The sequence below is a fragment of the Periophthalmus magnuspinnatus genome, chromosome 18 (assembly GCF_009829125.3).
Source record: "Periophthalmus magnuspinnatus isolate fPerMag1 chromosome 18, fPerMag1.2.pri, whole genome shotgun sequence".
Taxonomy (NCBI): Eukaryota; Metazoa; Chordata; class Actinopteri; order Gobiiformes; family Gobiidae; genus Periophthalmus; species Periophthalmus magnuspinnatus.
The window spans coordinates 2,489,018-2,633,196 of NC_047143.1; the positions used below are offsets into that span (position 1 = coordinate 2,489,018).

At 42.0% G+C, this 144,179-nt stretch overlaps 1 protein-coding gene across 1 annotated transcript; it reads left to right on the forward strand.

The window, feature by feature from the left end:
• The first annotated feature begins 4,981 nt into the window (after nucleotides 1-4,981).
• LOC117386328 (cytochrome P450 26B1) lies at nucleotides 4,982-57,659 on the forward strand. Its single transcript, XM_033983673.2, has 7 exons — nucleotides 4,982-5,799; nucleotides 30,690-30,914; nucleotides 44,066-44,184; nucleotides 44,286-44,442; nucleotides 46,688-46,840; nucleotides 53,482-53,766; nucleotides 55,793-57,659. The coding sequence occupies exons 1-7, from the start codon at nucleotides 5,596-5,598 to the stop codon at nucleotides 56,183-56,185; spliced, it is 1,536 nt and encodes a 511-aa protein (XP_033839564.1). The 5' UTR covers nucleotides 4,982-5,595; the 3' UTR covers nucleotides 56,186-57,659.
• Nucleotides 57,660-144,179: the final 86,520 nt, after the last annotated feature.

Here is a 144,179-nt window from a genome sequence, read left to right on the forward strand (position 1 = left end):
GCTTGTTCTTTGACGGGACAATCAAAGTATAACATAAACACCACATCATCTCTGTTTTTATAATAAAGATTAAATCCACATTAAAGTTCATCTGTAAAAGTGTTTATCTGTAGAAATATAAAGTTGTGTTTATCTGTAGAAATATAAAGTTGTGTTTATCTGTAGAAATATAAAGTTGTTTGTCGTTTCCCTCGTGTCTCGGGCTCAGACTCGAGCTCCAGTTCCGTTAATTCAAAAATGACTCAGGATTTTCAGGAACACTTGAACGATTCCCATAAAAACTCCACTTGTGTTTCCTCTGGTCATTCCATCATTAATTTTTATTGTTTACTTCAGTGTTGATTCATTTAAAGTCACAGTCACAGTTAAACCCGTGTCAGTGCGCCCCCTGCAGGACAAAGTGATGATGAGACAAAACGCACGAAGACTCAAAACCACGTCTGAAAAAGTCGTAAAAACAAACAGATTCTAAAGGATTAAAGAGCCGCACATGTCTCGACAGTGTTTTGTGTTTGTGCTAATCGTAAACACGCCGCTACATGTGTTAGCGTTAGCATTAGCGGAAAAACGTCCAGATGAAGATGGATTTTTAAAGAGGAAGAAAATACAGAACGATTTGAAATGAGAGCAGCCAACAAGAGGGACAGAGGAAGAACAAGAGGAGAGGATGAAGAGAGGGTCAGAGGATGAAGAGGAGAGGGGCAGAGGAGCAGAGGATGAAGAGGAGAGGGGCAGAGGAGCAGAGGATGAAGAGGAGAAGGTCAGAGGATGAAGAGGAGAGGGTCAGAGGAGCAGGGACCTTGGAAATCTGTCTGGGAATCGAACCTCAAACCTCCCAGTTCCATGTTTCATTGTAGGAGCAGCATTTTTATGATGAACAAGTTTAAAGTTTCACATTAACACAAATAAAACTGTTGTGTCTTAAAGCGGCAAAACACTTTTACTTTTCGTTTGATTCTAATCGACATCAATGTTTATAAAGAGCTGAATCTTTCACAAGCCCAAAAGTCACTGACAGTTGAAAAAAATTCCTCTTTTGTTTCTAAATATTTTTCTTTTATATTTCCAGATCATTTAGAGCGACTCTTCCCACATTAATCTGAGCAAATCCAGCACCGAGGAACGAGCCTCATTGTCCAGTGGGACTTTGAGTCACACGGGTCAAATTTGACCCAATACCAGAGACGCCCCGAGCGTAAATGACATTAAAGGAATAATAAGTGTTTTTCACAGACAGGGGGCAGTATCTCCACAGACCTGACTAGTCCTGATTTCTTCCCGTGGGTCGATCTTAAAGAAAAAGGTGTTTGTGAATAAACCTCAGACGATAAACGACTTAAAACGGAATATCGAGGATCAAATAAGAGACATGAGCCGGAAATGATTTAAATGTGACGCAAAGTGAGTTGGATCGAGCTCAGGGACAAACACAAAATGGTGGAATGGTTAATAGAAGAAATACAAATAAAATAAATAAATGAAATAAACTTTAAAAAAAAAAAAAAAAAAACACATAATAAAAATAATATTAAAAAATGAAATAGACATAAAACAAAGAAATAAAAGTTTAAAAAGTATGTATCACAAAAAAATAAAAATAAAAAATGAAATAAAAGTTTTTAAAAAATCACAAAAAATACATAAAAGAGACAAATGATAATATTTTTAAAAATGAAATAAAAGTTAAAAAAATAGTGGACACTTAAGCATTATTTTTTAAAATTATGTCTTTTACTTCTCCTAGTTTAAGTAGTGATAAGTTCAACTGTAAGTGAACAATTATAACCGTAAATGTTTACCTTTACCTTAGAAATGACTCTTACTCAAAGGGATCGGAGCCAATGATCGGGACATTGAAGAAATACTCCACTCTGATTGGTCAAAGCTTCACAACAGCAGAACAACGTGAAACAAAATCAAACTTTAGTTGAATCAGAGGCGTCTGTCTCGTCCTCAGAGACACAGCTGCTTCTTTCTGCTCATTTTAAAAACAATCGTCTGTATTTACACTGAAACTGTCCACATTTGAGGTTTTTTTGTGTGTTCTGTGTTGTTTTCCTCCCTCTCTTCTGTGTTTGAGCCTGGAGGTGGGCGGAGACTCTGGCCCCGCCTCCACACACCTCATCAGAGAATCAAACCTCCACCTGTGAGGACCCGACGCTCTGGGCCAGATCGTCTTGTCACCGTCTGTTTTTTTCTTCATTATTTTGTCCGTGTTTCCGTCTCGATCCACTCTGCTCCTCCGCCTCTGACCCAGCGCTCCACGACTGCTACGAACACCTCAGCCTCCGACCCGGCGACCCACGACCTGCTCCAAGACGACACCACTCCCGACCGTCTGCTCCGTCTTCCTTCTTTCACGTTCTTGTATCTGCAGATAAACTGTTCGACTGATTCCTGAGTCTGTGTCTTTGGTTCCTCTGTCGGTTTTTATGACAGAAACGGGCTGAAGTTCGTCTGGCGGCCATCTTTGTTTTGGTTTGTTCGGCCCAAACCGCAACGAAGTCTCTGGACCCGTGGAACTGAAGAGCGTCTGAACGCACAAGTCCAGATCTGTCCTCCTGTGGCTCTGTCCTCCTGCGTCTCTGTCCTGTGTCTCTGTCCTCCTGTGGCTCTGTCCTCCTGTGTCTCTGTCCTGTGTCTCTGTCCTCCTGTGTCTCTGTCCTCTTGTGTCTCTCTCCTCCTGTGTCTCTGTCCTCCTGTGTCTCTGTCCTCCTGTGGCTCTGTCCTGTGTCTCTGTCCTCCTGTGTCTCTGTCCTCTTGTGGCTGTGTCCTCCTGCGTCTCTGTCCTCCTGTGTCTGTTCTCCTGTGTCTGTCCTCCTGCGGCTCTGTCCTGTGTCTCTGTCCTGTGTCTGTCCTCCTGCGGCTCTGTCCTCTGTCTGTCCTCTTGTGTCTCTGTCCTGTGTCTCTGTCCTGTGTCTGTCCTCTTGTGTCTCTGTCCTGTGTCTCTGTCCTGTGTCTGTCCTCTTGTGTCTCTGTCTTGTGTCTCTGTCCTGTGTCTCTCTCCTCCTGTGTCTCTGTCCTCCTGTGTGTCTCTCCTCCTGTGTCTCTGTCCTGTGTGTCTCTCCTCCTGTGTCTCTGTCCTCCTGTGTCTCTGTCCTCCTGTGTCTCTGTCCTCTTGTGTCTCTGTCCTGTGTCTCTGTCCCGTGCTGGAGCTGAAGTTTCTGCACAAAAATCATGAAGGTGAATCAGAATCGGTATCGAGTATTGAGTATCGAGTATTGAGTATCGAGTCTTATTTTGAAATGTCCGTCTGTTGAAACCCAGGACTCGTAGGACTCGGCTCCACCTCGTGTGTCCCAGCGCCGTAATCTACGGAAATCATCATCAAATAGTTTTATTTTCCAAAAGCGACAGAAAAACTTAAACGACTCAAATCCTGTTGAAGAAAAACGAGGAGTCGGTTTCAGATAAAAAACAAACGGGGCTTCCATCCGTCTTCCTCTGATCCTCGTCTCGTTTGGCCGTCCACAGAGACCTGCTCTGCTCCTCGCCGCTTTTCTCTCGTCGTTTATCATTTTTGATGCAAAGATCCTCACAAACGTCCAAAGATCTGATCGTAATCTGATTTCTGGAGTAATCTGATCACTGAGGTGTGATCAGTGGAGACGGTCAAACACTCAAAACCATTTTAGAGTAAAACTGATTCAAATCATCTCATTTCTCTGATCACGGCTCTGATAAATAAAAGTAGTAAAGTGCAGTGGACAAACACCAGAAAAGTTCCATAGTGTGTTTTTAAATCGATGGCTCAGGTCGGGATTAGTGTCAAAATATAAAGTCAATGTATTTTCCCCTTTTTTCATGTATTTTGGGGCAGAAATACAGAGGACGAGCCTGTCCTCTTGTGTCTCTGTCCTCCTGTGTCTCTGTCCTCCTGTGTCTCTGTCTTGTGTCTCTGTCCTCTTGTGTCTCTGTCCTGTGTCTCTGTCTCCTGTGTCCCTGTCCTTGTGTGTCTCTGTCTCTTGTGTCTCTGTCTCCTGCAGTGTCTCTGTCCTCCTGTGTCCCTGTCCTCGTGTGTCTCTGTCTCCTGCAGTGTCTCTGTCCTGTGTCTCTGTCCTCCTGTGTCTCTGTCCTCGTGTCTCTCTGTCCTGTGTCTCTGTCTCCTGCAGTGCCTCCTGTCTCCTGTTCCTCCTCTCTCCTCTAGGCGGCAGCATTGAGCTTCTCTGCTCTGAGGGAATCCCAGACTCAAAAAACTCCTCCAGGACCCGCGGAGTTTACGCCACAAATAAAACAAATAAAACAAAACAAAGAAAACAAACAAAACAAATGAAACAAACAAAACAAATAAAACAAACAAAACAAATGTATTTGAATATAAAAATAATAATATTTATATTCTGTGGTTTTAATCATGAGTGTCTGTCCTGGTCCGTGTGTGTGTGTGTGTGTGGGGGGGGGGGGGGTCTGGGTCTGGGTCTGGGGCTGAATGTCTCTCTGCTCTTGACCCTCTGCTCTGTCTGGGGGTGAGTCCCTGACCTCGTGCTCATGTGTCTGTGTCTGTGTGTCCCCACTGAACACACAAACCTGAAGGAGTGTGTCCTGTGCACGCGCGCCGTGCCCGCGCCTCACAGGGTTAAAGTGACACTGTGGGACATTAAAGCTCAAATTAAAATCATTCACTCTTTTTGTTAAGAATCTTCACTCGTGTTTATTTTTACAACAGTGAGAGCCGGAGCCCAGTGAGAGCCGGAGCCCAGTGAGAGCCGGAGCCCAGTGAGAGCCGGAGCCCAGTGAGAGCCGGAGCCCAGTGTGTCGTTCCCTCTCTCCTCTCCTCTCCCTCTTCTCTCTCTTCTTTCTCTCTTTCTGTGTTTCTGTGACTCTGGCGCGGGTCCAGACGGCGCACGCTCCACGCAGCCTCCACGAGCACCAGGCTCAGGGGGCGGGGCTAAGAGCGCGAGGAGAGAGAGGCTTTGACTGACCTGTGCACGCGCACATGCACGCGCGCAGTGAGTGAGAGAGTCAGAGAGAATGAGAGAGAGAGAAAGAGGGAGAGAGGAGGGAGAGAGGTGCAGGAGGAGGACCAGAGCATCTCCTGAGCACCTTTTCAGAGCCGCTCTGAGGCGCGGAGCCGCAGTCCTGCGTGAGCCGCGGTGCGTCCTTCACCTCCAGCATCTCTGACTCTGGAGCCGAGACTCAGCCGCTCAGAGCCGCACGAGCACCGCGCTTTGGAGACGTTTACGCACGACTCTGAGAGCTCTGCAAGACTCGTTTAGACTCGATATTTGAGGATTTGGACTTTGCCGAGTTTTGAAAACTTTTCTAAACTTTTGTAAACACAGAATGACTTTTCCAGCTTCAGCCAAACGCAGAGCAGCGTGCGGCGCGTCCTGTGCGTAAAAGTGGATTGTACCGCGGCGGTGCCAGTGCCAGACGCCTCTGTGGCTCTTTTCAGGTGTTTTCTTCGTGTTTTCGCACAGACTGAGCCTTTTAGACGTTTCCAAACGGCCCATTCATTCAGCGCACACCTCACAGGCGCGCGAGCCACTGCGCTTTTACGCAACAACGGAGCGCTCTTTTCTGACTGCACACGGCCTCCTCCCTGCGCTGCACCGCTGCTCCGGGACCAACGGGACACACGGGGCTCCCCTCGCGATGGTTTTCAGCTCGTTTGACCTGGTGTCCGCGCTGGCCACGCTGGCCGCGTGCCTCGTGTCCGTGGCGCTGCTGCTCGCGGTGTCGCAGCAGCTGTGGCAGCTCCGGTGGACGGCCACGCGGGACAAGAACTGCAAACTGCCGATGCCCAAAGGATCCATGGGCTTCCCGATCATCGGAGAGACGTGCCACTGGCTCGTGCAGGTAACGGGGCGGGACAAACTGTTCAGTGTGAGACGTGCTCCACGGACCGTGCGCGTCTTTACGCGCAACTTTAGAGACAGAGCGTTTGTCACAGATGAGTCTGATTTGTGTTGAGTTGTGTTTGTGTTGAGTTTTACTTGTGTTGAGTTGTGTTTGTGTTGAGTTGTGTTTGTGTGAGGACAGTGTGTGTTTGTGTCAGTCTCAGGTTTTGTGTTTTTATTTTGTGCCGCGGGACAGTGATGAGTGACACTGAGCTTCATTCATGCTCTGACTGTTTCAGACTGAAACATCAGTGAGGAGCCAAGCATCGTTCATCTCGTTCATCTCGTTCATTAGTCTGAATGTGGCTCGTGCAGTGATTTGCTCATTATGAAGTTTGTGTCATAAATGTTTTGTTTTTCTCTGGTTCTTTGGCCGCGCTCTTTACGCACAGAGTCAGTGTTTGTCTCAGTGTTTGTGTCTCACTCGGGACAGTTGGACACTTGTCCTTGAGTTCTCAGAGTCAGTGTGTCTCACTCTGGACACTTGGACACTTCTTCAGGTCTCTGAGTTGTCAAAGTTCTCCTCGCGCGTGTCCTCGTGTCAAACTGCTCCTGAAGCGCACGCGCTGTCCTCAGGGCATCAGGGACATAAAGAGCCGCGGCTCAGTGGAGTTTATTAAAAGGTTAAAGTTTATTAAAAGGTTTAGTTTATTAAAAGGTTTAAGTTTATTAAACCTTTAATTCCACTGTTTGTTTTGTGTCTCTGGTCGCGCGCTGTCGCCTCCCGCTGCTGTTTGTGTTTCATGTTTCATGTTATTTTCGGCTCCAGATGAAAACGATTCTCACTTTTTGGATCAGTTTAAAAACGTGTCACATCAAAGGCGCACGAGCGCACGCGCACGGAGCGAGGGGCGCGCGGGAGGCAGCTCGTGCACGGGACAAAGTGTCCAACAGAAAAAGAACCGAGTCTGAGGACGAAGCTCAGGGGGTTTGAGCTGCAGATGTTTCACAGGGTCATGAGCGCGCGCTGGAGTCACGTATGAGAGCCGGGGGTCACTGTGGAGAGCCGGGTCTCACTGTGGAGAGCCGGGTCTCACTGTGGAGAGCCGGGTCTCACTTTGGAGAGCCGGGTCTCACTGTGGAGAGCCCTGCGCAGTGGGTCTGTTTTAAATGTGCTCATAAAAGCCTCTGCACTGACCCCAACTCCACTGTCAGAGCAGAGAGAGGTGTGAGGAATGAACTACAGAGAGAAGAGAGAGAGAGACAGAGAGGAGAGACAGAGGAGAGAGGGAGGGAGGGGTGGAGGAGGAGAGGAAATGGAGGTCTGGGCTTCTGCAAGTGCACCTTATTATTCCTCAGATACACACGGCGTAAAACCTGCCAAAAAGTCTCATCTGATGTTACAGTTCTAGTATTTTTGATTTACTTTGTACTACTTTTGAATACTTTGGTACTTTGTCCTTTTAAAGAAACATTTTGAGCTTCCAGTTTTTATTCATCATCATCTTTGTCTTAAATCAAATTATTATAAATGTCAACAGTTTTTTGCACCTTTGGCTGTTTTGTGTCACGGCCCTGGACTTGACCCCTGGGGGAGGAGGAAATCTGAGGGTCAAAGGTCAAAAGGTCAGAGGTGAATGTAATCGGTGCTGCTGTGTGTGAGCCGAGGGTCTGGAGGACGGACTCACACGGAGCCCAGGACAAGTCAGATCTGTGGACTCAAAGTGGAAAATGTGCTGTTTATTTCACACGTTTGAGGTTTTAATTAACCGGTCATTAAAAAACTACATTTTTTTCTGAAATTTTCTCTTATTTTTGGATATTTTTCCCCATATTTTTCCCGTTAATAAACAATAACATCGTATAAATCCGGCTAAACCTCGTCGTGCTCCTGGGGTGTAGCAGCTCAAGTCTCGGTTCACTCCCCGGTTGTTTATTTGTCGCTCGTAAAAACTGTTTTCTTTGATGGATCAGAGATAAACTCCCTCCAAAACCACCCAGCGTAAAGTCATTCTGGAACTTTTTCACGGCCGTGTGGGGCCCCCCGGAGCCCCGTTTCACTGTTCAGTCTGAAGCTTTCGTTTGAACTGTTGAGTTTGTGGGATCTGGTCAATGTTCTGCTGAGCTGTGTGTTTGTTTGCAGTGTTAACGAGTAGTAAAGTACTGCACTGAAGTAGAATTTTGAGGTATTTGTGCTTTACTTCAGTACATTTTACAGTGGATACTTTTTTATTTTACTTCAGTACATACGAGAGCAGTATCTGTACTTTCTACTGCACTACATTTTTGAACAGGACTGAAAAGTAAAAAGTACTTTTCATCTGATTTAAGGGGTTATTTTTTATCATAGTCATGGAAACATCATGCTCACGTTTTCAGGTTGAAGCAAAACAAAAATAAATACACTTTTTTTTTTTAATTAAGAAACTAATTCAGACTGATCCTGTGACCAAACTATGTCACTTTAAAATCAATATCACTCCATTTACACTTTAACAAATGAACAACACTTGTCTGAAATATTCTTAAAGTTCATTTTTAAACATGTGCTTGGATTTTTTCATGTGATACTTTTACTTTTCCTTGAGTATTTTTAGTTTTTGCCCCAGTATCTGTACTTTTATTTAAGTAACAAAATGTAGTAGTAAATTATAATTACTCAAACTTAAACTTAAACCCAAGAAAATTCAAGCTGCCAAACAGGACGCAGATCTAAATCAAAAATCAAAATCGTAGAATACAGCGTTTAAAGCTTTGATAATCTCCTTTTATTAGCTTTATTTGACTTTTTTTTACGCCTTTACAATGTGATCCATATCGTTGTTGTTTTTTGCTAGCGCCGTTCATAAAAATTCAAACTAAACTGATATTTTTACGTGCTAATAAAGCATTTCCATTGACTTTGACACACTCATAACCGTTGCGTTAGCTAGCCCGCGCACGTTTTATCAGACATCAACATTCAAACGGTTCAAATCTCAAGTTTTTGTTTTCAGTTTTTATCGTTTGTACTTTTTTCTTTGCACTACTTGGACATTTTTGTTTATTTTTTAGCTCTAGTTTAAGATTTAAGCCATAAAAGTCTGAATTAGTCACTATATCGCACTTCAAAACGCGTTATCGTGACGGGCGTAGCGCTAACGCCGTTCATACTTCATACGGTGGAAAGCGTCTTGTCCGTTCGCCCCCTGTAGGCCCGTGTGCTTCTGCTGAAACTCTATATTCTAACCACACTGCGCACGGCTGCAGCGGAGACTCACTTTTGTACCAGATCTGGTTTAGTCTTAGAAATACTTTTGCGGATTTCGAGCCAAAATCCTGTCTGCTCTCGTTAGAGGCCGAGTCCCGGTGCCAAATGGGAGCTACCGGAGGAGAACACACGTGCGCTGGAACGCTAGCCACAATTAGCCTAAATATATATAAGACTGTGCAAATAAACAGGACTATGTGATATATGTACGTTGGAATGCAGCGTGTTGGCCTAGCATACGCACGCTTAACGTTAGCACTGGCCAGTTAGCCCAAAGCGAGTGGGTTTAGTGCCTAGCAACAGCAAGCTAAAGCAGAGTTTGTTTAGTTTTTGGTTATTTGTCATTTGTAGATTAAAAAAAAAACACTTTAAAAAACACGTAAGACTCTCAAAGTTCGTCATTTTTTGTGCGATATAAAAATGTAACTGTTGTACGTTTCAGGAGTTTCTGTTTTGCCTGAAAACATCTCGAAAATGAGTTAAAGTTAATCCATAAATCAAGCGATGTCAGCCATTTTTATTGATTTAATAATAATAATAATACAAATAAAACAGATTTTTAAATTTTTAACAAAGTATTTCCATTGACTTTAATAAACTTGACTAAACCGTTAGCTAGCACTTTGACCTCGGACTCTTCAGACGTCAACAGCGATGGAAGAAGTGCTCAGTTTTGTAACTTAAGTAAAAGTACAGATACCAGAGCAAAAAAAAAAAAATACTCAAGTAAAAGTATTGCATGAAAAAATCTACAGTACTCAAAAAGTATTTAAAAAGTATTCCGCGCAGATTTTGAGTTTGGTTTTATAAAGCTTCAAAAGTACAGATTTTTATAAATATTTGTGGAAAAAATGAGTTCAACAGAAAAAATTGAATAAATATTTTTTTTTTACCAGCAGTTTTTATTTGTAATTTTTTTTTTTTTTTAGCTAAAATTCCGAACATGTTAAAAATAAAATAAACCGACTTTTCAGCAGGTCTCAGACAATAATAAATAAATACTTTTACTTTTCAGTCCTTTTCAAAAATGTAGCGGAGTAGAAAGTACAGATACTGCTCTCAAATGTACTGAAGTAAAAGTAAAATGTACTTTTTACTTTTACTTCGTTACCTTCCACCTTTGGACGGTGAAAATCTGAAACTGTGTGTAACTTGTAATTTGATACAGACACAGATCTAGGTACTCTGGGTACTCGTGTTCTCCCGTCGACTAAAACACACACAACTGTCTCCCCATCACGACCAGGATCACCGGCTACTCCCGCTACTCCAGCTACTCCCGCCACCGACCTATAACAGCGCAGGAGTAAAAATAAGGCGCAAAAGTAGTACTCAAGTAAAAGTACTCAGCCGTATTACTCAAGTATAGTAGTGTTTTCTAGATTAAAGACATTTAGCAGAATTCGTTTACATCTGCGGGTCCTCACTGTTGGATTATTTTAAAATCTGACGTAAAAACTCGTAATTCCGAGACCCAAGAGAATCCCGTATTTTAGCGTCGTTTTTAGCGACGGTTTATCCGCGTTTGCGATTGATAAAATGTTTTTGAAATAAAATGGGACAAGTCTGAGTTTGTCACTAAGCGCAACTTCAGCTTCATAATTTGACTTCCTGGTTGGACACGGACAACGCGCGTGACGTACGTAGCGGTCATCGCGTAACCGTTAACGTTAGCAAGCGTCAAAACTTGCCCCAAAATTACGCAACGACAACGCAAATAAAAGTGTACATCTTTAAACCGTCCGAAAAACGCCTTCCTTGTGAGTAAACTGCACGTACGGGATATCCGCGTTGATGACCTAGCTAAAGGTTTTCCGAAGAAGTTAGCGCTACTTCCTGTATTTTTAAAAAAACTTAGCGTCTCTTAGCTTTTTTTCTTCCACAAACTGCCACTTAACTGATGTAAAAACTATGATTTCGCGAGGGGCACAATCCCACCCGACCAAATCAGAATTAGAAAAACAAGACGTCTTCACAACGCGACGACAGTGAAGCTAATTTCTTACGTTTATTTGGTCTGTACCTGGCTGCGGACCGGCGGTTTTTGCCCGTAGCTCTGTAGGATTGGGTTTCGGCTGCGTCTCTGTACAGTGGACACAGATGGAGCGCAGACAGGCCTCAGAAACTGGGTCAGACTGAAGGAAATGAACGCGGAACTCTCCCCCAAATTATTCATTGAACGGGCTGCAGTTTGGGACCAGGGGCGTATCGGCTTAGGACTCAAGGTACCGGCTATGCTAGCAGTCTGCGGTCTGTTTTTGTCTTATTTGGAGCTAGCGTTTGCCTTTGTTGGTTTGATTCAGCTTAAAACGTACCAGGCCGTGACCCGTCCTCCCACGAGTAAAGACGTAAGCGCCGTGTTTTTTGGTCTGGAGACGTTAGCTAGCAGTTTAGCCCGACAGTAAATGGGTATTTCTCTATAAGAAAGCCAAATAATGATGTTTTAATGGATTTATAATCACGAATCACGCCTAAACTCAATAATTCTGTCTATCTTTTAACGTAAAAACTTGAAAAACAACTATTTCTGCGGATTTTTGATCACAAATTACGCCTAGACTCGATATTTTTGTCTCTCTGTCAACGTAAAAACTGAACTATTTCTTTTAAAACTGTTACTATTTACAGATTATAGGCTAAAAATGATGCACGGTGATGAGTTTGTTTGCGTGTTTAACCGTTTCAACATCACACGACGAGCAACCGCAGCTATCCCGCTAACAGCACTAGCGTTACTTCCTGGTTCGCGGGCAATAAAAACACTTTATAACTGTCTTTTTTTTAATATAATACATCTGTAACGAAGCAAAACGAGGTTCGCTATTTAAGTTCATAAGGCTAACTGGTTCAGCTTCACCTCTGCTAAAGTTCAAAATGTTTTTACTAAAGCGCCAATCTGCAATTTAAAGCGAAAGTGCTTATTCCAGGGAACCGCGGTGATCACATTTCGACCCTGATGCAGTCATGCCTTGGACCGACGCCATTTCGCCAAGTTGTGAGCAAGCAAAAAACGCAACGCAAGACGCTATTTACTCAAAAAGCGAGGTGAGGATTTACAGTAAAAACCCTGTATTTTAAAACCGAAACCTCACAAACTTTTATATCAGTGACAAAGTTCATGCTGCAGCTTTTTTTTTTCATCCAACCGCACCACAAAATCCAAAGATTCACTCTAGATTCGCCGATTCATTTTGGCTGCCCCCGTTTCAGTTTAATATTACGCGCTTATATAATACCGTGATGCTATCTGAAGCCCTGCCATTATTTTCACAGAAACTTAAAACCAAAACTTTTTTTCGTTTTTTTTTTTTTTTCTTGGACTACATTTCTCATTTTTGTAACAGTTCTCGTCGAGACCACATCAGACCAGACCTGGACTAAACCCGGACTGTGTTTTGGATCCTGGTGCCTGTGTTTCTGCGGTCACACACGGCACATATCATACGCACATTTACAGTGAACACAACCAGACCCGCCGCCTCTCGTGTCCCTGAACGCATCGGGTTTCACTGGCGCTGCGTTCAGGGTCCAACAGTTCACCGCGCGGGCAGAGGGCAGACGCTTAAGGGGAACGGTGTGAAACGTACAAGGCCCCGTTTCGCAGTTACGCTCACGTGTTACTTAAAGCTCAACCGTGGAACTTTTTAATACACGTAAATATTAGCGTTTTTTTTTTTTTGTTGTTTTTTTTTTAAGCTTTTGGATGTTTTTATCGCGCTGAGAAACGGTGAAAAAACACACGTCCTCACCGTTAGCGGGCTAGCATCTCCACAAACCTGATTCGTACTTTCTCTCGTCTCTTCTTTGTCGTTTACTTTGGCTGTAATATTCCACATTACGGTTTTAACTCGCTGTTTCCACGGCCACCTGCACAAATTTCCACGGTGTTGATTGAAGCTGTCGATATTGAGGTAACGAAAACCACGTATCACCCAAAACACATTTTTACACTTTTTACAGCGAGATTATTTATGTGCCAAACTGAAGCTTTTTTTTTTTTCTTTCTTTCTGCGCAGCGGTCAAGTGTCGTCATGCCAACATTCTTTCTACAGAAGTGTTACAATTCAATCTCATTTCATTCATAACTGCATCCAAAACGCACCCAGAAGCAAATTTGTTTTCTGTTAGCGTAAAATGCTACCCAACGTTTCTCTGGTTAGTCGTTCTCGTGCCAGGATTTATCTTCACGTAATCCAATTCAGACCAATTTGTCTTTCAAAAAAATAGAAAAAAATATAAATAAAGACTTCTACGTAACACTGTACTGCATCAACAATGTTCATGCTAATATTGTATTTACAGAATTGCGTATTTAAATTAGTCTAGATACATTTGTTTGCTAAACCGATATAAAAGTGAGTTATGTTTTCCCATTATTGATTTATTTTTTGTTAAAACTTGGCAATAAAGGTTAAAGACCAAGATTATTTCCTCCATATTCTGTACATACTTTGCGTTACTATTTCCCGCTCAGTTTAGGACGTTTGTAGTAAAAGTACTTCAGAGTGTTATAGAATAAGAAAGATGATTAAGAAAAAAATACATCCCTCTTTTCACCACATAGCTCACTCGTTAGCGACTCGTTCAAGTTAGCCTCTCATTGTTCATGTTAGCTGCTCGTTGTTCATGTTAGCTGCTCATTGTTCATGTTAGCCGCTCATCATTCATGTTAGCTGTTAGCCACATGTTGTTCATGTTAACTGCTCCGTTAGCCACTTGTTGTTTGTGTTAGCTTCTTACTGTTAGCAGCTCGTGTTAGCTGCTCCCTGTTAACTACTAGTTGGTCATGTTAGCTGCTTGTTGTCCATGTTAGCTGCTCCATGTTAGCCCCTTGTTGTCCATGTTAGCTGCTCATTGTTCATGTTAGCTGCTCCCTCTTAGCCTCTCGTTGTCCATGTTAGCTGCTCTGTTAGCCCCTCGTTGCTCATGTTAGCTGCTCCCTGTTAGCTGCTCATTGTCCATGTTAGCTGCTCCCTGTTAGCCCCTCGTTGTCCATGTTAGCTGCTCCCTGTTAGCCGCTCGTTGTCCATGTTAGCTGCTCATTGTTCATGTTAGCTGCTCCCTGTTAGCCGCTCGTTGTCCATGTTTGTTGCCCCCTGTTAGCCCCTCGTTGCCCATGTTAGCCCCTCGTTGTCCATGTTAGCTGCTGCCTGTTAGCCGCTTGTTGTCCATGTTAGCTGCTCGTTGTCCATGTTAGCTGCTGCCTGTTAGCCCCTCGTTGTCCATGTTAGCTGCTCCCTGTTAGCCCCTCGTTGTCCATGTTAGCCCCTCGTTGTCCCTGTTAGCCGCTCGTTGTCCATGTTAGCTGCCCCCTGTTAGCCCCTCGTTGTCCATGTTAGCTGCTCCCTGTTAGCCTCTCATTGTCCATGTTAGCCCCTCGTTGTACCTGTTAGCCCCTCGTTGTCCATGTTAGCTGCCCCCTGTTACCCGCTCGTTGTCCATGTTAGCTGCTCCCTGTTAGCCGCTCGTTGTCCCTGTTAGCCCCTCGTTGTCCATGTTAGCTGCTCCCTGTTAGCCGCTCGTTGTCCCTGTTAGCCCCTCGTTGTCCATGTTAGCCGCTCGTTGTCCCTGTTAGCCGCTCGTTGTCCATGTTAGCCGCTCGTTGTCCCTGTTAGCCGCTCGTTGTCCATGTTAGCGGGGGGCTCTGGCAGTGGTTCTCCGTGGCCTTTGGTTCACCCCAGAACAACCCTCTGGCCCGGGCTGAGTTAAACCTGCCCCTCGCCTCTCGCCTCGTCCAGCCAAAAGATCAGCGGAGCAGCCAACAGACACGGACAGGTCAAGTGCTAGCGCTCAGCGGACTATACCGAGTAAATGCACAATGGCCGTCATTCAGTCGTGTCCTTAGTTCATTTGACGCATTTTTATTGCGAAAAAGCATAAACGTAAAGCTTTGTTGTGCGATTTCTTAGTTGTAAAATAGATTCAAATAAACAAATCCTTTTATTTTTCATTTTGGATTCTTAAAATACGGAAAAAAAACTTGCATCTTTACTCTGAGGGAGCTTGCATCTCCACAAACCTGACTCTTACTCAGCCTGAAGAAGAGCTCGAAACGTTCCTTTGGCTCTTCTATAGTTTAGCATGAAGTGTAGTGTCATGAAGTTCCAGAAAGTTACAGTGTTGCTTTAAATAAATGCAAAAGACTTCATTTTAGCCTTTGTTTTAGTGTATAATTAGTACTTCTAATATATTAAAAAATATATATATGCCAGGTTTATATAGTCACGACACTAAACTTCAAACTTAATTTCAATATTAAGGAATAGATTTGATACTTGATACCAATTTTGATCCATAAATGATCATTTTAAACACTTTTTTTTTTAGACAATTTAACAATTTCCAACACAAAATAATAGCGTTTTTTTATCACACCAGGTCGTCTTACTTTGTTCGGATAAAACTCAAGACGAAACTGTTCCGAGAAGGTCAAATATTTTCCAGTTACGCATATTTATCGACTATACCAACGCCTAAAAGATTAAAAAATATCGGTATACAGCAGAGACAAAAGTACTGTCACTTCGTTTGACCAACCCAGCGCAGGTCAACCGAGGCTGTGTACCAGATACTCTTTTTGTGTCTTTTTTTTTAACAGCAAAAACTCAGAAACGCAGCACAGAAGGACTTTAAAACCGGTACGACTCAGAATACGCGAACCCGTGACCCGAGCTCCCAGAAATCTAAAATGTAGATCGACTCCTTTGACGCCGTCCTGAGCCTTAATGCGTCTACAGTTCACTGATCAAACTGCGACGGAGCCAAAATGGTGGACGGGAGATATAAGTAGAGCCTTTGATGGAGGGCCCATTGTGTGGTGTGTGTCGGGGTCTTAGCTGGGGTCCCGGGGTGAGTGCTTAGAGAGTTTTGAACAACCATAATCCACCTTTCTGTAGTGTCCGCGGGTCATGGGCCAGTCCTTTCTCCCTCTCCTTCCCCCTATTCTTTCACACTTTCCCTATTCTTAGTGTCTTTTGGCTGAACTATCCTTAGCCCCCCCCTGTTTTTTTTTTTTCCTCGCTTTTAATCCGATCCTTTTTGAAAAAACCCCACCCCGCCCTCTCCGACTGCACGCTTGCCGCTAGCTTTCACGTTTCTGGCGACGTTTTCCCTCCTCTCCTTCGCTTTTTTTCCGCGGTGGCTGTGATGCCGTGGCGTGACCGCAAAGGGACGGCGGCCATTGTGGGGTCCGGGCCATTCAAAAACGCGCCGGTTCCTTGGTATCTCTGGCACAGACTGAATGATTGGCGGCTCAAAAGGAGAGAAGGAATTCCCTCAAAGCCTTCGACCTGGTTTCCTCCTCCGACGCCGCCTCAAATTATTCCTGTAACGCGTACGCCTGACTTTGCTCCCCTTTGGCCCCGCGATTCCCAGAGAGATGTTTACAAGGTACATCCAACGAGCTGAAAGGCGTCCGCCAAGTCATAAACAAGCTATACTCTTCGGCCTATTGTAATCTGGACGCTTCGCTAATCTGTATTCTTGGAAGTTACACCTGTGAGACCAGTTAGATATACAGTCATGCGCTGCGAAATTGTTCCTAGACAACAATGTAAAACCAAATCAATTGTATTTTAAAATGGTCAACTAAAACAAAATGGTCAACGGTCGCATTTTTATAGCGGTTTTCCATCTTCCAAGTCACTCCAAAAGCGCTTGAACGTTGGGTGGAAGCGTCTTGCCCGAGGACGCGACAGGGCGGCAGTCAGGAATCGCACCGCCGACCTGTGCGTCAATGGGTGAACGCTCTACCGACTGAGCTACTGCCACTCAAAACTCAATATTTTACTGCAATTTTACACTGATTGTATAAAGCCGATTCTGTAAATGTAACTTCGTAAGTTAGCATTAGCATTAGCAATATAGTTAGCAGGTTTCTATTACGGAATATGGGAAAACTTGACGTCGTTCTGGAGTCTGTATTTTGGGATTTGTTGAAAAGATAGTTCAGATAATTATTTGTTTTTTTAGGAAAAGCGGCGTTGATTTCTCCCAGCGGAAAACAGTCGTTTACGTGACTTTTTAGGTGAGTTTTACCGTAAATGCGCTTAACAGATACATACTGAGGATTACGGTTACACATCAGTACATCTGTAAACCAGATGTGTATATATTTTTTTTATATTTCAAGTATATATTAACATATTTTAAGAATTCGCTTTTGACCTTAGTATTATTTATTAGATTTTTTTGGATCTTGAGCTGCAAATGTGACGTGAAGAAGACAAACTTGGCCGACCCGCGCGAACATATGTGGACACGGCGGCTAGCAGGTTAGCTATGTCCATTTATATATATAGTCCATGTCGTAAACGCAGTGTTTTAGTGCAGTTTTTCAAAGATTGCGTAAAGCCTTCCCTGTAAGTAAATCTAACTTCATAAAAACAGCCTCGAACTGATGAAACGTGAATGCAGAAAAACTATTACGGACCATGTTTGCGTTTGGGCCACACGGTTAAACGGACAAATGATTCGACTCTTTTTTTTTTTCTTTACCATGAGTCTGTTCTGTATCCATGAGTTTAAAGAGACATTTTTTTCATCATCAGCTCTCCTACGAATCGTTTTATTGTCCGATAATCAGGAAACGTGCGTTAGCTTGCTAGTTGTTGTTAGCTTTACCGTGACGTCAAACTCTGCTCTTCTTTCCCGTTTTATTTTTTTACCAAGAGTCTCTCCTGTATCCACGAGTTTAAGGAGTCTTACATTTTTTTCATCATCAGCTCTCGTACGAATCATTTTATCGTCCGATAATCAGGAAATGTGCGTTAGCTTGCTAGTTGTTGTTAGCTTTACCGTGACGTCAAACTCTGCCCTTCTTTCCCGTGTTTTTACCAAGAGTCTGTCCTGTATCCACGAGTTTAAAGAGTCTTACATTTTTTGCATCATCAGCTCTTGTATGAACCATTTTATTGTCCGATAATCAGGAAACGTGCGTTAGCTTGCTAGTTGTTGTTAGCTTTACCGTGATGTCAAACTCTGCCCTTCTTTCTGAAAAAAAAAACTTGTGGGAAAACGCTTCTAAACTCATCGTTGTGAATCATTAGGATGGTCCGAATGCTTAAGCTAAGTGGGGAATACCTTTGGACCGTCGCGAACCGTTTAACGTGAACTAGTTCTGTTTTTCGCCGTTTTTAAGACGGTAAAAATCAGGTAGAGCGCCTTTAAGGAGTCCTGCGTCTGCACAACTTTCTCTTTTATACCAAACCTCCACTTTTCCTCTCCTTCTTCCTGTCACTTTCACGTCTGCGTCCCGGCGCGTTGATCTGCGTAAACATAATTAGCTCTGTTTTTTTGTCTTGCCCTAATAAAAGGCTGATTTGTTGAACATTTCCACTGCTCTACAAAGACGACATTTATAAGGCTGGTCGCAGGTTCGCCCCGAGGCCAACCCCAACATAACAGGGGTATTTTTAGCCACTACTACCTCTACTACCCCTGCCCCAACCGCGCGCGCAGATTCGGGGAGGGGCAACAAGAAAGACGGGCCTAGAGTTTATGAGTTTTCAGTGATGGCGGTGGCGTTTGTCTCGAGAGCTTTGAGAGCGTGCGAAAATGTACTTACGCCTCAAACTTTGAACTAACCCACGGAAAACTCCTTAGCGACACCCGTTCCCCACCTCAACCCCCCGCATTCATTTAACTTCTTGTTAAATATCAGACCCGATTTTTACCGTCTTATCAACGTGAAAAACAGAACTAGCTCGTTTTAAAAGGTTCGCAGTCGTCCAAAGTTATTTCTCACTTACCTTTTGCAATCCGAGCATCTTACTTACTCACAGCGATGAGTTTATAAGCGGTTTTCACAACTTTCAGAGAGAAGAGCGGAGTTTAACGGCACGCTAAAGCTAACGGCAACCCGCGAGCTAACGTACACTTCTTGATTATCGGCCGTTAAAGTGTTTTATGACTAGACGCAGATAGGTTTTGACGCAGGTTTTTAAGCATGTTTCAGAATTCTCAGAGACTGGAACACGACAGTAAAGCTAACTAGCATGCTAACCGCGCACGTCTCGATACACGGACAAGAAAACAGCGTTCAAGAGCTGCTTATACAAGACACGTTTTGCTCAAATATATGAACAAAATGTGATGCACGGTGTTAAAAATATATAAAAATGTAGTATTTTGAGGTTTACAATACAAGAAGTGTTTTGTCCGTGTCGGGAATATACGATCTAAAACTGTCAAGCTAACCGAGACTTAAGCAGCGCTAACCTTTGGACTTTGGAAAAACATCATTAAAGTAAACGAAATGTGCCAATACTAACTCAGGCCTCCAAATCCCACGTATTCAACAGTTCAGCAGAGGAGACCTGATGTTTTTAATGTGAAAGATTGACACTATGTCATGTTTGGCGTACGTTTGAACGCCACACCGGACGATGACGTAAGAACACTTGTACCTTTGTGAGTCAAAATTTAGGTCAAAATTTCTTCACCCATCCCAGTTTATAATGTGTCTGGCAAAAACTCGAAATAAAATGTTAAAAAATAAATGGAATCTGGACGTAACATAAGCAGTTAGCGATTCAGTTTGTTCAATTCCGATACCGATTTCAATCCTATAGCTTGAAGTTTCTGCTGATACCTGATGTTAATACTAGAGCAGAGACTGAAAACAGCATTTATTTCATTTCAACAAGAATCAAATAAGACAAAACTGATTCAAAATTGTAAATAAAAGGTCAAACATTATGAAACTTCCTGGGTCTTAATACATCAATTTATGCGTCAAACCAAGACAAGGCTGAACTGATATTAGGAAACTGACATCAGATCCAGCAAATGTTTCAGTATCGGTTATGAAATCCGGTGCGAGTAACGGATCAGTGCATCTCTATAAACAATATTTCAAACCAGGCTGTGCAAAGTTTTCGACGACTGCGATTGAACTCGGATTTTATTTGCACATAAACGAAATCGTAAACTTCTAAAACTTAATTCGATTTTAAGTATCAGTATTTTGCATAAGAATGGAAACTTTTCAATACCTCAGTCAGTATCAGAAGTGGATGAAGTACTCATTTTTGTTTCTTAAGTAAAAGTACGGACACAAAGGCAGATTTTTCAGTATCGGTTACGAAATCCGGATCAGTGCATCTCAGTGATCGGTATTTTTAAAAAGTTCATTTCAAACCAGTCTCTGCAAAGTTTTCGACGACTGCGATTGACTTTGGCTTCGATGAACTCGGATTTTATTTGCACATAAACGAAATCGTAAACTTCTAAAACTTATTTTGCGTACGAATGGCGACTTTTCAATACCTCAGTCAATATTGATCAGCATCAGAAGTGGATAAAGTACTCAGTTTTGTTACTCAAATACACAACTTTACTACTTGTACTTCATTACGTTCCACGACTGATCACTATCCGATCCATCCGTACTGTCGTTCTTTCAGGAAAACCGGTTTATCTGCTGTTCTAGTCGAAAAGGTGAGATCGATGACAATACAACGTTTGTTTTTAATAGTTATATAATTTACGAAAGCCACAGCCGCAGCACGCCACATTAGCACTTAAACTGTTCGACTTGTTGAAATAAGTCAACTGTTCCGAAGCGAAATAGCCTGTACAGAATGTAAAACACATCAGGGAATACGTGTCATTTTCTGTCAGAAGTGGCGACATCATATTTTCAAATTAGCCCGTGTCGTTTTCGGCGAATGGAAACTGCTGCGGAGGCGATTTCAAAGCCCCGTTTTACACGTATACGTTTTTACGGCCGCACGATATACAACCGTATTTAAGTATACGTAACGCTCCGGGCTCGAAAATCAAAGGAGCGCTGGGAATCGCTTCACGGTGTTTCCCCCCGCGTGGTATTCCTTAGTTGCCGCGGTAACGTTTCCCCCCCCAAGGGAAAAAGTGTGGCTTTAAAAACTTTACGCGCGCGATCATTAGTCGAAGCCTTTTTATGTTTCTCAGCTCAGATCAGTGTGAGCCGCCCGTGACCCCGGCGGTTAAAATAAGCCGTGATGTTGTGGTAGCAATTTTGGTTTTCGACGTTGTTGGGGTTTTTTTTTCGCTAGCTAGTGTTCAGAGCGCTTAAGCTACAGTCAGGATTTTGGAGGGAAAATGCATTTTTGGAATATTGCAGAGAATGGGAACTTTTAACAACCAGGATTTTTTAGTTTAGTTTAGTTTAGTTTAGTTTAGTCCACTTTTAGATCGAAAACATCTGCGTTTATATGTTTAATACCGTACTGCAGAACATTAAAGGCAAAAAAAACTACTTTTCTACAGAGACAAGGAGGTAGAGTACACCCTAGTTGAAAGGTTACGCAGTGCATCTTTATTTCTTAAGAGCTGCTGTAGTCTTTAGTGTACTTTTTTTTCTTGTGGAGTATGTTTTTAATGCATAATTTGATCTAAAATGGGTTGGACTTGGGTGGTTTAGTCCAGTCATTGGACATTTAGACTGGGTTTAAATCCTCTTCAGACTAGTTTAGATCCAAAAGTAGTCCGATCCTGGTCCGATCCTGACATAATGCAACGTTTGAACTGTTTGTCACTGGATTTCGTCGTATCGTGAAAATATCCCGACTGTAATCTTGGTTTAGTCCTGTTTTTTTCTTCCTTTTCGCATAGTTTTGTTCCAGATTTGTACATAAAAACGCGAAAAACTAGTTAATTTTAAACAGTTTGCGGTGGTTTAAAGTTAATACCTACCTACTTTACCCTTATGCAATCAGAACATCCTAATTATTCACCAGGATGAGTTTATTTTGACCTCAAGAGCTGCTTTTTGACCTTTTTTACTCGGATGCATGAGGAAAATCAGGTACAGGGCCTTTAAAGTGACATACAATTAGAAGCTGTTTTTGCACTATATTCCTCATGCTAAAATCACATTAGCTTCCTGACTTTTCCATAGCTTGCTCTTTAACTCCGGGGGGAACGCTTAGCTAGCTGTGCTCACGTCTCACCTTTTTAAAGCTAACTTCTGACCACACCCCTGGCCAGCACACGCATAAGCACATATTTCTCTCTGTCACTTTTGTTTTTGGCCATTTTTTTTCCACAGACGATGGAATAGGGCACATGAAATCCCTGCGTACAGAAAGAAAATACAGGGCAGTGGAAAAGTGAACACAATAGTTGACTTCAGGGCTAAAGGTTTGGTTCGTGTAGCTTCAGATTTGGGAAATAAGAGAAGCTTTTTATAGACTTATGGTGCGTGGATCTTTGTGCTATAATTTGCACATTTTAAGCCACAATATTCATCTAAAACGACTTTTTACAAGAAACAAATCCGAAAACTGCGGTGCCAAATGGGAGCTAATGTCGCTAAAGTTGTTGGTTCTTTTATGGTTAGCTGCAGATCACGCTAGCGAGTACCAGATTTACCAAAATATGTATATGACTCTGCCAAATCTTACCGCAGATTAAGAAAATAAAATTAAGTAAGTACAGAAGCGCAGAGCAGTCGGGATTTGACGTTGGCGGTGAAAACAGGAGTCGATCTGCAAAATGAATCTCGAAAATAAGCGACTAAAGATTGCGTAAAGATGCACAAATCGCCCCAAATGCAACTTCAGGTGAGGAAATAGTGAAGGAGAAACGACTATAACATGTTTTAAAGCTCAGAAAAATCGATTTTGAAAAGTAGGTCTGCTTTAAAACTAGGATTAAAGGCGTATTATGTAACTTTTCAGGTGGAACGCGCGCTGCCGGCATCGATATGTTATTGCCTGGCCGGAAATGTTTCACTGCGTGGCGTTAAAATCCATGGAGGCAAAGTTTTTACCAATACAAAAAGCCTGGAATTGAATCAATGCAGTGTAAATCCATTTAATGCCACACTGAGGAACATTCGAAGCAAAGGAATAACATGTCCAGGGCAGGTAGCGGACTCTATTAGCTCTGCGGTTGTAATGTTTGGTAGCTAATAAGTTTGTCGCTAAATATTTCTTCAGGACAGGACAGCAGCAAAAGTCAAAGAAAACAGGGTGGAAAGTGGGGAAAGACATTCGAACGCCGCAGCTAAAACCTCGAGACCATTGCACAGCGCAGATTTTGAATATAGCAAAGAGTTTATTGTGTTTGCTTCCTCTGCGCAATGGGACACGCTAGCTAACGTAAAAAAAAAAAAGATGTTAAATCAATATCTTTTTCATCCTTTTTTAAATTATAAAACAAAATGTAAAAAATGGGAACTTCACCGGAGCGCCCTCTGCTGTCCGCAACGGGAATTAACGTTTAGAAAAGTAAAAAATCGCAGTCCTCATCCCACGTGAACGCTATGCTAATAGAGCCGCGCGTTCATTATGAGTCTGGAGATGGTTTCGTCGACTGGATTCGTGTTTTTGTTGTTCTCAGGGAAGCCGACATTGGGTAAATGAAACGAGAAATACAAAACACAACTCAAGGTAGCGTTGTCGCGATGCTAAAATAGTGGCCCGGTAGGTTAAGATCATTCCAAAAATATTCAGGAAAGGTTCATTTCTGTCCTGGGAATGTGACTTTTTTCGTATCTTTACCTTCCCGATACAAGTTTTAGCCCTGACTTGTATCTCATATTCGGTACTTCCTTAGATCCAGGCGTGTTTTTGGAGCGGGTACAACAGTATAAAAGGTCAAAAACATCAATTTTGTTTAATACGTGTTCTTAAAAGTCAATTTTGCATAACATGTCCCCTTTAATAAATCGCGACCATCATCTGAAACCGAGCGCCGCAGTAAAAGTTTAGGCTGAGCTAGCTAAAACATTGGAACCCGTGGCTTTAGCTCAAATCCAGTTGTTCTGCATTTTGGCTGGAGAGTTTTTGCCGTGTGCCTGTAGTGGAAGAAAGAACGCCTTGTCTGCAGCCCAAGGAACTCCCTCTGCCCCGAGCGGCCAGCAGACATACTAAACCAGTCTACATCCATGTGGCAACGAGGCAGGGGAGAGGAGGAGGAAAACAAGCCCACTGCCGCACACTCCCCCCGGGCTACGCGACCTGCTCTGGGAGGGTCCGTGGAGGAAGGGTCACCGGAGCTGTGAAAACACGACGGGGTCAAAGCACAGGCAAAACAGCGAGTACGCGGCGACTTTGAAGGACGTTTAATACAGTTTCAGTCGTCTTTCTCGGGAACAGTTTATAATAACGACGTCTTAAAAGGCCCGTACGTCATTTTTTCCATGTATTTGCGCGAAATGTGTCTTACCCCAGCGCAGATATATCGCATAAGCAGCTCAAAATAAACCCGCTGTGCGTTGTCCGCGTCGGATTATGAAGAGTTGACGCCGCGCGGTAATCAGAAGGTGCGCTGTTACCATGCTAGATGTTGAGCAAAAACGTTGGATCACTGCAAATTGTTTAAAATGAGCTAGTTTTGTTGAATAGTTTTAGTCCTGGTTCAGATTTGGAAGGTTCTGAGCGAGTTCTGTTGTTGTGTCCACGGGCAAGACACTTTTGACATGTGCGTTTGCGCGGTGGTGGTCAGAGGGGTCGACGGTGCAGAACGGCGGTCTCGTTCTGTCGGTCTGTCCCAAAGCAGCTGTGGCTACGATAGCGCTGTGACTGAAGAATGCGCTGTAAAGTCGCGATATAAATCCAAATTATTATTAAAAATACACTGTGTAACTTTTCTGGACTTTTAATACCGTTTCAAAGTGATAAACCAAAACAAGAATGTAGCTTTCAAATCAGAGAACCGGATTATTTCAGGTGGATTTTGATGTTTGCGCAGAAACGGTTGACGCGATGTTTGGACGTTAGCATTTTGTTATGTTATAAATAGAATGTGATGATGTTGTTTGCTCACATGGGGGCGCTACGCTGCTGTAGTTACACCACGTTAGCTACAATTTTGAAGACCATGACAATTTCAAAACCAAATTCTGTTAGCTTTTATGCATATAGTTACTTACAAAAACATGCTACGCTAGGTCAAAGTAGAACGTCAAGCTAAGTCTAGGTTGAAAATCGAGTCTCGTGAAGCTTTAAGTCGTGTTCTAACGCTGTTATCTCCTCAAAAACTGAATTGGAATTGCGTTTTGTTTCATTCACATGTTTGAGCAACCTTTTATTATTAGTCTGTCTACATCCCCAACGCTCAAAACGCTCTGTTCCACCTTGTGATGTCATCAAGTGGTCGTTTTCCACAGGTTTTAACAGCTCCTTTTACCTTTAATTCAGTAGAGATCGGCAACTCCAGACCTGAAATGATCCAAATGATTCTAGAAATGAAGGTGTGTGGAGTTGAAAAACACAGCGGAGCACTTCCTGGATTACCACTCGATGACATCACAAGGTGGAACGGAGTGTTTTCAGTTTGAGAGAAGACTAAAGCCTAAATATGTAGGTTTGTTTGTGCGTTAAACATGTGTGAATGAAACAAAAAAAACACAACTCCAGGTCTGTTTGTGACGAGAAAACGACATTATAACATACATCGGAACGTAGCGTAAAACGGACGCTTTAAAGACTGACTCAGATCATCACTTCTAAAGCCCGAAAAGCCGTAACCGAATTTGAAGTTTGATTTTTAAAACAAAGCAGAAGTGGCCGTGCAGATAAATTACCGTCAACACCTCATGAAAAGGTCTTAACATCTGAAGTAGCTTAGACGCAATTACAACTGCTCCTGGAGAAGGCGGGGCTCGCGCGGGGATGTTAATTAGCGCCATTTTTCATCCATAAAAGCAGTCTGGCAATCAGCAGAGGTTTTCAAATCACACGGAACAAGCAACAGAGCAGCCGCGGCGAGCATCTGTCCTCAATTTGGAGCAAAAAACGCACAAGACGCGAGCCGCTTGGATATGAGCTGGGACAGACAGGAATGACAAGCTAGGCTACATTTCAATGAGAGGATAGCCTAAAACCAAAAACCTGGCTAACGTTAGTGTCATCACAATGGCACGAGTCCAGTTTAGGGATGTCAAAAGTATCGAAAAACCAGATACGAATCGATACTTAAGCTAGTGACGAAAATAGGTACGCACATGAACAAGTGTTGATGTTGGAATCCCATAAACGTGACAGAAATATTGATATACGAAACCGCGTGGTAACTTAAAAACAGCGGAAAATCACGTTTATTGTTCATTTTTTGGTATTAAAAGTGGTATCGAGTGTTGAACCTTTTCCTAAGTATCGAAATTTTAGTATCGTGACGAGACTAGTCCAGTTTCAACCCATAGAATACATGAAAAGTGCGTTACAGATACAGTAGGCTATCTACGTTAGCATGCTAATAGTTTTGAGCTACTTTTCAGGCTTAAAATAGAAATAAAAATTAGTTTGGATAATGAAAACTATGAAGTATTGTAAAAAATAAGTGCTTGTTGTTCTTTGTTGGTTTGCGTCACATCCACGGCTATTTGCTGAATGTCTCTACCCGCTCTCTCTCCCCATTTCGCGCAACAGCCGCTCTGTACATTAGCGCGTTGTCATTCCTACCGTACAAAGCTGAGTTACGTCGCTACAAAACATAAGGCAAATGTATATTGTGATCTTAGCTAGAGACAAGTTTACAGTTTTTTTTTTACCTCTTTTCGATGTGTGCTGTAGCGTAGTATACAATAAAGTGCCCCATGCTAGCATAGCGGCTCAGTTGGTAGAGCGTTTGTCCACCGATCTGAACGTTAGCCGCCGGAATCCCGCTCTCGACGTTAACATCATTGTTTGCTCGGTCACATCCACCGACCCACAGGTTGGCTGCGTGATTCCAGCTCCCACACATGAATGCTGTTGTTGTGTCGTTGGGCAAGGCGCTTAACCCGCCTCACCGCCAGTGTGTGTGTACTCCGGTGTGTGAACGTGTGTGTTAATGGATGAGTGGTTCCTGGTTTGCAGTGGCTCACCGCTTTGCTTATAGTACTACAAAAATATACACGCGTCGTACAGGTGGCTAATCCATGCTAGCGTAGAAGCGAAGCCTAGCGTTTTTGAATGACGCTGCTACGGTAAAGCGAAGGATGTTATGTAACACTAAAATTCTTACAAATATATACAGTAGTAGTAAAATTTCAAACTCAATTACGATACTAAGGAATAAATGTGATACTCAATACTGATTTTACGTTTTTTTTACTCATTCTTTAGACAATATAATGTGATTTTCCGCGTTAAATGGTAGTACTTTGTATTTTTTATGGCCGTATATTTGTTCTGATCCAGCTCAACATCAGTCTAAACATATTCAGGAAACATTTTTGTCCTGCGAATGTGACTTTTGTAGTATCGATACCTGCTCAAATGCGTATCTAGCTTCCATACTAGCTTTAGCATCGATTAGCATGTGATTTTCTATACTTCTAACCACCCTAGCATCTTGTAACGTTCGCTAGGCGCATATATACGTTGCTTTCGCGTTTTTCCAGAGCAGCGTGTGACAGTGGGCGCATTCCTCTTCCCTCTGGAGTAAACCGGGGTCAGACCAGTTAGTGTTGTCACGGCAGCCTCGGCGTGTTTGTTTATTTTTCATGTTTTTTGTGACTTTTAGGGACTGCTCTGTGTGTTTGAACGTGAATGATGCGTTTGTGGCACCGCCGGTCGGGGTTGGGGGGATATCCTTTTGACTCAAACAGCCCATTTACAGTTGTGGGGTCCCTCGCTGTGACCCCCCGGCGCGCAAAAGGTCAACGTCAAAGCTGAACTCGGGGGGCTAAATGCTAACTGCGTACAGGGCTAGCCTCTGGGGGCGCGCGTACGGTAACTACTGTGTTTAGTATCAGTCTGTGGTACAAGGGGTTGCTCTGTATTTCTAATCTTTGTTTTTGTGTATCATTTTTGTTTTGTTGTTATAGTTGGATACGTTTTTATTTGTCTTATAAGATTAGCTAGTCGTCGTTCACTTTGGAGCGTGAAATCAAAGTTTAGAAACAGTTAAGTAACCGATGTGGAATTTTCCTGGTTCATACTCGATGTCGTCACGTTTAAACTTGTGTTATTACTATAGACTGTAAATATAAACGGACAGCTAACCCGCTAGCCACTGCGTTCCAAACAGGAAGTGATCATGGACGCGCTTCTGGCTCCGTCAACTCTGGCTGCAATTCACTTTCTATTGAAAAACTGTCATCTCTTCGTGTAACTGCTGCATAAATCAACATATAAACATTAATAAAAGACCAATCAGGCGTCTTCTTTGCTTAGCGTTAGCAACAGGTTTGATTGACAGCGTTGCTAAGCACTTACCTCACGCTAAACCAGTTGTGCGAGCGGAAAGGGGCATTATCTTCTACAGCCTCGCTCCGGATTGGCTCTTCGGTTGCTACGATACACGCGGTCGGAATTCCAAATGTGGAACTCGGCTCTAAATTAGCTGCTATAACTGCTAGCCTCGACGAGCTACGTTTGACTGGAACCGAACGCTTCTTTTATACAGTCCACGGTTCATACTCATGTTTATTCTCGTGTTATGACTAATTACTCGCATTATTCTCGACTGATCTCGCTACGGTACAGTGTTTACGATGTGTCGGCATTTGCGCACGAACCAGGAAGTGGTTTGTGTCGAGTCACGTTCGTTTTGAGATAATACATTTACGTCGAATTTTACGTTTAACATTTCTATCTGTAGCTCTGTTTTTAGATTTGTAAAGTTAAAGAAACGTCAACAAAACGGAAAACTTTACAAAGAATTATACGTTTGAACAAAATTAAAACGGGCAAGTGAAGTTTTTACGGCGCGCGACGACAGGGTTAAACTGCGCTGAAATATAGCCTAGCATGTTCTGTGCATATTTAGCAGTTTTGATTCCATTATTTCAGCCCCATGGGACAAGAAATCTCATTTACTGTAGTGAAGTCTAATGTTTGGATAACCTCTGACCTCCGCTCTTAAGCGCCGTGCCGATCTTGTCCTGGAGGCATTTGAAATCGGGTTTCATTGAATTAACCCGCTGTATATACTGTTCTTAAACATGTGCAGAAGTGTAAGGTAAAAAAACGGACTATGCCTGCTCCAAACCGCACAGAAAAATGCTTATATGAACTTTTAGAGCGGATCTTTGAAACTACAGGCTAATGGCACCAAACGGTAACGTAAAACTCGCGGTAAAATCAACTTTGACCTTTAGAGCGGCTCCTCAAAGTCGACTTTTCAGAGGTTTTACCCACGTTATAGTTGTTTCTTCTCGTTGACTCTCTGAAGTTGTATTTAGACATTTCCTGCGTGTCTGAGGAAACTTTATTCACCTGTTTTCAAGACATTTTTGCACCGATCTGCTGTTTTCACCGCCACCGGGACACGCCCACTGTGACATACGCATTTCGTTAATCGTTAATTCAGTAGGAGTCGTTTTGGTACAAATTTTAAACGTCAAGCTCGTAGTGATGACGTTTACGGTGACTGTAGTAAAAGAAAAAATAAATCATATCAACCGGACGAAACGTTTCTGAACTTCTTTACGATTTACGGCGACGTCAGCTCCAATCGGACACCGCGGACGTCGGCAAATTGTTCCTTTTATTGCGTCGTTTTAGATGAATGTTGTGATTTAAAATGTCCAGATTATAACGTAATGATCCGCAGGTGTCAGAGATTAAAACTACAGAGCAAACACAAGCGCAACAGGTTTGATTTAAGTCGTACTGCTCTTAAAAACACGCAGAAAACTCCAAACTGAACGGAAAAATGCTTATACGAACTTGTAGTATCTTTGAAACTACAGGCGAATGGCACTTAACCTTAACGAAACTTTGACTTTTAAGGTCAGAAACAAACCTATTCTTGTGAGTTTACAAACATATTATTTAAATTCACACTTTCATAACTACTTTTTATCAGATCTCGGACACTATTTTGTCATTTCCCTACACACTTTCGTATAGTTTTTGCAGCTTTTAACTTAAAAAATATTCCGTTCTCGCTAGTCTAGAATCATTCGCTAGTCTAGAATCGTTCCTCTTCTTTCAATATGATTTAATTAATGATTAAAACTAATAGTAAAAAATGGAAAATAGCCTAAAATAAATAGTATGGGGGGGACACTAATATGTTATTATTTTAGCGTATTTCTTTTGGGCTCTGTACAGTATTGAGAACGTAAAATAAACTAAATTAATCCCAAAAAGCATTGCATAAAATCATCTCTGTGCAGAATCACGCCTGGGAACCTCACTGTTAGCGTCACTACTTCCTGTCTCATTGCTGTGGGTGGGTCAGGGGTCAGAGGTTAGGGGGGTTAGGGTCAGACAGTGGACAGGGGGCTGCAGGTGGACGTCACTGACAACACGTTAAAAAAGACGCAAATAAAATAAATACTTCACCAGAGACACGAGAGAGATGTTTGTGTCTCAGTGCTAACGCTAATGCTAATTTTGAAGCATAATAAATATTAAAACAACACCACAAACTGAAGTATTATACATTTTAAAACAACTGTGTAGTCTTTATTTAAATTTAGTTGAATTTTAATAGTGTTTATTGTTTATTTTATGTTTTTAAAGTTGAATAAAAGTGACTGTTAGCCTTTAGATGTGGTAAACTAGCTAGCTTGAGTGCGCAATTTGGTTCTGGAAGTTTAGTTTTAGTCAAGTTTTTTGTTACTTGTAATTATTTCTATACGCTTTTATACGTTTTTAATAAATGTATGAATAAATATTTTAATTGTAACTTAAGTTTTTATTTTATTTTCACATTTTTAAAACTTATCACGCAGCTTTTATTCAAACCTTTGTAAAATCGCTAACACGTTTTGTCTTTTTTTTTCCCCCTCGCAGGGCTCGAGTTTCCACGCGTCGCGGCGGCAGAAATACGGGAACGTGTTTAAGACTCACCTTTTGGGAAGACCGCTGATCCGAGTGACCGGAGCCGAGAACATCCGGAAGGTTCTGATGGGGGAGCACACCCTGGTGACCGTGGACTGGCCCCAGAGCACGTCCACTCTGCTCGGGCCCAACTCCCTGGCCAACAGCATCGGGGACATCCACCGCAAACGCCGGAAGGTAGGAGCTAGCGACGACGGTAAACCCACGCGCTAACGGGAGTACGGCTGGTTCAAAGGCACGAGTGGAAAGTAACGCATTAGAAACACTCACTTTACGATAATTTAAAGGATTTTTAGGTGGATTTTTGTACTTTTTTTGAGTTGATTTATAAACCTGTGCTCGTTTTTGTAATGACGCTAAATTCTAGCCGTGTAATTGTGATTAGTTTTGACTCCAGACGTCCCAATCCTCTTCTCGTTCAACTTTAAACTTTTGAATTTACTTAAAATACTGATCTAAAATCCTGCAAAAACTCTGTAAAGTGTAACTAGCGTCTGAGTAGTATTTTTCATGTGTACTTTTTACGTTTTAATTTTATTTTAGTCCGTTTTTGTCCGCAGTACTTGCACGCGTTTTGTACATATAACTGCGTACATTTTTAGCCATGTAACTGTACTTTTACTTGAGTATAAATACTACTTGTACTTGTTCCATCGCTGCCTACAACAAACCAGATGTTGTCATTTCAAATTTACTTCAGGTTTTCGAGTAAACGTCGATCAACAGTTAACAGCGTTTCTTAGTAATTACACAAATTAGTTAAATTAAACAGTAGCCAACGTTTATTTTTTCCCAGTATAGCTCCGTGGCTTTTAAAGTAATGAAAATTTTGCAGCGTTACCGTGGCAACTAACAATTCAAAACTAAGTGTATATCTTTTGAATGGTAAAAAAGTCCCCAAAATGTCGCCGGTGTTCACTGTTTGGAGGTATTTCCGTGTAATATCAGGGATTAAATCGACACACATTAAACGACATGTGTCAAATTCAAGGCCCCCGGGCGAAATGTGGCCCTCCAACATCATTTTATGTGGTCCTCTATCGGAAAATGTCATTTTATCAGGAGGTACACAGTTACACAGCCATATTTTTTACATCGTATGTAATATTTCTAACTGGAATGAGTAATAAATACAGAAACGGTTAATTAACAAGTTTAAAAAGTAGTTACAATCAATCTATCTATATTTACGGAGCGATTTATGACACTTAAGGTGACCCAAGTTCTTTCCAACCAAACCAACACAATACAAAAACATGCAAAACATTAAACCGTGAAATAAAACTAACTGTGCAAACCTGCGGTACAATGTCACCGAGTGTTAAAGCCGGTTTGAATGGACATGTTTTGAGCCTGGATTTAAACAGGACAAACTCCGTGATAGTGGCACATCGGGGGGGCGGTTTGTTCCAGAGTCTGGGGCCGGCGTCTGAGAAAAGCCCCATGAGCCCAGTGTTTGAGTCTGACCCCGGGGACTCGAGCAGAAGTTAGCCGGTTGACCTTAAGCCCTCGTTTGAGATCTGAACAGACGGGAGTTCGGTCAAATAAAGCGGAGCAAAGCCATTAAATAATAAACAAACCAGACGATTTTACGCTCAATTCTAAAAGAAACTGGAAACCCAACGGAGAGATAAAGGACTGGGATGATCCGCTGACGTCTTTTCAGCTTTTTCAAGGTCGACGCGATTTTAAATACCACTAATTATCATCTTATCCTTAATATCTAATGAATCCAAGAAAATGCTAAAGTAAAGATAGCTAGCTAGCGTAGTAAATCCTCCGCTATCCCGTCGGTCCCATGATGCAGTGCGAGTTCAAATGTGCTTCCTGCTCTGCACCGGGACTATTTCAGGTGTAATCAGCCACTTACCCCCCTCCGCTTGCCCCTCTGCCCCGGGGCACATACCTTCTAGTTCGTGAGCTTTTTCCGGTAAATTCCATCTCACTATTTACTTCCAGAAATTCCTGGAAAGACTTAACCTGATGTGAGAGTTTAACGCCGTTTTAGGTTTAAATCGGTGCAGTGCATCTTCACCGCTGATTCCAAATACAGCGTCAGTGTTTAACCTTATAATTATGTTCAATTTAAGAGGCACGTAGCGCAGTAGCATGCTAGCTAGCTCACGGGGTCTCAAAGCTAACAGTAACTTTTATTAAAATGAGAAAACATAAAACAAACAACCTATTAAAGTTCAAATTACTCAAAATAAAGATTACGCAACTATTTTTATATGTAAAGTACTTCAGTTTGTGGTGTCGTTTTAATATTTATTATGCCTAAAGTTAGCATTAGCATTAGCGTTAGCACTGACACGCAAACCTTTCCCTCTCATGTGTCCTCTCGTGAAGTTTTCGTTTTATTTGTGTAGTTTTTAGCACGTTGTGAGTGACGTCCACCTGCAGCTCCCTGTCCACTGTCTGACCCTAACCCTGTAACCTCTGACCTCTGACCCCTAACCCACCTGCAGCTCACTTTCCACTGTCTGATCTTTAAATATTTATTTATTTTATCGTGGCTCTACAAAAACCTCATAGACACAAAACTGGACAGGAAGTAGTGACACGAACAGTGAGGTTGGGGACATTTTTATTTTATTTTTTTAATTTCTGTGAAGTTTGTAATTTTACTTCCTGGTTGGAGATGAGCAGCAGATATGACACACGTAGAGATAAATCCGTAACTTACCTAGTGATCATACTAGGTCAAAAATTGCACAATATGATTAGAAAACGTCTTTATTTTTGTTAAATTCACGCCAGAAAAACGTCTTCCTCGTCGCATTTTAGATACAATTTTTGACGCTAACGACGTAGCTAGCATAGGCATTATAGAAGTCACCGCTGCTTCCTGTATTTTTGTACTTTTCTTTCCAACTGCCACTTAACTGACGTAAAACTATGCTAAATATTTATAGCACTAACCCAATTAATAATTAGAAAATACACGAAAACCCTGTCATAAATGCGCTTTAAATTTTTGGGTTTTTTTTTTTTTTTGCGTACATTTTGACGTCTTGTACTCGATCTGTCATCACGACTAACGCCCCGGTTTGTTTAAAAAAAAAGAAAAAAAAGTCTATAAAAGCGATTTGGCCCCATGTAACCGGAAGAGGGAGGGCTGAGGTTGGGTGCCCAGGGACGTGAGGGGTCGTCTGGGTGTAATCTGGGCTGTGATCCCCTCTGGCTCCCTGGAGACCTGCGCACTAACCTCACGTAATGACCCTTGATTAGGAAAGAGCCCGCCACGCCGCACAATGAGGGCTTCTTTCTCCGGGGGCCGCCTCCTCCACATGCGCGCACACCTGACTCGCCGTGAGGCCGCGGACGTGGAAACTATTTCAAGAAACGTCAGCGGTTTGTGTTCGAAACGTATTATTTTCCGATAACGACTGAGATAAAGAGATGGCGGTTCTGTCGGAGTTTCGGCGTTTGGTGCGCGACAGTACGGCATCGGGAGTCGTTGAGCAAGACACTTAAATGACTTTGCGTGTTTCAGAGCGTGCTTGTTTCTATGGAGATCGTATTTCTTGGCTTGTAATGTCCCGTAGTATGGCATTAAGCTGATCAACTTTATAGAGAAAAGCAGGTGATGCCTTCAGACCGTTTGACGTGGATTTTATTAAACGAGCTGATTCTTACTGTTTTGTTTCCGTTTGTTTTAAGTAAAGCGTTCCCTCGTTTATCGCGCGGGGTCACGTTCTAAAAATAACCCGCAATCGGCGAAATCCACGAAGTATCGGCTTTATTTTGTACGATTATTCCACATGTTTTTTGTCTGTAAAAACCCCCTCACCACACACTTTATACACTTTTCTCACACAGGCGTTCACATTTTCTCACATTTCTCGCTCGTTTAAACTCTCTCAAAGTTCAAACCTTCGTCGGCGTCTTTGTCGGTGCGGAATGTTTCATCGACGTGGGTTTTGTCGGGGAGAAAACAAATCGCAAACGTACAGCACTTCAGAGTCACACCAAGATCCAACGTTGATGTAAATTTGTCTGAACATATTGAAAAAAAGCGTGTGAAATCGCCAAAAAAATATGGAAAACAGTGATATAGCGAGGGACAACTGTACAACAATTACAACTGAACCTGTGTTGCCAGATTTTAAACCTGCAAATAGAGACATAGACGAGCAAAAACCTGAAAAAACCCTCCAGAATTCACTCCCTGAGCTGCGGAGGCCGCACTAGCGCTTGATTCATGATTGTTCTGCAGGTTCTGGGGTTTAGATACTGAACAATCAGATCAGAAAGAGACATTTTCATCTTAAAACAACTGGATTTCAGCGTCGAAACTGGCAACGCAAACCAGAGAGTCATTCTTCTTTCCGATTGGAGACAAAACACCAAATTATAACGTAAACAAACGCGAAGGTTTGTCAGTAACGGCTTTATCTGGAGACGAAAATAAGGCACGTTTTAACTCAAAATCTTAACGTACAGATTCTTTAACCCGCAGACTCGATAAACGTAAGTAAAGATGAGTCAGAATCGCGCTAAATATTCAGATCCGCGGTCGTTTTAACTCTTGCGGCTCTTGTTTTTGCAGTGTTGACGTAGGCTCAGGTCTTGTACGCCGCTTCTGTGGTTTTGGACGGAAAAACAGTCTGCTCACAGAACATTAGAGTTTGGTGGCGGTGCGGTGCCAACCACTTTCCATCGAGCCCCTGTGTAAAACTCAAACTCCCTCAGAACTTTTCCACTACGAGGCCAAACCCGGGAACAAGGCTACGGCCAGACGGGTCCAGGTCAACTCATTAAAACTAATTATTATTTGAGCGTGTTTTCTGTGTGTCTGGCTCGGTGAAACCAACGCTAATTTGAATGAAAGTTATGCGGATCCCGGCGTAATGTACGGTGGGACGGGTCGAAAAGAAGCAAAATATGGAAATGATCTGGATTTTTGTGTCGCGGTCATTCAAATTCATGCTAGGCTAATCGGCTAATCTTTAAAAAACAGATTAGCGCAAGTGAATTAATGGCGGAACTCCCTAAAAGGTAAAAGTCCCTTGTATTACTCATTATATACACACAGTAGAGACAGTAGAGACAGTCGGTTGAGCGTTTCTCCACTGATCTGAAGGTCGGCGGTTCGAATCCCGCACTCGACACGCTGCTGTTGTGTCCTTGGGCAAGACACTTAACCCCCCTCGTGAGTGGATCCTTGATGTAAAGTGTTTTCAGTGATTTAAAGGTGGAAAAGTGCTGTATAAAAAACACATGTGCTCGTGCTGTGACAGAGGCTGAGGCAGGAGATTATGACAGGGGCAGGAGATTATGACAGGAGCAAAGGGACAGGAGATTATGACAGGAGCAGAGGGGCAGGAGCAAGGAGCAGGAGATTATGACAGGAGCAGGAGATTATGACAGGAGCAAAGGGACAGGAGATTATGACAGGAGCAGAGGGGCAGGAGCAAGGAGCAGGAGATTATGACAGGAGCAGGAGATTATGACAGGAGCAGGAGATTATGACAGGAGCAGAAGAGCAAGAGATTATGACAGGAGCAGAGGACGAGAGGCAGGAGATTATGACAGGAGCAGTGGAGCAACTGGCATGAGATTATGACAGGAGCAAAGGGGCAGGAGTGGATGACAGGAGTAGATGGCAGGGGTGAGGGGCAGGAGATTATGACAGGAGCAGAGGACGAGAGACAGGAGATTATGACAGGAGCAGAGGACGAGAGACAGGAGATTATGACAGGAGCAGTGGAGCAGGAGATTATGACAGGAGCAGAGGACGAGAGACAGGAGATTATGACAGGAGCAGAGGACGAGAGACAGGAGATTATGACAGGAGCAGTGGAGCAGGAGATTATGACAGGAGCAGGAGATCATGACAGGAGCAGTGGAGCAGGAGATTATGACAGGAGCAGGAGATTATGACAGGAGCAGTGGAGCAGGAGATTATGACAGGAGCAGGAGATCATGACAGGAGCAGTGGAGCAGGAGATTATGACAGGAGCAGTGGAGCAGATTATGACAGGAGCAGAGGGACAGGAGCGAGGGGCGAGTGGCAGGAGCAGGGGGACAGGAGCAGGGGGCGAGTGGCAGGAGCGAGGGGCAGGGGCAGACGGGAAGAGGCGGGGGCAGTAGAAGAAAGAAGTCTTTACATGTGAGAGGCAGCACTTTCACCTAATGTCAGACATATGGACGGAGTTAGCAGCACAGTGTCTGCAGTGGAGCTAAACCTGTTCACTCTTTATCACCGCGGCCGAGAAAGACGAGCTCAAAACACGTCAGACGTCAACAATCTGTCATATTTCATTTAGTTTGACTCGCCGCTATCTCGCTAATATCTGGAAAAATCGAAAAAATTGCACAAAATAAATCTTACACGGTAAAAACGTAAACGGTAAATGGATTTTCCACCTTCAAAACGCTCAAGGAACCACTATTTAAGATGACTTTGGGTTCGTTACATTAAAAAATCTCGTAATTTTGAGTTAAAATTACATAATAGATTCATTTAAGGTTTGTTTCAAGGCAGTTTTCAACATTTTTTCGTATTTAAAGGAAACGTTTACTGTACTTTTTATACCTTTTAACTATGTCACTGCTTCTCGTTCACCCTTTGACTAATCTTTATTCTGAAATCAGTCAACGCTTCGATTCCTGCTTCGATCTGAATCAGCGGATAGTAAAATATCTAAATTCTGACATAATAATCCACGAATGTCATAGATTATAACCATAGAGTCAACAAAAAAAGTCCTATATTACCCAAAAATGGACTCCTGTAGCTTTAAATTGTGTTATAATATTGTTAGCTCGTCAAAAACAGACTTGGAGTTGTGTCTTTTGACGTCTCCAAAGCTCAAAACGCTCTGTTCCACCTTGTGATGTCATCAAGTGGTAGTTTTCATGTTAACATCTACGTTTTACCTTTAGTTCAGTAGTAGATTGGCAATTCCCGACGCTGAAATGATCCAAATGATTCTAGAAATGAAGGCGTGTGGAGTTTAAAAACACAGCGGAGCACTTCCTGTATCGCCACACGATGACATCACAAGGTGGAACAGAGCGTTTTCAGGTCTGTTTGACTCAGTCCAGTCCAGTTCAGCCAAATTTATTCCCTCATCACTTTTCTGTCGTTCTGAAATCCTCACAGAAGAAGAAGAAGTAGCAGCTGGAGCCTCTTAAAGTGACACTGCGGCGTTTTCAGCGTGTGTTTGACCTGTAGTTACCTCCGGCTCGCGCTCGCACACACTCGGAGTACAGTCGTCTCCGGGGCAGTAGTGAGACTCTAAATTGTCCCATTACGCAGCTTAAAGGAGTAAATTGGCTTTAACACCAGAACCTTTAGCTCTGTGGAGTTCGTCTCAGAGTTTAAAGGAGTTTAGGTCGTTACGGGACTTGAACTGGAAAACCTTTCACATGAAGGCGATGGTGATGTGAGTCATGATGTATGTCGTACTTCAGGGGTGCGTGGGCTCTCATTTTATCATGATTTAAGATTTATTTGAGCTAGACCTCATTTAGACCTGGTTTAGTCCGACTTAAGTCCAGTTTTAGACCTGGTTTAGTCCCATTTTAGTCCTGGTTTAGTCCGGTTTTAAACCTGGTTTTGTCCAACTTTAGTCTGGTTTAAAGCCTAGTTTACTCCTGTTTTAGACCTGGTTTAGTCCTGTTTTAGACCTGGTTTAGTCCTGTTTTAGACCTGGTTTAGACCTGATTTAGACCTGGTTTAGTCCTGTTTTAGTCCTGTTTTAGACCTGGTTTAGTCCTGGTTTAGACCTGGTTTAGTCCCGTTTTAGACCTGGTTTAGTCCTGGTTTAGACCTGGTTTAGTCCTGGTTTAGACCTGGTTTAGTCCTGTTTTAGACCTGGTTTAGTCCAACTTAAGTCCTGTTTTAGACCCGGTTTAGTCCTGTTTTAGACCTGGTTTAGACCTGGTTTAGTTCACATGTGACTTTCTGAGTAGAGGGTATCACACCTGCTTGTCTCCATGGAGATGTTTATTGCTTTTTCTGGGAATAGTCCACATTATGGCATTAAACTATCTATTCATCATTCATTTCTTTTCACTATTATTATACTATGAGCAAGGTCGCCTCTCCACAGATCTGACCTGTAAACGAGACATGTTAAATATAAAGACTCACTCACAGAGGGAAGAGGAGCCACAGCTTTTACTTTAGTAATAGTACTGTTACTTCAATACAGATATTACTCAAGTAGGAGTAAAAGTATGCTGCTGGAAAAGTACTCTGAAAAGTACAACTTCTCTAATAAGTTATTCAAGTAAATGTACCCGACTCTGACCGACAGCAGTATTTTCCTTCTGTACATTTAATATTGAGTCTGCTACAGAGAAGGTGAAATACTGCAGTGTACTGTACTGATACATACTGTGTACTGTACTGATACATACTGTGTACTGTACTGATACATACTGTGTACTGTACTGCATAAAACCAAATTAAAGAGGAACTGCCAGAATACTGCTACTCAAAATGAGTACTCTGAACATGTACTTAGTTACTTTATGATGTCCAAAAGTAGATATCCAAGTATTTGTGTCTTCCTTGGGTTTTATGAAGGTAACTGTATATCCCACATAAGACCAAATTAAAGAGTAACTGTACCAAAATACTTTTACTCAAAATGAGTACTCTGAACATGTAATGAGTTACTTCTAGCTCACTTGGTATGATATACAAAAGTATTTTCCATATATTTGCTTTAATATTAAGTCTGATACATAGGTTTTTTAGTATATACTAAAAAAGACCAAATTAAAAAGTAATTAAGTACTACTACTCAAAATGAGTATTCTGAATCTGTACTTAGTTACTTCTAACACACTTGCTGTAAGATCCAAAAGTATTTTCAATATATTTGCTTTAATCTGCCACATAGACAGTCAAATATTACAGTGTACTTCTTGAGTTTTGCGACGGTAGCTGTGTACTACATAAGACCAAACTACAGAGTAACTGCACTACTGCTCAAAATGAGTATTCTGAATGTGTACTTAGTGACTTTTCGCACATTTACTACGATGACCAAAAGTATTTTCTGTATCCTTTCTGCAGTATTAACTCTGCCACACAGACGGTTAAGTATTGCGAGGTACTTCTGGGGTTTTTATGAAAGTATCTGTGTACTCAATGAGCCCAAATTAAAGAGTAACTGCAGCCGAATCCTGTTGATGTGTATTTTCAGCACGTGTATTTAGTTACTCCTCGCGCTCGGGCTGTGATATCCTATAGTATTTTCCATATGATCTTTGTACTTCATGGACAGCGGCGTTTCAGCTCTGAGCCCCATTGTTCATTCATCGGGTTTTAAAGTGAGGGAGGGGCCACGGCGAGGAGGAAAATGAGAGGAAAACTCGATGATGGTGAGAGCCGAGCTAACCACAAGAAGCGGAGTTTGACTGGCACCGACCGCGAGAACTCCGCCGGCCGCGCGGTTAAAGGCACTACCTGATTTTTACCGCCGCAAAAACGTGAAAAAAACACAAAACGAGTTCATTTCGCAGCGGTTTGTAGTTAATCCTCACGTCCTAACTACTCGCCGTGATGAGTTTTACAAGCGCTTTTCGCAATCCTCACGGTAAAGCTAACGATGACTAGCATGCTAACGCGCACTTCCTGGTTACCCGCGCGCTTAGCTGACGTATTTTGAGCTTAAGAGCTGCGTAAAATATATATCTGTCCATCTGGAGCAAGACAAAAACAGTTAGGATACGTCATTTTAAAACCTCGAAAAGCAGTGTCTAAAGGTGCACTGTGTAACTTTTCTGGTCCGTGGTCTGCCAACAGGTTGTTTCCATGGCGATGTTATTGTTTTGCCCCATGTTGTTCCACGTTATGTTCCAAGTTGCGTGAAAAACATGTGTTCTTACTGTGTGCGCGGTCGCCTGCGTGTCTCCATGACGACGGGAAAGCGTTCAATGCCAAACCGTGGAACATTTCGATGGAGATGAGCAGGAACGAGCGTTGAAAAAGTGACTTAGTGCAGCTTTAAATCTTACTTGTTCCTGTAGCTTTGACAAAATCTTTGGCAAATCGCTAGTATTTACATTCATGAATTTTAGGATGTGTGCACGACTTAAAGAGGAGGTATCTACTTCTGTGGGGTATTAAAGAGGAGGTATTTACTTCTGTGGGGTATTAAAGAGGAGGTATTTACTTCTATGGGGTATTAAAGAGGAGGTATCTACTTCTGTGGGGTATTAAAGAGGAGGTATTTACTTCTGTGGGGTATTAAAGAGGAGGTATTTACTTCTATGGGGTATTAAAGAGGAGGTATCTACATCTGTGGGGTATTAAAGAGGAGGTATTTACTTCTACGGGGTATTAAAGATGAAGTATTTTACTTCTACGGGGTATTAAAGAGGAGGTATCTACATCTGTGGGGTATTAAAGAGGAGGTATTTACTTCTACGGGGTATTAAAGAGGAGGTATTTACTTCTACGGGGTATTAAAGAGGAGGTATTTACTTCTATGGGGTATTAAAGAGGAGGTATTTACTTCTGTGGGGTATTAAAGATGAAGTATTTTACTTCTATGGGGTATTAAAGAGGAGGTATTTACTTCTATGGGGTATTAAAGAGGAGGTATTTACTTCTGTGGGGTATTAAAGAGGAGGTATTTACTTCTGTGGGGTATTAAAGAGGAGGTATCACATCAGGTTTGTGAAGTCGTAGTGAACAGTTTTGTATCACGTTTTTGTTTATTTGTGGAGAATTGTCGTGTGGGAGCGCGGGTGACGTCGGCTTGTGGGCGGAGCCTCGTACAGAATCTCACAGCTTAAACGTAAAGCGGGTTCGAATAGGACCCGGGATAGATCTCTAGATGACTCAAACATGCACGGACGACATCTTAAACCTCTTCAGACGTGTTTTTAACGAGGAAACGACATCAGAACACGGGAGAAAGTGCTAAAAAACCCCACGATTCTACACACTACCGCTTCTTTAAGTACTGTTTTTTTCCGTGATGTAGTCCCGGTTTAGTCCTGGTTGAACCCTGATCGAGTCCAGACCCGGTTTAGACCTTCATTAGTTCTAAGTGAAGTCTTGTGTGATGCTGGTTTAGTCCTGTTTCGTCCTGGTTTCGTCCTGGTTTAGTCCTGGTTTAGTCCTGGTTTCATCCTGGTTTCATCCTGGTTTAGTCCTGGTTTAGACCTGGTTTAGTTCTGTTTTAGTTCTGGTTTAGTCCTGGTTTAGTCCTGGATTCGTCCTGGTTTAGTCCTGGTTTAGTCCTTGTTTCATCCTGGTTTAGTCCTGGTTTAGTCCTGGTTAAGTCCTGGTTTCATCCTGGTTTAGTCCTGGTTTCGTCCTGGTTTAGTCCTGGTTTAGTCCTGGTTTCATCCTGGTTTAGTCCTGGTTTAGTCCTGGTTTCGTCCTGGTTTTGTCCTGGTTTAGTCCTGGTTTCGTCCTGGTTTAGTCCTGGTTTTGTCCTGGTTTGGTCCTGGTTTAGTCCGGGTTTAGCTCTGGTTTAGTCCTGGTTTTGTCCTGGTTTAGTCCTGGTTTAGTCCTGGTTTTGTCCTGGTTTCGTCCTGGTTTCGTCCGGGTTTCGTCCTGGTTTAGTCCTGGTTTAGTCCTGGTTTCGTCCGGGTTTCGTCCTGGTTTAGTCCTGGTTTAGTCCTGGTTTAATCCTGGTTTAATCCTGGTTTCGTCCTGGTTTAGTCCTGGTTTAGTCCTGGTTTAGTCCTGGTTTAGTCCTGGTTCTCATCGTCCTGTTGACTTTATTCAAAATGACACGGCTGGTCCTACTGAAAACTACTGATATTCCGTTCCGTTCTTTCGACTTGGAATATTTTGCTCACGACGCTGCTGCTGCTGCTCTCGTCTCTCGTCTCTCGTCCAAAACCCAAACTCTTCGCAGACCAAAAGAGGAGGACAAAAGTGAAATCGGGCCAATCAGATGTTCCAGTCTCGATTCATTGAGCAGAAAACTCGACCCATGTGTCGCCAACGCAACCGAAAACACCATGTGGTCTCCGCCAATCAAGATTACTGTCACAAAATCCCACATATCTCCTGGACGAGTTTGGCAAAGGAATTCCGCGTTTGAAAAGTCGGAAAGCGGAGCGTGTGTGTGTGGCAGAGTGGTTAGCCTGGCTCCTCCCTCTCTCCATTAGGTCGCGGGTTTGACTCCTGATCCCCCTGAAGTACGCGTGTTTTTCAAAAGTGATTATTTTATCTCCTCCCTCGCACCAGGAGATTGCGGGTTTGACTCCCGATCTCGCCGTGTCGAGCGTGCGTTGCTTGTTCTCTCCGCGCCGCTGTGCCGGAGCGGTTCTCCTCTTAATGAGAAGGTTGTAGGTTCGATTCCCGAGCAACTTTTTGGACGTAGTTGTGCAAATTTTGGTCATAAATTCAAACGTAGATCCTGTTTTTGGAGCGATCGACGGTAGCTGAGTTGGACGGATCCGCAAAGTCGCAGGTTGTCGGTGCGATTCCAGCTCCCACAGATAAATACTGTCATTGTTGTGTCCTTGGGCAAGACATTTAACCCACATTATCCTTAGCGTCTGCGTACACTGGTGTATTAATCTGGATCGGAGTCTCTTTAAACCAGGAGTCTCAAACGTGCGGCCCGGGGACTGTTTACGGCCCGCGAGACAATATTTTACGGCCCGCGAGACAATATTTTATGGCGCGCAAGACGGTATTTAGTTTAATGTTAGTGTGGCGTTACCGTGTCGCGTGTAGAAGCTTCCTCCAGATTCGTAAACGCTCGGTAAACGCACGTGTCACTTGCGCTGAGGTCGGCTCTGCGTACTCCCGTCACAAAAGATTCAACAAATAACGATGTATATCCATAAAATCCACAAGAATTGGCGTATTTCTTCATCTACGTTGAAAACAGCGATGACGTTTAAGATTTTAACAAAGAATACTCGACTCTGCCTCCCGCGACCCCCAGATAATTTGAGTTTGAGACGCCTGATTTAAACAGATAAAACCAAAAATTGACGTTGAATTCAAAGCTTTAACGTAACTTGTCGTGATTAGACTTGTTTTTTACGTTTTAATAGTAAGATTAAGTGCACAGGGCACGTTTTATACGCCCGGGAGCGTTAACATTTGAGACTGAAACATGAACAGGTTGAATAATACTAACAGAATCCCAGGCATTTCAGAACATGTTCGTAGAGGCTGAAAGTACAAAGTTCACAGTACACACTACCACACTGAAGTTATTTATTTTTACTACTTTATACATTTTATTTACAGTCAAAAACATAAAAATACATAAATGCACATACAGATTTGGTCGATATGACGTTTCAGTGATAAACTAAAGGCCCAAGAATCAAACTTTTTCTCCATTTTCATTTTTGTTTTGTTTTGTTTCTTTTTTTTTTAGGTTTTCGCCAAAGTTTTCAGTCACGAGGCGCTGGAGTCGTACTTACCCAAAATCCAGCAGGTGATCCAGGAGAGCCTGCGAGTGTGGAGCTCCAACCCAGAGCCCATCAATGTCTACAGGTAACGGAGCGCAGTATCGATACCCGCGAGCGAGTATCTATATCAGCCCGTGTGTAGCTATGGGCCAATTTACAGACGTAATGTTGTGTCGTCACCCACAGGGAGAGCCAGCGTCTGTCCTTCACGATGGCGGTGCGGGTGCTGCTCGGGTTCAGGGTGTCGGAGGACGAGATGAAGCATCTTTTCTCCACGTTCCAGGACTTTGTGGACAATCTGTTCAGTCTGCCCATAGACCTGCCCTTCAGCGGGTACAGGAAGGTGAGGGCCCAGTGTGCTAGCAAGATTTTTATATAACTTATTTTTATTTTATTTATTTATTTTATTAATCTTTATTTTAATTTAGATTTTATTTATATATTTAAATTTTTTGTATATATTTTTGTTACATTTTTAATTGTATATATTTTATTATTTTTTTCATTTTTATATATTTTTTTCATTTTACATTTTATATATTTTATTCCAGTTTTTATTTTTATTATTATATTATTATTTTTACATTTTTTATATATTTTATTTGTATTTTTTTTTTTATTTTAACATTTTAAATTTTATATATTTTTTTTCATTACTTATTTTTTATATTTACATTTTAACCTTTATATATTTTATTTCATAATTTATTTTTATTATTATTATTATTATTAATAATAATAATAATTTATTTTTTATGTATTGTTTTTTTACATTTAAAATTTCATATATTTTATTTCATTATTTATTTATTTTTTATTTACTATTATTATTATTTTTTTTTTATGTATTTATTTATTTTTTACATTTAAAATTTTATATATTTTATTTCATCATTTATTTTTATTTATTTAGTGACTGACTGAGTGTCCTGAGACTGAAACTATCCATCTACAAACATAAATGGCAGTAAATGCAGCAACTTTCTATACTTTCTTCTTCTTCTTCTTCTTTACAACCATTTTGACTGTTTTACTACAGACTTCAGAGCTAGAATGTCGATATGTAGTACACAAAATACACAAAATACTTTTACTATGACCCTAGAACAGACAGACTAGACACTAGACGCACACTCCATGTTTCACAGTAGCCGCTCTACAAAAACGACTTGAATCTTGAACTCTTGAGAGCGCTAATCTTTCCTGAACTTGAGGAAATAAACAAACGCCGCGTCCCAAACCTGATATTTGACTTTATAAAAGGAGCAGTGTGACTCGGGGCAGGACGTCCAGCCTCTGCTTTTATGATAAATGAAGATAATTGTAGACATTTTGGGCTCCGGTCGGGGTCATTCTGGGGTCATTCTGGGAGCAGTTTCGGCCTGGGTGGCTTCCACAAACAAACCCAGACAATACAGGGGATATTCTAGAGCAGACGTGATGAGCGGCACGGCTAAACTTAGACATGTGCAATTTTACAAAACACTTTCAAAAAAGCTCCTAAATTACACAAAACGGACTCTTCTGAGGTTTAAGTCGTGTTATAACGCTGTTTCCTCCTTAAAAACATGCTGGAGTTGTGTTTTTTTGTCACTCACACGTGTTTGAGTAGCAGTTTATTATGAGTTTGTTACATCTCCGAAGCTCAAAACACTCCGTTCCACCTTGTGATGTCATCAAGTGATATTTTTCAAGTCGGCGTCTCCCTTTTACCTTTAGTTCAGTAGAAGATTGCCGATTCCAGGTCTGAAATGATTCTAGTGAAGCTGTATGACACGACATAATGAAAACACAGTAGATTCACTTCCTGTATTACCACATGATGACATCACAAGGTGGAACGGAGCGTTTTCTGCAAAGGTTTGTGCATTAAACGTGTGCGAATGAAACAAAAAAAACACAAATCCAGGTCTGTTTGTGACGAGGAAACGACAGTAAAACACAGAACATGGGCCCTTTAATGCCGTTGATATAAGTTAAGCTAGTTCCGCGTGACACATGCTAGCTAGCGTTCTTTCGCGGAGTAGGCGCCGCTAGCTTGTCCCCGGCTGCCTCACAATCGTCATATAAAATGTAAATGAACTACTGGAGTTGTGTTTTTGTTTCATTCACACACGTTTGAGTCACACTTTATTATTAGTCTGTCACATCTACAAACCTCAAAACGCTCTGTTCCACCTTGTGATGTCATCAAGTGGTTGTTTTCAAGTTTGCTGCTACCTTTTTTACGTTTCGTTTAGCAGAGATTGGGAAGTCCAGAGCTGAAATGATCCAAATGATACTAGAAATGAAGGTGTGTGGAGTTTGAAAACACAGCGGAGCACTTCCTGGATTACCACTTGATGACATCACAAGGTGGAACGGAGTGTTTTCAGTTTGAGAAAAGAACCTAAAAGCTGCAGGTTTGTTTGCGTTGAACATGTGAGAATGAAACAAAACACAACTCCAGGTCTGTCGGTGATGAAGAAACGACATTATAACAGATCGGAAAACAGCGTAACACGTCCCCTTTAAGCTCGACCGCACTACGGAACTTTCCCGGCGTGGAGGGTCACACGTTCTTACCCGGTTTGTGTCTGTTTGTGCAGGGCATCCGGGCGCGGGACACGTTGCAGAGGAGCATAGAGAAGGCCATCCTGGAGAAGCCTCTGTCCCAGGGCAAAGACTACAGCGACGCTCTGGACGTGCTGATGGAGAGCGCCAAGGAGAACGGCGCCGAGCTCACCATGCAGGAACTCAAGGTACGAACGAGAACAAACGCCGCGTCGAACGAGGGCGTGAACCGTTAGCTACTCAAGTGATTCTGTCCGCGAGTCCTTCAAGATATTTCGGTTCATTGAGTCAAATTTAAAGTAAAAGTAAATAACAAAATAATAATAACAGTAAAAGCGGACGAAGTGAGTGCGACGGAGCTAATCGAGGCTAGCAGTTATAGCGGCTAACTGCGTGTATCATAGCAACTAAAGAGCCAATCAGTCGCGAGGGTGTTGAAGGTAACGCCCCGTCCCGCCCACACCGCTGGTTTAACAGGGAGGGGACACTTAGCAACGCTGTCAATCAGACCTGTTGCTAACGCTAACGGGGAAAAAAAGGCGCCTGATTTGTCTGTTATTAATGTTCATATATTGATTTACGGACAAAATTAGTTAAATAAAAACCCCAGGATCATGTAGAGGGTTAATACGAACATTTAAGACCAAAATGACGAGTCTGACAGCAGCAGGTACAGAGAGAGGACACAGTTTTACTAAAAACTAGAAAATAGATTAAAAAAAAACCCCAAAACCTCAAAATAACTCATAAAATTAATAAAATAATAATAATAACAAAATAATAATAAATAACTCAATATAATAAATCATAAAATAAATCAACTCAAAATAACTAAAAAAAAAAAAAAAAAAGAACAATAACTAAAAATAAATAAATTAATTAAATGCCTCAAAATTTAAATTAAAAAAATAAATAAATAAATAAAAATGAACCTAGGATCATGTCGAGCGGGTTAATACGAACATTTTAAGATCAAAATGCCGAGTCTGACAGCAGCAGGTACAGAGAGAGGGGCGACGGCGGAACGACGCGGCTAGCAGGTTAGCTACGTCCATTTATATAAACAGTCTATGGCGTAGCGTCTGCCACTTGCTCTCCACAGAGATATTATTGCTTTTTCAGCCATGTTCCACAGCGTAGCACTATATTCCGCGTACGTATTGTCCGTTCCGCGTACGTTTTGTCCGTTCCGCGCGCTAATACCTGTCGTTAGCGTGGAGTCTCTCTGTAGTTTCGAGTGGGCAGAGGGTCAGCGGTGAGGCTTGGACCGTCTCGCACTGTAGCGTTTAGGTGTGAATCCAGGTCACCGCTGGAGTTCGGCCAAAAGGAACTGTCCCAGAGCAGCAAACGGGAGCAAACGTCTGTGTCAGGGGGTCGTCCAGGGGTCACGGAGGGGTCACGCAGTCGTACAGTCTCTGTAAACAGCTAAAAAAAATCTTAAAATATGTTACTAAAGAAAGAAAGAACGAAAGAAAGTCTATAGCGTCGTGTCGGGTTAGCATGAAGCGCAGTTAAACCTGGATTAGCTATTTAGTGACACTTTACACCTAACGACATTGAAATTCCCTGGGGGTGTGATGCTAACTGGAGGCACTTCTCTGTCTGAGGCTTGTTATTCTTTAATCTGAGCTTTGTTTTAACACAATCTGACCAGAAAAAGCCGGTTTAGTTGGAGCTAAAACGCTGATTTTGCGCCGTCTCCAATAACGTTACAAACACAAGCTAGTTAGCATTAGCCGACAGTCATTAGTCATTGTAGTTAGCTAAACTATTAGTAGCCGTAGCTAAATCTGGTACAAATCATCTCTTCTTTTGTAAGATTAATGAATTTGTACGTGAAGAAATAAAGAATAAAGAAAGAAAGAAATCATTTAGCTGTTGCGTAATGTGTCAAATGAGGGTTGCTAGTCACAAAAAACAAAACAAAACAAAAATAATAAAAAAAAAATAGCACTTTTGCTCCTTCAAGACGCTCAAAGTGCTTTTACATCAAGAAACACATTCACCAATTCACGCCAGTCGCTTTACCAACTGAGCCACGGTCGCACTTAATAACACCACGTATAAAAAGCATAAAGAGCGAAGTGTCTTGCCCAAGGACACAGTGGCAGTATGTGCACTGGCGCCCCCGTGTGTCGCCGCCAAACCCCAACACGTTTAATGTATAAAAATCTGCCTTTATATTTGAAAAAGTGAAATGTTTGCAGAGTGATATTTGTAAACCGATAAATTATTCAAGAAATTCCTTCACTAAACCCCGAAAGATCCCCCTCTCTCCTCTTTTTCCCTCTTTTCCTTTCTACGCCCCCCTTCTCTCCTCCTTCCACCCCAACTCTCTCTCTCTTTCTCTCAGCTCATTCTCTCTCCCTCCCTACTCCACTCTCCTGCACCATTGCCCTCTCTCTGTCTTTTTCTCCCTCTATCCTCCTCTCTGTCCCTCTTTTCTCCATTTATCCTCCTCTCTCCCTCTTTTCTCACTCTATTCCCCCTCTTTCCTTTCTCCCTCTACCCTCTTCCTCTCTCTCAATTGGTTCTCACCTCCATCCTCCTTTTTCTCTCTGCCTCTTTGTCCCTCTATCCTCTCCCTCTTTTATCCTCTCTTCTTTTTCTCCCTCTATGCTCCTCGTCCCTCTCTTTTCTCCTTCCATCCTCCTCCTCCTCTCTCTTGCTCTTTCCCTTCCCCTTACTCTTTTTCTCTTTTGTCTCTCTTTCTGTCTTTTCTTCCTCTATCTTCCTTTCTCTCTCTCTACCCTCTTTTCTCTCTTCTTCTTTTCTCCCTCTTTCTCTCTCTTTCCTCCTTCTACCCCCTCCTCTCTCTCTCCTTCCCTTCCCCTTACTCTCTTTCTGTCTCTTTTCTCCCTATATCCTCCTTCCTCTCTCTCTACCCTCTTTTCTCTCTCTATCCTCTCTCCACCTTTTCTCCCTTTATCCTCCTGTCTTCTTTTTCTCATTCCATCCTCCCCTCTCTCTTCTTCCCTTCTCCTTACTCTCTTTTTTGTCTCTCTTTAGCACTTTTCTCTCTGTGTCCTCCTCTCCTTCACTTTTCCTTCCTCTCTCTCCTCTTTTTTGTCTCTTTCTCTTTCACTCTGTCCTTCTCGACCCCTCCCTCCTCTCCTCTCCTCCCTCCTCTCCTCCCTCTCTCCCTCCCTCTCTCCCTCCCTCTCTCCCTCTGTGATGAACACATGTGTAAAATCCTGCTAAATTCTTGAACACCGCGACTCGACCAGGGGCTTAGCGGAGCCTCTGGGTTTTTTTTCCGTTGAAAATCGCCAGGTACCAAACGCCGAATGTTGACTTTGGACGCGACCGACATATTTTCCCAAATGTTCCACTTTTGAGGAATTAAAAACTCTTTGCGCTAACGTTACATAATGTGTCTTGACAGTTTATGGCCCCCAAAACAAATAGATGTGTACAAGTGTGTCCAGGGCTGTTAGCTAGCAACGCAGACACGTTTCATGTCCAGGACGGTTAGCTAGCAACGCAGGCACGTTTCATGTCCAGGACGGTTAGCTAGCAGTGCGGACACATTCACCAATTCATGTCAAGGAGCTAGCGACATGTTCAGGGCAGTTTAGAACTAGCGACATGTCCAGGGCAGTTTTAAGCTAGCGATGAGTTCAGGGCAGTTTAGAGCTAGCGACGCGAACACATTCACCAATTAATGTTCAGGGTAGTTTAGAGCTAGCGAAGTATCTGGGGTAGTTTAGAGCTAGCAACATTACAGCAGCAGCTAGCTAGCAGTTTGACAGGTACAGGACAGTTTAGAGCTAGCAGCATGTCCAGGACAGTTTAGAGCTAGCTAGCTGCATGTCCAGGGTAGTTTAGAGCTAGCTGCGCGTACAGGGCCGTTTGGAGCTAGCAAGGTGGACACATTCACCAATTTATGTTCAGGGCAGTTTAGAGCTAGCGACATGTCCTGGGCAGTTTGAGGCTAGCGATGCATACAGGATAGTTTGGAGCTAGCAACGTGGACACATTCTTCAATTCATGTCTAGGGCAGTTTAGAGCTGGCGACTTGTTTAGGGAAGTTTGGAGCTAGCGACGTATCCAGGGCAGTTTAGAGCTAGCAACGCCAACACGTTTACCAATTCAAATGATGAACTACAATGTCAAATCGGCTCTGCACAAAAAAATCTGTAAGTCAGTTTTATTTGAGCTAAAGAAGCTTCATATTTCCACAAATATCTCATTGGACCAGGTTAAGCTAGCATGCTAACAGTAATTTAGGTATTAGGAACTCTTTAATACCCCATAGAAGTAAATACCTCCTCTTTAATACCCCATAGAAGTAAATACCTCCTCTTTAATACCCCACAGAAGTAAATACCTCCTCTTTAATACCCCATAGAAGTAAATACCTCCTCTTTAATACCCCACAGAAGTAAATACCTCCTCTTTAATACCCCATAGAAGTAAATACCTCCTCTTTAATACCCCGTAGAAGTAAATACCTCCTCTTTAATACCCCACAGAAGTAAATACCTCCTTTTTAAAACCCCACAGAAGTAAATACCTCCTCTTTAATACCCCACAGAAGTAAATACCTCCTCTTTAATACCCCACAGAAGTAAATACATCCTCTTTAATACCCTATAGAAGTAAATACCTCCTCTTTAATACCTGACAGAAGTAAATACCTCCTCTTTAATACCCCGTAGAAGTAAATACCTCCTCTTTAATACCCCACAGAAGTAAATACCTCCTCTTTAATACCTGACAGAAGTAAATACCTCCTCTTTAATACCCCACAGAAGTAAATACCTCCTCTTTAATACCCCGTAGAAGTAAAATACTCCCTCTTTAATGCCCCATAGAATTAAATACCTCCTCTTTAATACCCCATAGAAGTAAATACCTCCTCTTTAATACCCCATAGAAGTAAATACCTCCTCTTTAATACCCCGTAGAAGTAAATACCTCCTCTTTAATACCCCACAGAAGTAAATACCTCCTCTTTAATGACCCAGAATGACCCGTTATATCCATTTTATTTATAGCCAAAAAACATAATCGCCAAAATAAATCTATAAATAGTACGACAGTATTTCTCAGTTCTCACTCGGGGAAACATGGCCAAACCAAAACAATATTCCCGTTCTGTTCTTCAGTAACACGGATCGTCGGCATCTCCGTGCACTTTTCACTCCGACGTAAAATACGGTCCTCTATATTTCCACTTTATCCACGAGGAGAGCCATTACGGAGCGCCATTACGGAACGCCGTTTACGGAGCGCGTGGATCCAGCTGGCCGGCCCACAAAGTAAAGACAAGGCAAATTTAGGAGTCTTCTGCGCTCTCTAAAATAATAACAACTCCACTTTCCATATCACAAATGTGGCTTTGGCAGAACCTGGGAATATGAATAAAAAGAGTCTTGTGAAAACTTTGGGACTCGCTCAGATCGACTCGGGCAAAACGGAGAGGAATTTTCCAAAAACACGACGAGGTGATTTTTCTTTCGAGATAAAAATGGAAAGAGTTTTTATCTTATTTTTATCGTGACAGCTAGCAAAGCCTGTTCGTTCACTTACGCCGATCGCTATCTCTTCTGCACTTGATTTATTAGAGACGATATGTAGCGTCTGCCCCTGCTGGTTTAAACGAGGTACTACAACCACAACTGGACCTGCGTCGCCAGATCCTAAACCTGCAGACAAAAATGACACCAAAATTGAAACATATGAACAGTTCGCGGTGGGTTTTACGTACGGGCGAGATCGCGTTCTGTGTATTAAGCTAACGACAAGCGCTAACGGTGTTTACGTCGCTGTGATTGGTTAAATCCACCCGTCTCTCGTTCAAAGAATAAACAGGATGAAAAGTGAGACGAGTAAATATACAAAAACATGATACAAAACCGTGCACGACAACTTGACTTAGCGCTCTGAAGGGGAAGGGACTTAGCGCTGAGAGCAAAGGAAGGGGGAACGCGGCATAGAAACAAGCAAAATTTATAAAACATGCTAATGTGTAGCTTTTTGGCGGAAATGTCATTTTCAAAACAAGGAAAGGAAACGCGGTGATTTAAATATGTTATGTGTTAGCAGGAAATACCCCGTAGAAGTAAATACCTCCTCTTTAATACGACATAGAAGTAAATACCTCCTCTTTAATACCCCGCAGAAGTAAATACCTCCTCTTTAATACCCCATAGAAGTAAATACCTCCTCTTTAATACCCCATAGAAGTAAATACCTCCTCTTTAATACCCCATAGAAGGAAATACCTCCTCTTTAATACCCCGCAGAAGGAAATACCTCCTCTTTAATACTCCGCAGAAGTAAATACCTCCTCTTTAATACCCCATAGAAGTAAATACCTCCTCTTTAATACCCCGCAGAAGTAAATACCTCCTCTTTAATACCCCATAGAAGTAAATACCTCCTCTTTAATACCTCATAGAAGTAAATACCTCCTCTTTAATACCCCATAGAAGTAAATACCTCCCTCTTTAATACCCCATAGAAGTAAATACCTCCTCTTTAATACCCCATAGAAGTAAATACCTCCCTCTTTAATACCCCATAGAAGTAAATACCTCCTCTTTAATACCCCATAGAAGTAAATACCTCCTCTTTAATACCTCGTAGAAGTAAATACCTCCTCTTTAATACCTCGTAGAAGTAAATACCTCCTCTTTAATACCCCGTAGAAGTAAATACCTCCTCTTTAATACCCCGTAGAAATAAATACCTCCTCTTTAATACCCCACAGAAGTAAATACCTCCTCTTTAATACTCCATAGAAGTAAATACCTCCTCTTTAATCTAAGATAATGCACAAGTTTTCAGTCCACGTTTTACCTCTTTTTTCTCTCTCGTCCAGGAGTCCACCATCGAGCTGATCTTCGCCGCCTTCGCCACCACGGCCAGCGCCAGCACCTCCCTGATCATGCAGCTCCTCCGTCACCCGCAGGTGCTGGAGCGTTTACGGGACGAGCTCCGATCCCGCGGCCTCCTCCAAAACGGCCGCCTGTGTCCCGAGTCGGAGCTGCGTTTGGACACGGTGGTGAGCCTGAGGTACCTGGACTGCGTCATCAAAGAAGTGCTCCGCCTGTTTACGCCCGTGTCCGGGGCCTACCGCACCGCCATGCAGACGTTCGAACTCGACGTAAGTTTAACTCAGATGAGGTAGTGGTTGAATGTGTAAACATTTTAAGAGTTTTTTGCCCGCTAACGTCACGTAGGGCAGTTGTTCGAGCGTTAGCATTAGCATTAGCATTAGCCATAAACATCAACAGCGGTCACTTGCATCTACAGGTCTTCATTCTTGGAAAATACAGAGTGGGATCAGATCGGTAATTTGGTCTAAGTAATCGTCGATTCCCAATATCTGAAAAATGTGCCGTATCTGAGCCGTATTTGTGCCGTATTTGATCTGATCCGATACCGATACTTGGCTCTAGTGTACTCACCGATACAGATTCCCGTCAGTTTTTGTCACACGGGGCAGTCAGGGCAGATTACACAGGGATATCAGAGCAGTTAGCATCATATTAGCTAGTGTTGTTCGAGCGTTAGCATTAGCATTAGCCACAGATGTCAACAGCGGCGGGTCTTCATTTAGGAAAATACAGAGTGGTGTCAGATTGGTAATTTGGTCTGAGTAATCGTTAGTGCTGTTCCGATACCTTTTTTTGTTTTGTTTTTCTGATCTGATACCGATACTTAGCTCTCGTGTCCAATACCGTGCAGTGTGAAGACGCAAAATAAAGCTACTCAATTTTGTTACAGTACAAGAGCAAAAAATAACTACCGTATTTTCCGGCATATAAAAAATGTATAATAATGAAGAAAAAAAACATAAGTCGCACACACGGCCAAACTATGAAAAAAAAAGTCTGGAAATGTTTTTAAAAAGTATGTCTCTAAAGAATATCTACAAGAATAAACAAGATTTTGAGACGAAAGTGTCAGAGTCCGATGTCTAATGGTCCTGATGATGAGTTGCGCTGATTTAAGCTCTTTCACTTTTCCACTTTGTACCACAGAGCGAGGACAAAAACCACAGTGAGGCCTGGAAAAAGACCTCATCCTTAGAGCACATGGCTAATTATGCAGCGTAAACAAAGTCCGTGTTAGCGCTGTTGTCGTCCGGTTACGCTCTTGTCGTAGTTATTTTACGAAGTTCAGGGTTCACTCCAAAGTCTAAATGAAGGTATTAAAGAGGTAACACAAATGTCTTTTCCGTCATGAAGTGTCTGCAGAACCTCCACAGTCTGCATTTAACCTGCTTTGAGCGTTAGCGTTAGCGTTAGCATTAGCCACAGACATCAACAGCCCCCGCTCGCATGTACAGGTTTCTGGAAAATACAGAGTGGTATCAGATCGGTGATTTGGTCGGAGTAATCGTCAAGACGGATACCTAAAAAATGTGCCGTATTAGAGCTTTTGCCGACACCAGTATCGGTATCGGAACAGTGATATCAGCTTGTTTTTATGTGGCTTTTCACAGACTTTAACAGGAAGAACGGGTCATTTATCTAGCTCCAATGTTTCTAATTTTCCAAAAACCTGCTTAAATACTGATACTTGGCCGGTTACTGCGTGTTTCCTTTGGAGTTTACGCTCGTCTACTTTAGTAACTAGAACCAACATGGCGGCAGACGGCAAAAAACGATACTTAAATATTTTTGCAATCCATCAAAAATGTGCTAGAACTGGCGATAAACGCGTTGGTTCAGATTCAAGGACCACATTAAAATAGAGAAACGTGTCCATTTTCTTGTTGGGACGACTACACACGTTTTTATGGGGGTCCAATTACTTTGCACTGGTGGAGTGTCCCTTTGTCGCCATGGAGACGTTATGGCTTTGCCTGGTATTTTCCACAGTACTGCATTAGCGTGCATTTATTCTGTTGAAAGTGTTTTGGATCGCTAAAAGAAATATCTTGAAAATCATGCGTTCTTACTGTGAATGGGCTCGACTTTTCGCATCCTGCAACGAGCGCTTTTGACGTCATCTGCTTGTCTCCGTGGCGATAGATAGTTTTAAAGCCATACAGTGTAATGTTCAAGGCAGCGTAATGACAACAAGAACGTAGAGGACCTCCACAAGAAAACATGTTCAAGGCTTTATATTAATCAAAGCGAAGAAAAGTTCTCACGTTTAAGTGTTTTTTTGTCTTTTTCCAGGGGGTTCAGATCCCTAAAGGCTGGAGCGTCATGTACAGCATCCGCGACACCCACGACACCTCCTCCGTGTTCAAAGACGTCGACGCGTTTGACCCCGACCGCTTCAGCCAGGAGCGCGGCGAGGACAAGGAGGGCCGATTCCACTACCTGCCGTTCGGGGGCGGCGTCCGCTCCTGTCTCGGCAAACAACTCGCCACCCTGTTCCTCCGCCTGCTAGCCATAGAGCTCGCTAGCACTAGCCGGTTCGAGCTAGCCACGCGGAATTTCCCACGCTTGATCACGGTACCGGTAGTGCATCCGGTCGACGGGCTCAAAGTGAAGTTCTACGGTTTGGACTCGAATCAAAACGAAATTATGGCCAAGACGGAAGAGCTATTGGGAGCTACGGTTTAGGCGAGCGGAAACAACGCTGCAAATTGCTAAATTTTGAAAGAAGAAATGAAAATAAATCGCTAAGTCAAGTTTTCTTGCTGGAAGTTCGTTTGCAATGACTAAAAATACGTACCAACCGAATCGGGACTGTCCTCGTACAAAGGAAGAAGTTGCCAAAAAAGTTTAGTTGGTGTTATTTTTAAGACAAATCGCATTTTACAAAAAAGCTATAGGCCGACAATTTATTGGAAAGAAAAGTAGGGAGTGCACAAGATGAGAGGGATAGAGCGCTAGCATAGGTGGAATCTCGGAAAAATGAAGTGATAAACGTAGAGAGAAAGAGATAGACGTAGAAAGTTGGATAAAACAGGGTATAGACTGAAAGAGAGTGATATTTTAGCATTTAGCTTAAACTAAATCAACGGACCATTTTGTTTTGTAAACCAGGGTAAATTAGATTAGGGTAACTTTTAATTATTTTTAGCTAAAGTTATTGGTTTTTTAGTCTGGGAAATGTTTTAAAAATCGAGCGCCGTTGGAGGCATTCAGTTCAGGTTGCAGTTAGTTCAAATGCAGTGTTATCTTTGCACAGGTTAGACGTTATTTCAATACAAAACCTCACGTGGCATTAATAAACAGCAAGACGGGAACGATGCTAATGTCAGCTAGTTAGCATTGTTGCCATAGTAATTAATAATTCACATTTTGATTTGTTAAAAGTTCTATATTACACAAAACTGACTCTTGTGAGCTTTAAGGTGCTGTTTTTTTCCATCAAAAACAGACCTGGAGTTGTGTTTTGTAACTCTTTATTACATCTCCAAACCTCAAAACGCTCTGTTCCACCTTGTGATGTCACAAAGTGGTAGTTTTCAAGCTAACAGCTACGTTTTACCTTTTGTTTAGTAGAAATCTGCAATTTCCAGAGCTGAAATGATCAAAATGATTCTAGAAATGAAGGTGTGTGGAGTTTAAAAACACAGCGGAGCACTTCCTGTATCACCACTCGATGACATCACAAGGTGGAACAGCGTGTTTTGAGATTGAGAGAACAACTCCGGCTAAAATATACAGGATTTTGCACAACTCCTGGTCTGTTTTTGATGAGGAAACAACATTAAAACATCAGAAAATAGACAAATATCGGCCATTTAAAAGTACTCAAAATGGCGACTATAAACAGGAAGCTAACACCCTTTTATCGCTAACATGCTAACAGTCTCAGGAGTTTTGACGCAGATATGCTACAGCCCTACAAGTCGACACACTTCCAATCGTACTAGCTTACTTTAGCGTGTAATTAAGCTAATATTTTCTAACCTGTGCACCGATAGTTCAAGAGTTACGTAAGATTGTATCGTTAGCGACGTCAATTTGATGCTAAGGACGAAATGGAGGTTGAAGACTTACATACATGCTGCTTAACTGTTGCTTTGTCATTATATTTGTATTGTACCATGTGTATTTTGGCAAAGGCAACGCGAAAATGCAAAAATGTTTAAAAAAAAAAGAGAAAAAAAAGGCTTAAACAACTTTATTAGCTAAAGAGATTTTTATGGGTTGAGGTGGTTGCACAATCAAACTCGACAGGAAGTCTTTAAACCGACCTTTATTTTGAAAATCAACTCTGGGACTTTTAAGTTGAAACTCTGGGACAATTCACACCGAGAGCGACGAAAAAGGACGGACGGACCAATGAGATTACAGACGTGAAACGAGGGCTTTTCTGATTGGACGATTGGTTTCCAGGAGTCCAGCCTGCGCCAGTTTCATCACTAACAACCGTACCACTGATTTATTCAAACATATACATTGTTTTTTGCTGCTTCTTGTGTACATTTTCTATTTGAGAGTTTTACTAGTTTGCAACAATATTTTTTTCTTCCATTTTTTTTATACATCTATATAAATTTAGCTGATAAGATTGCTAATATTTGCATTTGTGAAAAACAAAATGGCGTTACTAGGCTATAGTGTATAGTCCTTTGTACAAAATCCCTTCTCTTTAGCGAACAACGGGGAAAAATCAGCTATCTACTAATGACCTTAATGTTATTGTACCATTAATATTGTTCTAAGATATTTGAAATGCTATTTTTATTCTATAGAGATTTTAGCCTACATGAGAAGGTCTTTGGTAAATATTGGGTGTATTTAGAGTGTTATGTAAACAGTGTTCAAAATGTTAATATTTGATTTTACTGTAATAATTATTATGTTGGTTTGTTATTCAGACTTATTATCACTGCATTGTATTTGATATTAATTATGAAAACAGAAAGCACTTGTTGCCAGGTTTGTGTATTGTAAGTGCCATGAGACTACACTTCCTTCTCTTGTTGTGTATATAATATTTGTACTTCTTTTTACAGAACAAGCTTAGTTTAAATATGAATGTTTTTTCAACTTTTCCTCTGTTCCTTTTTTGTTACGTGACCCTGTAAATGTACTCCTGTAATAAACCAGAAAAACTACACCCTGACTTCACCCGTCGCTCTTTCACTAGAGTGTGTATTTTCTGTACTATAAGTCGCCCTGGAGTATAAATCGCACATGAGTATAAGTCGCTCCAAAGTATAAGTCACCCTTGAAGATAAGTCGCACCACAGTATAAGTCGCTCCGGAGTATAAGTCTCTCCGGAGTATAAGTCGCTCCGGAGTATAAGTCTTTCCGGAGTATAAGTCTTTCCGGAGTATAAGTCGCTCCGGAGTATAAATCGCTCTGGAGTATAAGTCGCTCCGGAGTATAAGTCGCTCTGGAGTATAAGTCTCTCTGGAGTATAAGTCGCACCGTAGTATAAGTCGCTCCGGAGTATAAGTCTTTCCGGAGTATAAGTCGCTCCGGAGTATAAGTCGCACCGGAGTATAAGTCGCTCCGGAGTATAAATCGCTCTGGAGTATAAGTCGCTCCGGAGTATAAGTCGCTCTGGAGTATAAGTCTCTCTGGAGTATAAGTCGCACCGTAGTATAAGTCGCTCCGGAGTATAAGTCTTTCCGGAGTATAAGTCGCTCCGGAGTATAAGTCGCACCGGAGTATAAGTCGCTCCGGAGTATAAATCGCTCTGGAGTATAAGTCGCTCCGGAGTATAAAGTCGCTCTGGAGTATAAATCGCTCCAGAGTACAAGTCTCTCTGGAGTATAAGTCGCTCTGGAGTATAAGTCTCTCCGGAGGATACGTCTCTCCGGAGTATAAATCGCTCCAGAGTACAAGTCTCTCCGGAGTATAAGTCTCTCCGGAGTATAAGTCTCTCCGGAGTATAAGTCTCTCTGGAGTATAAGTCGCTCTGGAGTATAAGTTAAAAAAAAGCATAATAATGAGCAAAAAAACACGGTTGTCAATGTGATTGTAACGAAGATGGGACATTATAAATCCAGATGTGACTTATATTCTGCATCTGAGTATAAGTCGCACCCCTGAAACTATGTAATAAAAAAAAAGTGCGATTTATATTCCCAAAAATACAGTATTTCCAAATGTTTTGAAATCGAAATGAGTTTAAACAACTGTATTTCATGTGTTTATTTAACAGATAATGCATAACCGAGTCTACAGTCTTTAGATTATTTACAATCTGTGGTGGAACATAGCAAAGTAAAAGTAGAAAAGTACTGCATTTAAGTAAAAAAATGTAGGTATCTGTACTTTTAAAGAGCTTATTTTTTTACTTTTACGCGCAGGTATCTCAAAATACTCAATTCCACCTTGTGATGTCATGAAAACGGATGGGACGATAAAGAATAATATCGTTTATTGTGATTAAAAGGGTTGACAGTTTTATATAATCGTGAAAATCGGCAACAGAGATAATCGCCGTTATATCAACAGAATGTGCAGAAAAAAAGCTAATTATCGAGAGGGGAAGACAAAGCGGTTTGTTGTCATGGGCCCCAGGGTCTTAGGGGCCCAGAATCGGACCGTCTTCTTATTAATTTGTGTTACGGGGGGCCCATGTGTGACTTCTTGCCCCGGGCCCCCCAAATTTTAGTTGACGGCCCTGCTCGTCCATAAAATTCTCCACTAGATTGTAGTTTTTTTCACTGATAACAAAGTACAACACTATAACAGCTGTTTAAACATGGAACTTATTCAGAATATTAAAATTATAATGATTCATATCCAGAATATTTTTACTCCAGTTCTTTTTGTGATGAGGAAACGTTAGAACAGATCAGAGAACAGCGTCATATGGGAACTTTAAATATGAAGTTAACATGCCCCCGGTGGCGAGGTCTGTGACTGCGGCCCGTTCCAGAGGATTAAAGTGGAATAATCATCCTTCATTTGTGATGCAGAGACACAGTGACCCCCACAGAGTCAGATTTAAGAGATCTGCAGCAGCACGGGCTCATGGGTAAGATCAGGACGGCCGTGTGACTTTACATTTAGAACAGGGATGATCGGAGGAGACGGGCTAACCACTCTGCCACAGTGACACGGGGAGAACGTGCACGCTCCACTCAGAGATCAGGAGTCTAATCCACAACCTCCTGGAGAGAGGGAGGAGACGGGATAACCACTCTGCCACAGTAACACGGGGACAGTTGAACTGGATGAACAATAATGTACCATGTTCTGGTCTGAGCCAAGTTTAGTCCAGGTGTAGTCCAGGTGTAGTCCTGGTTTAGTCCTGGTTTAGTCCTGGTTTAGTCCTGGTTTAGTCCTGGTTTAGTCCTGGTTTAGACCTGATATAGTCCTTGTTTAGTCCTGGTTTAGACCTGATATAGTCCTTGTTTAGTCCTGGTTTAGTCCTGATTTAGTTTTAGTTTAGTCCTGGTTTAGTCCTGATTTAGTTTTAGTTCAGTCCTGGTTTAGTCCTGGTTTAGTCCTGGTTTAGTCCTGGTTTAGACCTGGTTTAGACCTGGTTTAGACCTGATATAGTCCTGGTTTAGTCCTGGTTTAGTCCTGATTTAGTTTTAGTTTAGACCTGGTTTAGTCCTGGTTTAGTCCTGGTTTAGACCTGGTTTAGTCCTGGTTTAGACCTGATATAGTCCTGGTTTAGTCCTGGTTTAGTCCTGGTTTAGTCCTGGTTTAGTCTAATTGTAAATGTTAATTCTGGGACGATGCCAGAACTAAATGAGTGGAGTGGCTGTAGATGTTAAAGGGACACTGTGTAACATCACTACCTGCTTGTCTCCATGGAGATGTTTTTGCTTTGTTTGTCCCACAGAATGTCATTAAAGAGGAGGTATTTACTTCTGTGGGGTATTAAAGAGGAGGTATTTACTTCTGTGGGGTATTAAAGAGGAGGTATTTACTTCTGTGGGGTATTAAAGAGGAGGTATTTACTTCTGTGGGGTATTAAAGAGGAGGTATTTACTTCTGTGGGGTATTAAAGAGGAGGTATTTACTTCTGTGGGGTATTTGTACCACAGACATATTTAAATCACCATGTTTCCTTTTATTGTTTTTAAAATGTTACACTTGCCCAAAACAAACTATTAACATGTTTTATAAGTTTCACATTCCCTTTGCTCTCTGTGCTAAGCCCCTCCCCCTTCAGAGCACTATCACAACACAATCAGCTGCATCGCACTAATGAAACTACTGCACATCACATCAGGTTTGTGAAGTCGTAGTGCACAGTTTTGTATCATGTTTTTGTTTATTTATGGAGGATTGTCGTGTGGGAGCATGAGTGATGTCGGCTTGTGGGCGGAGCCTCGTACAGAACCTCACAGCTAACAGTAAGGTGAGTCCGAATCGGGCCTGGGAGAGATCTCTAGATGACTCAAACCTCTTCAGACATGATTTTGATGAGGAACCAGTGTTATAACGTCATAAAAATGCGACTTTACTTTTACTTTTTAAGCCAAACAAGTAGTGCTAGCGGGTCGTTGCAGTTACAGGTTAGATCTGTGGAGAGTCGAGAGCACCAACAGTATTATTTAAGTATTTTTTGCGCAATTAAACCACCTGTTATTGAATAAAAGACACTCAAAATATGCTCAGATCACAAAATCCACCAGATATACTCCTGACTATGAACCTCCTCTCAATTTTAACCCGAGGATGGGTCAAATGCAAAGGAAAAACCCAATCTAAACGTCTTGTAAGTGCAGTTTTGACTTGACAATGGCGTCGGGAGCGAGCCTGGATCGGCCTGTCTCCGGTTACAGTCCTCGGTCTTTGTTTATAATAGCTTCTCCTGGTTTCTGAGTGTTTATTTACCAACCCCAGAGTCTGTTACCGCCTTTTCAAAGAGCACCTTTATTATTGGAGTCCGGCACGGGGAGAACAGAGCGATCCTTTATTTATTTTTGGGGCAATTAGGAAACTGCTGGCAAAATGTTGTTGAATACGGTGACGCTGTAGACGCAAAGCTCCAAGTCGGGGTTTGAGCGTCTGTTTGGCATCGTGAAAAGTGCGCGATGATGAACGATCGCTCATGTGGGATTTGTGTTCGAGAGGCAGGCTTCATAAATCAATTCCCGGGACCAAAGTTTGAGCTTCCAGGAGGCTCCCATTGCGATTCTGTTTAATTTCCGTTTGATCATTCGCTCAAAAGTTTTCACACGAGAAACAATGGAGGGATTTTAGACAATTGGTTCTGCACAAAAAAAAGGGTCAGACGGACAGAAAGTGACGACGTTTCTGGTCTAATGTGATTTCTGTGAGGTTTTTTTTGGAAAAGTCGTATTAAAATCGATAAATCCTGGAGTGAACACGGACTGGGAACAACAAGGAAAACCTCATAAACGTTACAGAAATGGTTCAATTCAAGTTATTTCTACAGCACATTTAAAACAACTTCGACTGACCAAAGTGCTTCACACAAAAGTCAACAAAAAACAAGATAAACACCTGTACGGTTGTCCCTCGCTATATCGTGGATCACCTTTCGCAGTGTGACTCTGAAGTGCTGTGCGTTTGCGATTTGTTTTCTCCCCGACAAAACCCACAACGTCGATGAAACGTTCTGCACCGACAAAGACGCCTACGAAGGTTTGAACTTTGAGAGAGTTTAAACAAGAGAGAAATGTGAGAAAATGTTAACGCCTGTGTGAGAAAAGTGTATAAAGTGTGTGGTGAGGGGTTTTACAGACAAAAACAGAGAGAATAATGTAAAAAAATACAGCTGATACTTCACAGATTTCGTTTATGAATAAACTAAAAAAAAGAAACAAAGAAAATAAAGAAAATATATTTAAAAAACTCAAAATAAGTACAAAAATTATAATTAAAATAACTAAAAAAAATAAATAAATAAAAAACACAAAATAACAAAAAAAAATAAACAAAAAATAATAAAAAATAAAGAAAATTAAAAATAAAAAAACAAACAAAAGCGAAAGGCGATGAAGGTTTGAACTTTGTGTTTAAACGAGAGAGAAATGTGAGAAAATGTTAACGCCTGTGTGAGAAAAGTGTGTAAAGTGTGTGGTGAGGGGTTTTACAGACAAAAACAGAGAGAATAATGTAAAAAATAAAGCTGATACTACGCAGATTTCGCCTATTGCGGGTTATTTTTAAAACGTGACCCCCGCGATAAACGAGGAAAAGAACAAGAAAACACCAAGATGTCCCGTTTAACTAGTAATGGTCACATTTTTATACAGCGCTTTTCCACTTTCAAGTCACTCAAAGCGCATCTTTTACATCTTTTACCGCTCACACATTCATACACCTATCACTCTGCGGTGGGTTAAGTGTCTTGCCCAAGGACACAGCAACAGCGTTCATCTGTGGGAGCTGGAATCGCACCGGCAACCTGTGGGTTAGTGGATAAACACTCTACAAACTGAGCTACTGTCGCCCTTGTGTTAAATGCCAGGGAGAAGAGGTGGGTTTTCAGTCTAGTCTCTCTAGTCTCTCTAGTCTCACTCTAACTGTGTTAAAGACTGAGAGGATCTGACAGGCAGGGGGCGCTGTTCCAGAGTCTGGGAGCTGCCACAGAAAAGGCTCCGTCACCTCTGGGCTTGAGCCTGATCTGCTGACCTCTGACCTCTGGGTGGACTACAGCGCTGCAGAACAGAGACCATGTGTTTTATTACGAGAAAAAATCTGATTTGAACTATTGATTTATTTATGTTCATTTAATTCATTGGCGACAGTGGCTCAGTTGGTAGAGTTCATCTTCTGAGGTGAAGGCTGGTGGTTCGATTCATGCTCTCGACATAAGAATCATCAAATCATCATCAAAAATCATCAAATCATCATCAAAAATCATCAAAACATCAAAACATCATCAAAACATCAAAATTCATCAAAACATCATCAAAAATCTGCAGAACATCATCAAAAATCATCAAAACATCATCAAAACATCAAAATTCATCAAAACATCATCAAAAATCATCAAAACATCAAAACATCATCAAAACATCATCAAAACATCAAAATTCATCAAAACATCATCAAAAATCTGCAGAACATCATCAAAAATCATCAAAACATCATCAAAACATCAAAATTCATCAAAACATCATCAAAAATCATCAAAACATCATCAAAAATCTTCAAATCATCATCAGAAATCATCAAAAATCATCAAACCATCACCAAAAAAAAATCATCAAATCATCATCAAAACATCATCAAAAACCATTGGTTGAACGGTCCAATCTACTGACGCATAGGTTGTTGATCCGATGATGCGATTCCAGCTCCCACAGATGAACACTGTTGTTGTGTCCTTGGGCAAGACACTTAACCCACCCCAGAGTCACTGATGTATGAATGTGTGAGTGAATCCTTAATATAAAGCGCTTTGAGTGACTTAAACGTGGAAAAACGTTACACAAAGACATGACCTTTTACCATTTACAAAATAAATACACCAAAAAGGCCAGTAACTGTGAGTGCAGGTTTTATTTTGAGTGCAGGTTTTATTTTGGCGAGCACAGATTTCACTTTCCCTTCGTTTGTCTTGTTGAGCATTGGCTCCAGTCCAAGCCCAGAACCGTTGGCACCTGTTTGACGAGTCGAGAGGGAAACCCCACGATATTCCGACACCTGAAACATCACAGAGCCACACCTGAGCGGGAGCTTAAATCAACACTGTCATCGTGTGAAGACGGAGCAAACGCACACAGCGACGACAAAGATCCAACGTGTTTTTGTGCGACGCAAAATCAGAATTTCACAAAACGGATGAGCTTTAAGTCGTGTTCTAATGCTGTTATCTCCTCAAAAACAGACCTGGAGTTGTGTTTTGTTTCATTCACACATGTTTGAGTCACACTTTATCATCAGTCGAAAGCTCAAAACGCTCTGTTCCACCTTGTGATGTCATCAAGTGGTAGTTTTTTTTCAAGTTAACGGCTCCTTTTACCTTTAGTTCAATAGAGATTCGCAATTCCAGAAGCTGAAATGATCCAAATGATTCTAGAAATGAAGGTGTGTGCAGTTTAAAAACACAGCGGAGCACTTCCTGTATCACCACACGATGACATCACAAGGTGGAACAGGGTGTTTTCAGTTTGAGAGAAGAGCTCAGCGTAAATCTGCAGTTTGTTTGTGTGTTAAACATGTGAATGAAACTAAAAAACACAACAGATCATTAGACAACGTTAGAACAGATCAGATGAACTGCCCCACAGCGCCCCCTGCCCTTAAAATATGTGAAAATGTAAACAGACAATTTTAAATAAAGGACTTTGCATTAAAAGTGCTGTACCCATTTTAAAACATGAAAAACAGAACTTTAACATAAGTTTAAATTCATTTTAAACAGTTTGCAGTGGTACAAAGTCACTGACCTTATGCAGTCAGACCATCCTAATGATTCACCATGATGAGTTTATAAGCACTTTGCACAACTTTTAGATACCAGAGTGGAGTTTTGCCATCGTGATGAAGCTAACAACATCTAGCATACTAACACACACTTCCTGATCACCAGACAGCAGACAACGGACGTATTTGGACCGTACAGGACACTTTGTTGAAATACATGAAAAATGAAAATGGGCACAGGGCGGTTTATTATTTTTGTATTGTATTGTATTGTATTTTTTTATTTATTTATTTATTTTTATTTTATTCATCAATTTTTTTCAGAATTCTTCAATTAAAATATTTTTTTTAGGGGGAAAATAAGTTAGTAGCTGTTATTTTTTTTGTATTCACATTTTTTAATTTTTTTTTTTTTTTTTTTTTTTTTTTGCTTTTATATTAAGTTATACAGACATAATTAAAGGTCCTGTAAACATTTTTTTTTTTTTCATTTAATTACTGTAATAACATTTCTTATTGTCCAAGACCTAAGTGTGATTACAGACTTATTTTCAGCTCTGGCCTCTAAAGTTGTGAAAAGCTCTTATAAACTCATCATGGTGAATACTCATGATGTTCTCAATGCATAAAGTCAATGAGGAATAAATCTGTATCACTGCAAACTGTTTAAAATAAATTTAAACTGTAATAAAACCTAAACTAAAACCACGGCAGCTCCAAACACAGAGTAATTAGTCGTGACGTTGGAGGTGAACTGTTCTGCCTCAGGACAAAGATGAAGTTCCCACAAACTAAAACAGATAAAGACACGACTGTCGGTAACTGTCACAGAGCGGCAGAGTGGTTATCCTGCCTCCTGCTGGCAGTGAGGAGGTTGTGGGTTTGACTGTTTATATAAACGGACGTAGTTAACCTGCTACACGCCGCGTTACGAACAGGAAGTGATCACGGGCGCACTTCCTGCTCTTTCAGCTCTGGCTCTGATTCATTTTCTATTGAAAAACTCACTCTTCATTTTGGTCTTAAATGTTTGTATAAACGCGCTCTACATGATCCTGGGGGTTTTATTTTGAATTTATTTTTTCCTTTTTTAAATTTTTCCTTTTAGTTTATTTATTTGTGTTTTTGAGGTTTTTTTTCTATTTGTTTTGAGTTAATTTTTTTTAATTTATTTTTGTTATTTTTAGTTTATTGTTTGTTTTTTGTGTCTTATTTTGAGTTTTTTTTTCTTCTTTTTTTTAGTTATTTTGAGTTCTTTTTTTATTTTGAGGTTTTTATTTTATTTTGAGGTTGGTTTTTGAGTTGATTTTTTATTTTTTATTTTTATTTTTTTGAGTGTTTTTATTTTTTATGTTATTTGAGTTTGTTTTTTTTAGTGGTTTTGAGTTTATTTTTTATTTATGTATTTATTTATTTTTGTTATTTTTAGTTTATTTTTAGTTTTTTGTGTCTTATTTTGTGTTTATTTTTTCCTTTTTTTTAGCTCTTTTGTGCTCTTATTTTAGAGTTTTTTTGTTATTTTGAGGAGTTTTTTTTTAGTTAATCTTTATTTATTTATTTTTGTTATTTTGAATTAATTTTTTGTTTTCTGTGTCTTAGTTTGAGTTAATTTTTAATTTTTTTTTTGTTATTTTGAGTTTTTGAGTTATTTTGAGTACATTTTTTATTTATTTATTTTTGTTATTTTAAGTTTATTTTTTGTTTTTTGGTCTTAAATGTTCGTATTAACCCTCTACATGATCCTGGTGTTTTTATTTCTCTATTGTGTCTGTAAATCAAGATATGAACATTAACAACAGACAAATCCGGCGCCTTCTTTCCCCGAGGTCGCTCCTGTTAGCGTTAGCAACAGACAAGAACATCCTCGCTCCTGATTGGCTCTTTGGTTGCTATGATACTCGCGTCAGAATTCCAAATATAGAAGTTGGCTGTAACTGCTCTTAGCTTCTCTTCCTCCCAGTTTTGGAGGCTGTGGGTTAAATTCCATCCGATATATTTCATTCCCGAATCGGTTTCACTTTCTGGGATCAGCGCTCGTGCTCCGTTGACCCGCGCTGGCAGCTTGGCGTGTCTGGTATCGTAAAAAAGAAACTGTTGCACAACGTGATTGACAGGTGAGATATTCGGTGCCAGGAGGGATTTTCAGAGACACGGATATGTATCGGGGAAAAAGGAAGCTCTGGAACGCGTTGGGACACGGCGAAGGCGACGATACCGCGAAATCAGATTAGAAGAGATTTGAAATACGCGTCCGGATTTGTGCGCGGGAGGTCAGAGGTCATGAGGTTTTAAAGGTGGAACTACGGAGCGTTTGCCTCTTGTTTATATAGAGAGATAGATAGATAGAGAGAGTCTGGAGACCACGCCCCCTGTCACACCTCCAGACACACGCCCAAAACACAAACAAAAAACAGACAAATCAAAATCAAAATCCTGAACAGATCTAGACTCGGTTTGGTCCTGGTTTAGTTCCGGTTTAGTTCTGGTTTAGTCCGTGTTTAGTCCGTGTTTAGTCCGTGTTTAGTCCGTGTTTAGTCCGTGTTTAGTCCGTGTTTAGTCCGTGTTTAGTCCGTGTTTAGTCCGTGTTTGGTCCGTGTTTGGTCCTGGTTTGGTCCTGGTTTGGTCCTGGTTTGGTCCGTGTTTAGTCCTGGTTTAGTCTGTGTTTAGTCCTGGTTTGGTCCTGGTTTGGTCCTGGTTTGGTCCTGGTTTGGTCCTGGTTTGGTCCTGGTTTGGTCCTGGTTTAGTCCGTGTTTAGTCCGTGTTTAGTCCGTGTTTAGTCCGTGTTTAGTCCTGGTTTGGTCCTGGTTTGGTCCTGGTTTGGTCCTGGTTTAGTCCTGGTTTAGTCCTGGTTTAGTCCTGGTTTAGTCTGTGTTTAGTCCTGGTTTGGTCCTGGTTTGGTCCTGGTTTGGTCCTGGTTTGGTCCTGGTTTGGTCCTGGTTTAGTCCTGGTTTAGTCCTGGTTTGGTCCTGGTTTGGTCCTGGTTTGGTCCTGGTTTAGTCCTGGTTTAGTCCTGGTTTAGTCCTGGTTTAGTCCGTGTTTAGTCCGTGTTTAGTCCATGTTTAGTCCGTGTTTAGTCTGTGTTTAGTCCTGGTTTGGTCCTGGTTTAGTCCTGGTTTAGATCTAGTTTCAAAATCATTAAAGGGCTCGTATTACGCTGTTTTCTGATGCGTGTTCTAATGTTTCCTCGTCACAAACACACCTGGAGTTGCGTTTTGTTTCACTCTCACATGTTTAAAACGCAAACCTGCAGATTTAAGATGAAAAAAACGCTCTGTTCCACCTTGTGATGTCATCGAGTGGCGATACAGGAAGTGCTCCACTGTGTTTGTGTTTTTAAACTCTTCACCTTCATTTCTAGAATCATTTGGATCATTTCCGTCCTGAAATTCCCAATCTCTACCGAACCATAAGGTAAAAGGTGGACGCTAACTTGAAAACTACCACTTGATGACATCACAAGGTGGAACGTCGCATTTTGATCTTTGCAGATGTCACAGACTAATAATAAAGTGTGACTCAAACATGTGTGAATGAAACAAAAACACAACTCCAGTAGTGAATTTACATTTTATATGACGAATGTGACAAGCTAGCAGTGTCTACTCCGCGAAAGAACGCTAGCTAGCACGTGTCACGCTAAGCTAGCTTAAAGGCAATGGCATTAAAGGGCCCATGTTACACTATTTTCTGATCTGTTCTAATGTCGTTTCCTCGTCGCAAACAGACCTGGAGTTGTGTTTTGTTTCATTCACACACGTTTAACGCACAAAACCTGCCGAAAACGCTCTGTTCCACCTTGTGATGTCATCGAGTGGCGATACAGGAAGTGCTCCACTGTGTTTTTAAACTCTTCAACTTCATTTCTAGAATCATTTGGATCATTTTCAGCTCCTGGAATTGCTGGAATCTCTACTAAAGGTAAAAGGAGCCGTTAAAACCTGTTTAAAACCACCACTTGATGACATCACAAGGTGGACCAGAGCGTTTTGAGCTTTGGAGATGTTAAACCAGGGTTACTCAAACATGTGTGACAAACAAAACACAACTCCAGGTCTGTTTTTTGAGGAGGAAACACAACATTAGAACACGACTTAAAGCTACAGGAGTCAGTTTTATATCATATAGGAGCTTTAATATTTGAAAAAAAGACAGAAATATGAATGAAAAATTACAAAAATCCCATGTGTTTAGCAGTTTTTTATGCAGAATAAGACCTCATGGAGACACAGGGAGGGCATCTGACACACAGGGAGGGCATCTGACACACACAGGGAGGGCATCTGACACACAGGGACATTTCAGAACATGTTTTTTTCCGACATAACTCCATCCCGGACGTTTTGAAATCCCGTGAACGGCGTCTGAACTCTGACGTCTTTGAGCTCGGCAGGTGCAGGAGTCACGTACAGTTCAAAACCGAGATCAAAATATTCGCCAGTGACTTTTTCGACAACAACAAACCGACCTCAAACGAACCCGAACGAAAAAAAAAACACAGCGGAACAAACCCCGAGGGGAAGGAGGAGCGGCCCCAGGTACGCACATTTCAGAGGCGTGCGTCAGGTATGCGGCGCGGCGGGTGCACGGATCACACCCGGGCCGTGTGCGACTGAAGCGAAGCCAAACCGACATCACCTGAGACGCAAGAGCTGAGAGTGAGAGGACAGCGCCACCAGGTGAGGAACGACGGGGAACTACAGCCAATCTGCAACACAACGATGCACACGGCCGGTTATTTTCATCGTTTTTTCTTTATTTACGTGTTTTTTTTTACTCACTGAAGCGTCAAAACTATGAAAGACACACGTGGAATGTAGTAAACTATAAAATATAAACTCAAAATCTGTTAAATATCTTAATTTTCAGGAGTTAATAAGAGATTTCTAGTTGTATCATTATTGTGTTATAGAAAAAATGGTATTGCAAATAAACAAAGGATGAAATATACACGACTGAAAATAAATGCATAAATAAATTAAATTCAATGATAATATTAATAATAGTACTAATACAGAATAAATTAATTAATAAAAAATAAATTAAAAATAAAATAAAGAAAGAAAAACTAAAGAAAAATACATAAAAATATATAAATAATTAATGAAAAAAATTAATGAAAAAATAAGATAAATTAACAAAAATACAAAATATATAAAAGATTAATGAAAAAATGTATATAAAAATAAATAAAATAAAACATAAATTGAAAAAATAAAATTACTAAAAAAACATTTAAAAATAATAAAATAAAAATCAATCAATAAATAAATACCCAGAAAAAAAAAGAACAAAAAACAAATGTACAGGTAAGATCAGTGTTCCCTTCATTGAGAGGAGTCCAGGTCTCCAGGTCTGGGCCTAGTTTGCATTTTACACAGTCGGGGTCGGTGCCAGGGAGGATTGGGACGAGCCTCCTCTTAGACCAGTCTCCGGTTCGTCTTCACATCTCGTCTCATCGACTTAAACCTTCATATCTTCGTATCTCACGCGACGTCGTCCTCAGGGTTTAACCTCAAAACAAACGCAGTGAGATATTGATAACGTTTCAGGTTCAGAAGCTCCATGACTTCACGTGTATCGATTTAAAGGAGACGTGACCCGGTGACCTTTGTCCGCTCACTGTAACTGGAGATTATCGTGAAAAAAGAAATAACAACCTCAGAGCGAAACGAGTACGAGGAGTTTAAAGAGGAGGTGTCACAGCTACGTGCACGGATGACGTCTAGGACCAGTTAACGCATGTTTTTGATGAGGAAATGATGATTAAGTTTGGTTTAATTTGGTGTTGCCGCTTTGCAAAATGGAGCCAAATAATCAGGACTCTAGAAAACACCTAAAACACCAGATTTTCAGTTTGAGGTCGAGTCTTTTCAGCGTCATCTGCACAAAAACTCTCCTGAAAACTCCTGCTCCTGTGGCTCTTATCTGGGCTGAACTGAAGAGCAGTGGCTTCTTTCGCTCCTCCTCCATCTCTCCTCTCTTCTGAGTCATCCTTCTTCCCTCTCTCATCTTTCCTCCTCTCTCTGACTTGTCTCCTCTCTTCCTCCCGCTCCAAATCGTCTCCTCTCATCATCCCTCTTTCTGAACTGTCTACTCTTCTCCTCCTCTCCTCCTGCCTCTCTCTGAGTCATCTCCTCACTTCCCTCTCTCCTCCTCCTCCTCCTATCCAAGTTATCACTTCTCTCTCTTCATCATCTCTCCTCCTCTCGTCCTCCCGCTCTGTCTCATCTCCTCTCCCCCGTCTCTCGAGTCATCTCCTCCCTTCCCTCTCTCCTCCTCCTCTCCAAGTCATCTCCTCTCCTCTCTCTGCGTTGTCTCTCCTCCTCCTCCTCTCGTCCTCCCTCTCTCCTCCTCCTCCTCCATCTCTCCTGTCTTCTCCGAGTCATCTCCTCTTCCATCTTTCCGAGCCATCTTCTCTCTGACTCGTCTCCTCTCCTCTTCTCTCTCCTCGAATTCTCTACTCTCCTCATCCCTCTTTCCAAATCGTCTCCTCGTCTCCTCCTGCCTCTCTCCGAGTGGTCTCCTCACATCCCTATCTCCTCCTCCTCTCCCTCTTGTCCTCCCTCTCTCTGATTCATCTCAGCTCCTTCTCCCTCTCCGAATTGTCTACTCTCCTCATCCCTCTTTTCGAATTGTCTTCTCTTGTCCTCCTCTCCTCCTGAGTCATCTCCTCCCTTCCCTCTCTCCTCCTATCCAAATCATCTCTTCTCCTCCTCTAGTCCTCCCTCTCTCATCCTATTCCTCCTCGTCCTCTCTAAGTCATCTCCTCTTCTCTCTCTGCGTTGTCCCTCCTCCTCTCGTCCTCCCTCTCTCGGACTTGTCTCCTCTCCTCTTCTCTCTCTTTGAATCCTCTACTCTCCTCGTCCCTCTCTCTGAGTCATCTCCTCCTCCTCCTCCTATCCAAATCATCTCTTCTCCTCCTCTAGTCCTCCCTCTCTCATCCTATTCCTCCTCGTCCTCTCCAAGTCATCTCCTCTTCTCTCTCTGCGTTGTCCCTCCTCCTCCTCTCGTCCTCCCTCTCTCCTCCTTCTCCTCCTCCTGCTGCTCTGTGGCTCCGTGTCGAATATTTTTCAGGACATGGCCCTCGGTGAAGAGTTTGGGCTTTAAAACATCTCAAAATCTCAAAACGGCTAAACACTTTTACTTTTTACTCTTTAAACATGTACTTTTACTTCAGTGTCCTTTGGAATTGTACTTTTACTTCAGTGTCCTTTGGAATTGTACTTTTACTTCAGAATTCCCCAGTGTCCTTCATAATAGTGACCAGTTTTACGGCGACATGTGAGTCAGGGTTGGACTGTAAAACACGAATAACAGATATTTAAAATAGTTTGAGTTTTATTTAATCATAACGCAGGGGTCAGAGGTCACGTGTGGAGCCACCTTAGCGCTGGTAACGCCGGGGCCCCTCCTCTGCTCCTCCACTCGTCTTTAGTCGAGCGGGTCGCTGTTCGAGTTTCTCCTTCTCCATTTTTAAGGAGCTCACCTCCTCCTTGGACGACCGCAGCTGTGGAGTCGTGCGTTCTTCTTTCTGGACATCTTGTTTGTCAGTAGCGTCTCCGGTCGCGTTGATGCTCGTTCTGTCGTCATCGCTCCTCTGCTCGTTGGCCCTGGTGTTGCCGCTCGAGCTCTGGACTGTCCCTTCCCGGCTGGAGGCCTCTGGATCAGTCCAGTGTGGGTGTTTCAGGGCAGAGATCTCAGTGTCTTGTTCTTTCAGTTCTTTCTCCATGTTCCTCTTTGCAAAGGTCAGTTCTTGTGTGATCTGTGTGTTTCCCTCAGTGCACTGTGAAACTGCTATCACTATCCAGCTCTTTCTCTTTCTTCTGGCGCTTGTCCTTGACTTTATACAACTCCATTTGTGCTGTCACGTTGTTGGCGTTGAGAAGCTCCAGTTTCAGCCGCGTGCTCTCGTGTCCTGCGCTGACGTACAGGTTACTCAGATGTTTGCGGACACTGATGTGGGAAACCATCTCCTTCTCTTTCTCTTGGAGCAACGCAGCGACTTTTTGAAACTCCAAATCTGCCACGTTTGTGTTTGCTGTGACCTTTTTGATCTCGTGAAGCTCCTTTTTCACCCCCATCATCTCCATCATGCTTGATTCTTCTCCGCCGATGGTCCTCAGTCTCTTGTTTCAGCTCTTCGTCCTTCTTTTGGAGGGCCTCAGTGAAGTTTTGGATCTCCAAGTCTTTCTCTTGGTCAATCCTCTCCTGAGATTTGAGCCTGAGGTCCAGTGATTGACTCATTTGGACCTGATTTGCGAGCGCGGCCCTCGTTCGCTCCAACTCTTGACGGAGCGCCCTGACCAGAGCGCTCTCGTCCAGGGGTACTTCGTCCGCTGGTAAGGAGTGTCTGGGCCGGACCTCTTTCCTCTGGGTTTGAGGAGTCCAGGATGGTAGGAGACTCCAGTCGTGTCTCTGGCTCTTTACCGCCCCCCATTGTCTTGGGACAGAGCCGAGCGTCCAGGCTGAAGTCCTCGTCGTAGAGGTGGGCGTCGTCCTCAGACATTTACAGGTACCAAGGCTTCATGGCGAAAGTCGTGGAGCGATGGTTTTCTGCGTGTGCGTCAATCAGCGTCTGAGAAGTTATGAGCCAAATCTGCGAGTTACTTTAGGAGAAAACATCTGATTCTAGAGTTTGACATCAGCTCATCTCCAAAACGACCTTGTGATCTACGTGTTCTAGATCTAGCGGCGCAGAGTGATGACATAACACGACACACATATTGAAGTATTCACTGTATTCGCGTCCAGACTCAATCGTCCCTCAGGTTTGTCTGTGTTTTTATTTGCGGCTCTTAATGAGAAAAGTCTGGACACCCCTGACCTAAAGTATCTGCTCAACCGACCTCAACATCGTGACGGTCAGATCTTTTTCGCAGGTTTGGTCAAATGTTTTACGATTAGATGCCGACAGCGCACAGTAGCCAGACACAAACTGCTGCTTTTACAATATATTTTAAAGGGGGAAACAAAATGTCCAAATTTACAAGCGAAAAGCTGTTGAACTTGATACTTGCGTCTAGTTTTGATAACCGTCCAGCAGACTTCAGATCTTTCAGAAATGCTCTCCATCAGCTGTATCTGTCAGAGGGCTCCACCGCACACACGTTCATGTTGTGTTCTGGCCGTTCGAACAGCTCCATTACAACAGCGCGGCGGTAATATCGGGACGCCGGCCCAGGTGACGCCTGACGAGCCAGGCACTTTCCTCGGGATCCGCTTTGAACCACGCAGTTGGTCCGTCGCTCCGCGCTCCGCTGAAAGCCTGTCATCCAGTCCGCGATCTCGAAATGTGTCTGAGCGCGAACGGTGATGCACGTCAAACGCTCGCGCCAACAACAACTGCGGCGCGGGCGTTTGGAACAGCGGCAACAGGAGTGAATGACAACGGAGGGGTGAGCTCGAGGTCCCGGATTCTGCTGAAGAGACGCGTTTTTTTCTGAGCTGTAACCGCGTTTAAGATCTCAGGCTGTCATTGTGTCCTTAGGCAAGACACTTCCTGTTTTATAAATGAGGTGTGTGAGTGGACGGGCAACGGAGCGAATGATAAATGTAACGTGAACAGGTTTCTCGAGCTTCCGTAATGCGCCGCACGACCAGTCCTTAAAGAGCCTCTGTCAATTTGAAATCGGAAAAACGCATCCTGTGGCTTTAATATTTCACAGTACGGCGTCAAACTTCAGTGTTCCGAAGTACAGTGGTCCCTCGTTCTAAAAATAACCCGCAATAATTGAAATCCGCGAAGTATCTGCTTTATTTTTTACATTATTCTCTCTGTTTTTGTCTGTAAAACCCCTCACCACACACTTTATACACTTTTCTCACACAGGCGTTCACATTTTCTCACATTTCTCTCTCGTTTAAACTCTCTCAAAGTTCAAACCTTCGTCGGCGTCTTTGTCGGTGCGGAACGTTTCATCGACATTGCGGGTTTTGTCGGGGAGGAAACGAATTGCAAACGTACAGCACTTCAGAGTCACACTGAGATCCAACGTTTATGTAAATTTGTCTGAACACATTCTGTACTGGACAGGAGACACGGCACAGAGGAGACTGATGGACAATGGTCTACAGTCCAACAGCCAATCAGGACGCACGACACGATGGTCTACAGTCCAACAGCCAATCAGGACGCACGACACAATGGTCTACAGTCCAACAGCCAATCAGGACGCACGACACAATGGTCTACAGTCCAACAGCCAATCAGGACGCACGACACAATGGTCTACAGTCTTTTGCCTGGAATGTTCATTAAACTTATCTATATTACTTTGTTCAATACAGATGTTTTGCAGTGACGTCACATTAGGGGTGTTCTACATGTATCTTTATGGTGGAATGTTCAGCAGTTGCCATGGAGATATGATGCACACACGCAAAAAAAAACAAAAAAACAAAATACTAAATGGGTTTAAATAGCACATTTTCAGTGTTCATGGTTCTGTTTAGGAGTTTGATTTTCAACAAAAAGGTGATAATGGCTAACGCTAGCTAGCTTGTAACTGTAATTAGCTGTTTTTCGGGGGGGGTTTTTTTGGCGTTTTTATAATCTACATTCTAGCTGCAGTTAAAACATGAACTGGGTAAAGAAGTGGATTGAGTGAGCATGACGTCACCCGCAGCGTTCAGCTCCAAATGAAGCTAATCGAGGCTAACAGTTATAGCGGCTAATCTGGAGTCGAGTTCCAAATTTGGTATTCCGATCATGAGTATCATAGCAACCAAAGAGCCGATCCGGAGCGAGGCTGTTGAAGGTAACGCCTCTTCGCGACTTAGCAACGCTGTCAATCAAACCTGTTGCTAACGCTAACAGGAGTGACCTCGGGGGAAAGAAGGCGCCTGATTTGTCTGTTATTAATGTTCATATCTTGATTTAGCGACACAAAAGCAAAATAAAAAACCCAAGATCATGTAGAGGGTTAATACGAAGTTGAGTTGACGTAGCAGGAAGCGCGCTCATGATCACTTCCTGTTTGGAACGCGGCGGTGGCTAGCAGGTTAGCTCCGTCCATTTACATAAACAGTCTATGAGGTTAGAAAAATGAATTGAACGAACTCACGTTGGCTCCTGTATTAAAGTACCGACTCATTTCGGGAACCGTACTTCACGCAAATATCAACACTATTAGCATGTGTCGCGTTTACGTTTACGCGTTTACATTTTAGACACGATCAGATCCCGTATTTATTCTTTAAAGCCTTCAGTAAATCACAGAGTTAAGAAACATGAATCGTTTTTGTACTGTGTTTCATTCATAAAGATTAGAGCAGTTTTTACACGGCGTAAAGTCACTCAAAGCTCTTTACATCAAGGAAACCAGCTTCGATATCGATTATTATCTGCTTTTTCGATACTTTTGACGACCCTCCTGACAGTTGCCCGGTCGACCGTTGAGTTTTATTGAACAAAAGACGTTTGGTTTGGAGATTATCGTCTATTTATCTGAAGCAGCCGGTTACTGTTTAAATGTGAAAAAGGCCAAATGGAAACTCTTGTGGTTTGTGCGACTATCAGTGCGGACAATAGACCCACAGAGAGCGACACACACACACACACACACACACACACAGAGACACACACACACACGCACACAGAGACACACACATACACAGAGACACACACACGCACACACACACACAGCTCTGGAGATGTTTGTGGACAGACATGGTTTAAAACAATGCACGTTCCAGCCTCTTCCCTCAATCCCATGAGTCCCGGCTCGGTTTTCCGCAAAAAAAAAAGACCGGAAGGATTCTCTGCTGGACTCCATCGAGGTCGTCGCCGTTATTACCGCGGCGCTAACGTATTTTTTTTAGCGTTCTGCCGTGTTATAACGCTGTTTCCTTGTCAAAAAAAAAAAAAAAAACATGTCTGGAGAGGTTTTAGATGTGATCCGTGCGTGTTTGAGTCATTTAGAGATCTCTCCCGGACCCTATTCGAACCCTCGTTACAGTTAGCTGTGAGGTTCTGTACGAGGCTCCGCCCACGAGCCGATGTCACCCACGCTCCACACGACAATCCTCCATAAATATATAAAAACATGACTCAAAACTGTACACTACGACTTCACAAACCTGATGTGATGTGCAGTAAATACCTCCTCTTTAATACCCCACAGAAGTAAATACCTCCTCTTTAATACCCCACAGAAGTAAATACCTCCTCTTTAATACCCCACAGAAGTAAATACCTCCTCTTTAATACACCATAGAAGTAAATACCTCCTCTTTAATACCCCACAGAAGTAAATACCTCCTCTTTAATACCCCGTAGAAGTAAATACCTCCTCTTTAATACTCCATAAAAGTAAATACCTCCTCTTTAATACCCCGTAGAAGTAAATACCTCCTCTTTAATACCCCACAGAAGTAAATACCTCCTCTTTAATACCCCGTAGAAGTAAATACCTCCTCTTTAATACCCCACAGAAGTAAATACCTCCTCTTTAATACCTCATAGAAGTAAATACCTCCTCTTTAAAGGTGCATGTATTTTATTTGGTGGAAGTTCTGTTTGCTGCTTGTCTCCATGGAGATGTTATCACTTCCAAAATATGGCATTTTAAATTTACCTTTCTACATTTATCACACTCAAGCATTATTAATCTGTCTACATCTCCAAAGCTGAGAACGCTCTGTTCCACCTTGTGATGTCATGAAGTGGTAGTTTCCGTGGTAACATCTAACTTTTACCTTTAGCTCAGTCAAAATCGGAAATTCCTGGAGCTGAAATGATCCAAATGATTCTAGAAATGAAGGCGTGCGGAGTTTAAAAACACAGAGGAGCACTTCCTGTGTCACCACATGATGACATCACAAGGTGGAACGGAGCGTTTTCAGTTTGAGAGACGAACACAACAAAACGCAACTTCAGTTTTTGGGATTTTTTTGTTTTGTTTTTCGACGAGGAAACGACATCATGACATAAATCGACGGCGTAACATGGGGCATTTTTGAGACCTTTTAGTTTATATTTTCCCGTCTATCTGGCGTTTCTGACAAACTCTCGATCGCGAGCGCTTCCTCTTCCCGAAACAGAGCCGTCGTTGTAGTCGTCCCGCGGCGGCTCTCTCCACTGAAACACTAACAGGAGCCATTTCGCCATTAGCCTAATTACACCGCGTCTCCAATCAGCTCGGAGTCATTCGATCCTCTCTAACTGACGACTTCCAGCTTCGCTCCAGACGAAAAAAAAAACTGACTCGGCAACTCCCAGAAGCCACGACGTTCCTGAACCCCCCCTTCTCCCAAATATCCTAGGCTCATTCCCAATTATCCTAACTACCCCAAAATGCTCCCGGGACACTGCGAAAGCCAAAGAGCGAAAAGTGCGGAGTCCAGCGAAACGCGATTCTGAAGCCACCAAAAGAATTTCACCAACTTTTTTTTTACTAAGAATGTAGTGGCTAGGATTTAAAGCTTCACCGTGTAACATTTCACCTGCTTGTCACGCTTCGATCGCCACGGAGACGAGCAGCAAGTTACAGGTCAGATCTGTGAAGAGATGAGTCCGTAAACAGTAAAAATGCATGGGTTTTTAGCTGTATTTTGCAGCTAATGTCATCAAATTTATATGGGGGTGTGATGCTAACTCGAGGCACTGCTCTGTCTGAAGCTAAACGTTAATTTGAGTTTTGTTTTAACACAATCTGACCTGAAAGAGCGGACTTAGTTGGAACTACAACATTTGAGCTAATTTTTGCTGCTAAACGAGTCTCTCAAACAGCAAATTATGGTTACGCGCTAGCTAACATTAGCCAAAAGTTTTACCATTAGCCATTTTAATCTTTTTGTTGAAAACCAAACGGGTTGATCACATGCTCCTGAAAATGTGCAGTTTAAACCCATTTTGTCTTCAAACTTTTTTTTTTTTTCCAGCGTGTGCATTGTGTCTCCATGACAACGGCTGAAAATTCCGCCATAGAGATCCATGCAGAACAGCCCCAGCGTGACATTTTCGCAAAGCATCTGGATTGAACAGTGTAATATAGATGCGTTTAAAGAACATTCCAGGCAAAAGGAATAAAATCTCCATGGAGACCAGATGCCAGACACCCTATGGGAAAAGTTACAGAGTACAGCTTTAAGTACATGGATATTTTTTTTAAAGCTTTACTGATTTGTACTTCGTTTAGTGTCATGGGACCTGTGGTAAATATTGATCATAGTTTTACGACAGTTAAGTGTTTTTTTGATGGTGAAAAAATAGTTCCTGGCTGATTCGCTCAAACTGGGATTCAAAGCTCATTCCCAATTATCCTAACTACCCCGGAATTCTCCCGGGACACGGCAGAAAACCTAAACCGTGGCGAACGCTGCAGAGTCGAACGAAACGCGATCCGTGAGTCACCCAAGTTCACGTCTTAAAGAAAATTAACATAACTGATACTATTAAAATGTCAACAAGCATCGGCGAAGAGCGCTTCAGCGATCCCAGAGCGAACACGGGAATGTGACGGAGGTGAAACGGGCGATAGAGTTTCCACCTTAGGCGAAAATCCGACTCAAACCGGCCCCGTTTCAGACGCTCAAGCAGCCAAAGTCTAATATGATAATAATTATGAAATGGAGATGTTTAGAGTTTTAGCTTTTACACGTGAAGATCTAAACTCCCAAACAACCACGTTTGAAAAAGAGCTGCTGAAGAGTAAAGGGGAGGACCTGGGGGAGTAAAGGGGAGGGGGAGGAGGAGGAGGAGGAGGAGGAGGAAGAAGAGGGGTAGGGTCTAAAGGGGAGAGTGAGGAGGAGGAGGGGCGGGGTTTGGAGGACTAAAGGGGAGAGTGAGGGAGGAGGAGGGACAGGGTTTGGAGGACTAAAGGGGAAAGTGAGGAGGAGGAGGAGGAGGAGGGACGGGGTTTGGAGGACTAAAGGGGAGAGTGAGGGAGGAGGAGGAGGGACGGGGTTTGGAGGACTAAAGGGGAGAGTGAGGAGGAGGAGGAGGGACGGGGTCTGGAGGACTAAAGGGGAGAGTGAGGGAGGAGGAGGAGGGACGGGGTTTGGAGGACTAAAGGGGAGAGTGAGGAGGAGGAGGAGGGACGGGGTCTGGAGGACTAAAGGGGAGAGTGAGGAGGAGGAGGAGGGACGGGGTCTGGAGGACTAAAGGGGAGAGTGAGGAGGAGGAGGAGGGACGGGGTCTGGAGGACTAAAGGGGAGAGTGAGGAGGAGGAGGAGGGGCGGGGTTTGGAGGACTAAAGGGGAGACTGAGGAGGAGGAGGAGGAGGAGGGACGGGGTCTGGAGGACTAAAGGGGAGAGTGAGGAGGAGGAGGAGGGACGGGGTCTGGAGGACTAAAGGGGAGACTGAGGAGGAGGAGGAGGAGGAGGGACGGGGTCTGGAGGACTAAAGGGGAGAGTGAGGAGGAGGAGGAGGGACGGGGTCTGGAGGACTAAAGGGGAGAGTGAGGAGGAGGAGGAGGGGCGGGGTTTGGAGGACTAAAGGGGAGAGTGAGGAGGAGGAGGAGGGACGGGGTCTGGAGGACTAAAGGGGAGAGTGAGGAGGAGGAGGAGGAGGGGCGGGGTTTGGAGGACTAAAGGGGAGAGTGAGGGAGGAGGAGGTGGAGGAGGAGGGACGGGGTCTGGAGGACTAAAGGGGAGAATAAGGAAGGAGGGGTGGAATCTAGACATTTAAGGCGCAGTGTGATTGGTCTAACAGGCGTCCACACTTCAAACTCCGCCTCCCCGCAGCCGGGCGTTTGCGATCACAAACACCTGTCTGTAATCAGGGCAGTCTTTCGTGATGTCACCAACTACTTGAAACGACTGAAAACAGCACGAACTTTGACCAGAAAGCTGCAAATACACATAAGTTCACTGTAAAGTTGCCCAAAAAAAAAAAAAAAAGAAAAAAAAAAGACTAGGAACAGGAGTTTGGTCGCGGTCTCGCTCTGATCGAATCCACAAATGCTGCGTCCGGGGACAGATCAAAACGGAGCTCTGGAGCGGACTCAAAGGACGGCGGAACGTGCTTTTTTCAAATATGGCCGCCGTTCAAAACCACAGAACTTTATTGCCGCACCGAGAGTCAATATTTGCGTAGAATAATAAAGCTAATTCAGGTACGTTTACGGCCGGAGAAAAGACCACAGGGAAAAATATTGGAGGTGTGTTTTACATCCAAACTGCACAAGTCAAATACGCAGTGATTAAAGCGACGGCGCCAACAGTCAATGTACGACTGCAATGCATTATGGGGCATTATATAAGACGCAACGCACAGTTTGGTTCAGAGGTGGAACGTGACCAAGTACAAGGAGTAAAGTGCGATACTTCAGTACACATTTGAGGTATCTGCGCTTTACTTAAGTACATTTTAAAGTGGATATTTTTTTACTTTTACTTCACTACATTTGAGAGCAGTATCTGTACTTTTTACTCAACTACATTTTTTTTAAATAAACCAAAAAGTCGAAGTATATTTTGACCTGTTGAAAAGGCCGAGGGTTTAATTTTAACACGAACAGAATTTGAGCAAAAATTTAAAAAACTACAAATAAAAACAGAAAAAAATGACTGATTCAAGTGTTTCGGTCAAACAAAACTCATTTAATTCATAAAAATCACTACGTTTGAAGGTTTATAAGACTCAACATCTGCGTGAAATACTTTACTTAAATACTTTACTTAAATACTTTACTTACTTAAACAGGTAATTTAATACTTTTTTCATATTATAGTATTTTTTTGTTATTTTTTTACGTAAGAGAATTGAGTACGTCTTCCACTTCTAGACATTATAAATAGATTATTATTAGATACGTGTCGTTAAATTACGTTTCCATAGCGATACACAATCCAAATACTGATCTCCAATGGTCAAAAGTCCTCAAAATGGAGTCCTTAAAGAGAGGGGATTTTACTTCTATGGGGCATTAACTGTAACCGTGACATACCGTATTTTCCGGACTATAATTCGCACTTTTTTCATAGTTTGGCCGTGCAACTTATACTCAGACGCGATTTATACGTGAAATATGTTTTTTTTCTTCGCTATTGTGCATTTTTTTGGCTGGTGCGACTTATACTCCGGAAAATATATCACCACGTTTCCTTTTATTGTTTTAAAAATGCTATATTTGCCCAAAAACAAATGATATTTTATAAGTTTCGCTTTCGTTTTCGGATGTCTGATTGAAGCCGGCTTGTGGGCGGAGCTTTGTACAGAATCTAACTGTAAAGAGGGTTCGAATAAGACCCGGGAGAGATCACTAAATGACTCAAACACGCATGTATGACTCTAAAACCTCTTCAGACATGTTTTTGATGAGGGAACAGTGTTAGAACATGGTAGAAATCCTCCTTACTCCCCCAAAAAAACCTCAAAAAACGATTTAACTGAAAAATCATGTGACCAAAACTCAGAAATACAACTTTGCAACATCGTTTAACCGACATTTTTTTTCTTAAACGTTAGAAAAAAACATGTTCGTAATCTAGAATTTAAGACAAACAACAGCTACAATGATTCTCAAGACGTCCAAACTATACGACGGCGTGGTTGAGCGGCTAAAACTCTCGCCTTCCTGCAAAAAAAACGATTCAGGGTTCGACTCCCCGGGCCACCCAAGCCCTAGTGACAGGTCAGGTCTTTGACGAGGCGAGCCCACACACAGTTAAAACGCTCTGTATTTTCTTCGCGAATCCTTAGAAATATCCAAAATGTAAATCCACAAACGTTGAACCGGATTGTTTCTATTGTTTTTGTCGTTTACAGATTATCGTTATGTCGTTATGTCATTTGAAACCCGGCGACGGAGACGACGGGTAATACCCCCCGCCCCCGCCCCACCAGGGTTAGAAGTTACATTTTGCACCTTTAAACGTCCACACAAATCTGCCCCAGTATCTGCCCCAGCCTCCACATCCCAACACCAACAGACCTGTGTGTTCTCAGTAAAGTAATACCCCGTTCTGATTGATGGGTATTTTCAGTCCCGGCCTCCCGCTGCACCTGGGCTGAACCCGCACAGACGCAGGTTACATTCGTACGTAGCGTTAACATATTATGCAAAACTATGCGCCAGAGATTTTACCGGAGGGCACTGGAGAGACAACGGCAACGGAGGCGAGGAGTGTAATGTTTACTACGACACGAGGACGAGAGGTGAATGAGATTATGTGGGTCGACCTCCATTTTGTTTTTAAAAAGACCGAGAGGCAACAATAGACTGTATGTGTAAACGGACATAGCTAACGTGCTAATAAGGGAGCGGCTCTCTCTGTCTCTGCTGCTTCAGTTCATTTTGGTCTTAAATGTTCGTATTAACCCTCTACATGATCCTGGGGTTTTTATTTCACTATTGTGTCTGTAAATCAAGATATGAACATTAATAACAGACAAATCAGGTCCTTCTTTCCCCGAGGTCACTCCCGTTAGCGTTAGCAACAGGATTGATTGACAGCGTTGCTAAGCCAAACTAGTGGCGTGGGCCGAAAGGGACGTTCCACAGCCTCGCTCCTGATTGGCTCTTTGGTTGCTATGATACTCGTAGTGGGAACTCCAAATACGGAACTTGACTCCAAATTAGCCGCTATACCTGTTAGCCTCCAGTTCCCTGGAGAGGAGAATCCGACCGATAGTCGAACCTCGGATTCAGGAGGAGCAGTGTGGTTTTCGTCCTGGTCGTGGAACACTGGACCAGCTCTATACTCTCCATCGGGTCCTCGAGGGCTCATGGGAGTATGCCCAACCAGTCCACATGTGTTTTGTGGATCTGGAGAAGGCATTCGACCGTGTCCCTCGTGGTGTCCTTTGGGGGGTGCTCTGGGAGTATGGGGTCCGGGGCTCTTTGCTAAGGGCTGTCCGGTCCCTGTATGACCGGAGCAGGAGCTGTGTTCATTGCCGGCAGTAAGTCAGACCTGTTCCCGGTGCATGTTGGACTCCGCCAGGGCTGCCCTTTGTCACCGGTTCTGTTCATTATATTTATGGACAGAATTTCTAGGCGCAGCCAGGGGCCGGAGGGGGCCTGGTTCAGGGGCCGGAGGGGGTCTGCAGCCGAGTGTGAAGCGGCTGGGATGAGAATCAGCTCCTCCAAATCCGAGGCCATGGTTCTCGACCGGATAAAGGTGGTTTGCTCTCTCCGGGTGGGTGGTGAGTCCCTGCCTCAAGTGGAGGAGTTCAAGTATCTCGGGGTCTTGTTCACGAGTGAGGGAAGGATGGAGCGGGAGATTGACAGGCGGATCGGTGCAGCGTCTGCAGTGATGCGGTCGCTGTATCGGTCCGTTGTGGTAAAGAAGGAGCTGAGCCGGAAGGCGAAGCTCTCGATTTACCGGTCAATCTACGTTCCTACCCTCACCTATGGTCATGAGCTCTGGGTAATGACCGAAAGGACAAGATCGCGGATACAAGCGGCTGAAATGGATGGACCTGTTAGCCTTGATTAGCTGAATTTGACTAGAGGACTGAAAAATCACTGCATCTACAGAAGTGGGGCACCAAAAGTTAACCAATTAATTCTGGTCCCCATCATGGTTCACATTCAGCGAAGCCGCACCAGAGTATTTACAATTTTCCAATTTCATAGTTTGGTCCCATTTGCTCAGGCTCAAGTCCGATTGAGCGCCCCCTACAGAATAACAAATACATTTGTATGAAGGGCTGAAAATTTTGTTTTCACACAAAATTCCATTTGGTCACCTCAATCAAAAAAGTCAATGAGACCCACGTTGCCATAGTGACGCTCCATGTTATCCCAGTGAGACTGATGATGTGAAATGTGAAATTTGGAGCAGTAACTCTTCATGTCGTCTTTATCAGAAAAGTCATTTGGACCCATGTCACATCTTTCACTGTGTTGCCATGGCGATGTGTGGAGAGCCCATGTTACCCTAATGGAAGAAATTCAAAATTTTGCTACATTTCAAAGTAATATGAAAAACTTATTAGCTTCAGTGAGGAACGTGAAATTTGGCACAGAGACTCTTCAGGTCGCTCTTGTCAAAGTCCGGGGACCAAAGTTGTATTTTGCACGGTGTTACCATGGTGATGTCTCGAATTAGTGCTTCCAATGTGTGTCGACTTTGTTTAGAGACAAGTACAGTCCAAAACTGCAAGAAAATGGTGCGTTATCGCCACTTCTGTCGGGAGCGTCAGGAGCATCAGGAGCGTCAGGAGCATCAGGAGTGTCGGGTCGGCTGAGTGCAAAGCGTGGCTCATGAGGGCCATTCGATGCTGCTTGCGGCTTTAATCTGTGTTCTGTTTTGTTGACTTTTATGTGAATCACTTTCAGCAGCTTTGTTTTAAATGTGCTGTATAAATAAAGTTGATCATACAGTGTGTTTTGGTGTCTTTCAGTGCGTTTGAGTGCGTTTCAGCTTGTTTCAGCTTGATTCTGTGTGTTTCAGTGTGTTTCCATGTGTTTCAGTGTGTGTTTCAGTGTGTTTCAGTGCGTTTCAGTGTGTTTCAGTGCGTTTCAGTGTGTTTCAGTGTGTTTCTGTGTGTTTCAGTGTGTTTCCGTGCATTTCAGTGCATTTCAGTGTGTTTCAGTGCGTTTCAGTGCGTTTCAGTGCGTTTCAGTGTGTTTCAGTGTGTTTCCGTGCATTTCAGTGTGTTTCCGTGCGTTTCAGTGCGTTTCAGTGTGTTTCCATGTGTTTCAGTGTGTGTTTCAGTGCATTTCAGCTTGTTTCCATGTGTTTCCGTGTGTTTCCGTGTGCGTTTCCGTGCGTTTCGGTGCGTTTGACTGAAATGCGTCCGTCTCTTTGCTGTTCTCTCTGTGCGTCTCATTATCCTGCACTGATCAGGACTAAGCGGCCGCATTAATAATAATTGGATTAGGATTTACGACGTCTGGGGCTGATCTGCGGCGAGTCTCCGGATCAAACTGGGAAAGTCGGCGGCGTTCCGTTTATCGGCCCCTCGGGACTCGCACATCGCCGCCGTTTTTCGTCTGTGGCGTCTCCGGGCGTCTACGGCAACAAAGACATTTACGACCAACATGAATCCACTCTGGAAATAAAAACACCAGATTAAAGGGCCACTGTGGAACATTCTTGCTGGAGGTTCTCGTCTCTATGGAGCTGTTTGCTTAGAAAGTTCCGCACTATGGCATTAAACGTCTCTGTCTAGAACTTATTTGACTACAGATGTTTTTATTGCTAGAAAAATACCTTGAAAAACATGCACTTGGGACGTGAACTCTTTGTGTCCATGGAAACGTTCTTACTTTTCCTAAAATGTCCCACAGTACGACTTTAAATGCGTTTATCCTGCATGAATTAGAGATGTTTTTATTGCCAGAAAAATACATAAACCTGGAAAAACATGCACTTTTGCGGGCTCGCCTCTCCACAGATCGGTTCTTTTACGTTGCTTCTTGACCTGCCGGTGCTCGTTTCCATGGAGATTGGTGAGTTTAATGCCACAGTGCAGCTTTACCGTGGCTGGAAAGGGAGTGATTTGATCTGGAAGGAGTTAGGAGCCTGTTTTTCCCAAACTTAAACAACAAAATATAAATCCATTAGTTTCCCAGTTGTTGGAAAATGCATTTTAGATTTCCATGGTTTTCCACAACAATGAGCCTGATTACTCCCAATCTGCTCGTCCTCTCTCCCCCTCTCCTCTCCTCCTCTGTTTATCCCTCTCTCTACAGCTCTCCCCTTTCCCAGTCTCTCTTCTTCATCTCTCCCCTTTTTCCTTATCACTCTTCCGCTTTCTTCTTCTCTCCTCCTCTCTTCTGATCTCTCTCTCATCCCCCTTCTCTTACTTGCTCTCTCCTCCTCTTCTCCTTTATCCTCCTCTCTCACTCAATCTCCCCTTTCCTCCCTTTCTCTTCTTCCCATCTCTCTAATTCTCTCTCCTCCTCCTCTCTCTCTCTCTCTTCCCCTCTCTCGCTTTCCCTTTTTTTCCTCTTTCACTCCTTTCTTCCTCTCTCTGTTTTTTCTCTCCCGCCTCTCTTCCTCTTTCCTTGTTTTTCCCCTCTCTCCTCCCTCTTTCCCTCTCTCCTCTCCCACTTTCTCTCTCTCTACTCTCTCCTTTTGTTGATAAATCCAATCAGAGGCTCATTTCTCTCTATCTGGAAACTCCTCTTCTCCTCCTGTCCTCCTCTTATCCTGCTCTTCTCCTCCTGTCCTCCCCCTGTCCTCCTCTTCTCCTCCTCTTCTCCTCCTGTCCTCCCCCGTCCTCCTCTTATCCTCCTGTCCTCCCCCTGTCCTCCTGTTCTCCTCCTGTTTTCCTGCACAACAAACTCGACCCCAGGAAACCTTTTGTGATTCTGCGAGAAGCAGAAAAAAACAGAAAAAAAACAAGATGGTGTCTGTGGGAGGCGGAGAAAACGGAGGCGGAGCAAATGGAGGCGGAGCAAATGGAGGCGGAGAAAACGGAGGCGGAGCAAATGGAGGCGGAGCAAATGGAGGCGGAGCAAACGGAGGCGGGGCCCATGGTGTGTCACACTCGTTTGAAAAGAGCCGCCGTGATCTGAGACAGCCAAAGGTCAACAGATGTACACTACTGCACTCTCCCACAATGCACTGCAGGTCCATGATCACAAGCCCAGACGAGCGTGAGAGTGAGACGAGCATAAGAGTGAGACGAGCATAAGAGTGACACGAGTGTGAGAGTGAGACGAGCATTAGCATGAGACGAGCGTGAGACGAGCGTGAGAGTGAGACGAGCGTGAGACGAGCGTGAGACGAGCGTGAGACGAGCGTGAGACGAGCGTGAGACGAGCGTGAGAGTGACACGAGCATAAGAGTAAGACGAGCGTGAGACGAGCGTGAGAGTGAGATGAGTGTGAGACGAGGATAAGAGTGAGACGAGCGTGAGACGAGCGTGAGACGAGCGTGAGAGTGAGGCACGAGTGAGACGAGTGTGAGAGTGAGACAAGAGTGAGACGAGCGTGAGACGAGCGTGAGACGAGCGTGAGAGTGAGGCACGAGTGAGACGAGTGTGAGAGTGAGACAAGAGTGAGACGAGCGTGAGACGAGCGTGACGACGTTCACACTCGCGGGTCACACAGAGGTCATAGAGTTTAAGATCTGAGTGAAAAAACATTGTGTATTTATGGAGATGAAAGTTTCACTCAACGACCTGTTTATGTCAGAGGAAGAAGTACTCCAGTCTGATACTTAAGTAAAAGTACAGACACCAGCAGAAAAATACTCAAGTACAAGTATCACATGTAAAAATCAACTTAAGTAAAAGCATTAAAGTACTTGTTTAAAGCTTCAAATGTGGTGATTTCAAAAAAGATTTGAGCTGAAACAACAGATTTTTTTCTTTTTCTCTGTTTTTATTTATTTTTATTTACTCAAATGACAAAGTTGTTCAGCAGATCTCAAACAATAACAGTCCTGTTCAGAATGTAGTGGAGTAGAAAGTACAGATACTGCTCTCAAATGTACTGAAGGAAAAGTTAAAAATATCTACTTTAAAATGTTCTTAAATAAAGTACAAATACCTACATTTTTTACTCAAGTACAGTTTGTACTTTTACTCTGTTACATTCCACTGTGGGAAAGTGTTTTGTCGACATCGTTCAGTGAGTTTCAGCCAATACCAGAAAGTATTTTGTCTTTGCTTTTTCTTTTTTTGAACATGCAAAAATGTACTTAAGCTGGTATTAAAGTATTAAAGTACTCGTTTAAAAAAAGTACTTAAAGAGTAAAAAGTCCAAGTATTTACAGTATTTTTTCTTTTGTTTTGTTCGAATTATAAACGTTTCCAGCTGCTCTGAAACAATAATAAACAACACTTTTACTTTTCAGTCCAGTTAAAGTAGAAAGTACAGATACTGCAATCAAATGTAGTGAAGTAAAAGTAAAAAGTACCTTCTTTAAAACGCACTTAAGTAAATATTTAAGTATCTGAACTTTACTTAAGTACAGTTCCGTCTACACTGAGCTTTGGTGAATGTTTCATCAGCCCCTGAGACCCTCCAAAACTTTACACGATATATGTCCACGGCAGGGTATAGGCTAGATCTGTGGAGAGGCGACCCCACATCTTCATTTAGACTTCCAAAAATCTCCTTCGCGACTTCGTTTTTTCCCTCCGTGTGTTTTCTGGACTCGGCGTTTGACCTGTACATTTGTGTTTCTGCTCGTGACTACGTGCTACAAGCGACGCCTCGGTGCTAAGAGATGTTTTATCAGACTGACGCCGCTCTGCGAAATTTAGCACGAACGACCCACATCCCATACACATGTACAGGAGCGGGGGGTCAGAGGTCAGAGGCCAAACGGAGACACGGGGTTAAAACGAGACTCGCGCTGTGTCCGGACGTCCCCCTCCAGAGCCGATAACCCCGCACTGTTTAGCGCTCGAGCTAAAGGTAGCGGCTAACTGGCTAACGCTAACAACTTTACACCATAAACGGTTTATTTAAGAGCGTCGATGTTGCGTTTCGAGGTGCGTTATGGGAAATTCGGTCATTCAGACGACGCTAAAAATGGCGTGACCCCGAAATAGCGCCCCCCGTAGGGACACAGCCTCAATCGATAAGCCTAAGTGTGTTTTATTTGATTACGTTTAGCGGTGAAATCGAAAAGAGGACCGCAAAGGATCGCACGGAATGAGTTTTTGGCGAAGCCGCGGCTCGCCAGGTCAACGCCGGGTCAGGATTGTAAATATGAGGTTCATTAAAAAAAAAAAAGAAAAAAAAAAAAGCAGCTGGAGATTCAAACCACAACAACAACATGTGGGGATGTTAAAATTTCAAAAGAACACGCCGAATAAATAAATAAACACAAGAGAATTCTGGGTATTTACAACGTTACAGCGGTTAACCCTTAGAGACGAGAGAAAGAAGAACGGAAAAACACGATAACGACTCTATTATCGACTCTTAAAGGGGACGTACCGCCGCCAGCACATGTTCAACGCACAAACAAACCTGCAGATTTAGGCCGAGTTCTTTTCCCGAACTGAAAACGCTCCGTTCCACCTCGTGATGTCATCGTGTGGCGATACAGGAAGTGCTCCGCTGTGTTTTTAAACTCCACGAACCTTCATTTCTCGAATCATTTGGATCGTTTCAGCTCCCGGAATTGCAAATCTACTACCGAACTAAAGCTAAAAGGAGCTGTTTACCTAAAAAAAACTACCACTTGATGACATCACAAGGTGGAACGTCGCATTTTGTGCTTTGGAGATGTAATAATAAAGTGTGTGAATGAAACAAAACACAACTCCAGGTCTGTTTTTGCGTTAGGACACGACTTAAAGCTTCACAAGAGTCGATTTCGTGTCACGTCGGACCTTTAAATATTGAGACGGCGTTTCGGCTTCATTCAGACGCCATTTTAGATTTGATGAAACTGGTTTGAGGCGCTTCGTTGTGGCGTAACGACCCATAATGACGTGAGCTAGTGCGCGAGGGCGGGGCAGCTTCACTCTGAAACTCCTCCCTTTGGGGCTGGACTTGGTGAACTCCAGTTAGGACAAAGCTCCATCAGCAGCGTCCCACCAAAAACCTCAGATGAACCGACGCCGACCCCCCGACCTCTGACCCTCCGACCCTGACTCAGAGCGGTGAGTATTTTGAGGCCGGCGGAGCTCCTGATGACTTAATAAATAGTTCTGATGTGAACACGTGGTCTGGCGTGAGCGGCTCCAGAGGCGGCGTCCTGCAGCAGAACCTCAGGTCCCAGTGTCAGTGTCACGTCTCGACTAAACCGGACCCACTGGAGCCGGACCTGCAGCAGACCGAGACGTCAGACGAGACCAGTGTCCACCATCGTCCTCTCATGGTTTTTTATGGTTCGTTAAGCATGTTTGAGTGTAAAAAAAACAAAACAAACAAAAAAAGAAAACACTATGTAACTCTGATGCATTATTATTATCATTATTATTTTTTATTTTTATTTTTTTAGTATCATTATTATTATCATTATCATTGTTATTATTATTTTATTATCATTATCATTATTATTATTATTATTATTATTATTGATATTATTATTATCATTATTTTTATTTTTTTATTATCATCATTATTATTATTATTATTATTTCATCATCATTATTTGTATAATATTTTTTTATTATTATCATCATCATTATTATTTTATTTTTATCATTATTATCATTATTATTATTATTATATTTTTATCATTATTATTATTATTATTATATTTTTATCATTATTATTATTATTATTATATTTTTTATCATTATTATTATTATTATTATATTTTTTATCATTATTATTATTATTATTATATTTTTTATCATTATTATTATTATTATTTTTATGATTCAATCCAGTTCCATTAAATTTTAAATGTTTTCTGGATGAAGCTGAAACGTCTCGATCGTAACAAACACGTCTACACTTTATGAAAAATACTTTGAAAAGTACTGCAGTTACATCATAGCTCTTTGTTTCAGACTCAAGTCACTACAGACAACAGGATTTACATAACTGTTCTACTTAATTGTGACCCATGTAACTTTAGTAGTGGGGAATGTTCCACAGTATGGCATTAAATTTAAAGTCATTAAAGACGAGGTATTTTACTTTTATGAGAACAAAACAGCGTATACATTTCACTTTTGTTTTTGAGGCTCTGAGTCTCTTCCCCCCTTTGCTCTCTGTGCTAAGCCCCTCCCCCTTCAGAGCACTGTCACATCACAATCAGCTGCGTCGCACTAATGAAACTACTGCACATCAGATCAGGTTTGTGAAGTCGTAGTGCAGTTTTCTATCATGTTTTTGTATATTTATGGAGCGCTAACCTTAAAAAGGGTTTGAAAAGGGCCCGGGAGAGATCACTAAATTACTCAAACATGCACGGACGACGTCTAAAACCTCTTCAGACACGTTTTTGACGAGGGAACGACTTTATAACATGGGAGAAAGCTAAAAAAAACACAAAACTTTTAACAAAAAAACCCGGAAACACAGAGCAAGATCTGGTCTGACGGTGAAACGCTGGTGTCCATGGAGACGCGTAATGCCACACAGTGAAACATTCCAGGTAACGCACTAACATCTCCATGGATGGAAGCAGAAAAAAAGTTACACAGTGCAACTTTAAAACGTAATATTAATGAAACAAAAGGGTTTTAATTACGTTTTTTATCACGATCTTCATCTTGATGCATGAAAAGATTCCAACAAGTGACTTTCATAACTTTAAACTCACGTCTTCTCTTCGCGAAACGTTACGAAACAGACTTTTTTTTTTTTTTTTTTCACGTCAGATTTGTCCCTTGAAACGTCCAAACCGTCAGGACTCATCCTGGGGACATACTGCAGTATTTATGTCTCATTTCATGGAGACACGTTGTCAAACTCGTATCTTTCACTTTGGCCCTGACAGGGAGATGAGCTCAGCGTCTCCGCGGCGACAGACACAACAGCGACCCAAACAAAGTGAGGTAACGGACATGGACACGCGCGGACGGGCTAGCTAACACCGCGTCCGGTTCATTAGCAGAGCCGTGGAGGTGTTAGCTTAGCGCTGACAGCTAACAACACAGCGGTGACAATAAGGGTCATAAATCAACAAGAAAACAAGTCAACAGGAAGTGATTGGACGGAGAGGACGGGTGAGGTGAGAGCGCCCCCTGTGGGTCACAACTAGACATGTGTTTTATCTGCGTAAATGTGTTTAAGGAACATGAAAATAAAACAAATTAGTAAAGATATTTAGTCAAAAAGGTGGTAAAATAGCCAAAAACTGTGCTAAAGTAAGAGTAACGGTACTTATAATATTACTCGAGTACAAGTACAAAGTAGTGGTCCAAGAAAATACTCAAGTAAAAAAAAAAAAAAAAAAAAAAAGGATTTGGGGAAAAGAAGTACTACTCAAGTAAAAGTAACTTATAACTTTGTCAACATAAAACTTTTGTCACTTTAGATTTAGTAACTTCAACTTTTACTCGAGTAAGAGTACTATTACTTCAATTCAAATGTTACTCAAGTAGGAGTAAAAGTACGCTGCTGGAAAAGTACTCTGAAAAGTAATTCACCTGTCTATCTCCGTCGATACGAGTAGGTGACGCAACCAGGTCAAGTGACAGGTCAGATCTGCGGAGAGGCGCACACTTTTAAAGTATTAGTTCGCAATAAAAATATCTAATAATAGAACAGATGCGACATAGATGAGTTTAATGCCATAGTGTGTAACATTCCAGGGAAAAACGATAACACCGTGAAGACAAGCAGCCGGCAGATCCTCCAGCAGAAGTTACATAATGTGTCTTTAAATACTTCCACTTTAAAGAGTCCGTCTGGTGAGTTTACGTCGCTATTAGCCGTGCTGCTATTTCGTCGATCCAACATACGGCGTTCCACAGTGTTGCCAGCAGAGGGCGACAGAAACGCTGAAAATATAAAGTGTACGCATGTGTTGCTGTCATCCGGTAATCAGGAATTGCGTGTTAGCATGCTAGTTGTTAGGTTTACGATCGTGGCTTAACTGCGCTGATGTCTGAAAGTTGTGAAAAGAGCTTATAGAGTCATCGTGGTGAATGATTAGGACGGTCTGAATGCAGCGGGGAATAAATCTGAACCACGGAAAACAAATCAGGTACAGGGTTTAAAAGAGGAAATATTCTGCAAAGTTTACTCACCTGAAGTTTTATTTGGAACGATTCATGTTTGAGTTTAATCTTTAATCGCTTATTTTTTAAGACGCCATTTTGCCGATCGATCCACGTTTTCACCTCCACTGGGACACACCCACTGTGACCTACGCGAGGCCCCACCGTGACGTACGCGAGGCCCCACCGTGACGTACGCGAGGCCCCACCGTGACGTACGCGAGGCCCCACCGTGACGTACGCGAGGCCCCACCGTGACGTACGCGAGGCCCACCGTGACCTACACGAGGCCCCACCGTGACATACACGAGGCCCCACCGTGACCTACACGAGGCCCACCGTGACCTACACGAGGCCCACCGTGACCTACACGAGGCCCACCGTGACATACACACCCACTGTGACCTACACGAGGCCCCACCGTGACATACACGAGGCCCCACCGTGACCTACACGAGGCCCACCGTGACCTACACGAGGCCCATCGTGACCTACACGAGGCCCCGCCGTGACCTACACGGGGCCCCACCGTGACGTACACGAGGCCCACCGTGACCTACACAGTTCCTTCTCCAGTTTGTTTTTCTTAATCAGTGATACTCAGGATTCGGCCGCGTCACGTCGTCATTTTCACTAGCTCGTTTCTTGCTAGTGTGACGCGCCGCTGTCCACAGGGGGCGCCGACATCTACAAGGCGTCAGCTCCCGTTGGACGCCGCAGTTTTCCGACAGTTTTCAAATATCACACGTTCTTTTGAGAATAGGAGGCGACTGGAGATTTGTAACGTTAATATAAATCACTTCCTCCGACACACGACAGAAAACCTTTTAAAATCCCGTTTAAACTGTTACGCCTCAAAAACGCGCGTCCTCTCCCGGCGCCAACGGTCAAATTCGATTACCGTCGCTTTCAGGGCAGCAGATAATATTGATGTATAATGTTCTTGGATTTAGTCTGTTCCAAAACCGCAGCGGCGCAGACTAATACCTGGAAGAAGAGATATCTGCGCGGCTGTTGCAGATGTTTGGTTAGCTCGGAGTTAGCCGCGGGGGAACGGCGGCGGGCGAGGAATTAGACGAGACGTGTGCGCGACTACTGTTAATGCAATTTACTCACGTCAATTTACTCTGGGCTCAATCTTCTCTCGGATATTTTAGGGAAAAGTCCAAACGTCGTGAGCTAAAACGAAAACGCTCTGAGGTACGCTAGGTCCAAAAGCTGTACACGAGTAAGAGTAAAGTTACTTCAAAATAATATCACTCAAGTAGAAGTACAACGTAGTGGTCCAAGAAAAGTACAACAACTCGAGTAAATGTAACTGTTTGTTTAGTTCTGTTAAAGGTGCATTCTGTAACTTTTTCGTCGCTCGTCTTTGTCTGGATGTTATTGCTCAGAATGTTACGCGTTACGACTTTAAATTTCTTTACCGTCTCTATGGAAACAAGTACAAGTGAATGCCCACGTGTCAAATCTGTGGAGAGGAGAGCCTGTACTTAGCGACAATACATGATTTTCAAGCTATACAAACTGTAGTTAAAGCCCCACCGTGGAATTTTTTGCCGAAAAATAGATAATAAAAGCATGTTTCTCCATTTTGGATGTGTGTTTACTCTGTGCGGGCTTGCGTCTCCACAAACCTGACTCTTCCTCCTGCCTGTCTCCATAATAACGTTGTTCCTTTCGCTGTAATATTCCACAGTATGGCGTAAAAATCCATCTCTACGGAAAATGTTCCAAAGTGTGGCTTTAACTTTGTATTTTAGTGTCGTATAACTTTGTCGCTTTGTATTTGTAAGGTGATGCGACTCTTCCAGAAAGGTACGCAGTGTTGCTTTAAGTGCATTGCAGACAGTGTAGTAACATCTCCATGGTGACGAGTAGCTGACTCCCCTCCAGAAAAGTTACATAGTGCACCTTTAAAGAGGGGGTATGATGCAAAATCGATTTTTTATTATTATTTTTTTCCCATGTTCTAACGTTGTTCCCACATCAAAAACACGTCTGAAGAGGTTTTAGATCATTTAGCGATCTTTCCTGGGCTCTATTCCAACCCGTCTTACGTTTAGCTGTAAGATTCCGTACGAGGCTCCGCCCACACGACAACAATCCTCCATAAATAAACAAAAACATGACGCAAAATCGTATACTACGACTTCACAAACCTGACGCGATCGAGATAACGCTCTGAACGAGGAGGAGCTTAGCACGGAGAGCAAACAGACGACGAAACACGAGGATCATTTTTCAAACGCTCAAAGCTAACGCCTCGTCTTTTAGCTTTGACGTTAAAGACCTCACTGAAACTTTCGCTGGAACTACGACCTCCCAAATATTAACATCTGGAATTTTTATGAAACCATTTCTGTGTTACCTCTGGAATTCTACCTAAAATCGAACGCGCCAAAATTCACAAAAATTAGCGACCGGGTTGTTAGCACTTATTATATGTAAATTATGAATAGCGTCCAATGCAACTGGAGCTGCATTAGGGTTTCTGCACTGTTTTCCAGGACATAGACCGAGCCAAGATCATGACATATTAACAGTTCAGGTTTGGGCTAATTATTACGAGGAATAAAACCAGGCGATAGTCCGAGCCAACTTCAACACGCCGCAGGAAATAACAGAATAATGAGTCGTAAAGGGGTTTAATAATCTGACCAGTATCAAAGCCGAAGGTTTTCAGGACGTAGCCACAGCCCAAAAAGCATCGGCGTATTGTTATGGCGACCTGGAATATCGCTCGTATTCCAAGACGTAGACGCATCCAAAGATGACAACGGTGGGTTAGATGTTCCGGTTAGTCGAGGTTTTGATCACATTTTTATGGCGTGTTTTTTTTTTTTTTTTTTTTGCGAAGCCGCGCCGGTCCGTTTTGAGACCGCGGCTAAAACAATATTTCATTTTTCATCTGAAGTTGTTTTTTTAAATCTGGACGTGAAAGTGAAACTGAACAAACGATGCGAACGTAAACGTGTTTTGATGCAATCTGTGGGTTTTGAGGTGGACGCCACGCCTCGTAAACAGGATAACGCCGCGTTTTAAAGACCCGCAAGAGCCGTTTGGACCCGGTTTACACGGGAAAAAAAACAACCCGGGAGCCGCAAATACTTTTTCACATCTAAAATGAAAATAAAACTGTAAATACTGTTTGTTTTTTACCTTTGCACTTTGTAAAAACGACTGTAGCGTGTCGTTTATGAAGTTCATGAAACGCTACAGAGACTAATTTGATTATTTTTTAATATTTCAAGATCACAATAATCTTCCAATTTAAACTACAATGTAAAAAATAAAAAAAAAAGAAACTAAAACAAATAAATATAAATATACTTCAATTAAATACTTAAGTTTTTTACACGGAGCCACACGTTTAAGGATTCAGTTGACGTGTTCGTTCACTGATCTGAAGGTTACCGGTTCAAATCCTGCTCTCGACTTAAACGTCATCGGTCGAGCGGTCAGATCTTCTCACCCGCAGGTTGTTGGTTCGATTCCCACAGATGAACGCTGTCGTTGTGTCCTTGGGCAAGACACTTCACCACCTCGGCCCCAGTGTGTGTGTGTGCACCGGTGTGTGAATGTGTGAGTGTTTCCTTCATATAAACAGCTTTAAGTGTCTTGAAGGTGGAAAAGTTGTATAAAAACGTGACCATATAACTTAAACCTGTCCGTCACAAAGGAAACAAGCAGTTTACACTTCAGATCTGTGGAGAGGCGCCCTTATTCACGCAAGGAATCATTTTATTTTTAACCAATACAAACACCTGTAATGAATTAATGCTGGATGGATATGTTTAATGTCATACCATGGAACATTCCAGGCAAAGCAATAACAAGTAATCTCCATGGAGACAAGGAGGTAGCGGACCTTCCACCAGAAAAGTTCCACAGTGCACCTTTAAACGACAACTGGATTAAAAGTGCACTATGCGGCTTTTCTGGTAGCGCCAATCGCTTCGTGGGGACCTGCTTTGCTAGAATGTTCCACAGTATTTAGCAGCATTAAACTTTTCTATCTCCATCGAAATAAGCGTTTAATGTCACCAAGCCTTACACGTCAGATCTGCGGAGAAGCGAGCCTGCTCACTATTACAAAAAAAAAGGTATTTTCTTTGCAATATCGACACATGTAACTATAGACTTTCCACGTAAAGCGAACTCCCTGGAGGCACGCAGACTGTATTTAAACGGACGTAGCTAACCTGCTAGCCGCCGCGTCTCGTCGTTTTGGTCGTAAAATGTTTGAATTAACCTGCTTCTACCATTTTTATTTCGCTTTTTTGTTCCTAAATCAAGATATGAGCATTAAAAACGGACAAATCAGGCGCCTTCTTTCCCTCAGATCGCTCCCGGTAGCGTTAGCAACAGGTTTGAGTGACAGCGTCGCTAAGCGGAAGGGGCGTTACCTTCAACAGCCTCGCTCTCGATTGGCTCTTTGGTTGCTATGATACTCGCAACGGCAACTTGGAACCGGACCGGAGACGCCACGCTCGCTTTCTACGGTCTATGGTTTCAAGCTATGGCAACCGCCCTCCGTTGTCATAGCAACTAAGCAATTCAAATCTAAATATTACATCTTTTGAACTGGGAAAGGTCGTCGATGGGTCCTCACAAAGTCCTTCAAACTAGGAAGGAATTGTTTGTCTGAAATACAGTCGTTTTTTTTCGGATATACCCAACCTTCCACCAGAAAACTTCCAACGTGCAGCTTTAATGTTAAGTGAAATCGCCAGTTTTACGACAAATAACTGGAGATTATGTCATTTAACAACATATCAAAAAAGGACAGGTTCGGAATGAATAAGAACCTCGTTAAACTTTTATCCCCGCGTTGGATAAGAACAAGTCTCTTATTAAGAAACGGACTTTATAACGTCGGACAAATCTGAAAATCCTGACCTTAACCCGACTCGATTCAAACGTAGGAACTCTATACTCCGTAAGTATACAGCAAAAGGCGAGACACGGTCCACAGACAAGGATAGCTGCGCTCGCCGAGGAAACTTTAGCCTAAAACAATACTCAAAGTGAAGCGAAACAGTGGCAGGACCAGAATAGTTCAGACTGTGTGTAAATCTGCCTGTACTATATCACCCTCCAGGACATAGACCGTGCCAAACCCACTGAGACTGGCCCAGGATTCCCTCTGGCGCAGGCCCTGGCTAATTCCTGAAGCGTGTATCGTTTACAGCGTTGGATTTGGAGGACGACGCAGATGGTATTTGGCGCGTTGGATCGTACGCCTGATATTCAATACGATATCTGTGCGTTTTGAGTTCGACGCCCGCCGCCAGAATCGCCCACAAAATGACAAGAACGTGGCGAAAAAGGTCTCCGAAAGTCCAAATCGTCTCTGGAAAATTATGAGCTAACTGCGAAAATAGATACACGCCACGAACAAAATATTAGATGTTAAAAGAGTCGGTGCGTTCGTTAGCTTAAGTCCAGTGTTTAGCGTAAATGTCGATGGTTTAGGAGCGTTTTCAGGAGCAGATGCTAAAAAAAATGTAGCTAAAGTGGCTTAGTTCGGTAATCTGTCTGCCTAGTAACCAAAACATCGACGGTTCAAGTCCCCAACGGCATTCTGACCCCTAACCCTTCGACTTTGACAAAGTTTTAGCAATCGACAAGACGTTAAAAACAATCGCAAAACAAAAGTGACGCGTCGTCGTGATGCCTGGGCACCACCTTGTGACGTCAGCGGGTGGACCAGGAGTTCACGGGAAGACGATGCGATGTAAGATTAACCGAACGTGGAAACTGTGGCGCTGCATCCAACAGATCAGTGCGTGGAGGCAAAACGACTTTCTCCAGATAAATTCAGACAAGACTCAAGTCACAGAAACATAGAGAAAGTGTCAGCGTCACCTCCAGTCTCTCTCTCTAAAACCTTCAAATCAGGCGAGAAATCTAGAGGTAATAATGGACTCAGACTTGAACTTTAACATCCACATCAAATCAGTAACATCTGCAGCTTTTTACCACCTAAAAAATCAAAGGTAAACTGTCAAAACCAGACTCAGAGACTTATCCTGCGTTTGTGTCCAGTAGATTAGACGACTGTAACGTCCTGATCACTGGACTCTACAAACGAGCCACAGAACAGAACATCCAGAACATCCAGAACATCCAGAACACTGCTGCTCGGGTCAGGACTAGAACCAGGAAGTACTTCACACATGTGTCTCAAGTGTCTCCATGGACCAGCACCAAAGAACATCTCCCACATGAGCCACATGGACCATCTCACACTCTGAGGACTTCAGGGACCGACCTCCTGCTGGTCCCAGAGTCAGGACTGAACATGGAGAATCAGAGTTTGAGTTTTCTGCAGCTAAAACCTGGAACAGTCTGAAGATGTGACTCAGACCTCGACTCTGACAATATTTAAATCCAGACTCAAACGGTTCCGTTTATCTGAGCATGTGACTGAAAGGGTTTTATTCTGCCTCTTCTGTTTTAATATTAATTTTATGATGATTAATTGTGATCATTTATGTTTTGATTTGTGTGATTTTAATGTCTTTCTTATTCTGTAAAACACTTTGAATGACTTTGTGTATGAATTGTGCTGTACAGATAAACTTGCCTTCCCTCAAAAATCTTCATCTCCAAAATCTCCATCTCACTGATAGCGTCAAAACCAAAGTGAAGCAAACTAATTCTGATCTTACCAATGTAAAGGAAATTAACCCTCAGCGGTCACAGCTACTAAAACAGAACTTTCTCTTTAATGCTTTGGTTCATGTGGTGGAGCTGCACATCAGACTCTAGAGTGCTCTCTGCTGCCACACTCCATTGAGCTCAGTTCAGTGGTCAGTCGGTGTAACTGCAAGTAAATGTCCTCTGGTTTTCTTATTCAGGCCTAAACAGTGTTGAAATTTCCCAAAAATTGTTGAAATGTTTTTCAAAGCATAAAAAGAAACACGTGTTTGTATATTTACAATAAAACACAAGTTAATTCATTTTTACGGGCAGTTTACAAAGTTGTTTCATGTCCTGAGAAGAATAAAAACACTTCAGAAAAAAAAAATCTTGACCAAGGCTTTTCATAATTCATGCATCAGAGGGTTAAAATATTATGTGATTATTTTACCTTTTAGAAATCACTTGGTCTTGCAACTAAAACTAAAACCTAACCTAAAACCTCTCATCTAAACCCTTTTGTTCACTTTTGGTTGCTAATCTTAAAATGTGTTTGTAATGTATGTGAAGACAGATTCAATCAGACCAAACAGTTGGGTTTCAGATCTTTCTCCTTTAAAATGTGTCAGATCTTGTCTCGTTTTAACTCCACATGTTCCATCCTGAGGTGATCCAGCTCCTGAAGCCTCCAGGAGCTCGTCTGTCCACACCTCAGACGGAGAGTCACATCCTTTTTTTTTTTAAATGTACGTCCTCTGGTTCATTTCAAACTATATAAACCTGGTGATTCTCATTATTCGGGGTCTGACATTAGGGGGAGATGCTGTCGTTCCGATTTCTTGCAAGAAATAAACTCTCGTCTTTGCTTCAACGTTCATCAGAGCCTGGAAAAGTCTTATTTCCACAACGCCATCATTCCAGTTGGATTAACCAAAGAACTCCAACTGTCCAAAGTTAAATTTCGAGCTGCGCTGGATGACGGAAGGTGAACACACATTCACCAAGACAGGAAGGCGACGGCGGGGATCGTGGATGCCTAGGGTGAGGTGTCAGGGCTCGAGCGTCGTCCGAGTCCGAGTTCAGGAAGGCCGGGATCATCACTGAACAGCTAAGGAACATCGATGAAACTGACTCGGATAGTCTTTAGTCTTTATTTATTAGAAGGGACAATGTACAGAGACATAAAACAGAGATGATCTGCACCAGATTATAGTTTAAACAGCTCGTTTTCATCTGCAGTCCCTGACAAACAACAGAAAAAAGGAAAAAATTACACAGTGGAGATGAACATAATCAATAATAAAAGACAATAATCATTCATTCCTATTAGTCAGTGCATGCATTACACAGTAAAAGACATACATTTCATATTAATTGCATATTATAACAAGGGAATAAATAAATAAATAAATAAATAAATAAATAAATAAATAAATAAATAAATAAATAAATAAATAAATAAATAAATAAATAAATAAATAAATAAATAAATAAATAAATAAATAAATAAATAAATAAATAAATAAATAAATAAATAAATAAATAAATAAATAAAAATGCTGATGCTAATGATGCTTGATGTCGTAATCGCCCCAACGGTTAAACTCAGACACGGTGAAGAATTTGACGGATTTGTGGAAGAGGAATGAACTGAAAAAGTGAGTGTATCGTTTTGTATTTTAAAACTGTGTTACAACTGTTGAATGTTGGGAGTTATTATGAATGAGGTGAATAAATTTTGACTAATTTGATCGTTTTGTTTTGGTTAACTCGCCCGTAGACTGTAAAAAGTGCACTTTATAATCCAGTGTGTCTAATCCGGTGCGTTTTATTGTCCAAAAAATACAGTATTTGTTTTTCCTGGAGAGCTCCACAGTGTAGCATTTATTTATTTATTTATTTATTATTTTATTTATTAATTATTTTATTTTATTATTTTATTATTATTTTATTATTTTATTTTATTATTTTATTATTATTTTATTTTATTATTTTATTATTATTTTATTTTATTATTTTATTATCATTTTATTTTATTATTTTATTATCATTTTATTTTATTTTATTTTATTTTATTATTATTTTATTATTTTATTTTATTTTAAAAAGGGACAATGCACATTAATCAACATTCCCAAAAAAAAATGTAAATGTGCCCGAGTTAACTGACTAGAGCTAATTAAACTTATTTATTATGATGGACACAAGAAGCCACCAGGTTATAGGTCAGATCTGTGGAGAGGCGCTCACAGTAAAGCCTCTGTTCCTTTGGCTCGTTTCACTCGGGGCCTTGGAGAGGGTCTGTTTGGTCCAGGGACAAGGCTCTGCGGCGAGAGACACTGACGTCATCCGATCGTTACAAATGTTTTCTAATAAAAAAATCTAAATTTGAATTCTACTTGTAAATTATAAAACCGATGTCAGCAATTTTCAAAAAGTCTAAACGTCTTTTTGGGAATTCCTGAGACTGGCTTTATAATTGCACGTTAAGCGGACCGTGTGATCAGTCGTCCAGGTCTGATCCACAGAAAAAAGACGCAGTTTAATGACGATAAAAACGATTTGTCCGACAGATTCAAACTGCGTCTTTTACAGCTGCAAGTGAAGTTTACGACGCTTCTGGTTCATCGTCAGCTTTTCCTCACTTTATTTAATTTCTCTGCGTCTCTACTCTACATTTTAGCGTCTCTTTATTAATGCACATGTGTCAAACTCAAGGCCCGGGGGCCAAATGCGGCCCGCCATGTAATTTTATGTGGCCCGTGAGAAGGTAAATTAAAGCTCGACTGTCATTTTAAAATAAGTCTGTGCTGTTTTAATGTTTGTACTGACAATAAACTAAGTGGAACTGAGAAATATTTGCAAATACTCATCACAAAATGTTCATGAAGAGGAAAATTGTCGATGTGGAAGGAAGTTTGGAGGAAGAAAAGTGAAAGCGAATACAAGTTTGTGCTTTGAGGAGAAAAAACGGTGTGTTTTTTGTGTCATGAGGCGCGGTCGGTTCAATCTACGTCGACATTTTGACACCAAACACGGAGCTAAGTGTGAAAAAGTTAGTCTGCGAGAAAAACAACAAACTGTCCAATAATTAAAAGGCTAAAAAAAGTCTGTTTTTGAAGCAGAGCTGAAGAAAAATGTCACTTTATCAGGAAATTCACACACACAGATACGTAATATTTGCAACTTGAATAAGTAATAAACACAGAAACAGTTATTTAACAAGTTTAAACTGAGTTACATTTATTTTACATGACGTTTGTTTACATTTAGTGACATTTATCCTGCCACAGTTACATCTGGCCCTTGATGGCGGCCATTTTGCTGATGAGTTTGACGCCTCTGATCTAACGCATTGGGTTGGGCTCATGTTTGATGCTTCATGGACTGGAAGTATATATATATAGAGATCACTTTTCAATGTTTAAATGCGAGTGTCATGCGTCGAAAAACAGGAAACAGCTGATGTTAGCATGCTAGCTTTGTTTTGTGATTAAGTTGCCATTGAACGGGGCGGTACAGTCGCTTTAGACAACCAGTTTTTCAAAGTATTTATGAGCAATTTATGTATTTTAAACGAATGATACATAGATAATTAAAGTGCAAAACTGTGGAACTTTCCAGACAGTGCAGTAACAACATTATAATTCAAGCTTTTTTTCTTAAATTAAATCTTTTGAACCGTAAACAAAAAAATAAACCCGCTGACTTCCATGTTAGAAAACCGCGGTGTCCAATGGGAACATAAACGCCGTCAACGTCATCACAACACAGTGCCGTTTAGCTGTTGGCGCCCCCTATGGACAACTGCACGTCACACTAGCGAGAAGGACGTTTTTCATCTGTACCAAAATGACGACGAGACGCTGCGAATCCTACAAGTATCAGCCAGAAAATAAAAGTGTAATTAAGCACATCGTAGCGGACGTGTGAAATCGGCAATGTGGCGTCTGAAAATAAGCGATTAAACGTCGCTAACATGCACGAGTCGTCCCAAATACACGCCTGAGATGGTAAATGTTGAGGAGAAACAAATATAAAATGGTTAAAAGCTCAGAAAAAAAGTGAATTTTGCAGAATAAATCCACTTTAAGACCTTTCGATGTTGTATTTTCTAATTGGATTCGCTACATCAACAAGACTCATCTCCAGACCTGAGCCAGGATGTTGGTCGGGAGTAACTAAACGGAGGATTACCCTTTGTAAAACGCGCATGTCTGAGCCAGTACAAACTAGGCTGGATCCCTGGACTTCGAGCAACCCATGCGTTTTACAGTAACCCTAAAATTACACCATAAAACAAAAGCATGACCTTCTGTAGCCTGGTTAAACGCTGCTATTTCTCCCCACGTCCTCCCATTTCGTCAGAACCTCTGCAGCCACCCAGGTCGGGGAGAGCGGACCAGGCCAGAGGGTTTTCCGGGCAGGATTTATGGACTCTCGCTCCGGACTCGTAGATCACGGCGAGCGTAGGGAGGGAGGGAGGAAGCAGACAGCGAGACAGACAAAGACGGACCCCCAAAACCACCGTAAACGCTACATTTCCACTCCTAATTCACCGCTCGAGTCGTTTCGCCGTGTAACTTTTCTATTCGGATATAAAGACGCGCTGTGTAACTTTTCCCGCCATCTGCTTCTCGTCTCCGTGGCGATGTTGCACAGTACGATCCACTTGTCCGTCTTGCGTTAAATCAACTACAGGTTTATTATTGCTCTAAATGACCTTGAAAACATGAGTTATTACTGTGAATAGCGTCGCCTTTCCACAGATCCGACCTGTAACCTGTAAGTATTAGGCCGTACTGTGGAACATCTCCAGACCATCGCTTAGAAAAGTTACATAATGTACCTTTAAACTCTGAGAATGATCATTTATTCTAGGTAAAAATGTGAGAAATGATTTTAAATTCACAGTTTGAAACGTGAATATCAGAGAAACGGAGGTTTTCAGATTCTAGGTGAGTTTTCCGTATTCGTGGGTTTCGAGCTTTAGCAACCGTCCTCCGTTGTCATAGCAATTAAGCAGTTCAAATCAAAGTATTATATCAAAGTCCTACAATCAGGAAGGAAATGCATTGATTATATTGTACTTTACTGTAGATGTTTGTATAAATGGACAGAGCTAACCTGCTAGCCACAGCGTTTCAAACAGGAAGTGATCACGGGCGCACTTCCTGCTCCATCGACTCTGGCTCCAATTCACTTTCTATTGAAAAACTGTCACTCCTGTCTGTGTACCTGCTGCTGTCAGATTCGTCATTTGGTCTTAAATGTTCATATTAACCCTCTACATGAGCCTGGGGTTCATTATTTTTAATTCTTTTTTATTTTTATTTATTCATTTATTTATTTGTTTGAGTTTTGATTTTTTTGTTATTTTGACTTTTTTTGTTACAGCGATTATAACTTTTTTTTTGTTATTTTGACTTTTTCTTTTTTTTGTTATTTTGATTATTATTTTTTTGTTATTATTTTGAGTTTTTTATTTTATTTTATTTTTTTGTAAAACTGTGCCCTCTCTGTCTCTGCTGCTGTCAGACTCGTCATTTTGGTCTTAAATGTTCATATTAACCCTCTACATGATCCTGGTGTTTTTTATTTTGAACTAAATTTGTTTATTTATTCATTATTTTTAAATTTTTTTAAATTTTTATTTATTCATTTATTTATTTGTTTGAGTTATTTTGATTTTTTTTTTTTTTGTTATTTTGACTTTTTTTGTTACAGCTATTATAACTTTTTTTGTTATGATATTTTTTTTCTTTTTTCAGTTTATTTTCTTTTTTTGTTAGTTATTTTGGGTTGTTTTTTTATATTTTGAGTTTTTTAAATTTTTTTTGTAAAACTGTCCTGGGGTCCATTATTTTGAATTTATGTTTTTATTTTTATTTTTTTGTCCCTAAATCAAGATATGAACATTAATAATAGACAAATCAGGCACCCGAGGTCATCCCCACTAGTGTTAGCAACCGTTTTGATTGACAGCGTTGCTAAGGGAAGGGCCGTTATCAACAGCCTCGCTTCGGATTGGCTCTTTGGTTGCTATGACACTCACAGTTGAAATTCCAAATATGAAACTCAGCTACAAATTAGCCGCTGTAACCGCTAGCCTCGATTAGCTTCATTTGACCGTCTACGGTTTCAAACTATAGTAACCGTCCCCCGTTGTCACAGCAACTAAGCAATTCAAATCACAATATTCCATCTTTTGAACGGGGGAAATGTCCTCTATGGATCCTCACAAAGTCCTTCAAATCAGGAAGGAACTATTTGTCTGAAACCCATGCGCTGATTATATTTATTTTACCACGAAATAACCAAAACGCACAAACGCTGAACCTGATCATTTCTACGAGTGACTAGACCCAAAAACTCGCTGTGCTGCGCCGAAAAAGTAAGCTCCTTCACCTCCTCGAGTTTATGAGTCATGAAAATGTGGAATAGTCGTCATAGCAATAAACAATTCAAAACAAAATATTCTATCCTTACACCGCCAAAAGTCCTCCAGATGGCGCCTGTATACATAAACATTGGCCTGTATAAGAAAATCCGCTAAACCAAATTTCTGTTTTCGTTCAATTGTTGTTATGAAAAACTCTTGAAATGTCCCAAAAACATTTCTCGAACGGAGACGTGAGCTTTACCTCCTCCGCTTTTCATCACAGAAGTCGAAACGCAGATTTATACTTTCAGTTTTTTTTATCGTTTTCCGAGGTTTGTTAAGAAAACGAAACTTAAATCTATTTTCTCCAGGTACAAACTTTACCGTGTTTCAAAGGAACGTTTGATCCGAGCCTTTGTAAAAACCACTTTCGTATTTGTTCGGGTTTGGGTTTAAGTTTTCGAGGTGAGTCTTGGTGGTTTTTCTTGACCGTTCCCTCCTCTCGCTCCTGTCACTCCGGTTTACACAGCTGTCCTCTGGAGTGTGCTGACAAGACTTTCGGTTTGAAATCAAAACGAAACAACTGCTTCTTTGTTATGAGCTCGGTATTACTGCGGAGGAGGTAAGTGTCACTCAACAATCACATCTGAGCCACTGGAACAAATGTCGGGTCAGTTGAAGGTCCGTCCAACAAGTCTTACTCATCAACGAGGTCCATCTTAAAGGGACGGCGCGCTCTTAACTTTGACCTTTAAGTCGTATTGCGAGACTGATCCAAATGCAAGTACCTGGAGGTGTAATTTCTTTTCTTCGTGCATGTGTAAGTTATGTTTAGTCTTTAAATATGTGAATTTGACGCGTTAAAGCAAAAAAACACACAAAAAAACCCAAAAAAAAACACACAAAATTGACTCTTGTGAGGTTTAAGTCGTGTTATATTGTTGTTTTCTACTCAAAAACAGACCTGGAGTTGTGTTTTGTTTCATTTGCGTGACACTTTATGATTAGTCCAAACCTCAAAATGCTCTGTTCCACCTTGTGATGTCATCAAGTGGTAGTTTTCACGTTAGCATCTAGCAAAAAAAAGACACAAAATTGACTCTTGTGAGCTTTAAGTCGTGTTATAACGTTGTTTTCTACTCAAAAACATGTCCGGAGTTGTGTTTTGTATCATTTGCGTGACACTTTATTATTACTCCTAACCTCAATACGCTCTGTTCCACCTTGTGATGTCATGAAGTGGTAGTTTTCACGTTAGCATCTTCCGTTTACCTTTAGTTCAGTAGTAGATTGGCAATTCCTGGGTTGAAATGATCCAAATGATTCTGGAAATGAAGGTGTGTGGAGTTTAAAAACACAGCGGAGCACTTCCTGTATCACCACTTGATGACATCACAAGGTGGAACAGAGCGTTTTCAGTTTGAGAGAAGAGCTCACTCTAAACATGCAGGGTTTGTGTTAATTTAGCTGTTCAAATCTCATGCTCCTCTGATTTTTAATTTTTTTTTCTCCACAAATGTAGAAGCCTTGGACTGAATTTTGTTTCATTTATGTTTTAAAATGCATTTTGCTCAATGAGAACCACAAAGACACAACTTCCAGGGATAGACATAGTTTAATGAGAACCGTGTAGAGTCAGTTGTCTGTGAATACCCAAGACAGTGTCATTATCAGAGTGAGAGAATTCAGTGCAGGGCCTTAAATATATAAGAAAAAGTAGTGGGCCTAAGATGCACCCTTGAGGGACCCCATTAAACAGCCACTGAACTAATGTGATTTATCTGTTTTAAATTATGGTTTAAGCATCAAGATACAATCTGAATCTCTCTAGAACAAATAAATAAATAACCGTCAAGTTAACCTGTCGATCCAAAATACTGCAAGTGGAGTAAACCAGAAATACACCTCGAAGTCAGTCAAGACTGAACGCAATTTTCCATGTCCTATATTACACGAAATCGACTCTTGTAGCTTTAAGTCATGTTGTTATGCTGTTACCTCCTTAAAAACAGACCTGCAGTTGTGTTTTGTTTCATTCTCACATGTTTGAGTCACACTTTATTAGTCTGTCTAGTGTGACATCATGATTTCCAACCAGGAAGTAAAATTTGAAACCGAAAAAATGGCCAAATTGGGATTTAAAAAAAAATTAATTACTGTTGTTGTGGCATTGTTGTTGTTGTTTTACTGTTGTTGTTGTTGTTTTACTGTTGTTGTGGTTGTTTTACTGTTGTTGTGGTTGTTGTTGTGGTTTTACTGTTGTTGTGGTTGTTTTACTGTTGTTGTGGTTGTTGTTGTGGTTTTACTGTTGTTGTTGTGGCGTTGTTGTGGCGTTGTTGTTGTTTTACTGTTGTTGTTGTGGTGTCGTTGTTGTGGTTTTACTGTTGTTGTTGTTGTTTTACTGTTGTTGTTGTTGTTGTTGTTTTACTGTTGTTGTTTTACTGTTGTTGTTGTTTTACTGTTGTTGTTGTTGTTGTTTTACTGTTGTTGTTTTACTGTTGTTGTTGTTTTACTGTGGTTGTAGTAGTAGTAGTGGTAGTAGTAGTAGTATCATCTTAAATGTACTGACCTTCAGTGTGTTTTGGTAAACTGAGCGCTCTGACCTCACACACTCTCTCTTTTTCCTTGTTACAGTGAAAGTGTTGTTCTTGTTCTTGTTCTCTTTCTTTTTCACCTCTTTCAGTGAAGTCAGAAGGTCAAACATGTGTCAGTTCAGCCAGAGTACAGACTCCATGTTTTCAGTCTGCTGCAAGTTTCTATCACTTTCTCTCTGTCCCTCCTCTCTTCTCTCCCCTCTATCTCCTCTCTCCTCCTCTTTTTCTCCTCTCTCCCCCTGTCTCTTCTGTCCTCTCTCACTATTCTCCTTTCCCCCTCTACCTTCTCTCTCCCTCCTCTCGTCTACCTCCGTTCATATCCTCTCTTCCTTTCTATTCTTTCTTCTTTCTCTCCTTCCTCTCTCCATTTCTTTTCCTCCTCTCTCTTCTCTTTTTCTCCTTTCTCTCTCCCCCCTCTCTTCTGTCCTCTCTCCCTCTCCTCCTTTCTCACTCTCCCTCCCTTCACATCCTCTCTCCCTTTCCATTTGGTCTTCTTTCTCTCCTTCCTCTCTTCTCCTCCTCTTCTTCTTCTCCCCTCTCTTCTGTCCTCTCTCCATCTCTCTTTTCTCCCTCTTCTCTTCTACCTCCCTCCACATCCTCTCTCCCTTTCCATCCTGTCTTCTTTCTCTCCCTCCCATCTCCTCTTTTTCTCCTCTCCCTCTACCTCCTTTTCTGTCTCTTCCTCATATCTCCTCTCTCTGTCCTCTCTCCTCCTCTTCTCTCTCCCCTCTTCCCTCTCTCCTTCCTCTCCTCTTTTCAGTCCTCTTTTTCTCCTTTCACAACAAGAACCAATCAAAACAGTGTGACTAAACACCTAAACTCCGCCCACAAACACATTTCAAATAGAGCTGCTAAAGTGGGCGGAGTCAGGAGGACTAAAGGGGGAGGGTGTGTGTGATGTCATATTTTGATTGAGTCTGACAGCAGCAGGTACACAGACAGGAGTGACAGTTTTTCAATAGAAAGTGAATTGGAGCCAGAGTCGATGGAGCTAGAAGTGCGCCCATGATCACTTCCTGTTTGGAATGTGACAGCTAGCACGTTAGCCATGTCCATTTATCTATGTTTGCACTTTAATAAGAGCGTGTACATTCATTTTGTGGCTGTGCAGTGTGAGTGTTATATGTCGGGCTCGTATCATAAATATGACATAAACACGTGTGAATGACGCCAGAAACCACAGAATCACACCTGCTGCTGCGCTCACTGCACCGGCCAGAGACGGGACTAACCCAGGTGAACCCGGAGGACACAACGGCTTTTATCATGTTATAAAGCTGTATTTACCACGTTATTAAGATGTATTTACCACGTTATTAAGCTGTATTTACCACGTTATTAAGCTGTATTTGCCACGTTATTAAGCTGTATTTACCACGTTATTAAGCTGTATTTACCACGTTATTAAGCTGTATTTACCACGTTATTAAGCTGTATTTACCACGTTATTAAGCTGTATTTACCACGTTATTAAGCTGTATTTACCACGTTATTAAGCTGTATTTACCACGTTATTAAGTTGTATTTACCACGTTATTAAGCTGTATTTACCACGTTATTAAGCTGTATTTACCACGTTATTAAGTTGTATTTACCACGTTATAAAGCTGTATTTACCACGTTATAAAGCTGTATTTACTACGTTATTAAGTTGTATTTACCACGTTATTAAGTTGTATTTACCACGTTATTAAGTTGTATTTACCACGTTATTCAGCTGTATTTACCACGTTATTCAGCTGTATTTACCACATTAAGTTGTATTTACCACGTTATTCAGTTGTATTTACCACGTTATTAAGTTGTATTTACCACGTTATTAAGCTGCATTTACCACGTTATTAAGTTGTATTTACCACGTTATTAAGTTGTATTTACCACGTTATTAAGCTGTATTTACCACGTTATTAAGTTGTATTTACCACGTTATTAAGTTGTATTTACCACGTTATTAAGTTGTATTTACCACGTTATTAAGCTGTATTTACCACGTTATTAAGTTGTATTTACCACGTTATTAAGTTGTATTTACCACGTTATTAAGTTGTATTTACCACGTTAAGTTGTATTTACCACGTTAAGTTGTATTTACCACGTTATTAAGTTGTATTTACCATGTTATTAAGTTGTATTTACCACGTTATTAAGTTGTATTCTAATGGAAACAGATGAACACTTACATTAATGTGTCTTTATTGTCTCTTTAAGCACAAAACACAAATAAGTTATAAACTGTGTTAAAAATTATTGAAATGTTTTTTTTTGCTTTTTGGACAAAAATGAATAAATGAGATAAAACCTAAAATATAAAACAAATTAAAATAAAATGTAAACTCAAGTCTAATGTCCCATCTGAAATTTTGATCAGCCTGAAAAAACATGAACACAAGCTCTTTTGACAGAAGAGAGGAGAGAGAGAGGGAAAGAGAGAGAGAAATGAACAAAGAGCAAGAGAATGAGAGAGACAGTGAACAAAAGAGAAAGAAAGAAACAAGTTCTTCTGACAGAGATAGAGAGAGAAAGAAAGAAGAGAGAAATCATCAAAGAGCAAGAGAATGGGAGAGAGAGAGAGTGAACAAAAGAGAAAGGGAGAGACCAGTTTTTTTGACAGAGAGAGAGAGAGAGAAAAGGGGGAGAGATAAATGAAGAAAGAGAAGAGAGAAATGAATAAAGAGAAGAGAGATATGAAGAGAAAGCGAGAGAATGAGAGACAGTGAGCAAGAAAGAGAGAAAGAGAGGCATAGGGAGAGAATGAGAGAAAGAAGTAAAGAGACTGAATAAGGCAGAGAAAGAAAGACATATATAGAGAGACACACACAGCAAAAGAGAAAGAGAGAGAGAGAGAGAGGGGTGAAGTGGAGGTGATACTGCAGTTTTTGGAGGTGTGTTGTCTGGGTTTGTGTTTGTTTATTTACCATAAGGGCCTTTGGTGAGAGAAAGACAGAGAGAGACAGAGAGAGAGAGACAGAGAGAGAGACAGAGAAAGAGACAGAGAGAGACAGAAGACGAACAAAGAGGGACGTATAGGGACAGAGATCAAGAGAGACTGAAAGTTAGAGAGAGGAGTAACGACAAAGAGAGAGAACAACAGAGAGAGAGAAACGGGGGAAAAGAGACACACACATATATAGAGGGGCCCTTCGGTGCAGCGTGGGGCCCTTGGGTGAGCGTGGTACTCGCTCCATATGTCACTGGTTTTGGGGCCGGTCTCTTGTTTATACTCGGAGTAAATAAAAACCTCTGACTCTTGGCTGGCCTCGTGTTTTCACCTCAGCGTGTCACAAAAGAGGCGGGACTTCCACAGTCATCCCAGGATAGACTCGAAGTACAAACGCAGACAAGGTGCTGGAGTACTCTCAACTGTACTCAAGTATGTGTACTGTTACTTCAAAATAATGACGTTATTAGCGATGAACAATGCCAAGTGATGCTATGGAAAGAGTTGAGTGAGATATTGATCTGATATCAGTGAGTTTTGTATTAAAAAGCATCAAATCCTCCCCTATAGAGGTATTATATTCACTAAACCCCCTTGAACTCGTCTTAATATATGACATGTGTGCAGACGAACTGTTTCAAAACTTGATTAAAGAGGAAGTATTCCGCAAAATCGATTTGTTTTTAGCTTTCTCCCGTGTTATAACGTTATTTCCTCATCAAAAACACGTCTGAAGAGGTTTCAAATGTCATTCGTGCATGTTTGAGTCATTTAGCGATCTCTCCCGGGCGCTATTCAAACCCTCTTTACGTTTAGCTCCGCCCACAAGCCGACATCCACGCGACAATCCTCCATAAATTCACAAAAACATGCAAAACTCGATGCTACGACTTCACAAACCTGATGCGATGTGCAGTAGTTTCATTATTGGATGGAGCTGATTGTATCGTGAGGCGCTCTGAAGGGGGAGCGACTTAGCACGGAGAGCAAAGGTAGAGGAAAATGAAAGTGAAACTTATAAAACATGTTATCACGTTGTTTTGGGGTGAATATAGCATTTTCAAAACGATAAACGGTAACGTGGCGGTTTAAATGCGTCATGTTAGCCGTTTATGCTAGCGTTTAGCTCAAATATTTTACATAAATCGTTGGCAGGAGCTGACGGTTAAAGTCCCGTTTGAGTTTTACATTTTTACAGCAACACTTTATAAATAAAAGTTCAAATTAAAGAGGCACATTTGTAAAACAGACGCGGCGTGTTTTAGTTTACCTGATAATGGGACTCGTATGTTCCAGCGTTTGATTGGCTGTCTGATCCTACGCCAGCTCCTGATTGGCTGATGGCGATGTCGTCCAAGTGCGGAGTCGTCCAGAGAACAAGAGCCGGGAACGACCAGGAAGTGGCTGCTCACGCTTCAGGTCAGAGGAGAGTGGAAAGTTCGCGTAGCTGCGGAGAGTCGAGGAGCAGATCAGGGACGTCGGACGATGCGGCGCCCCCGTAGATCGGACTCGCACGGGACTTTGGAACGCGTCCCGCTCGAGAGGGTAGGGTTCTATGGCCCACGCTCGCACTGGATCAACCTGGAAGTGTGAAGGAAGAGATTGTAGATCAGGTGGTTGGTCCTGTTTACATTCTGTCTGAACAAGGTCATAAATGGATATAGCATCAGGAAGGTAGAAACATCACGAAAAAGATGCTCGCTGTCTCTGAAAAGATGCATTACCACGGTCTAAGAGTACGCTCGTCCCTGACACCAATCCTAAACGTGTAAAATGCAGTTTAGGCCCATCTCACTCACGTTGGGACACTATTTTGGATTCTCTTTCTGGTATATTTGCGATGCTAGAGTTCGGCGACCTCCATTGACTGCTCTTTTTTGGGGTTTTTTCCAGTCGATCGCTCCTCGTCACTCTGTTTTGTGGACTTTGTTGTCTTTCTTACACTGTTGGCGGTCAGGTGGTCCATGTTTTATCCACTCTCAATGGATAAAAGTTGTCGAAAATAAGACACTGATTCTACATTTACCTTTTTTTAGATAATTTATTTCATATATTCATGGATATTAAGTGGTCGATCTAACTATGATTCTTTTTTTCATTCATGTTTGTTCTTTTTTGTCCGTCTGTTGGTTTGGTGTGTATTTGTTTAATCTCTCACATTAGCCCTGGATACTACTACTACTTTTCTATGTAATCTGTTTTTTTATATTCTAGAAAATCTCTAAATAAATCAAACATAAAAAGAAGAAGATGTATTACAGGCCTCAGACTCCGCCCACTTTCTGTTTGAAATGTGATTGTGGGCGGAGCTTAGATGTTTAGTCCCACTTTAATGTAAGTAAGAGTAACATTACTTCAAAAATAATATTCCTCAAGTAGAAGGACAAAGAAGTGCTCCAAGAAATTACTCAAGAGTAAAAAAGTATTTGGGAAAAGTACTGCTTAAGTAAAAGTAACTTAAGAAGTAACTAAACAAAACTAAATTATTTTTGAAGGAGCAAGAAACACAAAAGTTCAAATTATTTCAAATTGTTACATAAAGCTCAAGTCACTTCAGATTTACTCACAGAGAGAAGAGGAACCACAACTTTTACTCGAGTAAGAGTACTGTTACTTCAATACAAATAGTACTCGAGTAAGAGTACTGTTAATCTGGTACATGGTCGCATTTTTATACAGCGCTTTTACACCTTTAAGTCACTTTACGTCAAGGAAACACACACACATTCACACACACGTGCACACAGACACTGGGGGTGAAGGGGGTTAAGTGTCTTGCCCAACGACACAACAATAGTATTCATCTGTGGGAATCGCACCGCCAACCTGTGCGTCAGTGAATCAATAAAGTTCACGTCAAGAACTGGATTCAAACCGCTAAGTTTCGGAAAAATGGACAAACACTGACCTGCCGTTGCCAAGTAACTCCATAAAAATATTACTCAAGTAGTAAAAGTAAAAAGTCTAAATTTTACCACAAAAATATGTTTTTTTTAAAGTGAAACTACGCACTAAATTTGAAAAACATTATCTACTCTTCCCTGTTTTTTTTCCTTTGGTATTTTTCGAGCAAACTAGGTCAATTTGCAGCTTTCTGGTCAAACTTGGGTTAAGTGTCTTGCCCAAGGACACAACAACAGTGTTCACCTGTGGGAGCTGGAATCGCACCGTCAACCTGTGGGTCAGCGGATCGATAAAGAACAGGATTCGAACTGCTAACTTTCGGATAAATGGACAAACACAAACACTGACCTACTGCCTCGACGTTACTTATACTTCAATAAAAAAACACGAGTCAAGTCGGAGTAAAAGTAAAAGTACACAGCTGGAAAAGTACTACTGAAAGAGTTACTCGAGTAAATGTAACTGAACACTCCACCTCTTCGTGCTCTGGCCTTTCTCATTCCTCCACTTTCCCCTCTGCCTGACTCCTGCTCTCTGTTTTATCGATACGTCTCCCACACATATACATTTTTAAACTTCCGAACGTCCAAAAAAACGCCATAAAAACGATCTCCTTTAACGGAACATTTTTGTGTTTTTGAACGAGGTCGAGCGGCAGAACCGTGGATTCAAAGAGCATTATCCTAATATTAGCCCTAAACGAGTGGAGCCATTTGTAATACGATAAACTCCGACGTGCGGTTTTGCAAAAGACGTGTGGTAATGACAGAATCCAGCGCCAGTGCGATCCAGAGCATTAAAACGTCCAGAGGAGGCTGGAACGCGCCGGAGACGAGGCTGAAAAACACAACCAGAGAATCCCAGAAATGTTGTTTTGAAAGACGACTTGGTACGGCCGTTTCCAGGGCGACGTGACGACGGAGAGCTGCTCGGAAATGGCACCAAAGACACCAGATGAAAAGGTTGGAATAGTTCAGGCTCATCTCCTACGCGGCGGTAGAACGACGGCGCGGGTTTGTCGTCGGGGGGGAAAAAAAAGGCGGAGATTTGAGATGAAACGTGGAGGTTTTTGATGAGGATCGTTTAGGAGCGACCGGTCGGAACGCCAAAAAAACGCGCCGCGAGCTTCTAGTTCAGGGGCGTCAAACTCATGTTCACAAAGGGTCACGTAAACAAAATGGCGTCTCAAAAGGCCAGATGTAACTAACTAAGATAAATGTCACTAAATGTAACTAAATTTAAAGTAAAATTAATGCAAATACTTTTGAATCTCGTTAATTAACCATTTCTATTTTTATTATTCGTTACAAATACTACATATGGATTTGTATAGATATGAAAAAATGGCGGTCTAACTGTGTATCTAATGATAAACTGACATTTTAAACCAGTCATACCTTTAAATTTTCTTTGTCGCGGGCCACATAAAATGACGTGGCGGGCCGCATTTGGCCCACGGGCCTTGAGTTTGACGCCTTTGACTTGAGAAAAATACTTAACGTTCACGCTTCAGGGTGTCTGTCGCGGTCTCTACGGGCGACTTTGTGAACACCGCAGATCGGATCGACAGAGTGACTTTAGTGAGCGGTTCTGCGGCGGCACGTCCGGGGTCTTGCGTCGCCACCAAAAGACTCGCGGTTGCGGACTTTTTATTGCCGTAACTCCACAACCGATCGCGCTTCATGTAAATTCAAATGGCGTCTCAAAGCGGAGGCTCTTTAAATATGTCACTGTCATCGCGGTCATGTGCTCACGTCGGCCTCGAAGACGACCAATCAGAGCGCAGGAGCCGCCGGGATTCTACCAGTCAGTTATTCGACACGTCAAAGAAAAAAAAAAACGGATGGATGTGTAAAAGTAGAGATAGTTGTGTGAAAAAACGCAGTATATTCTTCTATGTTATTGTTGTCTATACAAGGATTATTGTACAAATTGTTTTCCAAATGCATTACTTATTTTATTTATTTATTTATTTATTTTCTTGCCAAGAAGGACAAAGTCTAAGGACAAAGGATGCTCTGGGACAGTTCTCTCTGCTTGTTTTCTGTCGATTAATTTGTTTGTCTGTTTCTCTTTCATTATTGATTTTCTAACTCTCTGTTTATTAAATTAATTCTCATGTTCAGCCCTAAGATTAAATTACTCTTGTGATTTTGGGCTTCACAAAAATAAATTGAATTGAATTTGAATGAATAATTATTAAATTTCAGGTGAGTAAACAGCAGAAAAACTTTAACCAGGTTTACTCTGATCTATGTTGATATAATTTGTCCATGTTGGGCCGGATTAATAAGCCCAAGGAGGAGCCTGGATAATGATGTCACTCAGTCACTGGAGCGAGGGCTCTGATTGGTTGGAAACACAAAACGTTCCACTTTTTCATCTCGTCTGACGGTTTGGACGTGGCAGAGCGTCGGACGTGTGAACGCGGAAGACACAACGCATCAACGCCAGATTAACACTGCAACGATGCAGGAAAACACGTCGCAGAAACACAGGACGTCCACCACAGACCCACAGACCCTCGTCCTCCTCAGACCCTCGTCCTCCTCAGACCCTCGTCCTCCTCAGACCCTCGTCCACCTCAGACCCTCGTCCACCTCAGACCCTCGTCCACCTCAGACCCTCGTCCACCTCAGACCCTCAGACCCTCGTCCTCCTCAGACCCTCGTCCTCCTCAGACCCTCGTCCACCTCAGGCCCTCGTCCTCCTCAGGCCCTCGTCCTCCTCAGACCCTCGTCCTCCTCAGACCCTCGTCCACCTCAGACCCTCGTCCACCTCAGACCCTCAGACCCTCGTCCTCCTCAGACCCTCGTCCTCCTCAGGCCCTCGTCCACCTCAGACCCTCCTCCACCTCAGACCCTCCTCCACCTCAGACCCTCGTTCTCCTCAGACCCTCGTCCACCTCAGACCCTCCTCCTCCTCAGACCCTCAGGCCCTCGTCCTCCTCAGGCCCTCGTCCGCCTCAGACCCTCGTCCACCTCAGACCCTCCTCCACCTCAGACCCTCCTCCACCTCAGACCCTCGTCCACCTCAGACCCTCGTCCACCTCAGACCCTCGTCCACCTCAGACCCTCGTCCTCCTCAGACCCTCGTCCTCCTCAGACCCTCGTCCTCCTCAGGCCCTCGTCCACCTCAGGCCCTCAGACCCTCGTCCACCTCAGACCCTCGTCCTCCTCAGACCCTCGTCCACCTCAGACCCTCAGACCCTCGTCCTCCTCAGACCCTCGTCCTCCTCAGGCCCTCAGACCCTCGTCCTCCTCAGGCCCTCGTCCTCCTCAGGCCCTCAGGCCCTCGTCCTCCTCAGACCCTCGTCCTCCTCAGACCCTCGTCCTCCTCAGGCCCTCGTCCTCCTCAGACCCTCGTCCACCTCAGACCCTCGTCCTCCTCAGGCCCTCGTCCTCCTCAGGCCCTCGTCCTCCTCAGACCCTCGTCCTCCTCAGACTCTCCGTATAAACTCAACTCAAAGACGCCGCAGTCTGAACACGCCGTTATTCGTCCATTCAGACACATTAGCGAATGAGAACCACATGGAAACAACTCAACTTTCTCCGCCATGACATAACTGACTGAACGCACACTTTTTGCACGAAGATCTACCACTTGTCTCCATGGAGATCTTATCGCTTTTCCTGGGATGTTCCACAGTACGGCATTACACCTACAACACTTGAGCAAAAATACAGACACGGAGGCGGAAAGACGACTCACTTCTCCCCAGATCTGACCTGTAACTTGACCTGCTGGTGTTACTTATCATCCGTTATAGAAAGACCAAAGCGCGGAGCAAGGGACAACAGCCGTCAAAGTAAAAGCATCTCCATGGAAACAACCTGAGAAGTTACACAGCGCACTTTTAAACCCCGATATAATGAACACGAGTCCGGATTACAGCGGGTTAGATTTCTGTTTCTTTGGCTTTCCACTGAAAACATCCAGTAAGCTCAACGGGACTCTGGCTTACGCTGAAACTTGGCGAATCGCTGACATTTTTAGGAGCGAAGATATGAAGACGTCTCGATGTTTCTGTCCACCTCGGGTCAGTAAAAACGCACACACACACACACACGCACACACACACTGAGGCAGGTTGTTGTGGGAAGTTGTTTTATAGTTTTTAATTTCATGATATTTTTTTATTTTTTTTACGATGGCGCGTTGGTTCAGTGTCTGTCCGAAGAGCGGGGCTGGACTCAGTTTAAAGAGCGTTTTGGCAGTCGGTCGGAGCCGTGGTGAAATATGCCGCTAATGGTTTGTCCATCTGAGACACCGAGGACATTCAAGGGTCAGAGCCATCAGTTTCATACAAAAATGCCCTTAGCCTTAGCTTAACGCGAGACAGACGAGACGCTAATTATATCAAACGTTTATTTTGAGGTTGCCGCGTCGATTGAGTTTCCTCCCTTGCAAATTATTGTCACTTTTGATTTTTTTTGAACGGGATACTTGAAATTATGACTTCAGAACAGAACGTAATGTCAAATCTATTCGCCGGTTTGGCTTTATTCGTTTAAAAAAAAGACGTATTGTGCTCGCGTTTGCGCTTTAGTTAAAACTCGTGGATCGTTATGTTATAATTTGCGCATTTTAACCTGTGTCAAACTGAAGGCCCGTGGGCGAAATGTGGTCCGTGATTTCATTTTATGTGGCCGGTAACGAAGTAAATTAAAGGTTTGACTGTTTTAAAATATCAGTTTATCAGTAAATACACAGTTACACAGTCATTTTTTCATATTTATGCAAATCTATACGTAATATTTGTAACTTGAACAAGTAATAACCGCAATTTAAAAGTAGTTTAATTTATTTAACATTATATTTGGTTACATTTAGCTACATCTGGCCCTTTAAGAGCAGCCATTTTATTGACGGCCCTCTGTGAAAATGAGTTCGAAACCCCTGGACTAGAACCTGAACTCTTGCGTGGCTTTATCGATTTTTCTAAAAACAAAGAATTACGAAAAACTTTTTTACATCATGAGAAAAATGAGGAGATTCGTTCAACATTTGATTAATTTTGACAGAACACAGTAAAGTTAAATTTGAATAATGATTTGCAAAAACTATTTATTAAGTGTCTGAAGCAGCAACATTTGTCCTGAGTAAAAACAAAATGAGAAACAACAGTTGAGCGTCTTGGAACAAAGTGTCTGATGTGAAGAGACGCTGACAGGAGCAGGAGACGAGAGACTTTAACCGAATCCATCTCCAATCTGAAATACTCTGCCCAGTAAAAGAAAAAAGAAAAAGAAAAAAGAAAGTCACCACCTGGATTTAACTAAAGGAATATGTCTCTCCTCCTGCAGTTGGTCCGGTCGAGTTCAGCAGAATGAGGTCAGCTGAATAAACTGAATAAACTGAATGAACAGAGTATTACAGAAGAGGAGTTATGAGCACGTTTCAAGAGGAGAGAGAGAGAGAAAGAGAAGAAGGGAGAGAGACGGAGAGAGAGGGAGAGACAGAGAGAGAGGGAGAGGGAGAAGAAGAGAGAGAGACAGAGAGAGAGGGAGAGGGAGAAGAAGAGAGAGAGACAGAGAGAGAGGGAGAGGGAGAAGAAGAGAGAGAGACAGAGAGAGAGGGAGAGGGAGAAGAAGAGAGAGGGAGGGAGAGGGAGAAGAAGAGAGAGAGGGGGAGAAGAAGAGAGAGACAGAGAGAGGGAGAGGGAGAAGAAGAGAGAGAGGGAGAAGAGAGAGACAGAGAGAGGGAGAAGAAGAGAGAGGGGGAGAGGAAGAGAGAGAGAGGGAGAGGGAGAAGAAGAGAGAGAGACAGAGAGAGGGAGAAGAAGAGAGAGACAGAGAGAGAGGGAGAAGAAGAGAGAGGGAGGGAGAGGGAGAAGAAGAGAGAGAGGGGGAGAAGAAGAGAGAGACAGAGAGAGGGAGAGGGAGAAGAAGAGAGAGAGGGAGAAGAGAGAGACAGAGAGAGGGAGAAGAAGAGAGAGAGGGAGAGGAAGAGAGAGAGAGGGAGAGGGAGAAGAAGAGAGAGAGGGAGAGGGAGAAGAAGAGAGAGACAGAGAGAGAGGGAGAAGAAGAGAGAGAAAGAGGCTGAGAAGGAGAGACAAAGAGAAGCAGAGAGAGAGAGAGAGAGAGTGTTCCGTTCTCCTCAAAGAGCCGTTCAAAAGACGGAACAGAAACCAAAGTGAAAATCCATTTTAGGCAGAAACAAAGAGACTCATGTAAAACTGTTCAAAGTGGGACAGTGTTTATCTTTGAAAATGATTAAAATAAAAATAAAATGTTACACTAAAAATCGGCCAATATAATCTGACTCGTGTCGCCCCAGTATCTGTACTTTTACTTAAGTAGATTTTTTAATGTGATACTTTTACGTGAGTACTTTTTTGCTGTGGTATCTGTACTTAAATAACTAAATGTAACAAAATTCAGTGAAAAAAAAAATTTTACTCTTTAAGTACACTTTTAAAAAGATACTTAAATACTTTTACTTAAGTATATTTTTTCATGTAATCCTTTTGCTTTTACTTGAGTAGTTATTTGCTCCATTTATCTGTACTTTTACTTAAGTAAAAGTAAAAGTATCACTTTAACAGATCTACTTAAGTACTTTTTTGCTCTGGTATCTGTAGTATTACTTAAGTGGATTTTTTTCATGGGATACTTTTACTCGAGTACTTTTTTGCCTGGTATCTGTACTTTTACTTAAGTAACTGTCTTCATGTGATACTTTTACTTGAGTACTTTTAGTCTCAGATCCCGTCGTGTGAAACCTCGCCGTCCCTCCGGAGCGTTTACCTCGAGCTCTTAACCCGTCGACTGTTCGTTTCCAATCGGCTCAAACTCCTCTGAGCGGAAAAAAAAAAGTTGAATGGATTTAATAATAAACACAAAACCATCATCTGTCTCTTTAACCTCCGCAGACAAGACACCATCATTCTCCCATAATCCTCTTGGCCTCTGTGTAGCGCTGCCGTCATTGTTTTAGCTTAGCATCAGCCGCTAACCTCTGGCAGAACCGCGGCGTCCTGTTCCAGTTCACTGACGAAACAGAAACATCTTCATTTCTGACCTGCCAACTCAAATCTGCCACCTCTCGTTTCAGCGCTTTACTTCTACTTTAGTAATACTCTTTTAAATACTGTTTAAAATACTGTTTAAAATACTGTTTAAAATACTCTTTTAAATACTGTTTAAAATACTGTTTTAACGCGGATCAAATTACGTATTTTTTTTACTTTTTAACCAAGTAAAAACCACTTTCATCAAAAACACACCTGGCGTTTTTATTTAGTGTCTCTTTAGCTCGTATTAATAAAAAAAAACAAACATAAAAAACGGTAGCACTTTAGCAGTTAGCATATACTTGAGCGGTAATTGCGGTGGTGGTTATTGTGGTAGTTGTGGTACTTGTGGTGGTACTTTTGCTGGTAATTATACTGATACTTACTGGTACTTTGGCTGGGACTTATACAGTATAATTAATAGCGGTACTTTGTGGTACTTATAGTGGTACTTATAGTGGTACTTATAGTGGTACTTGCTCTAATAGTTATTGGTACAAATTAAAATGCGGTTCAAATGAGTTTTTTTTGTTGACTTTAGCTCGTATTTATATAAAAAAAACAAAAAAAACAAACAAAAAAAAACAAACAAAACGGTAGCACTTTAAAATAGTAGTTAGCATATACTTCAGCGGTAATTACGGTGGTAGTTATTGTGGTAGTTGTGGTTGTACTTTTGCTGGTAATTTTTCTGATACTTACCAGTACTTTGGCTGAGACTAATACAGTATAATAGCGATACTTTGTGGTACTTAAAGTGGTACAAGAAGTGGTACTTGCTCTAATATTTATTGGTACTACCTCAAATGCGGTTCAAAGCGGCTCAAATAACTTTTTTTTTTTTTTTAACCAAGTAAAAATCACATTTTTCACACCTGGCGTTTTTATTTAGTGTCTCTTCGGCTCGCAAAATTCTCATGATAATCAAAAGTATTAATAAAAAACAAAAAAAACAAAAAACGGTAGCACTTTCAAATAGTAGTTAGCAGATACTTGACTGGTAATTACGGTGGTAGTTGTGGTAGTGGTACTTCCTGTGGTACTTGTGGTCAAACTTTTGCTGGTAATTATATTGGCACTTGCTACTTTGGCTGGGATTACCACATAACTAATAGCGGTACTTTGTGGTACTTAAAGCGGTACTTATGGTGTTACAAGAAGTGGTACTTGCTCTAATAGTTATTGATACTAGTACTGGTACTTACAGTAATATGTCTTATTAAGTAAATGGTTAAATATAGCGTTGGTTACAGTGGTATCTATGCTATCATTAGACATATGAAGTACTGCCAAGCAAAAGTACTACCGCAAGTACCACCGCACCAAGTATCAAGTATCTACTAAGTACCACCATAAGTACGTAGTAAATCCCGGACCCTATTTTAAAGTGCTATAAAAAAAAAACACAAAAAAAAAACGTAACAGCAGCTCTGCATCAAATTAGAAACCATTTTATCATCCAAGAACCTGGAAGTGCGATGTTAGCATGCTAGTTGTTGTGAGCTTTACTGTAAATGGTAATGTAAACGGTCACATTTTTATACGCCGCTTTTTTTTCCCCCCACCTTCAAGTTACTGGAACCACTCACACACGTTCATACGTCAGTGTACGCAGACAGTGAGGGTGAGGGGGGTTAAGTGTCTTGCCCAAGGACACAAGAGCAGCGTTCATCCATGGGAGCTGGAATCGCACCGGCAACCTTCGGATCAGTGGACAAACGCTCCAAAACTCCAGTCTGGTCCCCGACAGTTGTGAGAAATGCTTATGAACTCATTGTGGTGAGTAATTGGGAAGTTAGGAACGTGTTGGGAAAGTGAGGAATAAATTTGGACTTTCTGTTTTTTTCGTGTTTTTAACTTTGCATCTAATTTTTTTCCATTTTATTTTAGTTTCATTCTATTAAGATTGATATAAAATGCTGAAAAAATTGATATAAAATGCTGTGAAAAATGCTTTGAGTGACTTGACGGTAGAAAAGCAGTATATAAATATGTAACCGTTTATCATTACCACTTACAGTAAAGCAACTAGCATGCTAACATCGCACTTCCAGGTTCTTTGACGATAAAGTTTGTGATTAAATGCACTTTCTTTACGTTACTATGAGATCTTAAAGTTGTTCCGACAAAGCTAAAACAAACAAAATGACGCGGAAACTGTTCAGGAACGCTTAAATTGCGCCATGTGAACTTGATTTTTTCATATTTATTTCTTATTTTATTTATTTGTAAAGGGACCGCGCGCATTAATGAATATTTTAAATCGAAAATACGTAAAGATTATAGCTAACGCGGCTTCTTTCCAAGCGCAGGTTGATGTAAAACAGTCTTACACGTGCAGGGTTAGCATCGACACCCGCTCAAATGAATACCTAGCTTCGATATTAACTTTAGCATCGATTAGCATCCGATTTTCTATAGTTTTGACAGCCCTACTGCTTCATAAGTACAGTACGATTACTTGAGTACAGTATTTGGCTGGCGTATCCCCTTCCTCGCTAGCTGTTTGCACTGTCGCTAACCCTGGACACACATGTTATTTCAGCTTGGTGTGGGCCACGCTTTGGCTAACGCCGGATCATGACAAATGACAGCGGTGGAGTTTGTGACCTCTGGGCCTTTCAGCGCTGTGGTCACACTTGGCCTTTCTTGGCAAATTAATTTTTAAAAGCCGATTATTTTCGACTTGTGCGTGGGCGACTGAGTATCTTTGGGCTTTGAGGGATAGCGCGGTCGCCATCTTGAATGAGTTTGAGAGGCTTAACGGGAGTTTTAATGCCAATGATATTGCTAACGGACTATGGTTGACTGTTCTATTCCAGCGCTGAGCAGTTTTGTTTTTGTGTCCTTGGGCAAGACGTCTGTGTGATCTCTCAGTCGTCCAGATATGATAAAAAAGCAAAATAAAAACTACTCAACTATAAAAACTGTCAACTAGACTTTTTGTTTGTTGGTTATGTCTAGACTGTTTATATAAATGGACATAGCTAACCTGCTAGCATAGACTGTATATATACATGAGGTTCATTATTTTGAATATTTTTATTTTTATTTATTTTGAGTTATTTTGATTTTTTTTTTTGTTATTCCTATTATAATTATTTTAGTTATTTTTAGTTTATTTTCTTTTTTTATTTTGAGGGTTTTTTTTATTGTTATTTTAAGCTGTTTTTTTTATATTTTGAGTTTTTTTTAAGGTATTTTTATTATAATAGTTTAGTTATCATTTTGAGTTGTTTTTTTTTATTTTATTTTATTTTATTTGTAAAACTGTCTCCTCTCTCTGTCTCTGCTGCTGTCAGACTCCTCATTTTGGTCTTAAATGTTCGTATTAACCCTCTACATGATCCTGGGGTTTTTATTTTGAATTTATTATTTTTATTTTTATTTATTCATTTATTTATTTGTTTGAGTTATTTAGATTTTTTTTTTGTTATTTTGACTTTTTTTTGTTGCAGCTATTATAACTTTTTTTTTTCTCTTTTTAGTTAATTTTCTTTATTTTTTATTTTATTTTGAGTTGTTCTGTTTTTTTATTTTTATTTTTGTAAACTGTCTCCTCTCTCTGTCTCTGCTGTTCTCAGACTCATTTCGTCTTAAATGTTCGTATTAACCCTCTACATGATCCTGGGGTTTTTATTTCACTATTGTGTCTGTAAATCAAGATATGAACATTAATAACAGACAAATCCAGCGCCTTATTTCCGCGAGGTCACTCCCTCTTGCGTTAGCAACAGGTTTGACTGACAGCGTTGCTAAGCACCCGCTCCATGTTAAACCAGAGGTGCGGGCAGGAAGGGGCGTTACCTTCATCAGCCTCGCTCCGGATTGACTCTTCGGTTGCTATGATACTTGTGATCGGAATTCCACAAATTGAACTTTCTTCTAAATTCGCCGCTATAACCGTTAGCCTCGATTAGCTTCATTCGACTGGAGTCCACTTCTTTGTTGCCTTTGTTTTATTGTGGAGTGTGAGTTATTGGTGGTCTACCCCGGGGCAGGTGCGACTCAAGATACACACCCACACCCTCCTGGTGAGAGGGAGGAGACAGGCTAACCACTCTGCCACACAGGGACGACATGGAAAGGTTAGGTAAAGGACACGAACCCGCCGCGTACGCTCTGACACAGGCCCGTTAGCTTTTGGAGTTTTTTTTGTGTGTGTAAATCCTCTTTATAATGCATACTTTGAATACTCCTTTTGCTTTCGTTCCAAATCTCGTACATCTCGTCTGCGCCCCCCGTTGCTTTCTTTTGCCCTGTTCAGTTATTTTAGGGCCGTACTCGGAGCGTGCACCTCGTGGCGTTCGCGCGGTGTTAGCGATAAGGATAATACGATAACAGCATTAGCAAGACGGGGGCGGGGGTTTACGCTCGGGGCACGTTCCAAAGTATATTTTATTTTTTAACTCAACAAATCAAACGTCTGATGTTTTTAAAAGCAGGTAAAACTCACAGCGTTTGTTCGCCGGTTCATTTCCCTCCGTTTAGCAGGTGCACAGTTTCATCTTTATTCATTGTTTTGCCTGGAATATTCCACGGTACGGCATTAAAAAGATCAACCTACAGCATTTGTTTCATCCCGAGTGTCGTCATTGCTTCAAAATATTGTACCTTAAACGAGACGCATTCTTTTTTGCGGTCCCGCCTTTCCGCAGATCTGCTCGTCTCCATGAAGCTCGATAAGTTTAATGCCATACTGCGGGACATTCAAGGCAAAGCCGTAACGTCCCGGTCACTTAAAACCGCGTTAATACGTTTAGCGTAAATATAAACGCAATTGGTCAGAGCTGGGATCGAACCGTCAAAGGTCCGATTTATGGGAAAACCACTGCAACAAAAGGTCCAAAAGTGTGTATTGCCTAAAGACACAACGGTAATTGGTCAGAGCTGGGATCGAACCACCAACCTCGTCTGTGTAATCCCTCAGTCATCCAGGTCTGATCCAAAGTAAAAGAGAACGTTAAATTAATAGCCAATATTCAACCTTTAATGGCCCTATTAGCTCGATCCATTGTTCTCTTTGTTTGCTTTGTTTGCTTTGGGTCTGAGGATGTAGTTATAAATTGGAGATATTCCCGTTTCCTGTTCAAAGATGAATTGTCTTTCCGAATAAAAATTGCGTCTTTATCCTCCTAGGACCTGGCGTCAACACATTTTGCGTTGAAAAAACAGCAAAAATGTTCAGTTTAGAATATTTTTAAGAGTTAAAATGTTCAGATCTTTTTTTTCTTATTTAGATTTCTTATTTATTTATTGTTTTTTTTTTTTTTTTTTTTTTTGTCTGCAGCTCTTCAAATGAGCCACATCGTTCCAAAAAGGCACAAATGTTGTTTCTCATTTTGTTTTTTTACTCTCAGGAAAAATGTTGCTGTGTTCAGGCCCTTAATAGTTTTTGCTAATCATTATTCAAATGTTCTATCAAAATTATTAAAACGTGGAACGAACGTCCTCATATGTCAAACTACATAATGTAAAAGTGATAATTCTTTATTTTTACACTCAGCAGGTCCCAATCAGCCCAAACAGCCAAAAGCGATTAACTTCCCTCTCAAACCATTTCTTTTCTCTTGCTCAGATCTGAACTTCGTGTCTTTGAGATGGAGATGAACAGCAGACTGTGGTCCTGAGCTGCTCTTGTGACGGTGTTGGTTCAATTCTCTTATGGAACGGCTGTTTATTTTCTCTAATTTGACGCTCCCTGCACCGACCGAACACCAATCTTGCATTTAAAACAACCCATCTGCTTCTCGAGCCACTATTGCTTTTACATTTTAATACGATTTCTGTTTTACTCTTGTCGTATTTGGAAGTCGAGAAGTCCAAAACTGTACAGCCCAAAGACACAACAACCACAACCACAACAACAACCACAACAACAACCACAACAACAACAACCACAACAACAACCACAACAATAACAACCACAACAACAACAACCACAACAACAACAACAACAACAACAACCACAACAACAACCACAACAATAACAACCACAACAATAACAACCACAACAACAACCACAACAATAACAACCACAACAACAACCACAACAATAACAACCACAACAACAACCGCAACAACAACCACAACAACAACAACAGCAACAACCACAACAACAACCACCACAACAACAACAGCCACAACAACAACCACAACAATAACCACAACAACAACCACAACAACAACCACAACAATAACAACCACAACAACAACCACAACAACAACCACAACAATAACAACCACAACAACAACGACAACCACAACAACAACCACAACGACAACCACAACAACCGCAACAACCACAACCACAACAACAACCGCAACAACAACCACAACAACAACAACAGCAACAACCACAACAACAGCCACAACAACAACCACAACAACAACAACCACAACAACCACCACAGCAACAACCACAGCAACAACCACAACAACAACCACAGCAACAACCACAACAACAACCACAACCACCACAACAACAACCACAACCACAACAACAACCACAACAACAACCACAGGTCAGTGCTGGAATCTAACCACCAAGGTTTTAAATTTATTTATTTATCTGACAGTGAAAATGCAGTCAGATATAGTTACAAAACAAAAGCTGCTGAGTTTAGCTAGTGCTAGCGTTGGTAAAGTGTCCACTGGACCACAGGTTGGTGCGATTCCAGCTCCCACAAATGAATGCTGTTGTTGTTTCCTTCGGCAAGACACTAATCGACTTCAAAAAATGGAAAAAAAATGGCAGAAAAATACACGTGTGCACAGTTTTGTTTTAGTTTTAAGCCAAGATTTCAGTTTGAAGGTGGACTTTTTCTACAGGACAACCGCTCTACCGCTTGGACCACTGTGGCGTATACGTCTAAACGCTCGTACCGTATATGTTTATTACTGAAATTCTCTGTACCATTTGGTCTAGAACAAAAGGAGGAGCTTAAAAGCAGTGAGGTACAGACAGTTAATTCTGTGGTCAAACCAGGTAAACCTTTATGGGAACAGAGCTGGAAAAAACACACTCAGCATTTTCAATAGGAAACGGAGACGAGGGCGAATCAACATAGGGAAAAATGTCAGAGTCACGGTTATTTGAAGAATGCAGATAGCGTTTAACAAAAATAGACTCAAATTGCCCCAGTTACGGGAATTCGACCGACAACCCCCATCGCTTTGACCCGCCGTTGACCAGATAATGTTAGGACCCCAAACCACAACTCACCAAGTCTATCCACACCACTGCAAGACTCTGGCACGGAACCACGAGGATTCTGGGCTCCCAAAATGTCTTCTTTGACGGATCCTATAAAAGAGAAAAATGGGATAATAGAGGACAGTTTAAATGGTCCTATATATTTGTTCCTTTTGGGCCTCCTTAATGCTTCAATTTTTACAGCTTAAAGGTTCACTATGTATCGTGTCTACTGAGGGCTCGATAAATAAAAATGTCATTGTTTTGCCGTGAATGTTCCACAGTGAAGCCCGTCGCCGCGCGCTGCTGCAGGATTTTTCAGTCTTAAATTATTTTTTAAAATAGTGACAAAAAGTGCAGACATGAGGAGAATTGGATAAAGTTTTAATATATGTATGACAGAGAAGAGACCGTACACCACAAGTGACAGTAGCTCAGTTGGTAGTCCTGGTTTAGTCCTGGTTTATTTCTCGCTTAGTCCTGGTTTAGTCCTGGCTCAGTCCTGGTTTATTTCTCGCTCAGTCCTGGCTTAGTCCTGGTTTAGTCCTGGTTTAGTCCTGGTTTATTTCTCGCTCAGTCCTGGCTTAGTCCTGGCTCAGTCCTGGTTTATTTCTCGCTTAGTCCTGGCTCAGTCCTGGCTCAGTCCTGGTTTAGTCCTGGCTCAGTCCTGGCTCAGTCCTGGCTCAGTCCTGGCTCAGTCCTGGCTCAGTCCTGGCTCAGTCCTGGTTTAGTCCTGGTTTAGTCCTGGCTCAGTCCTGGCTCAGTCCTGGCTCAGTCCTGGCTCAGTCCTGGCTCAGTCCTGGTTTAGTCCTGGCTCAGTCCTGGCTCAGTCCTGGCTCAGTCCTGGTTTAACCCTGGTTTCTCCCTGGTTCATTATTAGCCTAGCTTGGACGCTGTCACCGGTTTAAGCTAACACATGTGCTCCGGAGAATCCCTGGCCGAGTCGTAACTAAAACACAAACCAAAACTGATGGATCTGTAAAGTGATGAATCTGTACTGGCTCGGGCGGATGATAAACGATCAAACGCGCAGAGTAAAAGAGGCTCTTTCAGAATTCTCAATGATTGGCTCAAATCAGGCAGTGAAAACAAACAGAGGAGATTGGGATAAGAATGGAGCGTCCAACGGCATTATTAGAATCTGGAGGGATAATGGTGATTCATCCCATTAAAGAAGGAATTGTGGTCGGAAAAGCAATCAGTAACATGTTTGGTGAAATCAAGAGCTCTTGTGCGGAGGTCAGCGGGAAGTGAACAGGCAGCGGGGACAAAGCGCCTGTTTCACTTTAGCCTCAGCGCGGGACGGGTTTGAACGGAACGAGCTGCAAAGTCGGTTGCCGTTAGCTACTGATGCTATCAATTATAAAACTACCACAGATTTTCAAAGAGAATTTTTTTGGGGGGGGGACGCCTCGAGCCCGCGAAAACAAAAGACATATTACGTGACATGTGCGTATTTACTTTGAACAGTTCCTTATTACGTCGTACAATGGGTTTTAAAGGTCCCGTGTCACGCAAAAATAGACTTTTCTGAGAGTTAAGTCGTGTTATAATGCGCAAAAACAGACCTGGAAGTTGTGTTTTGTTTCATTTATTATTAGTATGTCTATATCTCCAAAGCTCAAAATGATCCGTTCCACCTTGTGATGTCATCAAGTGGTAGTTTTCAACAGGTTTTAACAGCTCCTTTTACGTTTTGTTCAGTATTAGATGTGCGAATATTCCAAGGCTGAAATGATCCAAATGATTCTAGAAATGAAGGTGTGTGGAGTTTAAAAACACAGTGGAGCACTTCCTGTATTACCACTTGATGACATCACAAGCTGGAGCAGAGTGTTTTCAGTTTGAGAGAAGAACTCAGTGTAAATCTGCAGGTTTGTTTGTGTGTTAAACATGTGTGAATGAAACAAAACAAAACAAAGAACCACAACTCCAGGTCTGTTTTTGATTAGAACAATATTAGAACAGATCAGGAAATAGCGTAATATGGACCCTCGAACGTATTTTTATTTTACTTTTTTTTCTTCATTGAATTAAAAACTTTGTAAAACCATTTTGTCTCTTTGATTCTGTCGTCTAGAGCAGTGTATGTTCATGTTTTTGATGAGGAAACTACATTTTAACAGAGCAAAAAACATCCTAAAATGAGCTCTTTAAACAGCATCTTTACTGTCCTGTCGAAGCCTCTCAAAGCTGCACTACACTACTGTTGTAGCCACAGTCGCCCCAGGGCAGAGTGATGTAAGTGAGGCTGCCAATCTGTGCCGTCGGCCCCTCTGACCACCACTTCATACTGGACAATGTGGGTGAAGTGTGTTGCCCAAAGATACAATGATAAAACTAACAGACAGAACAAAAAAAACCCCAAAACAAACAAAAACGTTTTATTGATTTCAATACAACTGGGGCAATCTGTCAGCCAGACACAGGAAGAACAAGCAAACTCCACACAGATATTCGTGCAAACTCCAACCTGTCACTGAAAGAACATGCAAACTCCACCCAGACACAGAGAGAACGCGTAAACTCCACACAGACACAGGAAGAACACATAAACTCCAGACATTCTCCACCCAGACACAGCGAGAACATGCAAATTGCATCCAAACACAGGGAGAACACGCAACTCCACACAGACACAGAGAGAACATGCAAACTCCACACAGACATAGAAAGAACATGCAAACTCCACCGAGACACAGAGAGAACACACAAACTCCACACAGACGCCAGAACGTGCAAACTCCAACCTGTCACTGAAAGCACTGCAAGAACATGCAAACTCCACCGAGACACAGAGAGAACACACAAACTCCACACAGACGCCAGAACGTGCAAACTCCAACCTGTCACTGAAAGCACTGCAAGAACATGCAAACTCCACCGAGACACAGAGAGAACACACAAACTCCACACAGACGCCAGAAGAACATGCAAACTCCAACCTGTCACTGAAAGCACTGAAAGAACATGCAAACTCCACACAGACACAGGAAGAACACAAACTCCACACAGACATTCTCCACCCAGACACAGAGGGAACATGCAAACTGCATCCAGACACAGGGAGAACACAGCAACTCCACACAGACACAGAGAGAACATGCAAACTCCACACAGACACAGAGAGAACATGCAAACTCCACACAGACACAGAGAGAACATGCAAACTCCACACAGACACAGACAGAACACGCAAACTCCACCCAGGCATAGGGAGAACACACAAACATCACCCAGACACAGTAAGAACATGCAAACGTCATCCAGATACAAGAAGATGCAGAGAGAACACACAAACTCCACAGAGACACAGGTAGAACACTCAAACCATACGCCTCAGTGCCTCAGGTGAGTTTGGAGCAGATTATAAAGGTGTTTATGGTGAATTTAACACCTTTAAATCAAAATGGCGTCCTTGTGTGCTGCTGTATCAGACAGATCAGATTCCCGTCTCCCGGCGGCGCTCCGTGTCGGCGTTCCGTGCTCTTTTGCTCTTTTGCTCTTTTGCTCTCATTGGACTATCTCGGGTCGGGGATAAGCATTTTTCCAGACCTGGATTTGCGGCCGCTCCACAGCTCGGAGAATGATGACAGCGCATCAAAACTTAAACGCTATTTCTCTCGTCTTTCGGGCCAAAATATGGCTGTGTTTGTCTTTTATTACTCCTCTCTCGTTCACCCGTGGTTTATTTCCATTCTGTTTGGTTCAAATTTGTAACAGAGTTTAGGAGCGCAAATAAATAGTGATATGGAATACTCTGTCAGAGGTCCCCATAAACGAGCCCGGAGATACACACACACACACACACACACACACACACACACACACAAAGGCGTTTATTGTATTTTTAGTCAGCCAATAGAAAAGAGCGGTTTGGAGGAGACTGGTTTAGTCCAAGTTAAGTTCTGGTTTAGTCTTCAGTTAGTCCGTGGCTCAGGTCCATGTTTAGTCTCAGTTACAGTTCAGTTCTAGTTCTATGGCCTGTGGTAAACGCTCACATTTTTACACAGCACTTTTCCACTTTCAAGACACTCAAAGCACTTTACATCAAGAAACCACACACACATCCACACACACACATCCACACACACACGAGGTGGGCTAAGTGTCTTGCCCAAGGACACAACAACAGCGTTCATCTGTGTCGTTGGATCTGAGCGCTCTACCAGTGATGTTTAACCATGGACTGTATATATAAATGGACATAGCTAACCTGCTAGCAACGCGCTACAAACAGGAGGTGATCATTGGCGCACTTCCTGCTCCATCGACTCTGGCTCCAATTCACTTTCTATTGATAAACTGTGTCCTCTCTCTGTACCTGCTGCTGTCAGACTCGTCATTTTGGTCTTAAATGTTCGTATTAACCCTCTACATGATCCTGGGATTCATTATTTTGAATTTATTAATATATTTTTGTTTATTTATTTTGAGTTATTTTGACTTTTTTTTGTTTTATATTTTTAGAGGTTTTTTTATTATTATTATTCTTTTTTATAGCTATTATAACTTTTTTTTGGTTGTTTTGAGTTTATTTTTATTTTTTTAGTTTATTTTCTTTATTTTTTGGTTATTTTGAGTTTATTTTTATTTTATTTTTTTAATTTTATTTTTTGTTATTTTGAGTTTATTTTTTATTTTTTTTGTTTATTTTCTTTATTTTTTTGTTATTTTGAGAGGGTTTTTTTGGGTTATTTTTATTACATTTTATTATTTTATTTTTAATTATTTTGAGTTTTTTCATTGTTAGCGTTAGCAACAGGTTTGATTGACAGAGTTGCTAAGCATCCGCTCCCCTCTAAACCAGTGGTGCGGGCAGGAAGGGGCGTTACCTTCAAAATCCTTGCTCCCGATTGGCTCTTTGGTTGCTATGATACTCACGGTTGTAATTCCAAACATGGAAGTGAGCTCCAAATTGACCCGTGTGTCTGGGTGGAGTTTGCGTGTTCTTCTTCGTTGTTTTTTTTTTTTTTGGTTCTTTCTGCTAGTTCTATCATTGTGTCTTTGTGCAACACACTTCACCCTCATTGTCTAGTGTGAACGTGGTGTGTGTGTGTGTGTGAGCGTTTGCGGCGGTAGCTAGCATCAATTAGCTTCATTTAACTGGAGCCGAACGCCATGATTAATTTTTGATTTTGTTATTTCGAGCCCGACATCTGCCCAACTGATTCAAATATTACGTTTGAAATACTTCCATTTTAAAAGATGTACTGCGTAACCTCACTGTTGGAGGGTCTGTCATTGGTAAAACAGTCACATCACCATGGAGACAATAAATAAACCTCCACAGTGCTCCTTTAAAACAAAGCTTAGAACTATTGCCTACATTTGTACAGTTAAATAAGTCCTATATTTTGACTTAAAATACACAACTTTGCCTCCTGGACGCCTCCCTAGGGAGGTGTTCTGGGCATGTCCCACCGGGAGGAGGCCCCGGGGAAGACCCAGGACACGCTGGAGGGACTATGTCTCTCGGCTGGCCTGGGAACGCCTTGGGGTCCCACCGGAGGAGCTGGAGGACGTGTCCGGGGTGAGGGAAGTCTGGGAGTCCCTGCTTAGACTGCTGCCCCCGCGACCCGGCCCCGGATAAGCGGAAGAAAATGGATGGATGGATGGATGGATACACAACTTTATGAAGAAAAATAAACTACAGTATTTTTGTCCGGTGGCCCCTGCTTCCCCCTCGCCTCAGACAGACCTTAAAACAACTCCCAGAATGCAACAGTTTACATTAAAGCGGCGTCCAGCGTGTCCCGTGACCCTGGGACGTACAGACATGTCCACAGCAGGATGTGTGCGGGACTTTTAAAACGGCTGTGTTTCCTCATTTATTTAAAAAGTCTCATCTCATTATTATATTATTAATGTAGTGTAGTGATTTTTTAATTTTATTTTATTTTATTTTTTTTTATTTAAATCAGAAAACATTAAATAAACAACCTATAAAAATTCAAATTAATTCAAATAAATCTACTCAATTATTTTTACATGTAGAACACTTTAGTTTGTGGAGTAATAATTCGCATTAGCGTTAGCATTGAGACACAAACCTCTCTCGTGCGATTCTTTTTTGTCAGACAGTGGCTCCCCGTCTCTAACCCCCCGACCTCTGACCTCTGACCTCTGACCCCTGACCCCTAATCCACCTGCAGCTCTCTGTGCACTGCCTGATCTTTAAATATTTATTCATTTTAGTGCGACTGTCAAAAACAAAACAAAACAACAAGACAAGACAAAACTGGACAGGAAGTAGTGACGCTAACAGTGAGGTTGGGGGCGCTGTTGTGCACAAAGCCTTAAAAATCTTAAATTAACTTAACAAAAACACATTTTAATACCAGATTAGCGCGTGTGCAGGGGTCTGTGGGTGTTCGCTGTAGCTCCTGGAATTACGTTTTACACATTTGTCTGACGCAGCTGAAGTCGATTGGGAAAAGGCGTAAATCCATGTCAGAATATTTGACATTTGAATCCGATTGGTCGAAGTAGAACGAGCCGTGAAATCAAAACTTTTGTTACGTCCATTTGAGAGAAAAGCTCAGGCGTCGTCCCTGTCACAAATCCACAAAGCTCTGAACTTCTGCACGAGTTTCAAAACCAAATGATTCCGTATTGGCGCTGAAATCGGCTGAAGTTCGTCTATCAGCGTCGCCATGTTTGTTTTGGTTCACTCGAGCTCTTCAGTCACAGCAGAGGAACTGGTCCAGACGGATTCTCCTCTGACGTTTAACTCAAATATCGTGAGAATGTATCTTTTTTTTTTGTTTTTTTTTTGTTTTATCTAGCAAACTTAAACGCAAACTGAAGATCGACGCAAACCACCCGAGATAAAAACAGTGTCATATTTTGTGAAGAAAATAGTGTCACATTTTAAACAGAGTGAGGATCCAAACGTCCAGGAATGCACCGAAACGTTCTTAAAAAGGTCCGATATATAGTCTGTAACATCTCCAAAGCTCAAAACGCTCTGTTCCACCTTGTGATGTCATCAAGTGGTAGTTTTCAACAGGTTTTAACAGCGACGTTTTACCTTTAGTTCAGTAGAAATGGACAGTTCCAGGAGCTGAAATGATCCAAATGATTCTAGAAATGAAGGTGTGTGGAGTTTAAAAACACAGCGGAGCACTTCCTGTATTACCACATGATGACATCACAAGGTGGAACGGAGTGTTTTCAGTTTGAGAAAAGAAATCAGTCTAAATACGCAGGTTTGTTTGTGTGTTAAACATGTGAATGAAACAAAAAAACACAACAAACACAGGGGTTTATATGCTCACAAAAAGAAACGAGGGACACGTGAAACACTTTAGGGCGGGGCAAACGATCAAAATGACAGGAAGTTAAACTCAAAACACACATGAAAACAAAAAATAACAAAATAAAACCAGGTATAGGAAAATAAAATGAACACCATGGCAAATTAGTCCAATAATCAAGACTTCCTAAATAGAAATTAGAATAGATGATTTTGTAGCTTTGAAGAAACCAGGAGATTTTGATCTGGTTTAGTAGTAGAGTTTGGGCTCTTAGCAACGCTGTCAATCAAACCTGTTGCTAACGCTAGCAGGTGCAACCTCGGGGAAAGAAGGCGCCTGATTTGTCTGTTATTAATGTTCATATCTTGATTTACAGACAAAATAGTGAAATAAAAAACCCAGGATCATGTAGAGGGTTAATACGAACATTTTTAACCCTTTAAGGACTGAGCACATTATAGACTGTTATTGCTCGCGTAGCTGTTATTGCTTTTTTTAGCCATAAAAATCATGTTAAACGAAGTATCAGCCTGTACTTTTGCGGGGTTTTTTCACACAACTACCTCTATTTTACACATCCATCCTTATTTTTCCTTTGATGCATCGAATAACTACGCTCTGATTGGTCGTCTTCGAGGGACAGCGTAAGCACACAAGCGCGGTTAGCATCCGACGCTAACGGGTTAAGATCAAAATGATGCAGTTACGGAGAAAAGGGCGACGGTTTTTCAATGTAAAGTTAATTGGAGCCAGAGTCAACGGAGCCGGAAGCGCGCACACGATCACTTCCTGTCCGTAACGCGGCGGCTAGCACGTTAGCACGTTACAGTCCATAGTACACACACACACGTTGCACTTCTGTTCAAACGGGGCCATGGTTTTTACTCTAAAGCTCTCGTGGCACCGCTCACCTCAGCCCTCATCTCCTCCTTGTTTATAAAGTCGACCCACCTCCACTGAACTCGAGCTGATAATTCCATAACGCAAATAATCCTGCGTATTTTAACTTTAAACCGCCCACAAACCTTTGGAGACGGCGGAGATGAAACACAGCCCGGTCCGTTGCGCAGAGCGAGGGTCCGACCGCACCATAACAAACTGCACACGCCTCACAGCTCTGCTCCGGGATCAGCTTTCCCTCAGGCCAGGTCCCAAAACCGCAGAGAGAGTCCAGGGAGAGGCCCGCTGCTAATGAGACAGAAACAAGATGGCCGCCGCAGACTCGGGGTACGCAGGGGCCGAAGAACAACAGTGAGGTTTAACTGAAACGGCACGCGAGAACTATCGTCAGGACAAAGAAACTGGAGGTTAGCGAGGTCCTACGAAGTATTTGTACTTCTCAGAGAGGTTTTCGGTCATACTTTAGCTTCTACTGGAGTAATATATCGTATGCAGTATCTCGTGTACTGTTGTGGTTCCTCTTCCCGCTGCGAGTAAGTCTTTAAGTGGCAAAAGCTGTACGCCGACGATACGAAACGATCTGAACTTTGGTGGGTTTTGCAGCTCTTTTAAGTACGATCTTTCCTAAGAATTGGCGATTATTTTGGCTAATTTGGAGCAGAGTTTCATATTTGGAATTCCGCCCACGAGTGTCATAGCAACCAAACAGCCAATCAGGAGAGAGGCTGACGAAGGCAACGCTCCTCGCCGCAAAGGTCTTAATGTGGCTCGTGCGTTCACCTCACAGCAAGAAGGTTCCAGGTTCAACTCCCGGGTTGTTTTTGGGCCTTTTCTGTGGAGTTTACGCTTCAACCCAAACATGGAACAGTTCAAAGGTCGAATCCTCCAGGTATGCTAGGGTAAGGGTTCTGAACAAGACTAGCGCTCCTGACAGATTGCCTCATTTTTATTGAAAAACGGGTCAAATGCAGAGTTCCCTATGGAGAAAATAAGGTGCACCATAAAAGGTCACACTTTTATGGTGCACCTTGGTACATTCTGAAAATAATCCACGACATAGATAGCTTTATTTTTTACATTATTCTCTCTGTTTTTGTGTGTAAAACCCCTCACCACACACTTTATACACTTTTCTCACACAGGCGTTAACATTTTCTCACATTTCTCTCTCGTTTAAACTCTCTCAAAGTTCAAACCTTCGTCGGCGTCTTTGTCGGTGCAGAACGTTTCATCGACATTGTGGGTTTTGTCGGGGAGAAAACAAATCGCAAACGTACAGCACTTCAGAGTCACACTGAGATCCAACGTTTATGTAAATTTGTCTGAACACATTCTGTACTGGACAGGAGACACGGCACGGAGGAGACTGATGGACAATGGTCTACAGTCCAACAGCCAATCAGGACACACGACACAAGGGTCTACAGTCCAACAGCCAATCAGGACGCACGACACAATGGTCTACAGTCCAACAGCCAATCAGGACGCACGACACGATGGTCTACAGTCCAACAGCCAATCAGGACGCACGACACAAGGGTCTACAGTCCAACAGCCAATCAGGACGCACGACACAATGGTCTACAGTCCAACAGCCAATCAGGACGCAGGACACGATGGTCTACAGTCCAACAGCCAATCAGGACGCACGACACGATGGTCTACAGTCCAACAGCCAATCAGGACGCACGACACAATGGTCTACAGTCCAACAGCCAATCAGGACGCACAACACGATGGTCTACAGTCCAACAGCCAATCAGGACGCACGACACAATGGTCTACAGTCCAACGGCCAATCAGGACGCACGACACAATGCACGCTCAGACGATGTAAAAAAAAGCATGAAAAACTGCACTAAAACAATCCATGAAACAGCGAGACCGTGAAAGGTGAACCGTGTCATAGCGACGGACGACTGTACAGCACTTTTTTCACCTTCAGGACACTCAAAGCGCTTCATCTGTCGGAGTTGGACCACTCTACCAATGATGTTTATGTCAAAAGCAGGTTCTGAACCGCTAATGAGGGGAGTATAACCGTTCGCTCTCTACGTTTTCTCCACAACTCGCTCGTTTAGCCCCGTCCCAGCTCCGGCGTGAGTCATTATGAGTCATTTACACATCGATTCCGACTCTTACGCTGAAATAATTCGACCAAATTTGGTAAAGGTTCAACATGTCCTGATAAACAGCTCAATATGTGAGTGAGTGTGCGCGTCTCGTTCATTTGCATAATAATTCTGCGTCCTCAGATGTGGTCACAGAAATGCGGAGCAGGCTTCCATTTCTGGGAAGGAGCTCGCAAACACTTAGACCGAGGCTGATTTTAATTTCAGACCAAAAGTTCGCACTGATTTAAAGTCCCCAGACTCAAAATACATCTGAAATCATGAAGTCTGCGCGGCGCGGGGTCAACGCCAAGTCAGCGCTTCGCTCCAGATACGAGCGCGACATTTGGAACGGCTTTTAGGTATTATTTTTTGCGACGATCATAAAAGCGAACAAGTGTTGCAACTGTGTTATTTATTTGAGCACGAGTTGAGAAAATAAAGTTCACATGTTACGCCGTTTTCTGATTTATGTTGTTGTTCCTCGTCACACACAGACCTGGAGTTGTGTTTTTTGTTTCATTCACACAAACAAACCTGGATATTTAGGCTGAGTTCTCTCTTCCAATTTGTGATGTCATCATGTGGCAAGACAGGAAGTGTCCCACAGACTTGTATATATGACCGGATGTAGCTAACCTGCTAGCCGCCGCCGCGTTCCAAACGGGAAGTGATCATGGGCGCACTTCCTGCTCCATCGACTCTGGCTCCAGTTCACTTTCTATTGTTAAACTGTGTCCTCTCTCTGTCTCTGCTGCTGTCAGACTCGTCATTTTGGTCTTAAATATTTGTATTAACCCTCTACATGATCCTGGGTTTTTTGTTTTTTTTTCCCCCTTGGGTTATTTTGAGGGTTGTTTTTTTGTTTGTTTTTTTTGTTGTTGTTTTTTTAATAGTTTTTTTTTTTATCATTTTGGAGTTATTTTTATTTTTTATTTATTTTTTGTTATTTTGAGTTGTTTTATTTTATGATTTGTTATATTCAGTTATTTATGTTTTATTAGTTATTTTGAGTTTTTTTTAATTATTTTTTAAAATGAGTTACTTTGAGGGTTTTTTTTGTTTGTTTTTTTTTGTCTATTTTTTCTTTTTTGTAAAACCGTCTCCTCTCTGTCCCTGCTGCTGTCAGACTCGTCATTTTGGCCTGAAATGTTCGTATTAACCCTCTACATGATCCTGGGTTCAGAGGTATAATACTCCCTACAACACCGTCACTATGATTTTAGGGTCTCGTACTGATGATAAATAAACTTTTCTTGCGTCAAAACTCCAGTCTCGCGTCTTTTCTTCCAACTCAGGCCACTAACATCTATCCAAAACACACCGTTCACGTTTTCAGTTACAGGCGTTTTCGATTTTCGCTTAAAAAAAAACTTGAAAAACAGGCATCCCGACTGCAGATCTGACCCGTAACTTAGCCATATAGATTCGTTTAACGCCATACTGTGGAAAATTCTCCGCAAAACTGCATTTTTCTCGTCGATTTTGCTGATTTGATCCAATTACAACCAAAAAAAGAGCCAATTTGGACGAGAATATTTATTTACGCCTGATTTCTACGTTCATTTTCTTCAAAGCGTAAACACAGGAACACGCGGAGTTACTCATTATCTGTTTACACAAAAAAAAAACTATAAAAAAAACCCAATTTCAGATAAACATGGGAACATTTGAAAGGCTCTGTTCTGGTTGTTTTAATACGGCTTTTAACTCAAATCACACAGAGCCGTTACCGCTGTAAACACGGGCTGCGGCGGTTGTGTGAGTGCAGTTTTCCATGTTTGATTGGCCTTTTGTGGCGCAAATGTGGGATCGAAATGTGTTTGTTTGCGGCGAGTTTAAAGGGGGCACGGCGAGGTGGAGGAAAAACAAGCTGATTTACTGTCGGGGGATGGAGACGAGTTTAGCGCAGACCAAACAAGATGAAAGTGAAACGGAAAAAAAATCATGTTCGGAAAGAATGTTTACAAAGGAGTCGTGACCCGGAGAGCCTGGGACCGCCGCGACAGAAACAATGCTTTGTGTCTGCAACTTTGGCTCGCGTCAAGTCGCCAAAAAAACAACGATTAAAAAGAGACGTATTAGCCCGTTTTCTGATTTGCGTTATAATGTAATTTCCTCGTCGCAAACAGACCCGGAGTTGCGTTTTGTTTCGTTCACACATGTTTAACACTCAAAACTCTGCGTATTTACACTGAGTTCTTGCCCGGGGTCCAGATGGAAACGTTACAAAGATGTGAGTCTGGTCGCCAGTCGCCGCGTTTTCAAATGAGCCAATCGGGGACAAGCGCGGTCCGTCCTAAAAAAACAATAAAATAAAGCAAAAAAGAAACACGGAAAGCTGAAAAAACATGGCGGATTTCCACAGAATCGATGAAACCGTGCTGATCTGAGGCGGGAGAAATGTGATTTTATTTGTGAATCAGAAGCGACCAATGAGCTCCTTCGTTTCGCACGTGTCGCCGAAATAAACAAATCCGATTGGACGGTCGCGTTTGAGCGGGTTTGAGACGCGGCGAAGGACGTGGAGACGAGACCAGACCTGAAATTAATCTGTATAAAACAAACAGAGAGATCAGTGTGGATTTGACGGGCGAGTTGAGTTTTTCTCTCAAACTGAAAACACTCTGTTCCACCTTGTGATGTCATCATGTGGTGATACAGGAAGTGTGTTTTTAAACTCCACACACCGTCACGAGAATCATTTGGATCATTTAACCCACGGGCGTCAAACTCATCAGACGTAACTCTCAGATAAATGTAATCAAATGTAATGTAAAAAAAAAAAAAAAATGCAACTACTTTTTAATTTTTTTTAATGAACCATTTCTATATTTATTACTTATTCAAGTTACAAATTTTACATATAGATACTGAAAGTGTTTTTTTCTGCACTCTTCTGTTTTAATATGAATTTTATGATCATTATTTGTGATTATTTATGTTTTGATTTGTGTGATTTTAATGTCGTTCTTATTCTTTAAACCACTTTCAGTTACTTTGTGTACAAATCGTTCTATATAAATAAACTTGCCTTGCATATGGATTCACAGATATGAAAAAAAAAAAACATCTGTGTAACTGTGTATCTCGTGAAAACTGATATTTTTAGACAGTCACACCTTTTAATTTTCTTTGTCATGGGCCACATAAAATGACATGGTGGACGACATTTGGCCCACGGGCCTTGGGTTTGACACATGTGATTTAACCTGTGAAATTAGGAGGAAGGGTGGGGTCTGGAGGTATAAAAACACTGCGATTGGTGCAAGTCAGTGATTCTTAAACATAGAGCCGCGACCGTCACACAATCAGTAAAATATGACGCGTTTAATTTGAGTTTAAACAGTTTGAGTTACTTTGTACAAAAAAAAAATCAGGCTGCGAGATCGAAAAGGTTAAGAACTCCTGGTGTATAACACGTATCCACGCTTCAAACTCTGCCCCTGCAGCGACGTGCGTGTAATCAGAACCACCTGGCAGTCTGGTGTGATGTCACGTAGTACTTGAAATCACAGACGCTCCATTTCTTTTACATAGTCGACGCTAAAATTGTCCAAAAAAAGAGAGCAAGAACAGCAGATAAGGCTATTCAAACGCCGTATAAACAGTTTAGTAGACAAAATAGTTGATTTAGTTTTTAGTTCCACTTTAAATTCCCCAAATAAACGTTGAAAATGACCGTGAACTCTCTCATCCGACGCGTTCATACCCACTGTCTGGTCCTGTCCCCTCCTCAGTCACTGCCAGTTCTTTTTCCATTTTGAACCTCGGGATCTTGGCCTCGGTTTGGGTCTTTGGTCCAGTTCGGATTCCGGACTCAGACCCTCCACATTGCTCCAGACCAAAAAGAACTCCCCCCAAAACCGCGCTCCTCTTCGCTCACTGTCCGATCATTTACTAAAAGTGTTT

Excerpts from the sequence above, each read along its gene's own strand:
- LOC117386328 (XM_033983673.2), top strand. The coding sequence starts at position 5,596 with ATGGTTTTCAGCTCGTTTGACCTGGTGTCCGCGCTGGCCACGCTGGCC. Across the intron at positions 44,185-44,285 it reads GAGCCCATCAATGTCTACAG|GGAGAGCCAGCGTCTGTCCT; the intron begins GTAACGGAGCGC and ends CGTCACCCACAG. Across the intron at positions 53,767-55,792 it reads TGCAGACGTTCGAACTCGAC|GGGGTTCAGATCCCTAAAGG; the intron begins GTAAGTTTAACT and ends GTCTTTTTCCAG.